Source organism: Mesoplodon mirus, assembly GCF_964341445.2.
Source record: "Mesoplodon mirus genome assembly, chromosome: 7".
NCBI lineage: Eukaryota > Metazoa > Chordata > Mammalia > Artiodactyla > Ziphiidae > Mesoplodon > Mesoplodon mirus.
The window spans coordinates 126,690,098-126,830,221 of NC_138983.1; the positions used below are offsets into that span (position 1 = coordinate 126,690,098).

At 43.4% G+C, this 140,124-nt stretch overlaps 6 protein-coding genes and 1 pseudogene across 9 annotated transcripts in view; 2 read left to right on the forward strand and 5 right to left on the reverse strand.

Moving 5' to 3' along the window:
* The window catches only part of SCN2B (sodium voltage-gated channel beta subunit 2), a gene marked incomplete at its 3' end in the record, with an annotated part of 10,449 nt that extends 2,516 nt beyond the window's left edge, over positions 1 to 7,933 (reverse strand). The window contains exon 1 of the mRNA XM_082627754.1: positions 7,795 to 7,933. Coding sequence (XP_082483880.1) covers positions 7,795 to 7,864 — 70 coding nt within the window. The 5' untranslated portion in view covers positions 7,865 to 7,933. The remainder of the gene's footprint in view (positions 1 to 7,794) is intronic.
* Positions 7,934 to 17,589: 9,656 nt separating this feature from the next.
* Positions 17,590 to 49,421, reverse strand: JAML (junction adhesion molecule like). The gene is made up of 10 exons (XM_082628372.1): positions 49,314 to 49,421; positions 40,354 to 40,416; positions 37,316 to 37,470; positions 35,483 to 35,708; positions 31,174 to 31,286; positions 27,419 to 27,656; positions 23,660 to 23,798; positions 21,533 to 21,593; positions 19,978 to 20,061; positions 17,590 to 18,275 (listed from the first exon to the last, which is right to left on the reverse strand). The coding sequence occupies exons 2-10, from the start codon at positions 40,394 to 40,396 to the stop codon at positions 18,183 to 18,185; spliced, it is 1,152 nt and encodes a 383-aa protein (XP_082484498.1). The 5' UTR covers positions 40,397 to 40,416; positions 49,314 to 49,421; the 3' UTR covers positions 17,590 to 18,182.
* Positions 49,422 to 51,541: 2,120 nt separating this feature from the next.
* Positions 51,542 to 77,198, reverse strand: MPZL3 (myelin protein zero like 3). The gene is made up of 6 exons (XM_082628373.1): positions 76,979 to 77,198; positions 66,906 to 67,072; positions 61,023 to 61,233; positions 59,508 to 59,673; positions 57,922 to 57,982; positions 51,542 to 53,514 (listed from the first exon to the last, which is right to left on the reverse strand). The coding sequence occupies exons 1-6, from the start codon at positions 77,049 to 77,051 to the stop codon at positions 53,488 to 53,490; spliced, it is 705 nt and encodes a 234-aa protein (XP_082484499.1). The 5' UTR covers positions 77,052 to 77,198; the 3' UTR covers positions 51,542 to 53,487.
* On the forward strand, positions 63,556 to 65,234 carry LOC309808127 (prolyl hydroxylase EGLN2-like; annotated as a pseudogene). The gene is made up of 2 exons: positions 63,556 to 63,634; positions 63,680 to 65,234. The product of its transcript is annotated as a prolyl hydroxylase EGLN2-like (transcript).
* A 972-nt stretch (positions 77,199 to 78,170) lies between the features above and the next one.
* On the reverse strand, positions 78,171 to 90,477 carry MPZL2 (myelin protein zero like 2). Of its 3 annotated transcripts, none has more exons than XM_082628720.1 (6): positions 90,240 to 90,473; positions 88,887 to 89,053; positions 88,410 to 88,620; positions 85,556 to 85,703; positions 82,304 to 82,379; positions 78,171 to 79,971 (listed from the first exon to the last, which is right to left on the reverse strand). In XM_082628720.1, exons 1-5 carry the CDS (start codon positions 90,295 to 90,297, stop codon positions 82,316 to 82,318), a joined length of 648 nt encoding a protein of 215 aa, XP_082484846.1. In that variant the 5' UTR covers positions 90,298 to 90,473; the 3' UTR covers positions 78,171 to 79,971; positions 82,304 to 82,315. The 3 variants fall into 3 exon arrangements, with proteins under 3 accessions (XP_082484846.1, XP_082484845.1, XP_082484847.1); XM_082628719.1 differs by having other exon boundaries at positions 78,171 to 80,046; positions 90,240 to 90,472; XM_082628721.1 differs by lacking the exons at positions 78,171 to 79,971; positions 82,304 to 82,379; positions 85,556 to 85,703 and adding an exon at positions 86,069 to 86,312 and having other exon boundaries at positions 90,240 to 90,477.
* A 28,490-nt stretch (positions 90,478 to 118,967) lies between these two features.
* On the forward strand, positions 118,968 to 129,798 carry CD3E (CD3 epsilon subunit of T-cell receptor complex). The gene is made up of 9 exons (XM_082628180.1): positions 118,968 to 119,008; positions 119,121 to 119,229; positions 121,586 to 121,606; positions 123,136 to 123,150; positions 126,074 to 126,097; positions 126,526 to 126,732; positions 127,564 to 127,731; positions 128,258 to 128,304; positions 129,137 to 129,798. The coding sequence occupies exons 2-9, from the start codon at positions 119,181 to 119,183 to the stop codon at positions 129,191 to 129,193; spliced, it is 588 nt and encodes a 195-aa protein (XP_082484306.1). The 5' UTR covers positions 118,968 to 119,008; positions 119,121 to 119,180; the 3' UTR covers positions 129,194 to 129,798.
* A 5,307-nt stretch (positions 129,799 to 135,105) lies between these two features.
* On the reverse strand, positions 135,106 to 139,213 carry CD3D (CD3 delta subunit of T-cell receptor complex). The gene is made up of 5 exons (XM_082628495.1): positions 139,052 to 139,213; positions 137,196 to 137,414; positions 136,610 to 136,741; positions 136,284 to 136,327; positions 135,106 to 136,062 (listed from the first exon to the last, which is right to left on the reverse strand). The coding sequence occupies exons 1-5, from the start codon at positions 139,104 to 139,106 to the stop codon at positions 135,997 to 135,999; spliced, it is 516 nt and encodes a 171-aa protein (XP_082484621.1). The 5' UTR covers positions 139,107 to 139,213; the 3' UTR covers positions 135,106 to 135,996.
* Between the last annotated feature and the right edge of the window lie 911 nt (positions 139,214 to 140,124).

Sequence of the window (140,124 nt, forward strand, 5' to 3'; positions counted from 1 at the left end):
CCCTGGGCTGAATTCTAAAATTCTCTGCCAATATGGTCGAAACCTCATCCCAAAAGATGAATATTCTTTATAAAGGAGAAGCAGTAATGCTCAGTATCAATCATTCATTCACTCATTTACCAAATATTTATAAATCACCTCCTGTGCCCCAGGCACTTAGTCTAAGCCCCAGGGATAATTGCTATGATGGAGGCAGGCAGAGATACTGAAACATGGAGCTTATATTCTAGGGAGGGGGACAGACATTAACAGGGAAAAGAAATAACGTAACTTTAGCTATTGATTCACAGGCAAGGGCTGTAAAAAAATAAAGCAAGGTGCAGGGTGTGTTTGACATCGGGTGGTCAGGGAAAGCTGCTCCAAGCGGTGCCCTGTAGGTGGCTCCCCACTAAAGTGAAGGAGTGAGCCATTTGAAATTTTGAAAGAATCCAAGGCAGCAGAACATCAAGAGGAAAGTTCTAGAGGTTAGAATGAGCATCACGTATCTGAAGCACAACCAGCGGAGTGATCAAGGGGGCAACTGGAGAGAGCTGAGGTCCCAGAGTTAGGCCAGGACCAGGCCACTATCCTTCTGAGTGAGAGAAGAAGCCGCTAGGGGACGGCAGGGGGGCAGCTAGGAGGCACGGAGACCCCATTAGATGTGGTTCAATCCCAGCTCTGCCTTCTATCGGCTGGGAGAACATGGGCAAGTTTCTCCATCTTCTGAGCCTCAGGCCCCTCCTCTGTAAAACACAGCTGATGATACCTACCTCCTGGGGTTACGGTAATAATTACATAAGATAAAATATGTAAAGCAAAGGGTAGGGGAATCCCTGGCGGTCCAGTGGTTAGGACTCAGCACTTTCACTGAGGTGGCCCTGGGTTCAATCCCTGATGGGGGAACTAAGATCCCGCAAGCTTCAAGGCACAGCCAACAAAAAATACAAAAGGGCTTCCCTGGTGGCGCAGTGGTTGAGAGTCCGCCTGCCGATGCAGGGGACACGGGCTCGTGCCCCGGTCCGGGAGGATCCCACATGCCGCGGAGCGGCTGGGCCCGTGAGCCATGGCCGCTGAGCCTGCGTGTCCGGAGCCTGTGCTCCGCAATGGGAGAGGCCACCAAAACAAACAAAACAAAACAAAATAAAAATAAGGCAAAGGGTAGCCTAAATTCTCCTCAAGTTCTGCCCCCTAAGCAGGAAGGGCTTCTGGGGCAGTCTCCCGGCAGGGGCACGTTGGAGCCTGAGCCCTCAGGGCAGCCCCTTGGAATTCCCCCGGATTGCACAGGGCTCGCGTTTTGCAAAAGATTTCATTGTGCAAAGCTGCCGGGCCCCACCCCAGGAGCAGCACTGCAACTTGGAAGCAGGGACAGCGAAGCCCTTCCACTCGGCTCATCCCTTTGGATGAGTGGCCAGGGCCAGTCGGCAGGACAAGAGCAGGAGATGCTCTGAACTGCTGGCCAGGGAGGTCAGGACCCGGCCCTAGATAGAGGGACAGGCACACGGCTCCACCTGCAAGGCCAAGCTTCCAGGTGTGCTGAAGTGCTCGTCAGGGAAATAGGAACGGGAGAGGCTGAGCGGCGCCCCCAGGAGAACACAGCCCAGCTCCCATCTCCTCACGCTCACCGCGTTATGAAAGCACTGAGCACAGCGCCAGGCGAGGGGGAGGTGCGCTGCAAATGCCATCTCCGCCCCCGCTCTGCAGAGGCGGAGGTATCTTCAGGGAAGGAGCCCGGCAGGGCCTTGTCCTGAGCTTACCTCACATCCCAGGAACACCTTGCTTCTCTAGCACCTTCCCTGGGAAGGTTCTGCGACCTTCCTAGGGCACCTGAGCAAAAGGAGCCTCCAAGTGGCATTAGGAAGTAGGTCCCACACGTCTGGCTGACCCATCCCTGCCTCTGTCCCGTCCCAGGCCACAACATCACTCCAGAGACAGAACTTGAACCCTACCAGGAGCTCCCTCCACTCTGCTGTGCGGGAGGGCAGGGCCCTGGGGAGCGAGGGGGCTTTTCTGGCCGGCAGGCGGGGTCAGACTGAGAGGTGCAATGCGGGTCCTTCCCCGCATCCCTATGGCACAGCCTGCAGGAGGCACCAGGCGGACACGTGTGCCCTCTAGTGGTCAGAGAGGGCAACCGTCAAGTCCCAACTGCAGAGAGAGGCACAGGAGTCACCAAAGCAGGGGTTCGGAACCTCAGGAATTGTGGATCCAGCGCCATCATCTTACCAGTGAGGAAAGTGAGGCCTGAGAGAGACACACGGCAGGTAGGGACAAGCCGGGTTCCGAATCACGGCTCCTGACTCCCAGTACAGCGCCCACTTCCGCCTGAGGTGTCCCAGGGTCCCAGCTCAGGGCAAGGGCCTTAGGCCTTTCACCAATCCAGGCCCTCATTAAAGAGGAGGAAATCATCATGCAACAAGGACAGAGCTGTGAGCAAAATCCTGGGCTCCTGAGGAGCTCTGCTGCTTCGGGAAATTAGCCGAATCCACGGCTAGGGCCACAAAAGGACTTTATAGTAACAACAGGGTGCTTACTGTGTGCCAGGCGCTGTTTACACACCCTACAGATATCACCTCATTTAATACAACAACCCTATTATCACCCCCACTTTCCAGGTGAGGAAATGGAGCACAAAGAATTTAAATGAATAGCCCAAGTTCACAGCTGGTAAGTGACAAAGCTAGATTGGAACCCAGGCTGCCAGGCTGCAGGCTCTAGACAGCAGGTTGAGGGGTAGAGGCTGGGTCAGGCGGTGAGTTTTGTACCAAGGGGTCCCAGGGCTCAGTCCTCCTGCTGTCTACATGGCAGGTCCAGCCCCCATGTCAGCCCCCAGCCAGTCAGGCTGGCCAGAGGGGAATGGTCTTCTTTAAAGGAACCTCCATACAAGGGGGGCTCGCAGTCTTCCTGGTTGTCCCATTTGGGACCAGGTCTGGAGCCTGAGTCTCTGATCTCCAACTCACGGAAAGAAAATGATTCAACAAGGGTACCGTAAGGATGTGGCTTTTGAGCTCAGTTCCAAAACTTCACCAATGCCCAGGGCCCCTCACTCTCTCTAAGACGTATAGGGGCACCTCAGGCCCCATGTCATATACTTTTCTAACTGGCCCATCTTGCAGAGATCACAAAAATTTGCTCATCTCCTGTCAAATGCTATTTCCTACAGAGACTAGAAGTTAATTCTCTTCACGCCTCTTTCCAACCCTACAGCAACCTATGAGGTAGGTTAATTTTCTTCTTGGTTAAAAAAAAAAAAAAAGAACAGAGTTTGTCTAAGCAGAGAAATTAGTCCCCACCCTTCTGGAGCACGCTGTGTCCCAGGGCAGCCCCTGCCACCCAGGTGACTGTGACACGCAGCCCAACTCCTGGGCTGCCTTACCATTCAGACCCACTGCCTCAGGTCTCCCTCCCAGGCCAGGCCACCCCCATGCAGCCAGGAGAGCACCTGTCCTTGTCACCCCTCACCCCCAGTCGCCATTGGCTCCCTGCTGCTTTCAGGATCTTGTCCAGGCTACTGGGCTTCTGAGCCCTTTGCCATCTGGGACCATCCAGCATCCCAGCCTCATTTCCTGTCCTGCTTCCAACCCTTCACGCTTCCTCCACTCCAGTGACCCCGGAGTTCTTACTTTCCTGAAAACGCCGCCGTCTTCCACTCCTCCATGCCTTTGCACGTGTTTTGCTGCAGGTTGGAAAGCTCATTCACCCTGCTGCCCCCTGAGCCCTCCTGCTTACCCCGCAGATCCCAGCTAACAAGGCATCGCCCCCGTGGCAGCTTCTCCAGTGCCTGTGCCCTCTCCCCAGACCGGGCGGTTTCTGTCACTCCCAGACCGGGAGGCAGAATGGCATAGTGGCCAAGACCAGCACTCTAGAGCCGTGGTCTGATCTTAGGCAAGGTGGTTCACCTCCCAGCACCTCAGTTTCCTCATCCATAAAATGGGAGACAACAATAGGCCTACCTCCTGGGGCTGTTGTGAGGATTGAATACTAAAACATAAAACTCACAGCAGTGCCTGGCACATGGTCAGCCCCCACCAAAGGTTAGCTGCTAACAGCACATGGGATGCTGCATTACTATTTTTTGTTTAAGTTCCCTAGTCCCTCGGGAGGCTCTGGGGAGCTGATTCTTATTTATCTTGGCATCCCTGGCCCCAGAACAGCATGTGACACACAGAGGGCACTCGATAAAAGTCTGTAGAGGGAAGGGAAGGCGTTTTCCCCTGTGTGTCCGTGTGCACTGGGGTTGAGTGAGGACCAGACTCCACTTTCTAAGCCTCGCCTAACATAACCCAGACTTTGGTAACCAGGCCAGTGACTGTGGAGCCAAGAGTTTTGAGAAAAACTCTAAGGAAAACCAATCATTTGGATTGCTTCTAACTGAAAACTAGTCTCATGTGCTTCTGTCGTGTGTATAGCACGTTGGCCAGCTGTCCCCTGTCCCTTTGTCAGCTCTATAGTCATCCTCACAAACCCAGGCCCTGTCTCAGTCCCCTCCCTTGTCACTTGGGACATCCCTCCATCTTGGGGACTGATGCTGCTACAACCACCAAGGTTCCATTGTCCATTTGAGCCCTCGGCCTTGAAGTACCAGGGCATGTCTCATCACAGCACCGTTCAAGTTCAAGGTCCCTACTCCTGCACCCTCCCCCCATCCAGGTTTGCAGAGGCTTTAGCTTCCTTCCACCACCACCTCACAGCCCCCATGCCCTGACCTCTTCACCCTAGATTCCATCTTCCTCTAAGCCACACCCTGGTCCTGGTCCCCGAGCCCCCTTGCTTTCTTCACTTAGATAAGGCTCTCCCTCCCGCAGGAAGCTCTCCCTAACTCCCCAAACAGGTTGCCTGTCCTTCATCCTCATTTCCTTGCACACTGGTCACTCACCCAACTCCCCTCTTTTGCCTGTACTTAAGATTCTTTGATCCAAATGATTGTTACTATAGAAGCATCATTTCTTAAATATCGGGGGCAGTAGAATTCAGTGGTTAAGAATGGGGTGAAGCAAAAATAAACTCAAAATGGATTAAAGACCTAAATGTAAGGCCAGACACTATAAAACTCTTAGAGGAAAACATAGGCAGAACACTCGATGACATAAATCACAGCAAGATCCTTTTTGACCCACCTCCTAGAGAAATAGAAATAAAAACAAAAATAAACAAATGGGACTTAATGAAACTTAAAGCTTTTGCACAGCAAAGGAAACCATAAACAAGACAAAAAGACAACCCTCAGAATGGGAGAAAATATTTGCAAATGAAGCAACTGACAAAGGATTAATCTCCAAAATATACAAGCAGCTCATGCAGCTCAATATCAAAAAAACAAAGCAACCCAATCCAAAAATGGGCAGAAGACCTAAATAGACATTTCTCCAAAGGTATACAGATTGCCAACAAACACATGAAAGGATGCTCAACATCACTAATCATTAGAGAAATGCAAATCAAAACTACAATGAGGTATCACCTCACACCGGTCAGAATGGCCATCATCAAAAAATCTGCAAACAATAAATGCTGGAGAGGGTATGGAGAAAAGGGAACCCTCTTGCATTGTTGGTGGGAATGTAAATTGATACAGCCACTATGGAGAACAGTATGGAGTTTCCTTAAAAAACTAAAAATAGAACTACCATACGACCCAGCGATCCCACTACTGGGCATATACCCTGAGAAAACCATAATTCAAAAAGAGTCATGTACCACAATGTTCATTGCAGCTCTATTTACAATAGCCAGGACATGGAAGCAACCTAAGTGTCCATCGACAGATGAATGGATAAAGAAGATGTGGCACATATATGCAATGGAATATTACTCAGCCATAAAAAGAAATGAAATTGAGTTATTTAAAATGAGGGACCTAGAGCCTGTCATACAGAGTGAAGTAAGTCAGAAAGAGAAAATCAAGTACCATATGCTAACACATATATATGGAATCTTAAAAAAAAAAAATGGTCATGAAGAACCTAGAGAGAATGGACTTGAGGATACGGGAAGGGGGAAGGGTAAGCTGGGACAAAGCGAGAGAGAGGCATGGACATATATACACTACCAAACCGATAGCTAGTGGGAAGCAGCCGCATAGCACAGGGAGATCAGCTCGGTGCTTTGTGACCACCTAGAGGGGTGGGACAGGGAGGGTGGGAGGGAGACGCAAGAGGGAGGGGATATGGGGATATAGGTATACATATAGCTGATTCACTTTGTTATACAGCAGAAAGTAACACGCCATTGTAAAGCAATTATACTCCAATAAAGATGTTAAAAAAAAATGAATGGGGTGAAGTCAGACAACCAGGGGTTCAAATCTCAGCTCCCCTTAAACCACTGTGACCTTATTGGGCAAGCTACTTAACTTCTCTGTGCCTGTTTCCTCATCTGTAACGTGAGGATCATAATGTATCTGCCCCATATGGTTACCAATTGCCGTGAGGACTAAATAAGATACACAGCGCGTGGGCAAGTGAAAAGAGCTCATAAAGGGTAGCTATTATTAAGCACTTGCTATGTGCCAGACTCACAAAAAACCCAGGCAGTAGGTATTCTCCAGTTCACCCAGGAAAGAACTGAAGCTCAGAGGGGAGTCACTTGCCGATAGTATGAAGTAAATGACAAAGGTGGCTTTAAACCCAGATCCAGTCCAAGGCTCATGCTGGCTCTACTGCCTGAGCTTCCCTAACACTCCTGCTCTGTTGTTAATATGTTCAGTAACTCAGCAAAGCTCATAGGCTTTATCATGCAGGCTGTCAGGGGCCCTGGGCTGTCTCTAGCACTCCAGCCCAATATCCAGCACAGCATGCCAGAGAAGGAGAGAAAAAGAGGGAGAGAGAGACTTTGTGATGGGGAATATTCTCACTGACAGCCATTGGACTGGATCCTCAATTGCTATGCCAGCAATGAGTAAGTTTAAGAGCAAGAAGGAAACTACCTATAAAGCAGGCTTGCAAGAAGGAAACTACCTATAAAGCAGGCTTGCAAGAAGGAAACTACCTATAAAGCAGGATCCCTAGCCCACCTACCCACCAGGAAGTCCATGAGTGGCCATGTATGAAATTAGCATTTGGATCTCTTGACAGTCGGCAAGGTGGGGCTGGACAGTTCGGAGACATGATCCAAAGGGCCACAACCACACTCATGTGTTCCTTTTCTTTCTTTCTTTCTTTTTTTCTGATCCCTTCACCTGTCCCCTCCTCCACTCCATCTGGCCCAAGCCAGAGAGCTTCTCCATCAGTGCCTGCTTCAGCAGTTCTCTTCCCAATGCAGAAATCATTCCTCAAGCCTGCTTCCCACCTACGCCTCCACACACTGCAACAAATCCGTGGTACAGATTTCCAGGAAGCCAGACCCAGACTCAACTTTCTGCCCCCCTACTCCCCCACACACTCTTTTCTGATATCCTAAATCCACCAGATTCCAAAGATCAAGGTTCACAGAAGAAGCCCCTTAAGGGAGCATTAAGTCCCGGGAGATCTGTAGCAGCTAAAAGAAAAAATCCATGAAGAGGCTCTGCACATCAGCCTACCCTCGGCCCCCAGCCCCACATACGTCCATTTCAGGGAAATCCAAAGAAAAATCACCTCCCTTGACAATGACACCTCCGAGGAACACTCAGATCCCTTGACCCAACGTTTCTGCGACCAAGTCGTCTCAGCGTTATGCAGTCCCCAGCCACATCTCCCCCCATCCCCGCGCCTCCCTTCCCAAGGACAACGCCGAAGGGAAGCTCAAGCGATGTCTTCTTTGCTACCCCCGGCCCCCATCCTCCTCCTGTTGCGGCTGCACTTCTGGACCCTCAGGAGCATGCAGATGTGCAGTCTAACTTACCCAAAGAGAAAAAGAGACTGAGCCCCGTGAGACTGAAGGCAGGGCGAGGTAGCCAGGCATCTTTGTGCATTTTCAGAGACTGAGATGTTAGTCGGGTGGGATAGGGGAGAGGGTGATTTGAGGGGCCGAGGGCTACAGGGGAGGAATGGTTAGATGCTAAAAGAAAAATGCACGGATGTACTTCAAAGACACATACAACATTAAGGAAGCTTTATTTCCATCTCTCTAATATGGCCGGCTTGTATGTTGCTGCTAAAAAGAGAGAGGGAGTGTGGAAGGGAGAGAGAAAAAAGTGGATGGAGTAAATTTTGTGGTTGGTGGATTTCGAAATGCAGGTGGCAGGGCATAAAAATTCTGTCTGCAAAGCGCAAAGATCCTCGGAAATTTTTACCCTCCAAAACCAGAACTAAAGCACGGCCAGCCTTTCTTCTTCACTTGGGTGATTGTTGGAGTTGGAAAGTTGTTTGAGGAACCCATTTATTTCAAAGCTGCTGTGAGGGGTGAATTCTTTTTGTCATTTAAAAACACCCAAAAAAGGAGATGCTAATTTTTATTTGGTTTGAAAAGGGTTCAGGGAAGTGAGGTGGGAGACTTTCAGGAAGTAAGAACTTCCTCATTTTTCTAGCATTTCCACTGAAAACAGAACAGCAGGTTGGTGTCAAAATACCTAAGAGCTCTTACAATCATTTGTAACATGAACTTTTGGGGAATCCTGATTCAATCAAATCAACAGTAAAAAGACATTGTTGAGATAATTGGGAAGAAAATAAATATGGACTGGGTGTTAGATTATATTAATGAATAACTCTTGATTTGGTGGGGGGGGGGGTGGCGTTAAAAATTTTTTGTGGTTGGGACTTCCCTGGCCATCCAGTGGTTAAGACTCTGTGCTTCCACTGCAGGGGGCGCGAGTTCGATCCGTGGTCGGGGAACCATTATCCCGCATGCCCCACGGTATGGCCAAAAAAAAAAAAAAATTTTGTGGTTATGTCCTTTAACATCTTTATCTATTATACCCATTGGAGTGCTTATAGGTGAAATGATACGATCGTTGAAATTTGCTTTAAAATATTCCAAGAGGGCTTCCCTGGTGGCTCAGTGGTTGGGAATCCGCCTGCCAATACAGGGGACACGGGTTCAAGCCCTGGTCCGGGAAGATCCCACATGCCGCAGAGCAACTAAGCCCATGCGCCACAACTACTTAGCCTGCGCTCTAGAGCCTGCGAGCCACAACTACTGAGCTCGCATGCTACAATAAAAAAATATATATAAAAAATAAAAAAATAAAATATTCCAAGAAAAAAAGTGGGGGGGAGGTAGGTGACGCAAGACCAGATGTTGAAACTTGTTGTTTCAACAGATGTTGAAAAAGGGAGAAAACAATAGGCTAGTATCACAAGTAGGAGAACTTGGGGTGGAGTACCCACGTGGCCCTAAGCAGATAAGGTGACCCCCACTCCTCTGGGGAGACATTTGAGGAGAACACAGGTTCTCATGCAGCCACTACCTGCACTTGCGATGGGCCACTGATACAGCAAGGAGGGAGCCACCCACATCCTAGAGCATTAACTCTGTGCCAAGCCTTTAAAAGTCTGTACTTAATTGTAAGCCTGGAAGAGGTGATTTCTTCTCTCTTTTTTTTAAATTGCAATGAGGAAACAGAGGCTGACAGGGCCTAACCCACTCAAGTTACCTAGGATAGTTAAGGGCAGAGTCAGAGCCAGGACTCAAACTGAGGTCTGTGTGAAACACTGGGTATGTCCAGTATTCCACATCACCTGTTGCCAAGGGGAGGAGACACGACACCTTCCCTTGGGTTGTTTAGAGACACAGGGAAGAGAAGACTGGACTAGATGAAGCAAGGGGCCTCTGCGTGTGTGTGTGTGTGTGTGTGTGTGTGTGTGTGTGTGTGTGTGTGTGTGTGTAAAAGAAGGTGCTAAGAGGCAGGGCATGGAGGAAACAGATGAGAGGCCAGCATAGTGCTTGGTTCAAAGCAGACACTCAATAAACAGGTGCTGCATAGCTGCACGGGGGCACCCTGAATGAATGAATGAATGAATTTGGAGAGGAGTGAGACATCGTCCACATCATCGTGAAGGCAGTAAAATCTACCCGAGGCCACTGAGGCTGTCCTAGGCTGGGGAGGAGTGAAGTGGGCCAAATTTGGGTGGCAGTTGCTAAAGGCAGAAAGGCGGAGAGGAGGCCTCTGTGCTTCTCCACACCAGAGGTGGATGTCCATGCCTGGATCTTGCACAGACTCCGTCGCCAAAGTTCCTCTGTCACTTCACCAGAGTCTGGCTGCAGCTGGCTCATGCATTCACAGAGCTCACAGCCCAAGGGAAGGAAAATCAGAGAAGAAGAGATGGGGCAGCCTAGGGAGAAAAGTGTCTTCCGGTTGCCACAACCCTCAGGCCCCAGGCCTCCTCCGCTGGCAGCAGTGGTCTGGCTCGCAGGTGTGCCTGGAGAGATAGATTGGCACCAGCCCGTGCCCTGGCTCCCGCACAGCCCCTCGGCCAGGTCTGCAGCACCATGTCAGCCCGAGAGTTTTGGTTTGACATAGCCGGCCTCCTCCTTTTTCTTAATGCAGCTGAGCGTGCCTGTGAGGCCCAGGGAAACTGATTACCAGGCTCACTTGGTCTCACACTGGGTCCAGACGCTTCTGTTTTGGGGACATCTGAGACAAGTAGGGGATCCAGAAGTTCCTTTGCCTCTATCCAGAATTTGGCTAAGAGAAACTAAGTATATGACTTTATAGTCTTTGTCCAACTCAGCTCTCTCCAGGACCAAGGGTCAGAAGGCACCAGATCAGGGGAGAGACACCCTGGCAGGGTGAGTCAGGAGGAGAGCTACCCCAGAACCTCCCCTCAGCTCACGTGGGCCTGCAGATGCCCATTTGCTCCAAAAGAATACGCTTTCCCCAGGAGTCAATAAAAGCCTGGGAAGCAGAAACTTGAAGAGGTATTTTGCAGAATGAAGACACCACTGTTGAAGACTGGCCATTTGGGAAATGAAGCCGTATTTTCAGCATTTCTACCCAGTGCCATTCATCTGTGAAGATTTTATTAGACAACACTCAATTACCTACCCTGCTGGGGAAGACTGTTACAAATAATCTAAAGGAAGGTAGTTTCCTTTTGCCTTTGGAATTTGTGGTTGAAGCTATAAAGAGCTTCCCTAGGTACCACCGCCTTACTGGACCAGCATCCTCAGCATCACCTGGGATCTCCTTTGAAATGTACAGTCACAGGCCCCACCTCAGACCCAAAGAATCAGAATCTGCATTTTTAACAAGATCTTTAGGTGTTTCTTGAGCACAGTAAAGTTTGAGAAGTAACACCTTCAGCTAATACTAAAAGGTTTGCATCCCAGGAGCAAGGGGCAAGGCAGAGGCCAGGTTTGCGGGGTTGGGGAGAAGGCACCAGCAAGCAGGAGCTAACTTAGGGTTAAATGGGCAGAGCAACCGGCGGCCTGCTCAGGGATAACTATCTCACTCTCCTCTCTCCTCTGCCCGGGCCCTTCCCAAGCCATTCCACACCAAGCGAGGTTTCTCTTACCCCGCACAGGGCTTCACATCATGGTGTCTCTGCCTTTGCAGTTTCCTCTTCTAGGAATGGCCTTCCTCCCTTGTCTACTCAGCCAGCTCCTAGTCCTTCAAAAATCTGCTACAAAGTAACCCCTTCTTTGTCGTACCTACATACCTCTCCTCTCTCTGCTGCTGTGACCCTGGGTCCATTCACTCATTGATCAGTTCCCTCAGTCAACAAGCTCAAATATCTATTTAATGTCCCCTATGTGCCAGACACTAGGCTAGAAACCAGAGACCCTGAAATGAGTGATATACAGCTCACCCTTTGAGAACTTACCTTCTAAATAGGGAGACAAATGTATCAATTCCCATCTACAGTACACCTGGGTTGCCCGAGTCAGGGAGTATTGTCATTTTTTGTTTATACATCTTATCTCCCCAACTAGACTGTAGCTTCTTAAAGACAGGGGTTGTGTCCTATTTTTTTTAGTTTGCGCTGGGCCACTACTGGTCCCTGAGCAGATGAAAATGAATGAATGAATGAATGTCTATTTTACATCTGGGGAAAGAGCAGAAACTCCATCAGCCTGACCTTCCACAGCCAAAGTGTGGTAGAACCAGGACTGGGAGCCAGGTCCAGCCACTCCACACCCTAGGAATTCCATTCAACAAGGGACTGTCCCACATGGGGTCAGATGCTGCAAAGCTCACAGAACAGACCTAAACAGGATCTCTAAGAGTTTAAGATCTCTCACAGAAAAGAAAGCCTCACACCCATGAAGCAATTAGAGAACATCAGAAGATAAAATCTGGTAAGTGTAGAGGCATCTAGGAAGATGTGAGAAATAGATCACCCAGGCAAGACTCAAGCAGGGCCTTGAAGGAATGTTGATTTGGGCAGGCAAGAAGGAAAAGGGAATTCCAGGCAGGGGAACACCAAGAGCAAAGGCTCAGAAACACAAAAGACAAAGGTATATGGAGCAGAGGGTTTCTGTCATGGAAAAAAAAAAAAAAATGAGAGATGTGGATGGGTAGACAAGATGGCACCCAACACCCAACCTCAGAAGGCCATGAACATATGATGTGGAGTTCAGACAAGGGCTTTGAAAGTTCTGGGACAAGTAAATCACTATTGCTCTCACCATCTATGAAATAAGAAAGGGTTTAGCTTTCTGAGAAAACTCCAAGTTCCCTTATTTTTTGATAAAGAAGGGGTGTTTCGAAAGTTGGGCTTTATAGAAGTGGTAATGGATCGCCTGATCTCCCTTGAGGAAGACCAAACCACATTTGCAAACCAGCTGGCCAGGACAGAAGGTCAGGAGTCTTGAGAAACTTTGTTTATTCTCAGTAAGAAGATAACTGGTCTGTGTTGGGATAAAACTTGCAGCCTAAGGTTCTTTGGGTCTAAGCAACTGAGCCAAATCAGTGACAGTGTGACCCCTTACACACACACACACACACACACACACACACACACACACACACACACAGAGAGCTAGTGTTTTATAAAAGAAAATTGCCAGTACAGACATGCAAGCATATGGACTAGCCAAAAGGAGAAAGAGTGGGGTGGCAAAGAGAAACAAAAGACCAAAGGGCTGGCGGAAGGCTGCAGCCTTTAATAGGAGGCACATCTTCTGCAGGTCCACAGTGGACAGACAGGCTGAACTGTTTTCAATTCCAATAGCCAAACTCTGAGGGTGCCAGATTATCCATTATTCTTGGGTGGGCCCACCCCCTCTACCCTTATGCTGCTTTCTGTTGGTAAAAGCTTGCTTGCTTCTGGAAGCCTTTGAATATGGGAGCATCTGGTGTCCTAGAGACTTAAAATACTACAAATTTGAGTAACAAAACTGCTTGGATCTACCAGGAGATCCAGCTTGCTCTATCTCCAGCGGTTTCATACCCTTCAGAATGTCACCCCTTGGAGCTATGCAAAGCCCTTTCCTGAGCTCAGCTTCCTAACTCTTTCTTTGAATGGGAAGAGAGACTTAGGTATTTAGGGTTGCAAGGGCTTCCTGCCCACAGAAATAAAAATTAGTGGGAGATGGGGACTGAATCATCAGAAGACTAATCCACTGGGGGAAACACACTGGAAGAGGATGGAGGGCCCAGACCAGGCTCCAGCCCCTAACTGACCTCATTGAGTCCCTACAATATATTGTCTATCTGGGAAATAGCCTCAAAGAATTGACATAAACTTTGCAATACTGAAGAGAGAGTAAGAGGCAGAGCCAAGATTTAAACCAGGCCTATTCGACCCTGAAGCCATTCCCTACGCCATATGCCTCCATGGCCCTGGATTTAGTAGACAACCACCCCTAGGTGAAGGGCATGAGGGAGCAAGCAGGTCTTTTCCATGGTCCCCTGCAAGGCTGTTTTGGTTTGGGGCAAAATTATATTTGACAGCTGTGGACTTGCACTCTCAACTTTGACTCCATGCCTGTGTATAAGAGGAAGATTTGTGGAGAGGTAGGCTTGTGGGAGAGAGGTGGGCTTCTTCTTCCTCCTCCTTAGAATGGAAGCCAAACCTTGGATGAATCAAATTCAGATTTGATGTGGGCAAGTCAAACTCTGGAGGGGCATGCCCACACTCCCCGGGGGAAAGCACCCTCTGCAGGAAGGAACGTATGGAGAAGCTGCCCAGCCCATCCTCCAGCTCTTAGCCCAAGTATCCCCTTCCACCCAGAACAACAGATGTACAATCAACATCCATCCATCTCACTAGGTATCCTGAAGTTCATCATCCTATGAAAACAATAATTGAGGAAATGGAAAAGGGCCCCTTAGCCCAGGAGAGCATGTTACCTTATAGCCCAGAAATGAAACCACTTCCTCCCCATGAACTCTTAGTATATGAAAGACTCCTCCTCCCCCCTCTCCTTATCCTGTCAACACGTGTCCCCTCTCTGGTATGTCTTGGACAGGATATTGCCTTCAATCCACATACTGTAAATTATTGACATACTCCTTATTGAGAGCTGACAGGTGACAGGGAAACATTTAATGACTCTTAACCATGGCTGAACAAAAAGAGGCTTCAGGCCTCCAAGTGGAGACCTGAGAGCCATTGGTAAAAGAGAAAGTTAATGATGAGTGTGTTATAGAGGGTTCTTGATATTTGCAGAGTTAAGGAAACTCTTCAAAAATGTAGCTCCACTTACAGCTACATGTAAAAGAATGAAATAAGAACACTCCCTAACACCATACACAAAAATAAACTCAAAATGGATTAAAGACCTAAATGTAAGGCTAGACACTATAAAGCTCTTAGAGGAAAACATAGGCAGAACACTCGATGACATAAATCACAGCAAGATCCTTTTTGACCCACGTCCTAGAGAAATGGAAATAAAAACAAAAATAAACAAATGGGACCTAATGAAACTTAAAAGATTTTGCACAGCAAAGGAAACCATAAACAAGACGAAAAGACAACCCTCAGAATGGGAGAAAATATTTGCAAATGAAGCAACTGACAAAGGATTAATCTCCAAAATATACAAGCAGCTCATGCAGCTCAATATCAAAAAAAACAAAAACCCAATCCAAAAATGGGCAGAAGACCTAAATAGACATTTCTCCAAAGAAGATATACGGATTGCCAACAAACATATGAAAGGATGTTCAACATCACTAATCATTAGAGAAATGCAAATCAAAACTACAATGAGGTATCACCTCACACCAGTCAGAATGGCCATCATCAAAAAATCTGCAAACAATAAATGCTGGAGAGGATGTGGAGAAAAGGGAACCCTCTTGCATTGTTGGTGGGAACGTAAGTTGACACAGCCACTATGGAGAACAGTATGGAGGTTCCTTAAAAAACTAAAAGTAGAACTACCATATGACCCAGCAATACCATTACTGGGCATACACCCTGAGAAAACCATAATTCAAAAAGAGTCATGTACCACAATATTCACTGCAGCTCTATTTACAATAGCCAGGACATGGAAGCAACCTAAGTGTCCATCGACAGATGAATGGATAAAGAAGATGTGGCACATATATGCAATGGAATATTACTCAGCCATAAAAAGAAACGAAATTGAGTTATTTATAGTGAGGTGGATGGACCTAGAGTCTGTCATACAGAGTGAAGTAAGTCAGAAAGAGAAAATCAAATACTGTATGCTAACACATGTATATGGAATCTAAAAAAAAAAATGGTCATGAAGAACCTAGGGGCAGGATGGGAATAAAGACACAGACCTACTAGAGAATGGACTTGAGGATATGGGGAGGGGGAAGGGTAAGCTGTGACAAAGTGAGAGAGTGGCATGGACATATATACACTACCAAACGTAAAATAGATAGCTAGTGGGAAGCAGCCGCATAGCACAGGGAGATCAGCTCGGTGCTTTGTGACCACCTAGAGGGGTGGGATAGGGAGGGTGGGAGGGAGACACAAGAGGGAAGAGATATGGGAATATATGTATATGTATAACTGATTCACTTTGTTATAAAGCAGAAACTAACACACCACTGTAAAGCTTTTATACTCCAATAAAGATGTTTAAAAAAAATCTAAATTTAGAAAACCCATTATAAAAAATAAATAAATAAACAAACTCAAAATGGATTAAAGATCTAAAGCTAAGGCCTGACACTATAAATCCCTTAGAGGAAAACACAGGCGGAACACCCTTTGACATAAATCACAACAAGATATTTTTTGACCCACCTCCTAGGGTAATGAAAATAAAAACAAAAATAAACAAATGGCACCTAATGAAACTTCAAAGCTTTTGCACAGCAAAGGAAACCATAAACAAGATGAAAAGACAACCCTCAGAAAGGGAGAAAATACTTTCAAATGAATCAACTGACAAGGGATTAATCTCTAAAATATAACAGCTCATGCAGCTCAATATCAAAAAAACAAACTACCCAATCAAGAAATGGGCAGAAGACCTAAATAGACATTGCTCCAAAGAAGACATACAGATGGGCAACAAGCACGTGAAAAGCTGCTCAACATCATTAATCATTGGAGAAATGCAAATCAAAACTACAGTGAGGTATCACCTCACACCAGTCAGAATGGTCATCATCAAAAAATCTGCAAACAATAAATGCTGGAGAGGGTGTGGAGAAAAGGGAACCCTCTTGCACTGTTGGTGGGAATGTAAATTGATACAGCCACTATGGAGAACAGTATGGAGGTTCCTTAAAAAACTAAAAATTGAACTACCATATGACCCAACAATCCCACTCCTGGGCATATATCCGGAGAAAACCATAATTCAAAAAGATATGTGCACCCCAGTGTTCATTGCAGCACTATTTACAATAGCCAGGACATGCAAACAACCTAAATGTCCATCAACAGAGGAATGGATAAAGAAGATGTGGTACATATATACAATGGAGTACTACTCAGTGGAACGAAACTGGGTCACTTGTAGAGACGTGTATGGACCTAGAGACTGTCATACAGGGTGAAGTAAGGCAGAAAGAGAAAAACAAATATTGTGTATTAATGCATATATGTGGAGTCTAGAAAAATGGTATAGATGAACTTATTTGCAAAGCAGAAATAGAGATACAGATGTAGAGAATAAATGTATGGATACCAAGGCGGAAAACGAGGGTGGGATGGATTGGGAGAGTGGGATTGACATATATACACTACCATGTGTAAAATAGATAACTAATGAGAACGGAATGTATAGCACAGGGAGCTCTACTCAATGCTCTGTGGTGACCTAAATGGGAAGGAAATCCAAGGAAGAGGGGATATACGTATACATGTGGCTTATTCACTTTGCTGTACAGCAGAAACTAGCACAACATTGTAAAGCAACTATACTCCAATTTTTAAAAATGTAGCTCACTTAAGATTGGATCAGAAATCAGAGACCCACAAAAGACCTGCTCTTTATCCAGGCCCTGAATGGCTAAGAGGGAAAAGTGGGATGCAGAGAATGAGGAAGGCCCTGTGGCAATAAAGACGAGGAGATCCGAGCTGGGCCCAGACTAGAAATAGGAGTTCAGAACCAAAGGATTTTAAAAACGAACCTCATTAAATCTTACAATAGTAACCCAAAGGTAAGGGAGCCTCACATTTCAGACCAAGAGTTAAATCAGTGGCTGTCCACTTTGGCACCGCCTGAGTGTCACTTTTGAAGAAGGCAAGTGCCCCAGCTCCACCCATGAATTCCAAACCAGAACACCTCTGGTGGAGTCCAGCCAAGAGCCACCAGCCACACTGATACCCAGCCAGAATCAAGTAGCACTGCGTTAAATCAAAGAGCTGTATTCATACCCCACTTCCAACCCCATTCACCCCCTCAAAACTTTCCCAGGCCTCAAACCAGTCCCCAGTGTGTAAGTCACAGCGGGGCTTTCCTCCAGTCACTTCAATTGTTTCAGGAGTTCCAGACCATAGATTCCTCACCAAGACTCCACTTGCCCCTCAACCAGGGTAGAAACACAGGATGATTTCCATAAACTGCATTTATTTAGGGATAATTGGCCAATGAAATCGTTTGGGTTGGTTTTTATCTCTGTGATTCTTCCCTGTAACCATCCACAAAGAGCACCGTCCAAGCAGAGGGTCTGACCTGATGGGATGCTTGAGGCCGCTGGGGCAGCTCAGTCAGGGTCCCCAGGGCCAGTGTCCCACTCCAGAGGGACCAAGTCTGTGCTCCCCCTAATCAGGGCCTGTTCCTCCAGAGCTGTCCCGTCTCTCTGCCAAGCTTCAAGCCCTCCATCTTCAGCCCTTTGCCCAAGCAATGAGGCCGGAGGAGGACTGGGAGGGCAGGGGGTCTGACATAACTGGTACATGGACTCAGGACACAAGGAAAAGAGAGTCTGTGCCATGGCCAAGGGCAAAGGGAACTCCCCCTTCTTTTCAAAAGGCTTGCTCTGTCCTGGGCATTCCGCCGTCTGACTTTTTGTCAGATGGGCTAGTTGGTGCTGACCCCAGAGAAGGCCAAACTGGGTGCTGTGGGGAGAAAGAAACAAAGCACATTTGTAAGAAGCGTTTCAATCATAATAGTTTCCATTTATTGAGCTCTTTCCATCTGTCTGGCCCAATTCTGAATTTCACATGCACTGACTCATTTGATCCTCACCATCCGAGAGATAGGTTTTATTATTCCCATTAAGGATTAGGAAACTGAAGTTCAGAGAAGCTAAGTTACCTGCCTCAGATTGAGCTAGCTTCTAAGTCAGGGTAAAGATTTGGACCCTGGTGTGTCCAACTCCAAAGCCTGTGATCTTAACCATTGTACTATACAGCCTCAGAAAGGGGACACGGCGTGGTGCCCCCTTCATTTAAGTAAATTTAATCAAGAAGCAAAGGTTCTTTGTTACCCTGCTCTCTTTCAGATAACACCTCCCTACCTGAGGTCTCAAACAAGTGGTATGCAGGCCAGAATTCACCCACGGGCTTGTTTAATTTGGTACATAGTGTTTTAAAATAACTTGACAACCCCTGAAGGACTTTGACTTTGTGACCCTGGCCTCTCATCACACTCGCTTTATTGAAACCATTTCAAGGGGACAGGGGTGCCATTTTCTGCAAAGTTTCAGTCGCAAGCACCTGGCAGTGAACATGGGGAAGCTGGCTTGGAAGCTGGCTTTGGAGCTGGCTTCCCCTCCTCCATCATCTCTGCGCCAAAGACTGTCTGCAAACAGTACCACCCAGGTGGCTGACACACTCAGCAGCAGCCACTGTGCAGCTGTATCAGCAGGTCTCTAAGATGAGGTGCTGGCAGTTACTGTGGCAGCCCATGGCTACAACAGGAGAAGGATGGGGGAGGGGAATGACTATATGCAACTTCAGAGGGGAGCTTATGTTTCCCTTGGTGGAGCCAGGCCAGGGCTCTGATCTCACACTTCCCTGGCAGAACCTTTCTCTGCTGTAATCATCTGGAGGTCATGTGTCCTTAGCGCTGGTGTGACAGGAACAAACAGAAGCCATCATCCTATAAGCAGAGGAGGCCGGCCTTCCTGAACCCAGCAGAACACGGCTCCCTCCATGGCTGGGGTGTCTATCATGAGTCTACAAATAGCGTCATATCCCTCGCCAGCTCAGCCCTTTTATCCTTACCCCTACTCACTACACAGCCAGTGTCTTTTCTAGGTGCTGGACTTCCCTGGAGAGTTGAGCAAAGAGAAAGTAAGAATCAGACTCTGTATTATTCCATGAAATTCAGCATGCAGCCTTGCTAGCACTTAGATTATGTCAAGGTATAATAAGTCACAGAATTTAAAAATCTAAGAGTTGGAAGGCACATTTTGAAAGGAAGGAAAACTATCCTTTGTGACACGATGCTTGTGCAAGGATCTTACAGCCCCCTCTTTACTATGCTGTGTTAAACCAGTATTGTACTGATGAGGCAGAGATCTTGCCTACCCTCATGAAGGCACTTCCTTTTACCTCTAAGATCAATCCTCTCCAGCCCTAGAGGTACTCATAATACTCGAAATTGGGTATAAGGACAAGTTTGATATTACTTTTCTATCCAGCAGAGCTTCAGCTTCCCACCCTTTCCTACTACCTAGAAAAATCTCTGCCCTCAGCAGAGTGGCCTCCCCAGGGGACCTAGCAATGTGCATCCCCCATGAGTTTGCCATATCCTTCCCAGCTCCTTTTCCTGCCTCCAGATGCATGGCTTGGCTGGACCCAGAATATTCCTCACCATGGTCATGTAGGTGGCCTCCGACTTCCCACTTGATTCTTCATCAGTCACCTCTTGCATGGTTATTGAGGAGTAGATATGTTTCTAGAGGGGAAAAAAACATGTAAATATTCCTAAAACTCAACAAGTCTTACATACCAGAGAAAAGGCTATCTACCACTCTTCAAGGGGACAGGGGTCCTCCAGGGCATCAACCACCAAAATCAGTAGGTCAGAGGGTTACTAAGAGCTAGAGAATTATCATAGGTCATGATAATCCAGTCCTCAGACTTCCTGGAAATTAAGAAAATTAGCTCATCAGCAAAGAGCACTATCTTAAGAACCAAATTCTTTGGTTCAAAAGTCAAACATCTGGGACTTCACCGGCAGTCCAGTGGTTAAGACTCCACGCTCCTAATGCAGGGGGGCGTGGGTTCACTCCCTGGTCAGGGAACTAAGATCCCACGTGCTGCATGGCGTGGCCAAAAAACAAAAATCAAACATCTTTGTTTGGATGGGCACTGAGGTAGCAGAAGAAAATTCTTATCTTGCCAGATTACTTGTACTTTGTGATTATTTCCTCCTCATTAGAGTCATGGCAGGACGGCATTCAGCAGCAGCTAATTGTCATCATCTCTTCCAGAGGGTTTATATGCCAGGAACAGCCCTCACTGAACTTCACATCTGTGAGGTCAGAGGTACTATGTGATTCCCATTCCTGTCACTATTTGGAGAAGTGATATCATCCATTGACAAAGTCTTGGACTTCTGGAGTCTCCTGCACTATGTTGTGAGAAAATCCTACTCTTGGGTCACAAACAGCCCAAAAGATGGAAAGGTAAATATTATAAGAGGAGTTTTTCAAAGGAAAGAGAGAGAGAGAGAGAGAAAGAAAGTGAGAGAGAGGGAGGGAGGGAGGGAGGAAGGAAGGGAGGGGGAAAGAAAGGAGGGAGGGAGGCGGAAGAAGGGAAGGAGGAGGGAAGAGAAGAAAGAACAAAAGGGGAAAAAAAGAGTTCAAGGAAACTAATCCATTTCTCAGTCCCTGGTAGCAATTATTTACCACAAACTAATATGGTTGAAAAAGTTCTTGATCCTCTCTTTCTAAAGGTCCCCGGATATTTAATCTGAACAATTAACTCCTTCACTTAACTCTGGAATGGATCATAATCATCCTTTATATGGATACAGTGCCTCATAGATTACAAAGCACTTGCCTATCATCATGTTATTTGAACCTTATAACGGGGCAAATATGTTTGTCCTTAAACTCATTTTACTGATGAGAAAACTGAGGCTCAGGGAGGTGGCAGAGCTGGGCTTGAACTAGGACTTTCCCAGGGCCCTCCAAGGATGTACTGGGCTGCGGGACTGGCCCTGTCCGCCCCATGCCACTCACTCTCCCAGGGACTCATTGCAGTGATGGAGATTTCCTGAGCTGCTGCTCTGTGCCAGGCACTGGATGCGCCGAGACATAATGAGACACAGGGGAATGATAAGGACACCACCTGGATCCTGGAGCAGTCTCCACCTTGCCCTCACTGGGCACAGCAGCAAAATGGCAGAGTTCTTCTCTTACCTCTGGATTTGCCTTCTTTGTGTTCTCCAGGTTTTTGACCAAGGTCGTGGAAGTTACTGAACTGCAAAGGCATGAAAAGCATGTGGAATTACCCAGCCAGCACTGTATATTCAAGGGTGACAACATGAGACCACACAGAGTTTTATGAAGAGAGAGACCCCAGGTTAGGAATTACTCCCAGACACCTACAGCCCACGCTCCCCAGCTCCGCTTGATATCTGAGAGATACATCTCTTTCACGGAAAGCAGAAAAGCATCTGGAGATAGTTTAGGCTGAACGACAGCTTCAACCTCTCTATTGTCACACTAACAAGTTTTCTGTCCATAACAATTTAAAGTGAATTAATAGAGAGGGGCCATGGGATTCGATTTTATCATTTCCGAGGACTGGGAAAATGGAGCTGAACCAGCAGGGAGCAGCAGAAGCTCAGCGAGACACCGGTTCAAAGGCTCCCGGCTTCTTTCTTCCAGGGAGGATGCCAAGCAGAATTACCCCCTCAAACACCCAGGGCTGGGAGCTCTGGCCCCTTCCCTGCCCTTGGCCTTTGATTGCTTGACCATCTGCCTTCTGCATTTGTCACTAAATAGGCTTCCTTTTTTTCCTATTTTGTCCTAAGGTGGAGCGGAAAAAGAAAAATAACAACAACAACCAGGGTTAAAGCTAGAAAGGAATGTACATTTTTTTGTCTCAGAGTAGAAATATTTTAATCATATTTTCTGATTATAAAGTTATATGCTCTGATTGTAAAATAACTCAAATAATACAGAAATGTAGACAGTCTGAAGTTGAGGTTCCAGTAAACCCCCTACCCTCCTAGCACCCAACTTTCCTTTTATCCCAAATAGCACTATTAATATTTTAGAATTATCCTTCCAAACCTCTCTCAGTGCAAGCATAAGTATACTCACACAAAATATATTTAGTATATACGCTGCTGAAGAGAGAATTACATAATATGCTTTTTTATTAAAATGAGATCATATTATATATTGTATAATACTACTCCTTGGACATCTTTCTCCATCATTACATACAGAGCCATGCGGTAATTCATTGAATGGAATACCAGTTTATTGAATCATTACCTTTCTGACAGACACTGAGAATGCTTTCAGTTTTTAATTATAATCTTTGCTACAGCAACCATGTTTATGCACAAGTCTCAGCACATCCGTCTGACTATTTCTTTAGAATAAACTAGTAGACAGACATGGGAGTGCTGCTCTTCATTTTGAGGGAAACTGAGGCCCAGAGCAGGGAAGTAAGCTGAAAGGGAAGCCAGGTTGTCTAACTCTCGGTTCAGTGCTGTCCACATGCCGAAAGCAAAGACCTTCAAGTTCAAAACCAAGTCAGAGAGCCCCTGGGGGGTCAAGTGCAAACCTAGCAGGCAGCAGGAGTTTCTGTACAATACATGTCCCATGGGGAAAGGAGTCCCAAAAGTCATCACTACTCAGTCTTAATGGGGGTTCTTGCCCATTGACACTATTTCAAAAAGAGAGTCAATTTGCCCTAGCAATATAGTTCATCAATATTTGGATAAACAGAAGGATATGAGCCTGTCAACAGCCAGTGAAACACTAGAGCCCGTGCCCAGAGCATCGGTGTATTTCTGAGGTACTGGTAGAATTTCAAGCCTTTAAAAACACATTTCAACAATAAATAATTTAGGACCTGAAGCCATTCATTCAAAAGTAGCTTCTCATAATTAAAATGTGGTCCTTCAGATAAAGCCACTGACAACCCTCAAAATCTGAGCTTCTCTACGAAGTATATACATACTGTGGATAATTCAAAAATCGTTTCTCTCAGGCATTGAATAGCACCATTATGGTTCTTGCATAAGATGTATACTCTTAATTGTGCTCTACTTGGACCAACATTTGTAAGTCTTTGTAATCTTTGTAAAATGAGGATGGTGTGGGAATGTGCAAGGCCTTTCAGGATAACAGGGAGCAAAGGGGGTGGGGTCACTATACAATGACGTCTAATGTGGTAACCACAGATGATTCTGGTTTAAAACACCCTCTTCTGTGAAAATGGCACACTTAGAGCCTTATCACTCTCTTCCACTTCGGGCTAGAGGCATCTCCAGCCCCCCAGCCCAAGAGATGCGAGCAGCCCTGTACCTCTTATTCCCATAGGTCCTCTTCACAATCAATATCAGAACAGGAAGCAGCAGGATAGTGGCGCAGATAATCCCCACAATGATCACCAGCTGATTACCGCCCAGGATCTCAGGTCCGAGGGTTACTGAGGTCACCAATGCTTGGGAAAGGAGAAAAGTAATGACAGGGCCTCAATATTCCAGAAAAGAGCTGGGAGCCTAACCAGTTCTAGACCAAGTAGCAACAACCACGTCAGAAGCGGGAGGAGAAGGTCAGACTCCACTCCATGTTGAAACACTAGGACTCCAGCTGTCCCCATTAGACTGAGAACCAAAGTCCGCTGACACACCCCACCCCCACCCCCAGTTACTGTTAAAATGTAGATTAAGGTCGGTGGGAAAAGAGAATATCACCTCACCTACAGTAGAGTTTCCTTTCACATTAATAATTCTATCTTAAAATGTGGTTTACCAAATGACAGAAATAACAGACATGTTAGAGCCTGCTCTAGGCTACAACACTCAGCCCCATAGTCATGATACAAAGTAAAGCACTTCCACCCTTATGGTACCCTTCACTCATTTCCTCAGTTCACTCTGAACATACACATCAAACACCTCCTGGGTGCCAGATATCACTAGGCACAGAAGATGCAAAGACAAATAGTGCATGGTCCCTGCCTTCAAGGAGAGAGACAATGTAAACAGAAAACCACAGACTGCTTATAGATGCTTTGAGAGCAGTCCATATAGAGTACAGAGCAGCATAGAGAAAAGGGTACCCAATTCTATGGGGAGCAGAACCTGAGAATTTGTCAGCAAAAGTTTTAAAGTTTAAGCTGAGTCTTAAAGGAAACATCAAGGTTTTGTTGGCAAACAATATGGGGAAGGATGGTAGGGACCTTATACCCAAGGTCTGGAGCTCTTAGTTGCTTTTAGGTGACAGGATGGTGTTTTTAGAAACTAGCAAGAGTTCCATGGGTCTGGTTCAAAGGTTGTGTTTGTCGGTGTGGCGGGGAATGAGGCTGGATAAATAACAGGATGTAAGTCATGAAGGACCTTGATTATCTCAGTGAGGAGTTTGGATTTTTTTCCGTAGGCAACGGAGAAGACATTGAGAGATTATAAGCAGTTGAGATTTGTTACTGAGAAAGATGGCACTCAGAGCTGCATGAAGAATGAGGGGTAGTGACTGAGAATGAAAGCAGAGACTTGTGAGGGGCCTACAGTCCAAGACAGGGATGAGACAGCCAGAATAAGGTGGTGGTGACAGATGGGAAAGAAGGCAGATCCAGTCAGTAGTAGACAGCCATAAAAAGGAACGAAACTGAATTATCTGTAATGAGGTGGATGGACCTAGAGTCTGTCATACAGAGTGAAGTAAGTCAGAAAGAGAAAAGCAAATACGGGTTGCTAATGCACATATATGGAATCTAAAAAAAAACGGTATGATGAACCTAGCGGCAGAGCAGAAATAAAGACGCAGACGTAGGGAACAGATTTGAAGACACAGTGGAGGAAGGGGAAGCTGGGATGAAGTGAGAGAGTAGCATCGACATATACACACTACCAAATGTAAAATGGATGGCTAGTGGGAAGCTGCTGCATAGCACAGGGAGATCAGCTCGGTGCTTTGTGACCACCTAGAGGGGTGGGATAGGGAGGGTGGGAGGGAGGCTCAAGAGGGAGAGGATATGCAGATATATGTATACACATAGCTGATTCAATTTGTTGTGCAGCAGAAACTAACACAATATTGTAAAGCAATTATACTCCAATAAAGATATTTTTTTAAGTCAGTAGTAGAAATGACAGGACTTGTTGACTTGTTAGACTTGGGGTCATGGGAAAGGGAAGAATCAAGTACAACCCCCAGGCATCCAGTTGGATAACTGTGTAGATGGTGGTAGCATTAACTGAGATTGAAGAGATGGACTGGGGAGAGGTGAGAGGGGTAGGTTTGGATATGTTGTATTTGAGTATTTGTGGAATATTTGGGTGGAGCTCATATAATACATAGAGATAGAGAGATACATAGATAGGCAGACAGATCAAGTTGTATGTAACGTAGAATATATTGAATGTATATAGAACAATACTACTGAGGTAGAGAAGGTCGAGGATGTGCCATTAGAGTACCATTGGTGATCTACGCTAGAGTAGAGGAAGAAGCAGAAGGCTGAATGCAGTGTGCTATCAATTAATGGGAGATGAGATAGGAGACACCATGTCCAGCCCTTTAGCAAGCTATCTGGCTGTGTAAAGAAAGAAATACATAATGTATTGTGGGGAAGGTTGCACAACTCGGAATATACTAAAAACCATCAAGGTGTACACTTTAAATGGGTAAATTGTAAGGTATGTGAGTTGTATCTCAATAAAGCTGTTTCAAGAAAAATAAAGATATAGGATGAGAGCTAAAGGACACAAGGACACAGGTAAGAGGAAGAGTGAAGTGTATGTTTGTGCTGAGTGGTAGAAGCCCTTGGAAAGTACGAGCTTAAAGAGCCATGCTGGGGCTTCCCTGGTGGCGCAGTGGTTGGGAGTCCGCCTGCCGATGCAGGGGACACGTGTTCGTGCCCTGGTCCGGGAAGATCCCACATGCCGCGGAGCGGCTGGGCCCGTGAGCCATGGCCACTGAGCCTGCGCATCTGGAGCCTGTGCTCCGCAACGGGAGGGGCCACAACAGTGAGAGGCCCGCGTACCGCAAGAAAAAAAAAAAAAGAGCCATGCTGTGAGGATCCTGAGAAGGAAGAGAGAGCACCACCTGAGCACAGGGGCTCAGATAAGCCCTGGGTGGAAGGGAGCTCAGGATGGCAGGGCAGGCATGAGGATGGGAGCAGATGTAGGTCCGTTTGTGGGTGGGGAGGGCTCCAAAGTTGAATGAGCTCCCGCTAATGGCTTCTATTTTCTCTGTGGAGTGGAGCTAAGACTTCTGAGAGTGAAGAAAGCCATCTGTCTGCTTCCCTCTCCAGCTGGGATTCTTTGCTATTGGCAAGAAGGTGCCTCCATAGACTTAAGTCTCTGGCCAGAGGTACTGGGGTGTGTTGCACCCTCACCTCTATCCCTGCCCCCAACCAACCACAGCCAACCCCTGGGTCCCTAGCAAAAGGCAAAGTCCACAGGCCACATCCTGACTGCTAACTGGGTTATGGTTTAACTTTTAACTCCTCACTTATCAACCTCTATCAGTCAACACAATTGAGTCTTTACTCTCCTACACACCAATGGCCTTAATACACAGTGTTTCGCCAGAATACAGAATCTTTGATCAGAAAACCCCTCTATTTTTGGTTTTGGCCCCTTCCTGTTTTCTCTCTGTTCTTTGCTGTCTCTCACCAGCTCGGGATCATCTTCCTTTCCACTACAGAGCATAGAGCATCTCCCTTGAAGCCAAGTCAAAACAACTCCAATCCATCTCTGAGCTCCTGTACCTTTAACTTAGTATATTACACTAATGATGAGTGAGGTCTGGCAGAGGGGTGGTGTTCACTCAATATTAGCTTTTTTTTCCTTGACCTGCCAGCAGGGAAGAACTAGGGTGAGGCCAATAAGGTGCATAAGGCACCAAATTTAAAGAGGTATCACTCTCAAGGTCATGCAAGTACAGGGTACAAGTGCTTGGTAAGTGCTGGGCTTATCAGGGTCAGGCAAGTACAGCACCTGAGAGTAATGCCTCCTTAAATTTTGCACCCTAGAAGCCTCTCCAGCCTCACCCTAGTCCTGGCCCTGCCTACCGGCTATGAGGTCCCTCCTCCCTCTCCAGCCAAATGTTAGATACTTCGAGGCTCTTTCAGGATCACGTGCAGCACAGTGGTTGTCCTGACTGTCAGGTTCCCCAGGTGGATACTGCAGGTGTAGCTTCCTCCATCAGACTCCTTCACTCTGTGGAGCATAATGGAGCCATCGTTGCGGGAAGTGTCTCCCACCAGGTTTACACGGTTCTGGAAGCGGCCCCAGTTCTGGGGGTATCCCATGGGTGCCTTGAGTTTGGGGTAATAGCGCAACACAATCTCCTCCTAGAAGGGAAAGGCAAAACGTATGAGACTGAAGGGCTGGGGTAGAGGGGCGTGGGGAAGGTTGCGAGGGGAGCTCTCAGGACTCACAGGCTCTGTGTGTGGAAACAGTAAGGGTATTATCAGAATGTACGAAGTAACACAAATCCATGGACACGCGTGTCTGCGGGCACATAGTTGTGCAGGACGCTACCAAACCACAAACAACTCTTCCATCTCAAGAGAGGGATGAGGAAAGTGGGAATGAGGGACTTTCAGTTTTTTGCACTTCTCCAGTAAAAAAAGTAAAAGTACACCTTTACTTTTTATGACATATCCAGTTGGATTTCCAATAGGCACCTGAAACATGTCTAAAACTGAACTCCAAAATTCTCCCCCAAACCAGTTCCTTCTTATCCATCCCATTTTGGTAAATGGCAACGTCTTCTTTCTTAAGCTCTGGTTAAGAATCTTGGAGTCATCCTTAACTCCTCTATTTCTTGAACAACTCACATCTAATCCCACAACAAATCCTCTACCCTCGAAATACATCCCAAATCTAGCCACTTCTCACCTCTTCCACAGTCTGGTCCAAGCCACCATCTCTCACCTGGATTCCTACAAGAGCTTCTCAACTTGTATCCCTCTATACTCCCCACTACAGTCTATTCTCAGCAGATGAACCTTTAGAAATATAAGTTAAATCATATCACTCCTCTGCTCAAAACCCTCTAACAGCCCTCCATTTCTCCTAAAAGTACAAAGTCCTCCATGAGCTGCCCCACCCCCATCTCCTCTCTGACTTCATCTTCTACTGGCTTTTTCCTCACCTACTTGGGTAACTTCACTCCAACCACACCAGTCTCCTTGCTGCTCCTTGAGTACTGGCCTCAGGGCCTTTGCACTTGCTGCTTCCTTTGCCTGGAACACTCTTCCCCCCTAGACAGATGCACGGTTGCCTCCTTCACTTCCTTGAGACCTCTGCTCAAATGTTACCTTTTTGGTGAGGTCTCCCTGACCACCTACATAAAATAACAACCACAAAACCCTGTTTTCTTGTGCTCCATAGCTCTTACTATTACCTGACATATCATGTATTTATTTCTTCATTGTTTTACTATGTATATCGCTCCATCTTTTTTTTAACATCTTTATTGGAGTATAATTGCTTTACAATGGTGTGTTAGTTTCTGATTTATAACAAAGTGAATCATCTATACATATATATATATATCCCCATATCTCCTCCCTCTTGCGTCTCCCTCCCACTGCTCTAGGTAGTCACAAAGCACCGAGCTGATCTCCCTGTGCTATGTGGCTGCTTCCGACTAGCTATCTATTTTACATTTGGTAGTATATATATGTCCATGCCACTCTCTCACTTTGTCCCAGCTTACCCTTCCCCCTCCCCGTGTCCTCAAGTCCATTCTCTATGTCTACGTCTTTATTCCTGTCCTGCCCCTAGGTTCTATCCCTCCATCTTGATTGTAAGTCCCCCATCAGGGCAGGAGCTTTGAGTATTCACTGCATAGCAGATGCTTTAAGAACACTTGTTAAATAAATGTGTTGGAATTTTTTATAAAGTTATATAAATATTATTATTTTTAAAAGCTTTTAAGAAAAGGAAATGGGTATACAGACAGAAACATGAATGAAGAGACCTGGCTTGTCTCTTGTGATTCAAATTCACAACCCAAAATGTCAACTCTCATCCTATTTTCTGCAGTGTCTCAATTGGTGGATGACATATAAATGCATGACGAGTTCCCAGAGGTGAATCTGGAACTACATGTAATTCCCCAGACCCCACCATGATGCCACCATTTCTTTTTTTGTTTTTTTTTTTGAATTTTTGAATTTTATTTTTTATATGGCAGGTTCTTATTAGTTATGTATTTTATACATATTAGTGTATACATGTCAATTCCAATCTCCCAATTCAGCCCACCACCACCCCCCACCACTTTCCCCCATTGGTGTCCATACGTTTGTTCTCTACATCTGGATGCCACCATTTCTGACCCACTCAGCATATAGGAATCAAGTGAATATAAATGACTTTTTGTAGGGATGACCTGGAATATGTCTTCATTTATAAAAGTTAAATCTTTTCTAAACTTTGTACCTTAACTTTTATTAACAATAAGTTACCTGAGATGTCTCTTACAACACACCTTGACTCATCAGGATATCACCATGCCATAGTTGACATCTACTGGTCTAATGAACCAACTTGCTGTTTACTACTTCAGAGTTCCCATGAAGTACTCCTCAACCTGGCCCTCAGGACCTACTAATCCCAACATTCGAAGCATCCATGAAGACAAAGAAAATTCCCTCCATCACATAAATGGGGCAATGGGGCACAGAAAAAAACTCACAAAAATAACCCAAATAAGAATAAGAGGGCTTCCCTGGTGGTGCAGTGGTTAAGAATCCGCCTGCCATTGCAGGGGACACGGGTCCGGGAAGATCCCACATGCCACGGAGCAACTAAGCCCATGTGCCACAACTACTGAGCCCGTGCACCACAACTACTGAAGCCCGTGCGCCTAGAGCCCGTGCTCGGCAACAAGAGAAGCCACCTCAATGAGAAGCCCGCACACCACAACAAAGAGTAGCCCCCGCTCGCCGCAACTAGAGAAAGCCCAAGCGCAGCAACGAAGACCCAGCGCAGCCAAAAATAAATAAATTAAATTAATTAATTTTTTTAAAAAAGAATAAGAATGCAAAATGGTCTAGATGATCTTATTTGCAAAGCATAAATAGAGACACAGATGTAGAGAATAAACGCATGGATACCAAGGGGGAAGCGAGGATGGGATGAGCTGGGAGATTGGGATTGACATATATACACTATTGATACTATGTATAAAATAGATAACTAATGAGAACCTACTGTATAGCACAGGAACTCTACTCAATGCTCTGTGGTGACCTAAATGGGAAGGAAATCCCAAACAGAGGGGATATATGTATACATAGAGCTGATTCACTTTGCTGTATAGTAGAAACTAACACAACATTGTAAAGCAACTATACTCCAATAAGAATTAATTAAAAATAAAAATTAAAAACATTTTTTTAATTTAAAAAAAAGAATACGAATGCAACTGTGCTTATGCCTAGCCCATTGCTTTCCTGGCTAGGCCACCAAAATCATCCCCCTTGCTATCCCATGGACTCTACAAAAAGGGGAAAGGAGAAGAGGAATTAAACTAAAATGCAGTGGCCAAGTCATGTACAAATGCTTTACACCAGCTGTCTCCTGTGTGCGTCTTGACAACCTGAAAAGCTGAGCAGCAGCAGCATCTACTTCTTCTTCTTTATCATCTTCATTAGAGTCATTTTTCCTAACCGGAAGGTGAAATTGCCCAGCCAAGTGGCTGAGCTGAGAGGCCCAGCTTTGCCAAGGTCCAACGCCCAAGCCCTCACAACACCACCACATGGCACCTGCTGCCTGGATTCTTGATCTCCCCGCTCTGTCCTGACAGCATCGGCCAGGGGCTTCTTATACACAATGAGGGTTTCTCCTCCTTACCTTGGTGTGTTCTCCTGATGAGAACATCCAGTCTACCCTGGTCATGTGTTTCTCTTCTGTGCTGTGGAAAACACATCCCATCTGAGTCGAATCACCCACATGAGCCGTGAGCTCTGGGGATAAAATGGTAAATCAAGTCAAACTCAAGGTATAATCTATAGAAGCCAAAGAACTTCCAGAAGAGATAATATTTAGCCAAAGATACTCAACAGTAAAATTAATGTCACCACCAAATACTACACACTTTCCCTCCACAGATGATCCAGATTATTCTGTGTGGTCAAAGTACTCAGAGGTCTCTCACTCAAATCCACACAATACCCCAAGGATAAGACAATACCCTCTAGCTACCAACATACACCAAGTCTGAGGGGTCCCACTGACTTCAGTAAACACTTTCTGGTTCTCTTTAATTCCTTTCTCCTTCTCCTTTTCTAGAACTTCTCCCACAAGCCCCAACTCCACTTCAAGCTTGTAATAAAGAAAGTACAGAAAACCTTGAAGCCCCCCACTTTCTGTTCACCAACTTAGATACCCACACCTGCTTAACATAAACAGGAAGTGGAAAGTTATATAACTCTCATTCTTATAAATAATCCACTGGCTCTCCTAGCTGAAAAACTGAATCATGGGTAAGTCTCTTCAATTTCTTTTATTCTTCTACAAGTTGTCTTAGAACTTGCTTAGGACAATTTTGGCTAGAGTACAGGTCACAGGACTGCTTGCTAATTAGGCCAAGACAACAGACAGATTTCTTCTTGGCTTTTCTTTCTGTTTTAATCCCTGCCCCCACTTCCCCATCTGCTCCCCCTTCCCCTGCTCCTGGCTTTCCAACACATAGTCTCTTCCTCCTGCGTATTTGCATAAGCAGCTGACCCCATCATATGTTTGCTGCTTTAGTCATTTCAAGAAGTCCCTGAAAAAGAAAACAATTAGAAAGATGCTTCTGATTTTTCAATAGTGCTCTATACAAATCGACCACAAGTCAATTAAGAAAAGAAAGGCAGGATGATATTTAAGGGAGACACAAGCCTAGGTCTTAACTGGACAGAGTTCCTTCAAAAGAGCATTAAGCGGAGCTCATAAAGGAACACAGTACATCAGCTAACCTTTTCATCCAAATTGTGTCCCTGGGAGAACGTTAACTTCCCACCCAGGAGGAAAGACGCACAATGGGAGGAAAGCAAAAGAAAATATTATGAACTCAAAACTCTATGGAGGGAATTATTTTGGAAGTAATAAAAATTCACTGTAAAGAATACCAATAGGGAAGGAAACACCCTCTAAATCTATGAGTATATTAAGAATTGAACCCTATTTTTTAAATGCAATAATAATAACTGGGGGCTTCCCTGGTGGCGCAGTGGTTGGGAGTCTGCCTGCCGATGCAGGGGACACGGGTTCGAGCCCTGGTCTGGGAGGATCCCGCATGCCGCGGAGCGACTGGGCCCGTGAGCCACAACTGCTGAGCCTGCGCGTCTGGAGCCTGTGCTCCGCGGCAGGAGAGGCCGCGATAGTGAGAGGCCCGCGCACCGCCATGAAGAGTGGCCCCCGCTTGCCGCAGCTGGAGAAAGCCCTCGCACAGAAACGAGGACCCAACACAGCAAAAATAAATAGATTGTCTCTTATTTAAAAAAAAAAAAAAAAAAAGAACAGCCTGGGTCATCTCCTGTGATGTGAAAGAATAAATACAGATGATAGTCCTTTCCAAATTCCTTAAAAAAAAAATAAGAAGAAGAAGAAGAAGAAGAAGAAGAAGAAGAAGAAGAAGAACTGAACATTCTGAGTTCCTTCAACACACCAGGCATGTGCTAGACACCTAGGATATCACCTAGTCATTACTATATTTTGAGATATGCACTATTACTCTCCCATTTCACAGAGGAAGAAAGTGAAAGAGCCCAGAGCTTCATGGCCAGTAAAAGGCAGAGCCAGCACTCAAACCCAGGCCTGAGTGAAAACAAAGCCCACGCTTTCTCACTCCCTTTACTGTTACCACCTCACAGAAGTGGAAGGATGGCTGATTCTAGAGCAAAAATGTGGGAAGTTAATATTATTTTTATTTGTAAGAAAATTGTCTATACCACCGAAATTTTGTTTCCCAAATATTAGGAACTTTCTCTAAATTAGGATTTAAAGCACTGTTGGGTGTGATTCCAAAACATGGGCTTTTAATTATTTCATTATATTGCCTCCCTTCTAGAATCATAGAACTTTATAAATTGAGAAGAGATTAGAATAGAATAAAAATAACAGAGTAATGAAGTTAGGGGTCCAGAAGCCACCTAAACTCACATACTATACTACCTACCATGTGCACGAATCCCTTCAATAAGAATATTTTCTCTCCTTGAACAACATATTTTCCAAAATGTTAAACCAAACTCAAAACATTGTTCAAGCAATTCATCTGATATGAAAACTTTAATTCAATTTTGAATCTTGAAAATGAAGATCATCTGACTGAAATTATATGCACAAGTTTGAATCAAAATTAATTTTTGTTCTCTTTATACTTTTCATTAACTATTATACAATATATCTATATAGTATGATTATATAATCTGTGAACACACACATTCAGATGCCTTAAAATCCTTTCACAGAATAAAATGGAAGCAAATTCCTAAGAAAGAAAGAAAGAAAGGGAAAGAAAGAAAAAAGAAAATTGTCTATACTGTTTAAAATAAGAACTATGAATAAAAGAGTTGAAGTAGTAGAAACACAGAAAAATTACAAACTGAAGGATAAACTTTGTGGAGGAAATCTAGATGAGTTTTCACATGGAAGGAGATGGCCACCAGGCAAATGGTCAGGAGTTAGAGCTATTCCCACGCTGGCTGGAAAGGAAAAGTAAATACAAGTTGCTCCACTGGCTACTGGGAAATATCTGACTACCCCTAAAATTGCTCTAGCCTGCTCCCATGGACTCAGTTCTTAAAACTGCCTCCTTTGGTCTCCTTCCCTCTGTGTCTCTTCTAAGCGGGAATAGGCACCCATTTTGTAGGACATGCTTGTAGTCCTCAGGCCCAGCATCAGAGAACAAAGTAGAAAGGGGTAACTCAAAGATAATCCTTGGGGGACACAGGCAGTTGGTTCATTTCTTCTTCCTGGAGAGCCATACATTTAAAATCAAAAGAAAAATGCAATTGAAAAAAATTAGGAAAAATTAGGAGAGAGGCCAGAGGCCACCTTCTACAATTCCTTCTACCATTCCATTTTTTAGAAGTCAGATTCAAGTGAGGGATGCTAATTTAAGAATTTCCTTCATTTGACAAATGTTTACTGAATGCTTACTCTATGCCAGGCATTGTGTCTAGGGCTGGTCATGGGACCAAGAACACAGATCCAGGTGAGCAGGGGAGACACAACTGAACAGGTGTGTTGAATATCACCAGAGAGGAGGACAGGGTGCTCCAAAGGAGCTCACTGAAAGAATGGACCTAACCTAGCTGGCAGGGAGAGGGGCGTCTAGATTCTAGTTCACTCACTAAACAGCAAGCTCTCCTGAGGCCAAAGACTGTTCCTTCTATCTCACACTTTTAAAGAATGTATCTAATTCTTTGGTTTTCAAACTTTTTAAAGCAGCAGAATTCTTTCTTCAAACAAAATCTTATCTGGCAGCCCAGTGAATACAACAGGAAAAAGGAAAAGGACTTTGGTTGTAGTGGAGGTGGAAGCCAGAGGTCCTGCCCAACTAGATCCTCTATCAATCCCCTGCCCTGTTCTCACCCTTTGTGTGGCCCACCAGGTTCCTTGGACCTTGAGTGTTCTATAGAACATGTTTTTTAAAACCAACAATCTACTGAAGCCATTTATAAATGGGAACATGAGGTCCTAGGAAGTCAGAGAGATCTGCTCATTTCTTTTATATCCCCCAGAACACCTAACATAGTTACCTACAAAATATGGACACGACATCAACATGGATAACTGATGGGAAGCATCAGGGTATAGTGAAAAAAACATGGACTTTGTTGACAGAGGTACCAGGGTCCAAGTACTGGATATGCCATTTAATAAATATATGTCCTTAGGCAAGTCACTTAATCTCTCTAAGCCTCAGTTAACTCATCTGTAAAATGAAGAGGAGAATACAGTACTTCCTTCACAGCATTTTCATGAGGTTGAAACATGTTAAAGTAATAATAAAATAATGATCATCATTATTTTTATTTTATTGAGGACTCACTCCGTGGTAAGTACACAGCACAATGGCTGGCACTTGCTCAACAAAATCAGTTCGCTTCCCTCACTGCACACCAAATCTCTTGCCCCTTCGCCCTTCTCTGAGTAAGCATTTATGTACCTTTGGGCTCCTCTGGCAGTACACGCAGGACCACTGCTTTTTTGAACACCAGGCTCTCCATTTTGAAGCGGATTTCACAGGTATAGTTTCCCTGGTCAGCCTCTTCCACATTTTGCAGCAGGAGAGAACCGTCATGGTGTAAGATGTCCCCCACCAAGCTCACACGATTCTGGAAACGCCCCACAGGCACACTGATGTTGGCATAATAGAAGAGCACGTAATCATCCTGGAGGGCAATACAATATCAGAGAAAATGTAAAGTCCATGGCACCAGACCCAGGAGTCTGGACTCAAAAGCCCCTGTTCTGTGGAGGCAGCATAGTCATCAACACCACTATGATCAAAAAGTACTTGGGGGCTTCCCTGGTTGCGCAGTGGTTGAGGGTCCGCCTGCTGATGCAGGGGACGAGGGTTCGTGCCCCGTTCCGGGAAGATCCCACATGCCGCGGAGCGGCTGGGCCCATGAGCCATGGCCGCTGAGCCTGCACATCCGGAGCCTGTGCTCCTCAATGGGAGAGGCCACAACAGTGAGAGGCCCGCGTACCGCAAAAAAAAAAAAAAAAAAAGTACTTGGTATCCAATTCATCATCAACATCATCATCATCATCATCATCATCATCATCATCATCATCATGTGCCAGGCAATACACTGACTTGCACAAGGCTCTGTGGCTCATTTTATACAAAGACAACTGGAGAAACAGGGTCAACACATTTCCATTTCTTACAGTTTAAGGTAAAATGTAACACCCACTCTGAAGATCACTCTGGGGATTCAAACTCACAACTTTTGAAAAGCATCTCCCATCTTCACCCTGTGTTCTGCCATGGCCTCCGCATTCAATGGCATCCAAATGTAATCCCACAGACTGGCTGTTGTGAGAATCCCCAGCATGCTGGCTGTTACCGCTGTCCTTTCTGCCCTCCTCCAGGCAGCTTATCATAAGGCATGAGAAGGAGTCATCAACAGGGAATGGTTTACAGACTGGGAGGGGGAGCCACGGGGAATTCTTATTTTCACTTAGACCAATGGGTATTTCCCTCTTATAACAATAAATAGTAATAAACATTTGAGTGAAAGTAGCATTATAGGGATAACATGCTCTGAGCTACAAAAGCAACATTACATGTGCAAACGTTGGAACTTTATTGTCAACAATATATTACTTAGGACATATTTCGCAAATGATCCTGACATACAAGTATCTCCACAGAATCTCAGATGAGGCTTAATACACTGTTTCCTCATCCAAAGAGCTCCCGTGAAAGGCCTTCACTCTGCCATGCTGAGTCTGCTAATGCCAACACTTTAAGCAGCCATGAAGGAGAAAGAGATGGTTCCCCAGCACATAAATGGGTCACTGGAGTGCTAAAAGAATCTGCCCCCTCCCCAAAGAAGAGATTACTGTGACACCATTCCTGTGCCTAGGCCAAAACTCTTTGTGTCTAGACCAATGCATTTTCACTCTTCTCACCCTCACACCCACCTATGCTACTCTACAAATGGGAGAAATAGAGGAAAGGAACTAAAGAACGTTATGTGCCTGTCTCCCATTAGCTTCTCAAGGTCCTGAAAAGTAAGCATTACCATTATTATAATCACCTTCATCTTCACAGATGGGGAAGTTGAATGTCAGAAGTTTGAGTAATTTACCCAGCTGATTACACAGCCAAGAGGCGAGACTAGGAGGAGGCTCAGTTCTGGCAAGCTCCAGAGCCCAAGCTCCTGCAACCCCATCTCATGGCACTGGATGACCTGATTCTCCCTCTCCCCACATTCTGACACCATTGGCCAGGGGCTTTTAATACACAGCAGTGTTTCCTCCTTCTTACCTTGAAGTGCTCTCCTGATGAGAATATCCAGTCTACCTTGGTCACAAGTTTCTCTTCTGTGCTCTGGAAAATACATCCCAACAGGGCTGAATCACCCACATGGACTGTTAGCTCCGCGGAGGAAACAATCAAGTCATTCAGGCCCAAGGAATAACCTACAGAAGTCAAAAAGGCAAGAGGAGGCATCACTCAGACAAATACACTCAACAACAAAAATTAGTATTAATCTCCAAGTATATGCACCTTTCCACCCCAGATGACCCAACGTGGACAAAGTATTCAGAGGCCCTTCATTCAAACCAACATGGCATTCCCAAGGGTAAGAGAAACACCCTGTAGTTCCCCCCACGTAGCTCAAGTCAGAGGGGTTCTACAATCTTCATGCTATATAGATGCTAACTGGTCCTGTGCTCCTAGCCAGTCCCTTCCCCTTTTCTAGAATTCATCCCTGCAATCTCCTTTCTAAAGAAAGAAGAGAGGGAATTCCCTGGTGGTCCAGTGGTTAGGACTCTGCGCTTTCACTGCCGAGGGAGGAGGTTCAATCCCTGGTCAGGGAACTAAGATCCTGCAAGCCACGTGGTGTGGCCAGAGAAACAAAACAAAACAAAACAAGAAGAAAAGAGAAGGGAAACCCTGAAGTCTCTCCTTTCAGGTCATGAATTTAGACACCCATAAACAGGAAATGGGATGTCTCTGGCTCCTAGTTTCCCACCCATTCCCTAACTGAAAAACCAGTTCACAGGTATTTTTGCTTCCCTCTGCTTTTCTCCTTCTTTAGTTCCTTTACAAAAGCTTATCTCTGAATTTGCTGGCTGATTCTGGCTGTAGTGCAGGTCCTTGTAATTAGGCCAGTACAGAGCACAGCTCCTCCCTTGAATTTCCTTTGTGTTTGCCTTCTCCCCACCTCCCTCCTCCAGCTCTGCCCTCAGCCCTGGCTTTCCAGTCTCTAGGGTTAGCCCATGCGGTACCCCTCCACTATCTGTCCATTGCTCAAGTAATTTCTCTTTTCCCTTAAAGAGAAAACCATTTCTAAAGAGAAAACCATGACATGGATATTTCTGCTTTCACAAGACATGCTCTATGCAAAGAGATAACCATAGCAAGAAAGACACATTTAGATGCTGGCCGGTTCCTATCAAAGCAGAGCCAAGTGAACGAATTTGGGAATAAACAGAAAATGTGCCAACCTCTCCATCCAAGCTGTTGCCCCGAAAGAAGAGTGTTAACTTCCTGCCCACAGCAGGCAACACGCAGTGGGGAGGACGTGAAAGAAAACATGAACTCTCCACCCTCTGGAGGGAATTATTTTTTGAAAGAAATCAAAAGTACCTGCAAAAGCGACCTGGAATTTTCCTGTAAGGAAGAACTGAGCAACTTTAAGTGTGGTTAAAGGTATAAGAAACTTATTTAATGTAATATGAAGAGCACTGTCTGTAGAATTAAATGAGTTTGCCAGAAAGCAAGAGCAGCAACCAAAGCAAAGAGAAACTTATACCTGATGGGTAACCTTTGTACAGAAATGGCTGAAGAAATTGAGACTTTCTACAGAGGAGGAAAACCTCTCCACCAAGAAGTACAATACCCCCTGATGTCACCAGGCCACTCCACACGGGGTTGGATTGTTAAGTCTCTGGATGGAAGGGCAAAAACCTGCAGGCTGCTTCACCCAGGAAATGTCTAAATAGCCTCTGAGATTTTTATAACCCTGATTCTATGGGGAAAAAAATTCTCTAATACATACAAGTTTCATGTGTGTGTGTCTGTCTGACTGCATGTTTGTGCACATGCTATGCTGCCTGGAATTAGAGCAAAGACAATTCTTTTGTGCACTTTGCTGAGTCAGTGTTTAGGTCACCATTCAAAGTTTAAAAAACTAATAATAAAGAGAAAAATAGAATAGATAAACAACAAGGTCCTACTGCATATAGTAGGAACTATAGTCAATATCCTGTGATAAACCATAATGGAATATAAAAAAGAATGTACATATATGTATAACTGAATCTCTTTGCTGTACAGCAGAAATTAACACAACATTGTAAATCAACCATACTTTAAAAAGACAAAAAAATAGGGACTTCCCTGGTGGCACAGTGGTTAAGACTCCATGCTCCCAATGCAGGGGGCCCGGGTTCAATCCCTGGTCAGGGAACTAGATCCCACGTGCATGCCACAACTAAGAGTTCACATGCCACAACTAAGGAGCCCACCTGCCACAACTAAGACCCAGAGCAACCAAATAATTTTTTAAAGTTTTTTAAGAAAGAGAAAAAAATTAAAAGCCATGAGAGCAAAGCATCTAATTAATGTATTCTTCCAACAGAGCTATATCCATGGGATAAAGAGAAGACAAGGGGACAAAAGGATGAAAAAGTCAGAAAGAGATGGGATTAGCAAGAAGAAGCAGCCCTGAGCACTGTAGGAACAGGAGACTCCAACCTGGTCTGCTGAGCCAGCCAGAGCAGGCTTTTGAAAAGTGGAGCTTAAGGAGAAGCCTGAAGAATAAGGAAGGCTTAGGCACGCTTGCTAGGGTGAGGTGGGGAGAGAAGGTTCCAGGCAGAAGAAACCATCCAAAATTGGGAAAGAGCTCATGTGCATTTGAGGAACTGCAAGAAGACTAGTGTAGCTAAAGCATGAAAACAATTACAGAGATTCTGGGACTCCCTCTGGTAATTTCATTTCCTGATCTGAGACCAGCTATGGTTTTAAAGATAACAATTTAAAGTGCAGGAATACCAGTGAGAAACTATCTTTGTATCCCATAGGAAGGTCCTAAAATACCCAGTCAGGACCCAAAGGCATTCTGTTTCTAATAGCAGCAGAGGAATATTCAGCTTTCCAAGAAAGAGTCTCCTACTTGGCTTCTAAAACAGCTGTTGCAGCAAAACGGCTGTTTCAACAAAACTATGAAGTTCCAGGTTGGGGTTTCCATTTTCAACAAAGCAAGGGGAAATGAAAATATATAAAACTGGCTTCTGAACATGCATGAGACTTACAAGAAATCAAATACCCTCCTTGGTCCCTTGGTTTCTACTTACTGAGTAACACTGTCATCAGGATGAGTTTCAGTGGGTAAAACATGCTGCTCTCAATTTTTCAACCTTAAAAGAAAAAAAATGTCAGAAAATAGTGTCAAGAGAAGTTCATTAATTTAACAAATCAATGGAGAGTTCTTCTGTGAGTCAGCCTCTGTCTGAGGCACTGGGCTGCAGCATGTAGCAAGGAAGACAAGGTCCCGGCTCGTGAGCAGCTTGCATGTTGAGGGGAGATGGAGAGGGAAAAAAAGCAGCAAATGAATGAATAAGAAACAGTGGATGCTGGTAACTGCTATGATGAAACAAAACAGAGTGGTGTTTGGAGAGTCACTTGCGGGCTGCCTCAGACTGGCTATAAGGGAAGATTAGATGAAAGTTGCTTTTAAAGAGAAAAAAAGCAAACAATTCCAGGATAGCCTTGAGATGACAACCCTAGACAATCTACAACCTGAGAGTTTCACATAAACAAAAGATTACAGGATACTCAGCCTGAAATTTTTACCTATCTCTCCAACTCAATTAAAATGACTACCTTTAAATATATAAAGAATGTTCTGGACATGTAAGAAAAGAGATACACAAATACAAGGAAATTTTTTAAACTCAGTTATGACACAAAGAAGCCACATGAAAGGTCCACAGTGAGATTTTTTTTTCTATTTTCTTACTTTTTTAGGCAGGATAGCATGGATAGAATGAGAACTGGGTTGTGCATGGGCAAAAGTACTTTTAAAACATCTATATTATCTCTGTGGTATTAATTTCACTGCATCCGCCAGCTCCTGGGAAAGAATTCACTGTCTGCACAATGCCCTGCAATTTTCTTAACAAAACAGAAGAACCCTAACTTCAAGGAGTTACAATTCAACAAGCCTTGGGTTCCTACCTACTACTGTGGCTGGTCTCTCTTGGAGTAATTCCACCTCAGAATATGCTAGGAGGAAAGGTCTTCTTTGTGTATTAACATCATAGTACCCTACCCGGCTCTGCTGGAAGTCCAGCACGTATGGTGGCCATTTTAATGTATAAAAAATGATTACCTAAGAGATTTTTAAAAAAATAATTTGTCTGTTTGATGTTTGCTGTTTTGTCTTTCTTTCTGGCTGCACTGGGTATTCGTTGCTGTGCACGGGTTTTCTCTAGTTGTGGCGAGCGGGGGCTACTCTTCGTTGCAGTGCACGGGCTTCTTATTGCGGTGGCTTCTCTTGTTACGGAGCACGGGCTCTAGGTGTGCAGACTTCAGTAGCTGTGGCTCGCAGGCTCAGTAGTTGTGGTTTGAGGGCTCTACAGCACAGTAAGAGATTTCTTACCTGTATTCTAATCAACAAAGTCCTCTATCTGGAAAATCAGGGTCAGACTGTTTAAGGTGGCCCTACCTAGGTCTCACTTATGCAGAAAGTCCATTGACCTTGCTGAACCACAGTTTCCTCGCCTATAACATGGGGATAACAACACAAGGATCAAATGTGATAATGCAGATAACAGTGCTTTGAAAAATAGAAAGCATTACCACATAAGATCCTATTTTTATAGCCTAAAAGTCAGATAGGAAACAGAGTTTGTAGCTTTAGAGGAGATTTTGGGTTCTGAGAATCTACCTTTACAAGAATGGCAAATGATGAATCAGAATGAACTGGAAACATTTTACGTTTCAGTTCTTGAATTCCATTACAACAATGTAGATAACAATTACATTGACTCAGATATACCAAAAGTCACATTAAATTTCCCCAAATATGAGTACTTTTAATGAAAATACAAGCTCTCTCTCAGGATAGCCACAGCTTTATTCCTGCTGCATGACACATACCTTACCCTACGCATACATGGGTGAGCATGATAAAGGGCTTCCTTAATATCATAACTTTAATTCATCATATCTCAGATATCTAAGATCCCTGTTGTGTTCTGGATGAATTCTTCTCCAGGGAGTTGGTTGTGCTCCCTTCACTGCCCAGCAAACAGCTCTCATATATTCCCCAAAGCAGTGTGCCATTTGCATAGAGGAGTAATCATTGATTACAGTGTAGACTTATCTATACTCTCAGGGGCAGGGTCATATGTGTCTCATTTATGAGTGTCCCACGCCCATGTCACAGTATCAGTGAAGTGCCTGGCATATACTGGACAATAGCTGATAGCTACCAATATAACCATCAAACTGAAATCAACTTAATCATCATGCAAATGCACCACTCTATTCTAAGAGGAAACCGGTGACCCCAAAAAGACTCTGAATCTAGTCACCAACCTCAAGACACACAGAGCCACACCCAAACCATTTTCAAACAAATTCTAAGAAATGTGCAAAAATCTGATAAATAGAAGATACCCATTTTCAGTCTTAAGTACTCAAGTGTACCACTAGAACTCTGTGTGAATGAATAGAGAAGCAATGATTTAACATAAAAAGCATTAAGTTTTTTAAAAATTCTCTTCCCAGATCAGACATTCCATTAACTAATTCTTTGATATTTGGGAAACCACTCAGTCTCCCCAGGCCTCATTTTTAACATTAAAGGGTCGGACATTTTCCCCCTAGTTAATATAGTACCACACTAGAAATCAGTAGTGGATACTCAATAAACTAGAGAAGGTTATATGCCAGGCACTGTCTGAGCGCTCTGCACATTAACCAATTTAATTCTCACAACCCCCTATGAGGTTTTACAAAGGAAGAAACTGAGGCACAGATTGGTAAAGTGACTTGCCTAATAACACAGAGCAAGTGGTGGGCCAGGATTCAAACCCGGGCATTCTGGATCAGAGCCTGTCTCCTTACTAGCCTGTACTGCTCTTCCATGTGTGTGAAAGTAATCAATGTTTTACAGCAAAGCTTCCCTGAACTTCATTTACCAAAACAAGATTAATCTGCTCCCCCTGACTGAATGCTCTTCCCACTCCCTTCCCCTAGTTAACTGCTGTTCATCTTTCAGATCTCAAATTCAATGTAATTTCCTCAGGAAAACCTCTCCTGGAACCACCCTTCCGAGGGCAGACCTAGCCACGTGTTTTAAGAGTACCATTTCTCTTTCCTTTAGGGCATTTGTCACCACTTCTAATTATCTATTTACTTATATGATTATTTGATTTAAGTCTTGCTCTCCACCCTCACCCCCATGAGGTCAAGAGCTGTGGCTATGGGCCAGTGCATCTCCAACACCAGCGCAGGGTAAGACCCAGAGTGGGCGCCCAGGGACCACTCATCAGATGAACTAATAACACCTAACCAGGCCAAGAACACTAGTCAAATTTCAAGATTCCTAGTTAGTTGGCAAATATTCAGAAATTCCTACCATATAATACAGATAGATAGATATTACACACATATATATATAGTTCAGAATTTTATCATTCAGATATATAATTCAGAATATATATATATATATTAATCTCAGTCTCTAAAAATCTAACCAAAGCATTCAGATGCACCTTCAGCACCTTGACAGACTCCAATTGAATCCTCAACTTAGCCTGCTTCCTTTCCCAGATACTGACTTATCTCTTCACCAGCATGTTCTTGAGATAATTCTGCGTAGTAAGTTATCTCACGTGTTGGCCAAATGTTTGGACCTGAGCTTATGGCTCTTTCACAGTATAACTCTTGGCAAATACCTTCTATCACTCCTGGGGAGTTGTAAGTATCAGGATCCCCTTTTCCCCAGTGTACAGGAATTGTTGTCCTTGGCACAATTATAATAGAAAAAAAAGATCTTCAGAAAAGAGACTCATGACAATGAGACTACAACACAGGATGTGGAAATGACCCCCAAATATTACAATATTACAACACAAAATAAGGGAGAGGCACTCTCTCTCTCAGTCAAAGCATTTGCCCCTAGTGAGGACAAGCAACCACTGAGCACACAGACAATCTCACTGCCCTCCCTCACTCAGGCAGCTGCTCTACCTGCAATGCTAAGTCCCCTCAATTTACACATCACTGTGTACCTCCAGGCTTTTGGATGTTTTTAGGTATACGAGTCCACATAACCACTCTGAGGCATGAACCTCTTAAAATTCATCCTTGTTTTTCCTTCCAAGACCATTTAATACAGACTGGTAGGTTACATGGCTTCTTATAATACAGTCTCAGTTACATCAGTCAACCCTGTACTTGAAGGGGACCTTGAGAGTCATTACTCCTGCTCCCTCCTTTAGAGTGGGTTCTATCTAAACCATCCTACTTCATCTTTCCTGAGATCAGGGCTATGCAGAGGGTGTGGTAAGTATGGACAACAGGCTAGCTCTCTAGGGAGGTTTAACTTCCTGACTTCTTAAGGTTAAATATTGGCCTGTCTAGGACTGGGAGAAGAGAAACAGTGCAGGAAGAGTTCTGCCATGAGTCCAAGGACAGCTAGTCACAGCTCTACCCAAAGTCACAAGCAACTTAAAAGCTAAAGCCTTGAAGAAGGAGTAGGATCCATTTAAAGATGCGTAGAGCAGGTGATAAAGTAAGATGTGATGTGAGAAAACATGGAAGAAGGAGGAAGCACCATAGCTGAGTTTGAGAGTGTTCTGCTGACTAAGGACAAATCTGATGTGAGTTCATTTTGAGATTTCAATGAAGATCATAGTGTAAGGCGGTTGCTGAACTCAAGCTGTGTTAAACTGCCTGACTGCCCTGCTTTATTGTTTGTAACTAGAGCCTTGTGGCTGACAGAGTCTTTGTGCTCTGATCGGGTGTCAGGCCTGTGCCTCTGAGGTGGGAGAGCCGAGTTCAGGACACTGGTCCACCAGAGACCTCCCGGCTCCACGTAATATCAAACTGCGAAAGCTCTCAAAGGATTGATCCAAGAAGAAGATATAACAATTGTAAATATTTATGCACCCAACATAGGAGCACCTCAATACATATGGCAAATACTAACAGCCATAAAAGGGGAAATCGACAATAACACAATCATAGGAGGGGACTTTAACACCCCACTTTCACCAACGGACAGATCATCCAAAATGAAAATAAATAAGGAAACACAAGTTTTAAATGATACATTAAACAAGATGGACCTAATTGATATTTATAGGACATTCCATCCAAAAATAACAGAACACACTTTCTTCTCAAGTGCTCATGGAACATTCTCCAGGATAGATCATACCTTGGGTCACAAATCAAGCCTTGGTAAATTTAAGAAAATTGAAATTGTATCAAGTATCTTTTCTGACCACAACGCTATAAGACTAAACATCAATTACAGGGAAAAAATCTGTAAAAAATACAAACATATGGAGGCTAAACAATACACTAGTAAGTAACCAAGAGATCACTGAAGAAATCAAAGGGGAAATCAAAAACTACCTAGAAACAAATGACAATGAAAACACGATAACCCAAAACCTTTGGGATGCAGCAAAAGTAGTTCTAAGAGGGAAGTTTATAGCGATACAATCCTACCTCAAGAAACAACAAACATCTCAAATAAACAACCTAACCTTACACCTAAAGCAATTAGAGAAAGAAGAACAAAAATACCCAAAGTTAGCAAAAGGAAAGAAATCATAAGATCAGATCAGAAATAAATGAAAAAGAAATGAAGGAAACAATAGCTAAGATTAATAAAACTAAAAGCTGGTTCTTTGAGAAGATAAACAAAATTGATAAACCACTAGCCAGACTCATCAAGAAAAAAAGGAAGAAGACTCAAATCAGTAGAATTAGAAATGAAAAAGGAGAAGTAACAACTGACACTTAAGAAATACAACAGATCAAGAGAGATTACTACAAGCAATGATATGCCACTAAAATGGACAACCTGGAAGAAATGGACAAATTCTTAGACAGGCACAACCTTCCAAGACTGAACCAGGAAGAAATAGAAAATATAAACAGATCAAACACAAGTAATGAAATTTAAACTGTGATTGAATATCTTCCAACAAACAAAAGCCCAGGACCAGATGGCTTCACAGGCGAATTCTATCAAACATTTAGAGAAGAGCTAACACCTATCCTTCTCAAACTCTTCCAAAATATAGCAGAGAGAGGAACACTCCCAAACTCATTCTACCAGGTCACCATCAGCCTGATACCAAAGCCAGACAAAGACGTGACAAAGAAAGAAAACTACAGGCCAATATCACTGATGAACATAGATGCAAAAATCCTCAACAAAATACTAGCAAACAGAATCTAACAGTACATTAAAAAGATCATACACCATGATCAAGTGGGGTTTATCCCAGGAATGCAAGGATTCTTCAATATACACAAATCAATCAATGTGATAAGCCATATTAACAAATTGAAGGAGAAAAACTATATGACCATCTCAATAGATGCAGAAAAAGCTTTTGACAAAATTCAACACCCATTTATGATAAAAAAAAAAACCCTCCAGAAAGTAGGCATAGAGGGAACTTACCTCAACATAATAAAGTCCATATATGACAAACCCACAGCTAACATAATTCTCAGTGGTGAAAACCTGAAACCATTTCCTCTAAGATCAGGAACAAGACAAGAATGTCCACTCTCACCACTATTAGTCAACATAGTTTTGGAACTTTTAGTCACAGCAATCAGAGAAGAAAAAGAAATAAAAGGAATCCAAATCAGAAAAGAAGGAGTAAACCCGCCACTGTTCACAGATGACATGATACTATACATAGAGAATCCTAAAGATGCTACCAGGAAACTACTAGAGCTAATCAATGAATTTGGTAAAGTAGCAGGATACAAAATTAATGCACAGAAATCTCTTGCATCCCTATACACTAATGATGAAAAATCTGAAAGATAAACTATGGAAACACTCTCATTTACCACTACAACAAAAAGAATAAAATACCTAGGAATAAACCTACCTAAGGAGACAAAAGAGCTGTATGCAGAAAACTATAAGACACTGATGAAAGAAATTAAAGATGATACAAACAGATGGAAAGATATACCACTTTCTTGGATTGGAAGAATCAACAATGCGAAAATGACTCTACTACCCAAAGCAATCTACAGATTCAATGCAATCCCTATCAAACTACCACTGGCTTTTTTCACAGAACTAGAACAAAAATTTTCACAATTTGTATGGAAACACAAAAGACCCCAAATAGCCAAAGCAATCTTGAGAAAGAAAAACGGAGCTGGAGGAATCAGGCTTCCGGACTTCAGACTATGCTACAAAGCTACAGTAATCAAGGCAGTATGGTACTGGCACAAAAACAGAAATATAGATCAATGGAACAGGATAGAAAGCCCAGAGATAAACCCATGCACATATGGTCACCTTATCTTTGATAAAGGAGGCAAGAATATACAATGGAGAAAAGACAGCCTCTTCAATAAGTGGTGCTGGGAAAACTGGACAGCTACATGTAAAAGAATGAAATTAGAACACTCCTTAACACCATACACAAAAATAAACTCAAAATGGATTAAAGTCCTAAGTGTAGGGCCAGACACTATGAAACTCTTAGAGGAAAACATAGACAGAACACTCTATGACATAAATCACAGCAAGATCCTTTTGGACCCACCTCCTAGAGAAATGGAAATAAAAACAAAAATAAACAAATGGGACCTAATGAAACTTAAAAGCTTTTGCACAACAAAGGCAACCATAAACAAGACAAAAAGACAACCCTCAGAATGGGAGAAAATATTTACAAATGAAGCAACTGACAAAGGATTAATCTCCAAAATATACAAGCAGCTCATGCAGCTCAATAGCAAAAAAACAAAGAACCCAATCCAAAAGTGGGCAGAAGACCTAAATAGACATTTCTCCAAAGAAGATATACAGATGGCCAACAAACACATGAAAGGATGCTCAACATCACTAATCATTAGAGAAATGCAAATCAAAACTACAATGAGGTATTACCTCACACTGGTCAGAATGGCCATCATCAAAAAATCTACAAACAATAAATGCTGGAGAGGGTGTGGAGAAAAGGAAACCCTCTTGCACTGTTGGTGGGAATGTAAACTGATACAGCCACTATGGAGAACAGTATGGAGGTTCCTTAAAAAACTAAAGATAGAACTACCATAGGACCCAGCAATCCCACTCCTGGGCATATACCCTGAGAAAACCGTAATTCAAAAAGAAACATGTACCACAATGTTCACTGCAGCTCTATTTACAATAGCCAGGACATGGAAGCCACCTTAGTGTCCATCGACAGATGAATGGATAAATATGTGGCACATATATACAATGGAATATTATACAGCCATAAAAAGAAACGAAATTGAGTTATTTGTAGTGAGGTGGATGGACCTAGAGTCTGTCATACAGAGTGAAGAAAGTCAAAAAGAGAAAAACAAATACTGTATGTTAACACATATATATGGAATCTAAAAAAAAAAAATTGTTCTGAAGAACCTAGGGGCAGGACAGGAATAAAGACGCAGACATAGAGAATGGACTTGAGGACACGGGGAGGGGGAAGGATAAGCTAGGACGAAGTGAGAGAGTGGCATGGACATATATACACTACCAAATGTAAAATAGCTAGCTAGTGGGAAGCAGCCACATAGCACAGGGAGATCAGCTCGGTGCTTTGTGACCACCTAGAGGGGTGGGATAGGGAGGGTGGGAGGGAGACACAAGAGGGAGGAGATATGGGGATATATGTATATGTACAGCTGATTCACTTTGTTATAAAGCAGAAACTAACACACCATTGTAATGCAATTATACTGCAATAAAGATGTTAAAAAAAAAAGCTAAAGCCTTATCACCGTCATCATCATCATTATCATTTACTCTTTTATTATGAGCAAATCTTCCTCCTTTTTTCTCTGAGCATCTTAACACAAGTTACTCTACACTACAGAAACGAAACATGCCCCATTAGACTACCTTATGGCAGTCCTCCTGCAGAAATTGACAGCTCTGTGATTGTGGTCTCACAATCCAAAAGGATCGCCATTAAATGAATACTTTTAGAACCAGCCTTCTTCCGAGTGAGAAAAGTTCAAGTCACTGTTTAAGAAATACAAAGAAACTGCTTACCTAAGATGAGGAATGCCAGGAGAAGCAATGCACTGAGCTCTCCCACAACTGCAGTTGCCAAGTCCAACTGAAGACACTTCTGTCTGCACAGAAGTTCAAGCTCAGAGCAAACCAATGCGTGCATTCTGAGTTGGCTGCAGAGACACAAACAGGAACCTTTAAATCAAGGTTCTTGTTTCAGTCATCTGGCCTATTACCCACTTTTTATTTACAGTTTCATTCTAAAATGAGTTAACAAATTCACCTTACTGAGGAGAGCCTCATGTTCCAGACCTCTGCAGGTGTCATCTCCCCTTCTAGATTACAAACTCTCCAAGGGTGGGATCTCAAATGGTCCCAGGCAAACATGCTGAGAAAGAAATCAGCCTCTTGCAAACAAAATAAATTTAAGATTAACACAAAACATTTTGCTCTGTATCTAAAATACAGCAAGCAACCTTTCATTTTTTTTCTCTCAACACAGAGGGGCAATATAGCCAATCACTCAATCCCTGCTTCCAAAGATGTTCCTGCCCAGTCCTCCAACTCACCACCTGGGCATGTCAGTCTCCACTGACCATGTGATATCAGCATTTCTAGAATACAAGAAGCATTTTATTCCCCCAGAGAATACTGTGGGTGACTAGATAAAAACTCAAAGCTTCTTCACGTTGAGGTATCTTTTGCTTTTAAGTCGCCACTTCAAAATAAGTGTTCTCAGTGTACATGCCTTCAACCTTGCCTGCACTGGCTTGACTTACACATGGGCATACTTGTTTTTTGGAACTTGTCCTGATCATTTGAAAAGTTGTTGAATGCTTGCTCTTTACCAGGGTTATGCTGCATGGTTCTTGAAAACTGGTGTGCTGATAAGCCAGCAACTGAGTAAATACCCCCACCATGGCCTATTTCAAGCTACCAACACTTTTAACAATTGGCCTGCAAAATTCCCAAAAATTTAACAATCAGCTCTTATGGTGTGAGCTGGCTGCAGCACTCCTCGGAATCTATGCAGATTCTTGCTGGGGTACAGCTCAGAGATGAATGGTTACGTGATGCTGAAAATCACAAACCACCCCCCTTCTCTTTCACAGGACAGCTCTCATATAATATGTAGATATACACCAAAAAGTAGCTAGAAGTTGCAAAGAAGTTTATTAACTATGACGTGGTAAAGATCTCAAGAGTTATACGTCTGGGGCTTCCCTGGTGGCGCAGTGGTTGAGAGTCCGCCTGCCGATGCAGGGGACACGGGTTCGTGTCCCGGTCCGGGAAGATCCCACATGCCGTAGAGCGGCTGGGCCCGTGAGCCATGGCCGCTGAGCCTGCGTGTCCGGAGACTGTGCTCAGCAACTGGAGAGGCCACAGCAGTGAGAGGCCCGCGTACCACAAAAAAAAAAAAAAAAAAAAAAAAGAGTTATACGTCTGTGTGCATGACCCAACAGTGCATACCCTCCTACAAAAACAAACAAACAAACAAAAAACACAGTGAAATGCAGCAATTAACAGTCCAACACTGGAGTCAAAGGGTTGGAGCTGCCTCGTCTTGCAGCAAAGTTCTAAATTGTGCATTAAATGAGAGTCTTGGTCCATGCCCTACTGGTCTTCTTACAGGTCCCCTTTGGAACCATAACTGAGTGACACACAAGAATATTCAGATTCAGGATTTGGCCGCCAGAATTTTTTCTAAACAAGGACGTGCAACATCCCCTCATGAAGCACCAGAGTCCAGTTTGAGAGCTGCAGAGAATGTGCCCCCAAGAAGCTTGAGGTAACAGGCCACATGGGAAACACAAAGCACTTTATAAGTTCACATTTGGTAACAAAATTAAGAGTTCAATGGACAAAACTCATAAGGTAATGTAACCACAAGTAAAGACTTCAGCAGGCAAAGAAAAATTCTGAAAGGCTTTTAAGCCTCTCTGAAGCTTTCAGAATTCAATTCCCTTTCTAGACAAGGCTGGTCTCAATACAATGTGATAAGAACTCATGGAGCAGCAAAAAGAAAAATAGAATAGCACCTTAGAAGATATTAAAACAGTAAGTTAAAAAAAAGAAAAAACTTAATCTTCCTTCCATCCTTAAAAGGCATGTGTCCCAGCACTGCTTTGTGCTCCTTTGAAGAAAAAAAGCTGTAACCCAGACCTCAATATAAGGACTGAAGAAGGAAACTGAGAGCAGCCCTAAGACTGTGATAAACATATCCCACTGTATTAATCCTCATAACATGCCTGAAATTACAAGAAAACTCAGCCAAAACTCGTTCTTTATTCAATGGGATGTGACTTTACCTGGGTTCCTATAACATCATCTCTTTCTCAAAGAAATGAGGATCCACAAAAATTTCACCTCACAGCTAGATCTCTATCTTCAAATGTCCTAGAGCCCAAATTATTTACTTTCATTGCTCAAATTGTTTTCCTCTCTGTGTTGAGGTGTCAGATTGTCTCACTAGCTTGGCCCTAGACATTCACATACTTAACAAGTGGCCCAAGACTGTGAGATTTAACCACTGGAAATGTAGACTGCCAATCTTGCCTTTGCCTCTTCTTCTTTATATGACCAGGGGTAAATCATAACATCTATTAACTAATCAGACTCTCTAATCGATGGACTAGATTAACAAAAGAGGCCAGGCCAAATCTATGAGAACTGATAACCCAAATTTTTAAAAATAGATCTTAGCAAAAAAATATAAAAGTGATTTTTGTACAGCATACAGTGTATTATGCTATAATATGGAAACCTCCTGAGCCACCTAGCAAAAAATCATGGAAACGGGCCATCCTGTTAAAAAATCAAAGATGGGAAGAGAGGATAATTTTTGTCTCTCATAATTAAGAAGTGAACTCTACCCCTCTATTACAGAGGACTGCACAGTCAACCCTTCCTGATATGTCATACATATTTTTTTTAAATTTATTTTTATTTTTGGCTGCGTCGGGTCTTCATTGCTGGGCTTTCTCTAGTTGCAGTGAGTGGGGGCTACTCTTTGTTGCGGTGCACGGGCTTCTCAATGTGGTGGCTTCTCTTATTATGAAGCACGGGCTCTAGGCGGGCTCAGTAGTTGTGGCGCACAGGCTCAGTAGTTGTTGCTCATACATATTTCTTAATGACTTATAGAAAATCCCATGTAAATTAAAATTTGAAATATGTTGCTGCAGTAGAATGGAGGAAGCTAATAGAAGGTATCAAGAGAACAGAAGGAGGAAGTATAGGTTATTCACACCCTCACTTCCTTATCTCAAATATTATGCAAAAACAGTTTGTAAATACATTAGTTTGCTCATATTTTCTGCATTTTAGAAATCAAACAACTTTTGAAGAACAGCATAGGTTAAAAGACGATTTCATTGCAAATTACTGGTAAAATAGTCTACTTAGCCCCACTAAAAACCTTTTGAAGAGTTTTTCTTGCCTCTGATCTGAAAAGTCAAGAAGGAAATCATAAATCAGTCAGCTGTAAGAAAGTAAAATAACAAATTGCACCTAGTAAGACAAAAGAAAGGAATCCCTTTATCTCATCATTTCTTTCCTTAATTGTAAACTGAATGCACTTTAACACTTTAAAAACCCAGTCAAAGTAAACCACTGACTCCCGAGCCTACCAACTCTAAAAAAAAACTGGGGTTATGCACTCCAAGCCTCCCAAACACAATTGACGATGAGATAATTAAACCAACGAGTATATGCTGTATGCTAACTCACAGCTGAAAATGTTCATGGAGCAAAAAATAAAGAATAGCTATCCCAGACAAACATTTTGCCTGGGAGCACATCAGGAAGCTCCAAGCTCCATTTCATTAAATATATGTACATATTTGGCATCAGCAGTGTGGCCAACATCTAGGATTCTCCCTCAAAAAATTGGAAGAAAACATGTAATACATTCGAGAGCAAAGGCAAAACAAAAAGTATCTTTCTATTTAGGAAAAGAATTCCTGCATTCAATTAGAGTATAAGTTATTAAAAGGGGTAGTTATGAGTTTCTTCTGAGAGTTTTTGAACAGTTTATAAATACAAAAAGAACATTTCTTCAATAAATAAATGGCTCCTAAAGTCTTCACTGATGGCTTCCAGAATTCTCCATCACTACTGTCCAAGCCAGCTCCACTTCTCCAGGAGGCTTTAGCTGCCAGTGGAATGGGATATTTTCTGTTATTAGGTGACTCTTCTTCTATCATGCAGACTTTCATCAATATGCCTCTTCATAGTCCGAATCCTGGAGGGGAAAGAACAGTAGTTGTGGTGTGTATATGAAGCACAATGCCACAGTCAGAATTCAGGCAAAGACCACACGTTAGGGTCCCCCAAATGGAACTTGGCTAGGGGAGACATCAACAGTGAAATGGCACTGACTCAACCCACCTAAATTCCCAAGAAGCATCATAGGACCTCATTATAATTGGTATCTATTGGGCTAATTTCTGCTTTGAAACCCTAAGGGTTCCCTTTTCCTTGGTGACTATTTTTTAAAACCTCAACGCACATGAAAAGATGCCCGTCTGTAGCAAAATGTGCAAGACTGTAGCTAGGAGTTTAGGCTAGGAGTCAGTCTACCTCTGGGTTCCAATCCCAGCTCCACCCCTTGCTGGCTATGTGACCTTGAGTAAAGTTATTTAACTTCTTTAAACCTCAGTTTCCATCACTGTGCCTGGCAATTTGTAAGCACTCATTCATGATGAACTACTATCACTATTATTCTTATTCTTATCTTTATTGTTCAAACTTGTATTCATTACTTCTAAGCTCAAGTAGGCCATTAGTACTACCTGGCATACCCCATTTCTCTAGTCCACTCATTCTCCTATTCTCCTAGATGACTATTTTCATATCTTTCCCTCTTTCTCCAAACCTCCAACACCTTCGGCTCACTTCATTCTCAGCTGATGACCTTATTTTCTCCCATCATTGGGAACAGAGAAACAGTCAGTAGGGAACTTCCACAAGCTCCCATCATATTTACCCACCCACTTGCATCTGGGCCCACCTACTTGGCCTTCCTTACTCTTCGTATGGATACATTCTCGCTGCTTTTATCTAAGGCCAACATCTCCACTGGTGCACTAGATCCTGAAGTCACTCCAGCAATCCTCCCCCCTCTCCTGTAACATCAAATTTTCCTTCTCTACTGGCTCATTCCCATCAGCATACAAATGTACTGTAATTTCTCCCATCGTGAAAAGAAGAGCAACTCTTGACACACACCTCTCTCTACCTATTGCCCTATTTCTCTCCATCCCTCCACAGCAAAACTCCTTGAAAGTGTCATTTATACCCACTCTCACCAATATGTCTCTTTGTATTCTTTCTTGACCCTACCTTGGTCAGGCTTTCATCCCCACTATTCCACTGAAGCTGCTTTTGCCAAGGCCGCCAATGACTTCCACATTACCAGATCATCCAGTAATCAAGTCTCAGTTCTCATTTTACTTGACCTGACTCAGGAACAACTGACACAGTTAATCACTTTCTTTTCCTTGAAACGCTTTCTTCATTTGGCTCCCAGCATACAGAGCTCTCCAGGTTTTCCTCCCACCTCACTGGACATTCCTTCTCAGCCTCCTTTGATAATTTCTCCTCATCTCCCCCATATATAAACCTTGGAGAGCTCCAGGGCTCAGTCCTTTGAGTTCCTCTCTATCTACTCTCATTTCCCTGGTGGAAATATCTCTACCAGTCTCTATATACTAATAACTCATAAATTTATATCTCCATTCTAGACCTCTCTTCTGAACTCCACACCCATATAACCAATTGCTTACTCCACATCTCCACTTGAATGTTTAATAAGTATTTCAAATTTAATATATCCTAACTCAGCTCCCCTAAAGCTTGGTCCACCCACAGGCTTGTACATATTAGAAAGTGGCAACTCTGTTCTATTAGTTGCTCAAGTCAAGAACCTTGGATTTATCCTTAACTCCTCTCATTCTTTCACACACACACGCAACTCGTCAAGAAGTCCTTCTGGCTTTACCTACAAACTATAACCAGAAAACAACTGCTTCTCACCACCTCCACCACCACCACCTTGGTCCAAATCATCACCCTCTTCCCTTACTTGCATTATTGCTAAAGTCTCTTAATTGCACTGTTTCTGTCATGGTCCATCACCACCTGTTTTCAACAGAGAAGCCAGAATTATCCTTTTAAAACATACATCGGTTCAAAGTGTTCTCTTCTCAAAAACTTCCACTGGATTCTGTTTCATTAAGAATAAAATTCTAGGGCTTCCCTGGTGGCACAATGGTTAAGAATCTGCCTGCCAAGGCAGGGGACATGGGTTCGAGCCTTGGTCCGGGAAGATCCCACATGCCGCAGAGCAACTAAGCCCATGTGCCACAACTACTAAGCCTGCACTCTAGAGCTCGTGAGCCACAACTACTGAACCCACGTGCCACAACTACTGAAGCCCGCGCGCCACAACTACTGAAGCCCGCGCGCCTAGAGCTGTGCTCCACAACAAGAGAAGCCACCACAATGAGAAGCCTGCGCACCGCAACAAAGAGTAGCCCCCACTCGCCTCAACCAGAGAAAGCCCATGCACAGCAACAAAGACCCAACGCAGCCAAAAATAAAATAAATAAAATAAAATAAATTTATTTTAAGAAAAGAATAAAATTCTAGGTGATTACAATCACTATAATGTTCTATAAGATACGACATTATCTCTCTGAAGAAATACTATTCTTTGCCTTGCTCACTTCATTCCTGCCACACTGGCCTCTGTGCTGCTCCTAGAACATGCCAATCATGGCCTCTCCCCAGAGACTTTGCACCAACCACTTCCTCTGCCTGAAATGTTCCTCCATGATAGCCATGTCGCTTGCTTCTACTTTTAGGTGTTTGTTCAAATATCATTTCAGTGAGGGTGTCCCCAACCATCCTATTTATTTATTTATTTAGGTCACACCTCGTGCCTTGTGGGATCTTAGTTTCCGGACCAGGGATTGAACACGGGCTCCAGCAGTGAAAGCACAGAGTCCTAACCACTGGACCTCCAGGGAACTCCCCCAACCATCCTATTTGGTATCATACTCCCTTATCCAGCCATTCTATCTCCCTTTCCTATTTTATTTTTTCTCTACAGCAATAAGCACAATCTGACATACTATATATTTTACTAATTTTTAAAGATTTAGTTTGTTATTGTTTGTACCCCAATTTAAGAGAAGGTAACATTTCAACTGTGTCTCAGACGATGAGAGTTTTCCAGGAATGGAAAGAATGTAATTTCTTCTGAGGGCAGGGATTTTTGTCAGTTTTGTTGTTTCCTAAGTACCTAAAATCACAGCTGGGGCATGTCAGATACATGCTCGAAGAATAACTGTTGAACAAATCAATATCTGAAACGTGGACAATAATCTTATGAACATTAGCTTATTTAGTTTTTTTATTTACTTTAAAAAAATTTTTTTATATTGGAGTATAGTTGATTAACAATGTTGTGTTAGTTTCAGGTGTACAGCAAAGTGATTCTTTTTTCTTTGTTTTTTAATTTTTATTTTATATCGGAGTATAGTTGATTAATAATGTTGTATTAGTTTCAGGACATTAGCTTATTTTTTGTTATCAAAATATTCAAATCCCAAAGGGTTGGAATTAGATCCTATCCACTGGCACTATCAACCTTTCTCTCCTCTTACCTATAATACTCAAGTACGTGAGAGAAAGAGAAAAAGGAACACTGTGGTGAGTAATTGGGCTGCGGTCATCCGGCCAAATGCTGAATTTGGCAGTAAGTACAAAGAAGGCTCAAGTTTAAACCCTGACATGACAGGTATGCTTTGTATTAGATCATGAGTTGCTTTTGACCTGTTTCCAACAGTACCACATCAGAGAGTCTCTCTCCCTCCTAGGATCCTGGAACAGCTACACAAGCCTACCAGTCACAGCAAGCACCCAAAGGAGAAGGGATGACAGTTTTCTGAAATGTAAATAAAAACTCAAGCCTTCCAACATGGGTATTTCTTATTGACAAACGCCATCAAGTCACCTAAAAGTTTATACCACTCTAGGGCTTCCCTGGTGGCGCAGTGGTTGAGTCCACCTGCCGATGCAGGGGACGCGGTTCGTGCCCTGGTCTGGGAGGGTCCCACGTGCCGCGGAGCGGCTGGGCCCGTGAGCCATGGCCGCTGAGCCTGTGCATACGGAGCCTGTGCTCTGCAATGGGAGAGGCCACAGCAGTGAGAGGCCCACGTACCGCAAAAAAAAAAAAAAAAAAAGTTTATATCACTCTAAATTCCCTGGCGAAAACTGAGGCTCAGAAGAAAAGTTCAATTTAGGGTTTTAGGTTCAGCCAGTCCAGCCAGGTCTCCTAGTATGACCTCAGCAGCATAGGACACTTCTCTTTCAGGATGTTCCCTGTCAGTCAGCAGAGGCTGCCTATGCAATCCCCTTCCCTAACCTAAGGACACCACTCTCTGCCTGTAAGACAGAAAATAAAATAATGGTTAGAATTGGTGGGGGTCCCCTAAGACCAAAATGCTTTGGGGAAAGACCTTGGCTCATACTTTGCTTTAGACCTATCTTCATATCCTCTGCTGCCTCTGAGGGTGAAGGATTTCATTAATTAAGCAGGAAAATGAAGCATGAACAGCGAACAGAAGAAATGGCATGGACTTACCAGGCACTCAGCACAACGGACACAAAGCTTTGCCATGCAGTCATCCTTCTCCTGGTCAGAGCTGTAGAAAGAGGACAAACCAAATGTGAACAATCACTATCCTCAGTATGGTAGAGCAGTTAAGAGGACAAGTGTTGAAGTCAGACAGGTCTGTTTTTAAATTTCAGTTCTGCCACTTACTAGCAGGATGACTGGGCAAATTACTCTAAGCTCCAGGAACTTACTTCCTCATCTACAAAATGCAGATATTACCAGCTACACTTAAAGGGTCACGGTTAGGAGTAAATGCAAAATAAACACATGTAAAACAGGTACCACAGTGCTTGGCACATAGTAAGTGCTCAATAAGTAGGAGCCAGTCACAATCGTTCATTTAGAAATGTACTGAGCACCAACCATGACAGAGACATTGTGCTGGCCTGGGGATAAAGACATAAATAAAACATGGTCCCTTGAGCTCATTTTGTTAGAATACAACGTGGTAAATGTTTTCATAGAGTTAAGGTCAAACCGCTGTGGCAGCAAAAAGGAGGGAGTGATCAGTTTTCCCTGAAAGAGTCAGGGAAACTCTTGAGAAGCGGACATTTCATCAGAGTCTTGGAAGATAAGGAAGAGTTTTCCAGGCAAACAAGGGAAGGAGGGAGGGGATGCTAGGTAAGAGGAAAGCATGTTGAAAATTTGTAAAAAGGCCTAAATGAGTATAGTATGTTTGGAGAAGGAAACGGCTCACTGTAGTTTGGAATGTGGAGCAAATGAGAAGAAATGGCAAGAAACAATGTGACTTAGGGTTAGATCACAAAGGATCTTGTTAGACCATGCTTCGAAATAGACGTTTTAGTATTTTTACCAAGAGTTCTGTGCCTTTTTGTGGGGCCACAGATTCCTTGTAAAGGGCACTCTTACTCCCATTAAATAAATGTGCACATGCACACACATGCACACACACACGCACACACACACAGAAAGATTTTAGACTCTCTCAAAGTAAGACTCCTCTCCCCAGGTTAAGAGCCCCTGATATAGATAATGGAGAATCAACAGGGTTTTATGTAGACTTTTGTTACCTTTTTTTTAGTGGATTTGTTCTTAGGGAAAATACTGGATCACACCTGCTCACTGGCAAATGCTTTTGATAACCACAATCCAATTAGCCCCTTCCGAGCATCTGCTGACCAAGAACAGTTCTCACTTATTTAAACTGTTTTGCTCTCCCTGGCTGTTCTAAAGCCTCTCTCACTGCTCAGGCACTTCTGTCAGGAGACATCAGCTCAGTGCCAAAACAAGGAAAAGGAGAAAATAACTGACTTGTTGGAATTTCCTGTCCATTTTGAAGGAATGAGAGATTCACTTCAGAATTTATGTTCAGAACCACAGCACTACACAATCTCATTTCAAAAAAAAAAATAGACTAGGACTATGCTATCAATCCCTCCATCTCTCTCTCCAAATTAACATCCACACATTTCCCTTTCAGCAGAACTAAATTCAGCCTGGAAGAAAGGAAGGCATGAAGCAGAAGCCTGGGTACTGTCCACAAACCAGGTCTCTGAAGAGGGTTGATTGCTCAGGACTGCAGCTGGACTTACTCAGCTGAAACCTCAATAGATGACTTCTTAGAGCCAGACTTGCTCCTCTTCTTCAGCCCTGCAGCCTTCCTCCCCATTCTCACTAGCAGCAGCACACCCACCACAGCTGAGGGAATGAAGACAAGAATGGAAAGAAGGGCCACGGAGGACAGCATCATGCCAAAACCTGGAGGAGGAAAAAGAGGTCAAAGAGAGGGACATGCAAAGTGCTTCCTTTGACATGAGATAGTCTTACTTTTGCTCTTGTATTTCTTCTGGTTACAAAGGGCATAAATTCATTGTAGAAAGAGTAGAAAATACACAAAAGGACAAAGAAGAATTAAAATTTACCCATAATCCCACTCCCTAGGATCAATATGTCAATATCTACCCGTTCAATCTTCTTTCTAGGAGTATGTGGCTATGAGTCTGAATATAGGGAGGAGAGTACATGTTCAGAAGTATTGATCATAGTTTACATAGTATTTCTAGCCTCTTTTTTATATACCATATTATAAATATTTTCCATAAGTATTCATTCCAGGTGTGATTTTTTTAATGGCTGCATAGTATTCTACCATATTAAATAATTTATTGAATCAATCTTCTATTGCTGGATATTCAAATTATTTCCAATTCTTTGAATCTATGAGTTATATAATGATGATCATCCTTGTATATAAATATTTAGCTCTATTTTTTAAAATAAATTTTAAATTGAATTACTGGATCAAAGGGTATATAATTTTAAGGCATCTGATTTATACTACCAAACTGTCTTCCAGAAAAACTATACCAGTTTCTACTTCTACCAGCAGTATGAACATTCCTATATCTTTGAAACCTATGAGTTGCCTTAAAAAAATAAAGAAAAAAGAAAGAGGAAGGGGAGGGAGAGAGAGAGAGACATACAGAAAGACTTGAGAAATGACAAGGTATCTATAATGAACCATAGATACCTTGTCATTTCTGAATCTTTAAATCTCTGGCTCAAATTCAAATAAGGACTAGAATGACCACTCAACAGTCACCAGGGAATAGTGTAGAAAAAAAGGTCAACCCTTAACCCACTCTCCTCATGTTTCACACTAAAAGGAAACAGTTGCTCTTTGCAACATAAAAGAAATGTGCTGCCTCCATCTTTAGAGGAGGTACCCTTTCAAGAAACAGGCAAGAACACAGTCTCATAACTGAGGGTATGAACATATTAGGGAAACCAGAATGACTTCTATTTCACACAGACAGCAACCCTCCATTTATTCAGGGGTTTGCCATACATTCCACAAGACCTCTGGTCACCTGAAATTAAAATTTTAAAAGGATAATGGAGAAACTATGATGATATTTTTTTAAAAAGTTAGTTTGAAAAATAAAGATAAAAAAACTCATCCTCAGACAATTCAAAATGGCACAATGTCCCAATGACCAACCGGCTTATGAAGATAGGTAGTTTTGCTTCTCACTGATCTCCCCACAAACCACCACAGTAGTCAGAGAGCACTCACTACAGAAGAAGGTTGGTGGCAGTTAGCTTACCTCTTTCTGTGACTGTTAACTCTGTCCCTGGAATATTATGGTACACATCCGGGGGATTCTTCACAGCACAGCTGAAGGTCCCATTGTCCTTTATGGTAGGGTTGATTATGCTTATGGACGCATCCCCTTTGTATACATCTCCAACCCAGGAAATTCGATTCCGAAAAGTGCCCACTGTGGTTGGGTAGTGGAAAGACTGATAATGAAAAATCTAAGAAAGCAACACCATGAGAAAAAAGTTAATTTGGAAAATGTAATGAAAACGTAAAGCTAAGTAGGTCCAAAATAAAATACAAATGTGTAGTGGGTTTTCCCAGTTGGACAATTTTTTTTGTTTTGTTCACTTCCATCCTATAGATTAAAAGACAGCCTAATAAAACTTGTCCAAAAAAAGGCCTGATGAAAGAATCCAGGGATCCTAATTCTTGAACCCCTTTTAAATTCTCCCCAAAGTCCTAAAGTAGCAGTTCTCAACCAGGGGCAATTTTGCCCTCAAGACACTTGGCAATATCTGGAGATAATTTTGTTTGTCTCAACTGGGAGGAGTGCTACTGGCTTCTAGTGGGTAGAGGCCAGGGATATTGCTGAAAATCCTACAAAGCAGAGGACAGCCCCCACAAAAAAGAATTATCTGTATCAAAATGCCAGCAGTGCCAAAGCTGAGAAACCCTATGCTAAAGCGGCATCTAATTCATATGGTACTTTATAGTGTGCAAACTACTTCTATACATTTACTCATTTGAGCTTCACAACAACACTGAACTATACATGGAGCAGGCAGAAAGGGAAACAAGGACAAAAACAAGAAATTAAATGAGTTACTTGAAGGCACACAGCTAATAAGTGGGAAAGGGGAGATTTTTGTTTATTCTCAAGATCACCAGGAGGCTGTAACATAAGCCTCTCTCAAGTTATCTATCTTGGCAATTAATAAAAACCTCAAGTCAGATGCATGATTGGCATTCAATGAATATACATTGAATTAAAACAATACTACTTCAGATTGGTAATCATATACTTCATCACCAAAAACACCTAATTATATTTGGTGGTAGGCTGGGCAAGCACTACAATACAATATGATCTTCCTCTCTCTCTCTTATGCAAGATTCAAGCCTTTCCTAGTTCTTTTCTTACTTGGTACCTCCCCACTTAAGAACCCAGGCACTTACAAACACTGAATTGCCCAATTTTTTTTTTTTTTTTTGCTGTACGCGGGCCTCTCACTGCTGTGGCCTCTCCCGTTGCGGAGCACAGGCTCCGGACACACAGGCTCCGCGGCCATGGCTCGCGGGCCTAGCTGCTCCGCGGCATGTGGGATCTTCCGGGGTCGGGGCACGAACCCGTGTCCCCTGCATCGGCAGGCGGACTCTCAACCACTGCGCCACCAGGGAAGCCCTGAATTGCCCAATTTTGAAAAGCAACTTCCCAGAGAAGATGCTGAATCACTTCTTGGTTCATTTGTTCATTCATTCATTCAACAAATATTTACTGCACACCTACTATGTGCCCTTAGGCACTGTATTAAGCAAAATGATACAGTGGGAGCCAATCAGGCACAGTCCCTGCTCTCATGGAATTTACCATCTAGTGGGAAATACAGATATTAGTAAATAATAAAATGTGTAGAATGTTCCAAAGAGGGAGGTAAAGAATACCTATCTCTGATTATCAGCATCAGTATAAAAGGGTTTGAAACACCTTATTGACAAAACAAAGCCTACTGTGAATCTTCAAGATTAATCTGACCTGTGAGTTTCAAGTTAAACTAGTGATACTCAAATCCTGTTAACTGGTTAGTTTGACAGAATCCTGACTGATCACATAACTGCAACATAGTGTTATGCAACTTTAAGGGTCCACTAATTCCAACTTGGATGAGTTTGCTGATTTCCCAACTAGCCTCACAGAGAACAGCGCCATATGAGAACTGCTGTTTGCATTTAAGGTTTCTGCCCCAGGAAGATCCCCAGTGTTTGTTCTGTCCTACTTTTGGCCAAGGAGGAAGAGCCATATGAAGCCAGCCATAGTTTCCTGACTACTCAAAATAAAGTGACCTATTTTAAGTCTAAAGAAAAAAGGACCAGAAACTAACACAACATTGTTAATCAACTATGCTTCAATATAAAAAATTTTTTTAAGTTGAAAGAAAGGAAGGGCGGGAGGGAGGGAGGGAGGAAGGGAGGGAGGGAGGGAGGGAGGAAGGAAGGAAGGAAGGAAAGAAGGGAGGAAGGAAGGAAAGAAGGAAGGAAGGAAAGAAGGGAGGGAGGAAGGAAGGAGGGAGGGAGGAAAGAAGGGAGGGAGGGAGGGAGGAAGGAAGGAAGGAAGGGAAGAAAGAAGGAAGGAAGGAAGGAAAGAAGGGAGGGAGGGAGGAAGGAAGGAAGGAAAGAAGGGAGGGAGGGAGGAAGGAAGGAAGGGAGAAAGGAAGGGAGGGAGGGAGGAAGGAAGGAAGGAAGGGAGGAAGGAAGGAAGGGAGGAAGGGAGGAAGGAAGGGAGGGAGGGAGGGAGAGCGTCGCAGGTGGTGGGGCGGGGAATGGCGTGCTGTGCTGCGCAGGGCGGTTGGCACAAACGGCGGCCCCGGGGCCGGAGGAAAAACCTCGCCACCATGACAGGTCCTTTCCCAAGCCCCTAGGGACAGCAGAGGACTTGGGGACAAGCAAGCAGCCCCAGGGCACGAGAAAGGCCTCTGCCACCTGCCCTGCCTCATCCTGCTCCACGCCAGGCCCAGCCGCCCCGGCCCACGGCTGCATCAAGTGGAGAAGGAGGAGGGGGAGGAGGGTGGCACCACGGGCCTGGGCCGCGCCCTCCACGCCCGGGGGATGCAGACACTGCTGCCGTGGACAGCCCGCGCCAGCCGCAGCCCCTGAGTCGGGCTCTCCCTCAGTTGCCGGGTTCGGTGTCAGAGCCCTTGGAGCCTAGCAGGGCCAGGATGGGGGTGGAGAGTTACCTGCCCTGTCCCCTGCTGTCCTCCTACCACCGTCCGGGAGCGCCTGCTGAGGCCTCGGCGGGGAGTGGGACGCCCAGAGCCACAGCTGCTTCCAGCCCCCTGCGGGAGGGCTTCGGTGGGCAGGATGGCGGCGAGCTGCGGCCGCTGCAGAGTGACGGTGCTGCGGCACTGGTCACCAAGGGGTGCCAGCGACTGGCAGCCCAGGGCGCCCGGCCGAGGCCCCCAAACGGAAATGGGCAGAGGATGGTGGGGATGCCCCCGCCCCCAGCAAGCGGCCCTGGGCCAGGCAGGAGAACCAGGAGGCGGATGCAGAAGGGGAGGGCTGCAGCCGTGGCAGAGGTGAGGCCAGCGCCGGGCTGAGGGAGGAGGTGTTGCCCGCTGCACCTGAGCGCCTGGCCCTGGGCTATATTGTGCCCTGCATGCGGTACTATGGCATCTGCGTCAAGGACCGCTTCCTGGGGGCGGCACTGGGTGGCCGAGTGCTGGCAGAGGTGGAGGCCCTGAAGCGGGGCGGGCGCCTGCGTGATAAGCCAGCGGGCTATCCTGCCACGCAGCTTCCGTGGGGAGCAGATCGCCTGGGTGGAAGGCCATGAGCCAGGCTGCCGAAGCATCGGTGCCCTCATGGCCCACGTGGATGCTGTAATCCGCCACTGTGCTGGGAGGCTGGGCAGCTACGTCATCAATGGGCGCACCAAGGCCATGGTGGCCTGTTACCCAGGTAACGGGTTGGGGTACGTGAGCCACGTTGACAATCCGCATGGCGATGGGTGCTGCATCACCTGCATCTACTACCTGAATCAGAACTGGGACGTCAAGGTGCATGGCGGCCTGCTGCAGATATTCCCTGAGGGCCGTCCTGTGGTAGCCAACATTGAGCCACTCTTTGACCGGCTGCTCATTTTCTGGTCTGATCGGCAGAACCCCCATGAGGTGAAACCAGCCCACGCCACCAGGTACGCCATCACTGTCTGGTATTTTGATGCCAAGGAGCGAGCAGCAGCCAAAGACAAGTATCAGCTAGCATCAGGACGGAAAGGTGTCCAAGTACCCGTATCACAGCCGACTACGCCCACCTAGTGTCTAGCCCCAGAGCTGCCTGGACAGACAGCTTGCCCTGACTTCGGGAGAGCCCTGGGCCCCGGTGCCACCAGTCTCGGTGCCTGCTCCTTCCCCGCCACTGCCGCTGCTTCTGTCTTTGCCTCTGTTCTGCCTGGTGTGGAGGGCTCCATCCATTGCTGAGGACCAAGGAGGAGGAGAGACCTCTGCTGCCCTGGGATGGGGGCTGGGGTTGTGACCTGTGGGCAGAGGCTGGTGTTGGGGACTGCCATTACTGGAGCTGGGGGTCTGTGTCCTGCCCTGTCTGGTCATGCATGCCCCTCTCAGGTTTGGAGAGCTGGAAGGAGGCACTGCCACCTCCTACCGGAATGCAGGATTTGGGGTTGGGGTGACTCATGGCCTCTTGCTGGCAAAGGTTTGTGGGGGAGTATCCCCAAGCCCCCCCGCTCCTCCAGCCTGGAATGGGAAGTGACTCCCCAACCCCTTTGGCCATGGCACCTTTTGGACTAGGCTGCCGCTGCTTGGGCAGGATAAAAGGTGCTGGGAGAAGCATGGGTCTGCAAGTCCTGTCAGCCAAGAAATAAAAGTTTACCTCAGAAAAAAAAAGAAAGAAAGAGAGAGAGAGAGAGAGAAAGAAAGGAAGGAAGGAAGGATGGAAGGAAGGAAGGAAGGATGGAAGGAAGGAAGGAAGGGAGGGAGGGAGGGAGGGAGGGAGGGAGAGAGAGAGAGAGAGAGAGAGAGAGAAAGAAAGAAAGAAAGAAAGAAAGAAAGGAAGGAAGGAAGGAAGGAAAGAAAGAAAGAAAGAAAGAAAGAAAGAAAGAAAGAAAGAAAGAAAGAAAGAAAGAAGGAAAGAAAGAAGGAAAGAAAGAAAGAAAGAAGGAGGAAGGAAGAAAGGAAGGAAGGAAGGGAGCAAAAGGGACCACAAATACAGCCTAGCTCACTGGAGCCACCTTCACTAGGACAACTGGAGTACCTACTGCAGTTACTGAGAGATGCTACATGGCATTCCATAATGGTTCCTAAAACAAAATCCAAAGCTTGTACATTAAAATCAAAGAGAAAGTACTTCTAATGAAGGAAACAGGATAACCAAATCAAGGATACTTTCAAAAATACAATCTTACATACCACTCTGATATTCACATTCTTGATAAAAAGTATCCTGACCTAGGATATTGCTGGAAGCATACAGAAAAAAGGGTGTTTTAATAGCATTCAATTAGACATCCACAATGGGATCTGAGCCATAAATGGGTTTTATCTGTGTGATTAAAATATATTGCTTCTAATATTGCAAGACCATCTGTCATCAACAGCATCTGTCATCAGCATAAGGTGCCCTATAATTTCCTTCAAAGGGAGCTGTATAAATCAGTGCAGATGTTTATACACTGGGAGAAGATGCCAAGATAAATCTACAAGTATCGATATACAAACAGAAACACCCACTGAGACAGCTTCACATGACAGAAAATGAGCAGCCTTGAGCAAAAGGATGTCTAAGACTGGGACCTATAGAATTTCTCTGTCCAACAGCCTGGAGGTACCCTTTCTAGTACAACAAATCTGAAACTCAAGCTATGAAGCCAAGCAAAAAGAAACAACAAAGGAGAAACAAAACTAAACCACATTTCCTCTGAGTTTCTGACTTTTTTTTCCTATAGCTTATTTGCAAGATTCTTACACAGAAGAAGAAAAAGCCCTACATGACCAGATGAATGTGATATAGGGTAGAAGCTCATCTCCTTCTATGTGATAGAAGCTCATCTTCTATTTTAAGATGAGAAGGCCTAAGGTGTACCTGTGACATAGAATAAAAGGATTCCAGAGCTGTTGACCACAGAAGGCTCAAAGAAATATCCTTAAAATTAGACACTTACTGATTCTGTGCGACTGCTGCTTGGAGGTCGATATGTCCAGTCTATGGTGAGTTTGTCAGTGATAGATGAGGTTGACTTGAAGGTGCATTTCAACTTGATATTTTCTCCAACATAACCCCGGACATGGGCATCTGCTTTAATCTCCAGGGAAAGGACGACGTAAACACCTAATCAAAGCAAGCCCAAACATTTAAAATGTGTACAGTGGGTGGAATATATAGACGTGAGTGAACAATATAGAAACCCTATTTTTAAATTTATTTTATTTATTTATTTTTGGCTGCATTGGGTCTTTGTTTTTGTGCACAGGCTTTCTCTAGTTGCGGCGAGTGGGGGCTACTCTTCGTTGTGGTGCGCGAGCTTCTCACTGTGGTGGCTTCTCTTGTTGCAGAGCACGGGCTCTAGGCGCAAGGGCTTCAGTAGTTGTGGCACACGGGCTTAGTTGCTCCACAGCATGTGGGATCTTCCTGGACCAGGGCTCGAACCCGTGTCCCCTGAACTGGCAGGCGGATTCTTAATCACTGCACCACCAGGGAAGCCCTAGAAACACTATTTATCATTTTTAGGGCTCTCATCAGAAAGCCGTAGCAATAAATATCTTCTCAGGCAGGCCCAAAAGGATAAGGAGAAGATATCTGCATTAATCAAGGGTGGTATTTTTGTCATTTTACGATATTAAATCATAGAATGAATGTTAGGGTAAAAATTTTAAACCTGGTCACATCAGCACTTTTTCCAAATATAGAGTTGTGGTTAAATTAACTACAACCAAGCGGGTCAGCCCACAGAAGGCTAAAAGGCAACACCACCCACTCCCTTGACACACTTATACTCCAGGAATATGGCAGTTGCTGTGGTCTGAGGGATTTACCCCAAGTACAGCACGACTGTAACCTGAAGCTATCACTGCCTCATCCACCAGCAAAATAGGAGTAGAAAACAAGAATAGGAATTTTTTTTCAAAGGAAAAATAATTTTTATAAATCTACCCCAAGTTTCTATCTAGTTTTGTTTTGTTTTCCCTTTCTTAAAGCTGGTTAATGAATCACTCATCCATTAAAAGTAAATCATGGGGAGGAAAAAGTTTAGTAAATTTACAATTTAATGCATTTTAAAATGTAAAAATAAGATATCATTTTTAAACTCTCTAGAGACTTCCTCTTTCCAAAACCACCTCGTATATCCAACTTTTTAAAAAATTTATTTATTTTATTTGTTTCTTTTTGGCTGCACTGGGTCTTTGTTGCTGCACGTGGGCTTTCTCTAGTTGCGGCGAGTGGGGGCTACTCTCCGTTGTGGTGTGCAGGCTTCCTGTGGTGGCTTCTCTTGTTGTGGAGCATGGGCTCTAGGCACACGGGCTTCAGTAGTTGTAGCACGTGGGCTCAGTAGTTGTGGCTCACAGGCTCTAGAGCACAGGCTCAGTAGTTGTAGCTTGCGGGCTTAGTTGCTCCGCGGCATGTGGGATCTTCCCAGACCAGGGATCGAACCCATGACCCCTGCATTGGCAGGCGGATTCTTAACCACTGTGCCACCAGGGAAGCCCCCTCGTATATCCAACTTTGACATCCCAACTCCCCCAAAAGAGTTAGCACTTTCTTCTGACCATTCCCTCTGCTTTCAGAGAACAGCGGTAGAAATTTCTCTTCCATTAGGGAGCCATTTTTTAGGAAAGTAAGCCACCAGCACTTTGTTTTTCCTGCTTCCTTCTCCACTACAATGAGCCATGATTCATCTGGCAGGCCAAAGGCAAACAGAGCAGCAAGGTTTCAGAAGAGAGCAAACCCACACACCATCCTGGAAAACAGCAGTCCCTCTGGTTGAGAAAGGATGCAAATCCCAGCCCTATCACTTGCTGACTCTGTGGCCTTCGTAGGTTTACTTGATTTCTTCAGTTTCTCATCCTGGTAGGAATGATAATAATAACACTTACCTCAGAAGGTCACTGTGAAGAATAAATGAATTAAAACGTGTACCACACTAAGAAGCCTACCTAACCCAGAGTAAGTGCTCAATGCACGTTAGATAGCTTCATCAGCGTTACTGACACGTCGTTAGTTCTGTCCTTAGTCTCTCAAACTTTCCTATCAGAGACATACTTATGAGTCATCATTTCCACTGCCTTTACCTCTGCTGCTTTGAATCATGTTTCTTGCTCCTCTCTAGACAATCCAGGCTGTTCACATTTCTCTTAAAAGCAGGAGACCAAGACTGAGCTCACAACTCTACTAAGAATCTGACCATCCCAAAGATGAGGACTACCTCTGGTTCATCCAAGACATCCTCTCTGACTTTGCCATGCTAAACTTGTTATTCCTCCTATGGCTTTGCAAATGCTGTTCCTCTGCCTGGAAAGCCTTCATCCCTCAATCCCTACTCTCTCCTAAGCCCTCACTCCTGACCCACCTTACTCATGACTTAAGGTAAAGCTCTAAAAAATGGAAGGCAGAAATGAATGGATAATCCTCACACTCCCCATACTCTTTATATATCCTTTATATATCAAGGATATATATCCTTTATATATCAAGGATATATATCCTTTATATATCCTTTATATACTCTTTATATATTCTAAAACATAAGTATAGCAAAGAGACTTTAAAGTTTAGATTTAGAATTAGACAGACCTGAACTTGAGTTCTAGCCCAACTGCTTTCTGGCTGTGAGACCTTGATCATAGTTACCTAACCTGTTCAAGATTCAATTTCCTCACTTGGTAAGTGGGATTAATTAAAAGACCTACTTCATTGTGTCACTGTGAGGATCTAATAAGATTAAAGAAGGTAACACATAAAATGCTTAGCATAGTACCTGAAATCGAAACTTTCAATAAATGTTAACTATTATCATTAAAATGAACACCACAAACATTCAAAAACCTTCAGCAATTCTCTACTGGGCTATAACATAAAATCTAAATAGGGCCAATCTGGCCCCCAACTTCTGCTACTCTGCCCACCTACCCATCCCATCTCCTTCACTATGCCCAGAATGTCCTGCCATTTCCCAAATTTACTATGTCCTTCATGCCACTGTGACTTTCTTTGAATATGTCTTTATCTGGAAGTTTCTCCCCATCCCTACCAATGCTGCCTGGTAACCACATCCCCAATACTCACGCCCTTCAAAACCCATCTCAAATATCACCCCCCTTGTGATGCCTTCCCAAATTCTCTGATGCAGTTTATTACTATTTTTCAATTTTCACATAACATTTAGTACATAATGCTACTTGAGCACACAGACCATTGCTTGCGCTCAATTTGTAAAGACAATTTCCTCCATTAAATTAAAGGAAGTACCTTAAGAGCAAAAGTCAGAGGGAAGGGAGAAGGCAGAGAGAGACCAAGAAAAAGAGGTGGACAGGTCACCAAAAGTTCTCATGTAGGAACAAAGTGTGCTTATTAGTCACCCACTCTCTTCCTATCCCCATTCTTACAGTATTTTCAACATTCTTAAATCCCCCAGACACATACCTTTCCATTGCACTGAATCAGGAAAAGCTCAGCCCTAGATGACCACTTCTAGACTGTGGCTGGTGTGCACTGAAGAAGAAAAATCACACCACTGCACCGATAGTTACCATAAGAAATTCATCAGTTCCATCCACAGCTAAGTCCTTAATGAGGCATGATGACTCTTTAACCAGCCTTGGTCATCTCCTCTTTCTGACTCCTCAAACTTTGCCATTCTCTTTTATCCTCTGTGCAACCTAGAAACCCCTCATTCTCAGAAGAAAATGTCTCTCTTCTTCAAGAAACCTGAAGCCATACAAACTGCTTAGTCACATATTTTCCTGCATCTGCACCCATTCTTACCTCCAATCTGAAAGGATGTGGTGTCCCTTTTTCTATGCAAGGTCAAGCCCTTCTTCTCTGCCTGGATCCCTCCCTTCCAGGAAGAAAGAAGAAAAAAAAAAAAAAGCCCTCTCTATTATCTTCAACATTTCCCTTTCAAGAGGGGCTTTCTCCCCTCAGCCTCTAAATACACAGAATTCTCTCCCATCTGTAAAAACAAATATATAACAATAAAACAAAACAATAACAAATTTTCCTTAACCCTGTAATCCTACTCATTACCAACTACTGCCCTCTCTATCCTAAGCCAAGTTTGTGACAGAGTTGTTTATATCTGATATTTCCCTTTCCTCCCTTCCCATCCACTTCTGGACACCTACAGCACAATTTGGACTCCACTACCACTTCTAGTAAAAGGCATTATTGTCTTAAAACAGCAAAATCCAAGGGACAAAAACTCCAATAGGCAGTTTTCTCTCCTGATTTTACTGGATCCCTCTGCAGCAGTAACTGTTTGCTCCTTGACCTTCTCTGTCTCAAGGCTTCCAGGATGATACACTCATTCATTCACTCATTCTTCAAACAAAGATTTATTGAGCGTCTGTTTTGTGCCACCCTCTAAGTTCAGGATTAAATGTGAGCAAAATACATACACTCCCTGTTTTGGAGCTTAAAATGCAGCAGAAGTTCAGTACACTAATCAAACAATCATAAAGACAAATGTATAATTACAAACTCTGATAAGCACTGTGAAGAAAAGACAGAGTGGTTATGAGAACTGTACCAGTTATGATAGGGGAGCAGGGAGTGGTTAATGAAAGCTTGCCTGAAAAAAGTTACTTTTGAGTTGAGTTCTGAAGGAAGGATAACAAGGTGAGGAGAGAGCGAGCATTCCGGGCAGAGGATACTGCATATGCAAAGGTCCTGTGTCAGGAAGGAGCACAGTCAGTCAAGGAACTGAAAAAAAGGCAGAATGGCAGCAACACAAAGAGCATGAGAGAGAAGACTGAGACATGGCTAGGAGGTAAGCAGAAACTAGATCAGGCAGGACCTTAGAGATTTGGGTCCTTATTCTTAGAGTAATGGGAAGCCATGGAAAATACTTAAGTAAGGGACTGAGTGAGAAGGGGCATGAAGAAGTTTGCATTTTTAAAACCTCACTCTAGGGAAGATGATTAGGAGGCACTAAGAGTATATATAAAGAGATTACTTAGGAAGCTACTACAATAGTCAAGTGAGAAATAAGGGGAGATTGAACTAAGTTGGTGGCAGTGGACATGGAGAGAACTAGGAAGACAAAAATACAAGGTAAAATCAGCAAGAACTGGTTTTAGATCATATGTGGAATGTTTGGGAAAGAGAGGCATTGAGGATGACTCCCATATTTCTGGCCTGGATGATACCTTTCACTGACACAGGAAGGACTAGAAAAGTACCAGGCTTGGCAGGGAAGAACATGAGTTTGATTTTGGATAAGTTTAAGGTGCCTTTGAGATATCCAAGGGATAATGTCAAGGGGGCAGTTGATTTAGGGCAGGGATGGGCAAACTATGGACCATGGGCCAAATCTAGCCCACAACATCTTTTTATAAATAAAGTTTTATTAGAACACAGCCAACTTTATTCATTTATGTATTGTCTAGGGCTCCTTTTGTGCTACTCCAGCAAAGTTGAATACTTGCAACAGAGATCATGTGGCCCACAAAGCCTAAAATATTATCTGGCCCTTTACAAAAGTTTGCCAACCCTGGTTTATAGCAAAAAAGAACTATGGATTAGAGTTATAAATCAGAATCTCATTAGTCTCCCTCCAACCAACTCTCCACACTGATTGTGTTACATACACACACACGCACACACTCGACATCTCTGCTAGTTTCTATCAAATCTCTTTCTAAGGCTTCTCCTTTCCTACCCATCCCTTAAACACTGGTGTTCCTCAGAGTTCCACCCTGAGCCTATGGTCCTTCTTTCAACATGTTCTCTTTGGACAATCCTACCCACTTTTATAGATTTCACAACCACTAATAGGCTAATGATTCCCCAAACTATGTTGCTAGCCATGACCTGTCTCTGAGTGTCCAAATATTACTGGATATACCCACTTGACTATCACCACCCCAGGAATCCAAACTGAAGGTAGTGAACTCTTGTTTGTTACCAGCTCAATATCCATTCCCCTCATCTCCTTTCCTAACAATACCCAGATTTTCTTTAGATATCCACCCTTTCCTACATAGCCCATGAGCTTGGGAGTAGAGGCCTCTGTCAGGGTCCAGGCAGGAAACAGAAGGCAAAATCAGCTAAAACTTTGAAGAGTGTATGGGTCACTTTTCAAATGGACTTTTCTCAGCATCAAGGAAGCCAACAAAGGCACAAGGCCTTTACCACTCCACGCCTGAAGGGGCAAAGGGAGGAAATGGTGTTACTGAAGCCTGGTAAGAGGTGGATCTGTGGGCCATTTGACAGAAGCTGTAGCCACAGAGGAACACAGCCACTATCAACCATGGCACCATGACAGGGAGGGAGCAGGGAAGAAAAATGGCTTTCTCCTCCTGCCCTCCAATCTCCTGCCAATGCCTCCCACTGACCAAACCTAACTGGAACCCAGAGGATGGGAGCCTCGATGATGTGGTTTATAGGTCAGCTTTCCAGGGAGTAGGTAAAACAGAGAAGTGAATGGATCTAGTGAGAGAGGAGCAAACCAAGAATAACTAGACCCTACTCCCAGCTCTGGAAGATGACTCAGATTGGCCTAAACTAATCATTACATCCAGAGGTGTGCTGGTGAACAGCTAAAAATAGAAAATCCAAATATGTAGGTTTGACAATTTCTGTGGTACAAATACTCCCACCATGGCTAATTTCAAGCTATGAAGGTAAAAGTCTCTGAATGCTGAGTTAGGAAGACATGTGCATGATTGGCTCTTGAGAGCCAGTAGAAAGTAGCTCCAGCACACCATTCTCCTGACCACAGAGATATATTTGGTGTCAACACGGGATTTAAGTTAATCTAATCAAAGTAAGTTTCAGAAAATTTTCTTGTAAAGTTACCTCCATGCCTTGTTTATGTTCTTCTCTATGTCTGGAATTTTCCTCATTCCCTTTCTCTAACTAACTCTTATCCTTCTTTCAGATTTAACTTTGGAGACACCTCCAGGAAGTCTTCCCTGTATCCTCTTGGCAGATTAAGGGAACTTCCTCTGTGATGCCATGGTTTCTAGTGCATTTCTCTCTTAGTACTAGGTTTTAAAATTATCTGCTGACTTGTCTGTCTTCTTTGATAGACCCTAAGCTCATTGAAATAGAACGTAGCACATTATGGATGCTCAGTAATACTTATTCAACTGAACCAAACCAAGAGTTTCCTTTTATAAAACAAAAATTTTTATAAAATAAGCATACAAATTACAAGTTCTGAGCAAATTTTGGTTACTGAATTACAGCAAGTACACCTTTAATCAAACTACCTACTGGCAGCTTCTTCCTTCTTTATATAAACTCCATATTCATGAACATAATTTTGCCACAAAGTTATCAATACGTAAAGTCACTTCACTGAAATCTAAACACTGGATAAGCAGGTCTTAAATGTATAGTTACAGAAAAGTAACCATAACATCCATGGATGAACTAAACAAATCTACACTACCAATCTATACATCAGGATATTGGTTCCCCCTGGAGGAGAAGGAAGAATGCCTGAAAGGAGGCACAGGGAAAGTTTCTGGAATGCCAGTAACAATCTACATGCTGATTTGGGTGCTGGTTGCCCAGGTGTGTTCAGTTTCTGAAAATTCATTAAGCTGTACACTTATAAGCACTTTTCTCTGTTTTATTGAAATTAAAAGTATTCTGAAATCAATGGATATAAAATAATTTGCCTCTTCCACTCAAAAAATAAAATAAGAAAAAAATATCAATCCAATGTTACATTCATTCAGAAACTTTCACCCTAGGCCTAATGTGCTAATGGATATTTATCTCTTCCCCAGAGGGAAAAAGCATTCTTGCCAGGTAAAAACAGCCAACTATAGAAATAATTATATTAAAAAAATTTTTAATCTGGGAAGAAAATCACATTTAACCATAAGTAATTTTATACATGGAAGAAATGGAAAAAAATGACAAAAACTCCCAATTTTATACACCCAATTTTCCAAAATACAAATCTGTCAAATTGATTCATAAAATTGCACACTCAAGTGGGAAAAGAGAAAAGTGTAAGAGCCCTAGGCTTGTTAATCTACTGGTTTTACATACTTAGACAACTGATATAGCAGGACCATACTTATAACTTAGGAAGAATTCAAACAAGCTAATAATTTAACAGGTCCTAAATATGAAGAGGAAAGGCAAATAAACTGGAATGAAACCAAAGTCTATTACCTAAGAGACTCAAAAGACCCCCTCAAAAATGGATGAACCTTGAAAACATGCTAAGTGAAAAAAGCTAGTCACAAAAGAACACATATTGTACAATTCCATTTCTATGAAATGTGCAGATTTGGCAAATCCACAGCAATAAAAAGTAAATTGGTGCTTGCCAGGGGCAGGGGGGAGGGAAGAATGAGGAGTGACTGTTAATGACTATGGAGTTTCTTTGGGAAGATGAAAATGTTCTAAAACTGATTGTCATAATAATTGCACAACTGTGAATATACTAAAAACTATTGAATGGTACGCTTTTTTTTTTTTTTTTTTTTGGCCGTGCCGTGCCATGTATAAAATCCCATCATGAGGGATCTTAGTTCCCCAACCAGGGATCGAAACCATGACCCCCTGCAGTGGAAGCAAGGAATCCTAACCACTGGACCACCAGGGAATTCCCTGAATGGTACACTTTAAATGGGTAAATTGTTAGGCATGTGAACTATATCTCAATAAAGCTGGGGGTTTTGGGGGTTTTCTTTAGGCAAAAGATAAATCAACAAATACATACAGATCATAGACTCAACTTTTAACATTTGAATTATTTGGTTGCTGAACTGATGGACTCTTTTCAATGTGAAATGACATCAGGTTTGTGAAACCACCCACCATTTCTAGAATTTTTTTTCAGTAGGACAATATGTGAACATTTCTCTGTGTGTGTGAGAGAGACAGGCAGACAGACAGAGAGAGGAAACTAGGATGATTTGGAGTGACAGGAGTTCAGCCTAAATAGTATATTGAAAAAGAATTTAGGATTATTTGGAGTGACAGTAGGTCTGCCTAAATAGTATATTGCAAAATAATTTAGCTGAAAAACTGGACACCTGTTATGACACAGGCAGCTGGGAGGGATCAGGGAGTATGCTGGCAGCATAAATACTAGTCATCAAATAAACTACAACTCCCTAGCCCTACCTGCTGAGACTTAGCACACCCGAAGCCTTTACATCAAAGATCCCCTTCAGAAATTCCCATTACCCACAGGGAAATTTTATGAAGTTAACAATACACTCCTATGCTAGCTCTACTAACATATGATTTCCTGGGGAAGACACACACACACACACACTCACACAAATCCAGGGAATAATTGCACCCTAAATGAAGGTAATTAGGTTGACTGAAATTTATGCAACTTGAAAACTGCATGAAAGCAAAACTTATCCAAATTTTAAGATTATGTGATAGTGTGAATACTATACTTCTGGTATCGGTTAATAGATTAAAATCTTAACAGAATTGATATTCCCTTCCTTGTATTAAAAAAAAAAAAAACTGTTATTAAAATACCAAAGCAGTTGCTTTTCCTCAACACATGCATCTCTGTTACAATGAAATCAAAGCACATCCTTTCTGTGACTCATAAACGTTTTACTTCATAGGCCCTGACAATCACCTACAAAAAAAAAAAAATTACCAACAGTCATCATTTTATTTCCCAAAATTACTGGAACTCCTGAAGACTAGAATTGTCCTTTCCTAATCAGGATATACGGCCCACAAAACCACAGCCGAGTCAACAACCACTGATAACTCATAAGACAACACCGGATGCCCCCAAACCCAATGCCCTCCGTGATTCTATCTAGCCGTGCCATCACCACAATACAACGCACAGTGATCGAGCTGCCAGGGGCTCAGGAAAGTACGGAGAAGCTACCGACACCCCTCAGTGGGTGGTGATTACGAGAAGAGAACATCCTCCCCACGCCCTGCCGCTTCCTTCCTTCCCAGAAGCGCAGTAGGGTCTTTCCTGAGACCCCCCACCGGAACCGGAAAAGCGACCATCTTCCCTAAGCCCCCGGCCGGAAGTGCGACCGAGCCCGCCGCCGACTCACTTACCCTGGAAGAATAGAACGCCCAGCAGTGGGCACAGAGCACAGCCACGGCCTCCAGCCGCCCCGCTCTGCAGCATCCCGACAGCTCTCCAGAAGTTTGCACACCTGTTTACGGCTCCCCGTAACCACACAGGTGACACCGGAAGTGACGCGAGGGCGGGAGGCCGCGAGAAGACCTAAAATGGCGATTCGAAGTTGCCATAGTAACGTGGCTTCTTTCCAGAACCACACCTGGACTTGCTCACTTCAAGTCAGCGATTCTTAACTCTCAAGTAGGAGTTCATTATTCCCTTTTGCTCGAAAATGAAGTCGGACGGGCTTTGGAGAACTTACTATTTATTTTTACGGAATTCTGCAGGACTTAATCGTCTTGATCCCCTTGACTCTAAGCCAGAAGTCCTTTTTACTCCCTACAAATTATTTTATTTGAATGCTCTCAGAATAGATTTCTATAAATTTAGAGTTCAGAGGGATCTAGGAGATCATACAGGATCAGTCAGTGAATAGATAAATATGTATTAGGCCTTCCTGTCAATTTGTGCCTCAAGACTGTTTGGTTCATGTTCTTTTTTTGTGTGTGTAGCTATTACAGCATCCAGTTCAGTACTTACCTAAATTGGGTATTTATTAAATTGCTGTTGACAGTGGCAATCATTACAAAAAGGAGCTGAGATTTGTGGCACTTTTGGTTGGAACAGTGAGGAAGTGCTTGAAGTGAAATGAAGAGATGGTGTCACATTCTTCTGAAAAAGAGATGGGATGGTACCCTGCTCTAATCATTAGTCAACCTATTCTCCTGGAATCTATGTGTATTTAATGAAAGCAAGAGAGGAACGAAAATATGCTTCAGCTTTTGGGAAAGTTAATAACTTTCCGTTTTTCAACTCCCATTCCTTTACTAGACTTGAAAGCTGGTAGTTTTCTCTATTAAGAAGGTAATGCAAGAGTATCAAATGGAAGAGACAATACTGTTCCTTCAAAAGAGTCCCCAAACTAAGTAGTTGGTTGTGCCCAATTCTCAGTTATTTGAAGCAATGTGGAAATTCATACAGGTTTATTTATCCAGTAGAAACTAATTCTATCCATTATTGACTTCCAGGCTGCCTCTAAGAAAATTTTTCTGTGAAAATAAAATGTATTCCCATCAGTTTTCTGTGACCTGCTATGTAAAAATTTTAGATTTGCATAAAAGCAAATTATATAATTGTAACGCTTTATTACTGAAGGTTATTTACATAGTGTTTAAGGCACAATAAAAAATAAGTTACAATACATAAGTTCTCTTCAAGTAAAAGACACTGAACAGCCGGGCTATATTAACCCTTGAATATTTAGCCAAGACACAAAAGCTACAAGTTTTGCTGGAAACACCTTCCATGAGTTTTTAACTACCTCTTTACACTTACGGAACATCACCCAGGCCATCTGTTTGAAGAAATACCCAGTTACTATATTTTCAAAGGTTGAATTACAGAGAAAAATAGAAAGTGTGAAAGGTAATATAGACTTTAAATCTAATTTTTACTTTCAGAACTGGGTACTGAAACTGTACTTTTTTAGACAGTATAAAAGGCAAAATGAGACAGGTATGGAATGCATTTCAGAATCAAGGTTCACATGTAAATTATACCAGGTTTTTTTTTAGTATTGGAAAAAATATCAAAGTTCATCATCTTTAAATACAGATAAACTATTTGGAAATTCCAGTTTTAAAAGAAATAACATCTTCAGCCTAGTTGGTGAAAACTGAAAATATCAAGCTGTAAACAGGGCGGGCAGGGGGTAGGGGGAGAGGTTCCTAAACATTTAGATGTTTTCTATTCTTTAAATAAGTGCTGCAGTAGCTTAAGTTTGGAAAGACACTGGGAGACTAGACACTTTTTCAAAAGCACTCTTCTTTCCATGACCCACTTATAAAGTTTGTTTTATCTACTAGTATAAGAGAAAAAAAAAGTTGGTTTCATTCTGTTAGTTTTGGTATTTCTTTGCCCCCATACCAAATCCTCCCCCCAAATAAGCAACTGAATTAAACAATAAATAAAAGAAAAAAATTTAATGTCTTCCAGTTCTCAGAGCTTTGTATAACACTATACAAAATTATTATCATTTAGGGTGATTTTTTTCACTATCTCTAAATATTTTAATTGTAATATACTCCTTCAGAAACCTTCCATTTAACTGCTTAATGATTCCAGTCTACAAATGAGCATAGATTTTGCTCTGTTGTTATAAATAATTGAATTGGGGGAAAAACTATAGTAAGCTAAACAGTCATTCACTGCTCATGAAAGATCTGAGCTGTTGATTGCTTGTCACAGCAGAGAAAAAAGGTGACAAGCAATTCATCTTGAGGTGGCATTTGTCAATCTACTAGCATTTCTGTAACCGTCCCTAGTTACTCTGTGGTTTAGACTTGTACTACTGTAAACCTTGGATCAATTGACCAAAAACAAACAAAAACAAAAACCTGCCATCTAGGGTACTGAAAGAAATTCGATAAAATAAGATGTGTCCCATACTTAAGGAGAGCCATAAAAATCAAACTGTTCTTTAACAGGTTGAATTTAGGATTTTCTGTTAATCAGTCAAAAACAGTTGGGAGAATCAGCTCACCTTTTAATTGAGAGTGTGAGAAGGAAAGAATAAACATGTTAACTTTAGTAGCAAGAATGCTGCTCTAAGGAAACTAATATATTAAAGGAAATGTTATGACACACAAGTTGACTTTTATCCCATTTGATGCCAATATATATGTATACAAGTCATAATCCACAAGGAGTGTTTAAGGGCAAAAATGTAGCTTCCTAGTATATAAAAGCTAATGAGCATTTGAAAAAAATACAATATTTGTACTCTGAAATTAAATAAAACCTTAGTAACAGGGCTGTGTGTGAGTCTGCTGGTATCTGCTCAAGAAGGGCCCTATGCTGCCACCAGAGGAACGTTGCTTGTCTAGGTGGCTATATACTGCAGAGCTGGTTGGAAGACAGGTCACAACTGGAAAAACCAAAGAAAAGCTTCCATTAATTCCAACTTATCTCAGGGTTCTTGTTCTTGGAAATCTTCAGCTTCCTGAAATACAAAACAAAAGTTTAAATGGATAATGTATATGGCAAGAGTGCAATAGGAGTACCTGGCATTATGAATACATACATATATATATATATATATATATATATATAATCTATTCTCCATCGTGAAGGAAAATATCCTTAAGTATATCTGTCCTCTTCTAACTTAACTTTTAAAAGAAATTTCCTGATCCTTATTACATATTTCTCTGGGTCAATGTCCTTAATTCATAGTCTCTGCCTTGCATGGACACTTGGATGATCCATAGCTGCTCACTCACATGCATTCATTCCTCTCTCTCTCTCTCTCTCTCTCTCTCCCCGCCCTCAACCCCTTTATTATAAACAAAATCAAATGTACAGGGGCTTCCTTGGTGGCGCAGTGGTTGAGAGTCCGCCTGCCGATGCAGGGGACATGGGTTTGTGCCCCGGTCCAGGAAGATCCCACATGCCGCGGAGTGGCTAGGCCCGTGAGCCATGGCTGCTAAGCCTGCACATCCGGAGCCTGTGCTCTGCTCCGCAACGGGAGAGGCCACAACAGTGAGAGGCCCGCGTACCGAAAAAAAAAAAAAAAAATCAAATACACAGAAAAGTACAGAAGGCAGTGTATGGAATTCACTGGCACTTAATTTTAAAGTTGTTTTTTTTTTTGCCTTATTTGCTATAAATACATATATTGGTGAGGGCTAAAGTTTTTAAAACGAATTACTGACATTTTAACCCTAAATGCTCCAATATGCATTTTAAAAATAGAGACATCTTCCTGTGTAACCACAATACCCTTATTATACCTAATAAAAGTTAACAATAATTCCCTATTATCCAGATTGAAATTTTTCATATTAAGACTTTCCCATTGTCCCCCCAAATCTTTTTTATAGCTAGTTTATTCAAATTAGTATCCATCCAGTCAGGGATCGTACACTGCACTTGATTGTGTTACTTCCTTAAATTTCTTTTTTTTTTTAATTGTGGTGTAATTGCTTTACAATATTGCGTTAGTTTCTGCTGTACAGCAAAGTGAATCAGATATATATACATATATCCCCTCTTTTATGGAATCTTTAAATTTTTTTCAGTCTTAAACAACCTCCATCTTTATTTTCCATGACTCTGGCTTATTAGAAAATCTGCTTGATTTTAAAAATAGCCCTTGGTAAAAATGTCTCTGACACCACATTTTTTTTCTAGGTTTACAATAGAACCATTTTTCTCCATATTCTATTTTATAAATCCTTGAGAACTTTCACTGGAGCTTTAGGCTATAAAAATGTGGCTCTTTTTGCAAATAATAATACTGGACCTACTTCAGAGAACAGAAGAAATTGTGATCATATGAAAAATAAATCATCCTACCTTTTAAGCCTAATAAACCTAAAAACTGGAAAAACAAAACTACACACCACTAAAATTGGATTCATAGTCCCAATAACTAAATGAGAGGAGTAGAAATCCATTCCAAATAATACAAAAGTTCTCCTGTCAAAATGTCAAGCATATCTATTGAGTCACTCTCTTAAATGCCATTAGTTTACAATAAAACAAAAGAATAAAAGCAGATATTAATTCTTTCATTTAAAAAAATTTATTTACATGTTGAAAGTTAATTTATTATTCTTTGTGGTGGTAAATATAACCCCAAAGCCTCAAATAATCATAGAATTCTCTCAGCTTTACTGGTAGTAGGGTCTAGCTTCCTGTCCTTTGCACAAAACACACTCAAAGGGGAAGCCATCGATAACACAAGAGAAACCTTTTATCTCTCTGCCCAACTCCTCTAATTTCATACAGGAAACATGTATCATATAATCTGGGAGATCCACAGTAGAAATGAGCCATATAAGAAAGCTAAGGAGGGACTCCCCTGGTGGCACAGTGGTTAACAATCCGCCTGCCAATGCAGGGGACACGGGTTTGATCCCTGGTCCAGGAAGATCCCACATGCCGCAGAGCAACTAAGCCTGTGAGCCACAACTACTGAGCCTGCACTCTAGAGCCTGAGAGCCACAACTACTGAGCTCACGTGCTGCAACTTATGAAGCCCATGTGCTCTAGGGCCCACGTCCTGCGACTACTGAAGCCCTTGCCCTAGAGCCCATGCTCCACAATAAGAGAAGCCACTGCAATGAGAAACCCGCACACCGCGAGGAAGAATAGGCCCTGCTCACCGCAACTAGAGAAAGCCCACGCACAGCAACGAAGACCCAATGCAGCCAAAAAAAGCTAAGGAAAGAAATGAACCCATTTGTGAGCCTTACCATATAATAATGTTAGTCTGTGTCTTCTAAATAAACAGAAACCTTTTTTTCTTGGTTGAGCTTTTCTTCTTCTTTTCTGTAACATAGAAGCAGAAACCAATGTCAGGGGAACAAGGCAAGAAGCAAGGGAGGCAAATCCTACAAAGGTTCAGGTGAGATACATTCCCCCAAATTTGGGGGAGAATTGTATGCACCTGGGAGTAGATCGAAGCTTACAGAGTGCTAAACCTATTAGCGCTATCTAATAATACTCATACCTCCACATGACTCTGAGTATCTGAACTTAGACACTTTTCAGAATATTTCTAGAAGAGAATATTATTTGGGAACTCCAGGTTTAAAGCAGACACCTTAGTTTACCATTAGTATTCTACCTCTAATTCTACTTCCTACTCAAAAAGAAAAGCATAAAATAAAAAATAAAACAAACAAAAACAAAAAAAGACTAACCTAGAAGTCAACTTTATTGATTGTATTCTATTCAAACCAACTCAGAGTTGGGTTCATTAGTCTCCTTAAAAATCAATTCTATTTACTATAGTAAATATTTCTTGGGGAAAAGAAACAAATGGTGCTGGGACAGCTGAAAAATTACAACTGCAAAAGAATAAATTTGAATTCCTACTTCACACCATATACACGAATTGATTCAAAATGAATCAAAGACCTAAATGTAAGAACTAAACTGTAAAACTCTTAGAAGAAAATATAGGCATAAATCTTTTTGACCTTGGATTAGACAGTGATTTCTTAGAAATGACACCAACAAAACAAGCAACAAAAGAAAAAAGATAAATTGGACTTCTTCAAAATTTAAAGGACACTAATCAAGATAGTGTAGGGGCTTCCCTGGTGGCGCAGTGGTTGAGAGTCCGCCTGCCGATGCAGGGGACACAGGTTCGTGCCCCGGTCCAGGAGGATCCCACATGCCGCGGAGCGGCTGGGCCCGTGAGCCATGGCTGCTGAGCCTGCGTGTCCAGAGCCTGTGCTCTGCAACGGGAGAGGCCACAACAGTGAGAGGCTCGCGTACCGCAAAAAAAAAAAACAAAAAAAACCTCTTAAAACTTAACAATAAAAAGACAAATAACCTAATTTTAAAGTGGGCAAAATGTTTGAATAAATGCATCTCCAAATTAGATATTTAAATAGCCAATCAACACATGGAAAGATGCTCAGCGTCATTAGGAAAATGCAAATGAAAACCTCAATGAGATACCACTTCACACCCACTAGATGGCTATAATCAAAAGCACAGACAATACAAGTGCTGCTGAGGATGTAGACAAACTGGAACCCTCATACATTGCTGGTGGGAATATAAAATGGTGCAGCTGCTTTGGAAAACTGCTAGCAATTCCTCAAGAAGGTAACACAGAGTTACTACGTATCCCAGTAATTCCGCTCCTAGTTATATACACGGGAGAATTGAAAACATATGCCCATGAAACTTGCAGATGAATGTTCATAGTAGCATTAATCGAAATAGTCAAAAAGTGGGAAAAACCTAAATGTCCATCAACTGAATGGATAAACAAAACGTGGTATATGCATTCAATGGAATATTATGCAGCCACAGGAAGAATGAAGTACTATAACATGGATGAACTTTGAAAGCATTATACTAAGTCAAAGAAGCCAGACAGGGCTTCCCTGGTGGTAAAGCGGTTAAGAATCCGCCTGCCAACGCAGGGGACAAGGGTTCAAAGCCCTGGTCCGGGAAGATCCCACATGCTGCGGAGCAAATGAGCCCGTGCGCCACAGCTACTGAGCCTGTGCTCTAGAGCCCGTGAGCCACAACTACTGAATCCCGTGCGCCTAGAGTCCCTGCTCTGCAACAAAGAGGAGCCACGGCAATGAGAAGCCCGCGCACCGCAATGAGGAGTAGCCCCCACTTGCCGCAACTAGAGAAAGCCCGCGCACAGCAACCAAGACCCAGCGCAGCCAAAAATAAATAAATAAATAACTAAATAAATAAATAGGAAGCCAGACATAAAAGGTCACATACTGTATGATCCCCTTTATATGAAATGTCCAGAACAGGCAAATCCATAGAGACAGAAAGCAGATTAGTAGTTGTCAGGGGCAGGTGAGAGAGGAAAATAGGGAGTCATGGCTAAAGGGTATGGAGTTTCTTTTGTGGAGGTGATGAAAATATTCTGGAGTTAGTGGTGATGGTTATGCAACTTTGTGAACATTAAATAATGAATTCTATTATATGTAAATTTTATCTCAAAAAATATATATATTATGCACCTTATATCAGCATGGCTGACTTTGCTAGGCACTGATTCATAGAGCCCCTGCTGACAGCCCAGGGGTTCTTAGAAATGTATGCTTTACATTAAAAGTGAGGAATATCCAGGACTTCCCTGGTGGCGCAGTGGTTAAGAATCCGCCTGCCAAAGCAGGGGACAAGGGTTCAAGCCCTGGTCCGGGAAGATCCCACATGCTGCAGAGCAACTAAGCGGGTGTGCCACAACTACTGAGCCCACCTGACACAACCACTGAAGCCCGTGCGCCTAGAGCCCGTGCTCCGCAACACAGAGGAGCCACCGCAATGAGAAGCCTGCGCGCAGCAACAAAGAGTAGCCCCCGCTCGACGCAGCTAGAGAAAGCCCGTGTGCAGCAACGAAGACCCAACACAGCCAAAAATTAACTAATTAATTAATTTTTTTTAAAGTGAGGAATCTCCTAGAAAAGCTTTACATAAGTAAATTTTTATAATATCAAATCCTGCATAGTAAAGAAAGCTTATAATAAAATCTTCTGTAAAATTAAGACACTAAAGTTACTAGACCCACAGACATAAAAAATAAACTTACGGTTTGTTTGTTTGAAAGAGTGGGGAGGGATAAATTAGGAGATTGGGATTAACATATACACGCTATAATATATAAAATAGAGAACCAACAAGGACCTACTGTATAGCACAGAGAACTATATTCAGTATTTTGTATTAACCTATAAGGGAAAGGAATCTGAAAAAGAATACATATCTATATATATAAATCACTTTACTGTACACCTTAAACTAACAAAACATTGTACATCAACTACACTTCAATTTAAAAAAAGCTAACGTTACTAATTCACACCCTAATTCATCCATCCTGTGGATTTGAATTCTTTTATGTAAGACTAACTCAAGAGGAAGAACATCTGTTCGACAATTATTTAGCCCCACTATAAAATACCAAGAGTCGCCATAAAACAGTGTTAAAGGAAGACCTTCCCAGAACTGCCCAGCCTTACGAGTTTCTCTCCACCACTTTCTGAGCTCTTTCAGCCCGTCGCTTTTTCCGGAAATGCTGGAAGAGGACCACCAGAATTACCACTATGACCATCACTGCACAGGCGGAGCCAATGGCCAGAGCCAGGAAGTGGATCTCAGAGAAGCGTACTGTAAGGAGAAAAGATCAAGTTGCGGTTCTGAAAAGAGGAAGACTATAATGAAATCTAAAGATATTCATCCTTTTTTTAAAACATAAATGTATTTATTTTATTTTTTTATTTTTGGCTGCATTGTGTCTTCGTTGCTGTGCGCGGGCTTTCTCTAGTTGCGGCGAACAGGGCCTGTTCTTCGTTGCGGTGCGCAGACTTCTCACTGCAGTGGCTTCTCTTGTTGCGGAGCACGGGCTCTAGGTGCGTGGGCTTCAGTAGTTGTGGCACACGGGCTCAGTAGTTGTGGCTCACAGGCTTAGTTGCTCCACGGCATGTGGGATCTTCCTGGACCAGGGCTCAAACCAGTGTCCCCTGCATTGGCAGGTGGATTCTTAACCATTGCACCACCAGGGAAGTCCCAAGATATTCATCCTTAAATGGAATCATTTAAGGGGTGTATTTTCATCTTTAAATAAAATCTTTCTTCTACGATATTAATTTTGTAAAGTCTAGTAGCGGTAGAAAAGCCATACAGGGATTTCCCTAGCAGTCCAGTGATTAAGACTCCATGTTTCCAATGCAGGGAGCACAGGTTCAATCCCTGGTTGGGGAACTAAGATCCCATATGCTGCGTGGTGTGGCCAAAAGAAAAAAAAGTAGGAAAAACATACAGACTACTTTAGTGGTTCTCAAACTTTGGTTCTAGGAGTAGCAGCTACAGAATTACTTGAAAACTTTGAAATGCGAGTTCTATCAGGCCCCACCCCGGACCTACTGAATTACAGGGAGCACCCAGCAATCTGTTTTAATTTGTCCTCCAGATGATTCTGATGCATGCTATAAGTTTGAGAACCACTTGGCCAGTTGATCTACCTAGTGGGGTAAGGTTATTGCTGACCTAATCAAATCCAGTGTCTAGTCTATTTCTCCCCGAATCCTTCTCCCCTCTGTCATGCAGTCAGTCATTTATTCAGGCTTATTAAGGGCCTATTATGTTCTAGGGAGTCTGATAGAAATACAAAGCCAAAAGAGACATTACCTTCAAGGAACTCATGCCCACCGGAAAGACAGACAAGTAAATCAGTAACTATAGTCTAGTGGATATATAAGGCAAGAGAGAACCCAAAGGGAAGGGTCCCTAAACCAGGCTAGAGTCTGTGAAGCCTGGGTCTCTTAATTTTTACCTTGATTTCTGATTTAAATTTCAATAAACCCTCAGAGCCAGAAAAGACATTAGAAAATATCTAGCCCAGGGGTTCCCAGCCTGGAGTCTATGAAGGAAGATGGGGGGGGGGGGCAGGGCACAAGCCCACAAAATCCATGTCATATTGTGTGTGTACATTGTTTGTGGTAAACAGGGGTTATGGCATTCATTAGGTTCTCAAAGAGTAGTGACCCCAATATGTTGAAGAACCATGTGTTCTTATCTACCTGTTCATTTTGCAGGATAAGAAACTGAGAGCCAAAGACATTACATTACTTCTTTCAATACTCAAATGACTTCTCCAAGGTCATACAGCTCTCTATTGATAGGGCCTTGAAGGATGATACTAGGAATGAAAGGAGGAAATGATACCACTTTATAGGCTTTTACGTTTTGGGTAGTAATGTTGTGTGTTGGTTAAGAGCATACAGCAGAGACAGCTAGGTTAAAGTACCAGGTCCTGTGTGATTTGGGGTAATCAACTTCTTTGAGCCTCAGTTTCTTCAATGTATAAAATAGAGATAACAATATTCACTTCTGGAGTTCTTATAAAAAATAAAATTGCTTATGTAAATTGTTCCACACTGTGCCTGCACATAATAAATTTTCAATATATGGTAATTATTATAATTTTCAGTACAACTCAAGAGTTTGGGGGGTTTTATTTTCATTACTTCATTTTACCCTCACCATAATCTTTGCTATATTATTCTCACTTCACAGGAGAAAAAGAAAAGTTATTTACAGCTGGTGAACTGTAGCAGTGACTCAAACCCAAATTTACAACTTGTAAGTTTTATGGTCTTTGCTTTTGGTTGTCTGGCAGTTTTCCAGGTTGTCCTTTATAGGACTGCAGGCAATACAGTGCCTTAGTTTGGAGCACAATTTTGGAGACAGAGATGCTTGGGTTTGAGTTCTGAGTGACTCCATTTATGAGCTCCATGACTTTGGACAAGTGACTTAACCTCTATGAGCATCGATTTCCTCATTAGTAAAATGGGGGGGGGAGCACACTAAGAGCACAATAAATTGATATGATATGTAAAGATTAGATATGATACGTAAATCCCCTAGCACATGGGAAGTGTTCAATAAACAATAACTACCCTTATTGGTATCTGCCTCCAACAGTGGTTGCGAGAATTAAATGAGATAGTACATGTCAAGAGCTTTAGACAGTGCCTGATGTAGAGTAGGTACTCAATAGTACCTTGTGAATAAATGAGTGAATGAATGGACCTATTGTGTTAGCCTTTTATCAGAGGGTTGCTTCCTCTCCCTTTCACGATCTCAATGCCATTTTCGTAACAGACTCCTTAGGTCCCTTTATTTTCTGTTTCTTTCCACAGCCAAACAAAGCCTGTCTCTTTTTTACCCCAGGACTCTTCACTCTCCCTCTGCAGTTTCCAGATCCAAAGGGTTGGTCCTTCTCTCTACTCTTTCAGCCATCACAACAGTTTGCCCCTCTCTTTTCTACAAGCTCTCACGCTTTCCAAAACGATTTTTCTCTGCATCACCTACCAGTGTGCACAACGCTGAGCTGGATCTCCCCTATCAGCCCATCAACATCAGGTGGGTTCTTCACCTGGCAGGTGTATGTCCCATTGTCATCAAACTGTAGCTTCCAGAGGAGGATGGAGACATCATACCGCTCAGGGTTCCCATCCCAGACCACCCGGTCCTTGAAACGCCCACTCATGGGTCTGAAGGGATCCACATGGTAGTAGAAAACCTAGAGAGGAGAAATGGCCAAAGGTCTTATTTGGTACCTGGGCAGGGAGGCTGAGATGGCAGGACCAGGAGAGAAACGCCAGCAAGCCTGCCTGCCCCGTCTGCAGCTCTCCTGAAAGAACCTCTTGCTTTCCCCTTTGCCAGGCTCTCAGTTCTGTCTGTTGATTTGTTTCCCAGCTTTACCCTGTGCTTGTTGCTAAGAAAAATACAGGAAGGGCAAGGAGAAATGGACTGGCTTATTTTCCTAACCAAGGGACCCTTACTTACAAACTGCTCAGGGCCCCCATCTCGAGGACGGAAATTCCAGGTCACTGTTAGAGCATCACCCACAGGGGCAAAGCTGGAGAAAGTGCATTTTAACCGAACATCGGTCCCATTGACAGCCTCCAGCACACGGGGAGTGTAAATTTCCACAGCTGCTATTGGCCAAAGAGCTGCAATGAAAAAAAGGGAAAGGAAGGGTTACCAGGAGATGTGTATTAAGAGAATTTCTGCTGACACTACCAAAATAAAGGTCTGAGTAGGGCATCAAACAGAACTGAGATGCCCCAGCTCTCACTCAAACTCACTTCACCCAGAGTCTACATACTCCTACCTACATGCAGCCTTCACCCTCCCATTCCTTAAACAACTAAAAATACCACACAGTGCTCTCACTTTCCAAAGCATGATACCTTAGCCTCATGGTACCCACTTCAAAACTGCTGTAACAAACTACAAACATCGGCAAATAAAATTGAAAGCAGAAACAAAACATCAGAACTAATCAGAATATGAATTAGACATGTATTCAGATTAAGCATTGTATGTTATGTGTCTGATGGTCCCCTAGCAGGTACGTTTTCCAGAAAGTGTCCTTGTTATGTGAATTTCACACTGTTCCTAGTCTTCTGCAGAAACTGAGTTAATCAGTCCCAGACAGTTTAGCTTGCCTGAGCCGCTGGAACCTTTATACCCCATGGCATTTTTCTAGCATGATATTTACTTTTTTTTTTTTTGCGGTTCGCGGGCCTCTCACTGCTGTGGCCTCTCCCGTTGCGGAGCACAGGCTCCGGACGCGCAGGCTCAGCGGCCATGGCTCACGGGCCCAGCCGCTCCGCGGCATGTGGGATCTTCCCGGACCGGGGCACGAACCCGTGTCCCCTGCATCGGCAGGCGGACTCTCAACCACTGCGCCACCAGGGAAGCCCGATATTTACATTTAGAATATGCATGTTGGGGCAGTTACAAAGCCACAGTGGGTCTCTCTCCTTAACAATCTCAGCTTTCCCAGAGCTGCCGAGAGCCCCAGACAAGACCCACACACAGAAATCGAAGTGCCAGGTTCTGCCAGCAGTGGGAGGCTGAGAGTAGCCACAAAAAATGGTGTGTAACCTGAGATTAGAAAACCCTCTCTGTGCCTGAATCACTGGCACCTGAGAACACACCTAAACCTGTTTTTCCAAAAGCAACTCCCCCAAAACAACCCACCACTTCAGTTTCACTAAAGTCAAAACTAAAACGAAATGCACCTGTGGCTCAGGCTCCAAAAAAAGACTCTTGCAACTTCTTCGACAATTAGCTAACTTTACAGGGTAGGCAGTGAAGGAGGCAGGCTCAGAGAAGCCCGCAAGCTCTTACCTGTGAGCTGTATGCCGAGGAGAAAAAGCACAGCACGCGTAGGGCTCTTGCCATACATGAGGGAAACCCAGCCCTGGCCCCAGAGACCAGACCGGGCAGACCGAGCGTTCCAGCACCCTGCCAAGGCCACTCCAGGAGGAAAGCACACGGCGTTTTTCTGGAGAGGGGAGTCAGTCCCTCACCTATGGGAACCTGAGCACTCGTGCCTGTGAGTCATTCCTGCTCTGCCGGTGCTGGAATGAAAGGTGGGGCCTCAGCTCCCAACCCCCTCCTTCCCTCCTTCCTTTCCTCCCTCCCACCCTCTGTGCTACAAGCGCGTCTGCTGAAAGTCCCATGCAGTCCTGTCTTAACTTTTCAGTTTATCTGGACCCTGGCCTCTGGATGGCTTTGAAAACAGCCAGAGGAGGTGGTGCCCGTCTGAAATGTCCCAGGCTGCTTTGGTTCTGGCCCACACACACACGTTTTTTTAAAAAAACAGGTTTCAGGCTCGCCTGAGAAGTGAATGTTGAACCTACCTGCAGTGATTCCACTTATCAAAGCACCTCCCTTGGGCCACAGCAGTGGGACTGGGTTCCCAAATCCAAAGTAATCAGAATTCCTTAGGACCCTCTGTGTTCAAGAAGTCCTACAGTTTATACCCTCAATTTTAGCCAAATGTTACCACAAGGATTGCTGTACCTTTTCTAGCTGCTAGCTTTCCCCGAGACCCACCTAAAATAGACTGACCAAAACAAATCTCAGTGTTTAATGACGCTTTACGTTCGAAGGATTTAAAGAGGAATCAGGACATCATCCCAGCTCATTTACCCTATCTCAAGACAGTTTGCAAAGTGCTTTTATCTACACAACACTGCCATGAAGTATTCCCATTTCACCAGTGAAGACAGTAAGAGCCCAGAAAAGTGATTTGCACAGCCAACAGGTAGCAGAACTGGAACTTTTTTGACTCTTTTTTTTTTTTTTTTTTTTTTTTGGCTGCACAGCATGTAGGATCTTAGTTCCCCAACCAGGGAGGGATCCAACCCATGTCCTCTGCAATGGAAATGCAGAGTCCTAAGTCCCCTTTTTTGACTCTTAAATCTAGTTCTCTTTCCACAAAATAATAGCTAATGTGAACAATCAGACAGAGGACTCTCAAGGAAAAATTTTTCCTAATAACTTTTTTGTACCTCTGATTTTCTGCCATTTTGGGGACAGCCATCTGTCTGAGAAATCTAAAGAGTTGAGGACTTTAAATGAGAAAAGGTGCCTCCTTGTCTGGAAGGACGATGGGTAATTGTTACAGATTAATGAAGCAGCGTGGAAACAGCAGTAGGAGGGGGATGAAGATTACACACACAGTTGAAGTAGGCTTGACCAGGAATCTAACCTAGAACAGAAGAAACAAATTGCCCTTATGCCTGGATTAGTAATCTAGAAACTCTTTAGTGATTCATAAAATCTCCTAGTGAAACCCTGGAACAAAGAAGTTTCCAGGACGGGGAGGAAGGGGCAAGCTAGCTAGAAAAAATAAAACAGCTTAAAGAGGGAAGCAAAGAGAAAATTCCACCAAGAGAGAGGCAGATTACGGAAGAAAAAGAAAAGCAAAAGAGGAGAGAAAAGCAGCAGGAGAAAGATGTCATGATGATGGAGCAAAAAAGGTAAACAACAGCAAAAATCAGTCCCCATTAGAACTAAGAAAACAGGGGCTCCCCAGATGAAGACCAGCGGTGTCCCAGCATGAGTGTCCTGTGAAGAGTATTTCTGAACACAGAATGTTTAGCTCCTTTGTCAGCTTCTAGGCCGGAAATGCTAGGAAAACATTTCAAATGGTGATAGGATAAAAGAGCTTTTCTGGTATGTAGGTCCAAAGAGTTCAGCTCCAGGAGCCTGAAAGAAAAGGAGTTAAGGAAACTTGAGCCTCTTTGTTGGCTTTCAAATTGCAGGGCAGTGCAGCTCTGGAGAGGTAAAGCCTGAGGTTTTGAAGTCTACCACAAATTGCAAACTCTGGTGAGAGGTAGGGTTACCAAAAGGCTCAGAGATGCAGTGAACAGCAGCATGAGAGGAATCGGGGCGGGAAGGACTGAACAAACTGCCCCTTTGTCAGGAGGAGAAGAGTCCCCCCTCCCAGGTAGCCAGAAGCCCTGTGAGCTGGCTGCCAGCACTGCTCTGGGGAGTCAGCCGCTGCCCAGACCCCATTCCTCAGCAGAGTTCAAGTTCCTGGCTGTGTGCCCGGCAACACCCAATTCCTTCCAGTTCGCAGGAGAGTCAGCCAGTTCTCCTCCCTGGGTGGGGAGGGGAGAGGCCAAGGGCTGGACTTGCTAAGTAGAGAAAACACTAAAGAAAAAGGACGTTTGTCCCTAAGAGTCCCCAGGTTGCCAGTCAGCAGGAGTCTGATCAGAGCTGGAGGCATCTGGGTAAGGCCTAAGTTACAGTTCAGTTCGTATCTGGGCAAATGAGAGAAAAGGAAGAGGAGTTCTGGAGTTTAAAAAGAAGAAAAGTGAAGTTTTCAGAGATACTACTTTCTCTCTAAACTTTTCCAGAGAAAAATTCTGATTGTCGTTAAAATTCGTGGCATCACCTCATCTGTCCCCTCCCCTACACATTTCCTAAAACTATTTCTAATGGATACTGAGACCTTGGTCAGTAGGAAACTCACTGGGGGCTCAGAAGACAAAAAGGACAACTGGCCTGTATCAATATTTGTAAAAATTGTTTTCTTAGCATCCTAGGCAAAAATGTTTTTTTTCACCACAAGATGAAAATAACATTCTGTGAAGCAAGGAAAACAAATAATTTAGCTCTTGGGGTGATTCAAATAAAGTATTTAGTTACTCAACAGTTTTGGTCCATATGTCTTTCTTACTAGAAAAGCTCTATGAAATTTTTGTTATATGCTAGGCTAGAAATACTGAGTAGAATAAGAAGGACTTCTTAAATTAATTAAATAAATAAATATTAAAGTAGAACAAGACATTTCTGCCTGGGGGGAAGAATCAGTCTAAAGAGGATTGGGAGGTGGGGAGTGTATGTAAGCAAGTAGTTACCGTATCTGCAACTTTTGAACCAGTCCTAAAAGGATGAATAGAGAGGACAGAAGAGAAACAGATGGGTGGAATGTGGTATCCGCAGGAACCTGCAAGCAATTCCTCAAATCTAGTGCATAGGGAGGAGTGGCAGTTCAGGAGGCTGGAGAGAGGTTGGGCCCAGATGTTGAGGGTCCTCATTCGCCATCTGAAGGTGTATGGACTTGATCCTGACAAATATATCCGTTGGGAGTAGCTAACATGTGACCAGAAGAGAGAATTTGGTATTTCCCAGAACCATAAAAAATAACAAGGTATAACTGAATCACTTTGCTGTACACTTGAACGTCGTAAATTAATTATACTTGAATTTTTTTAATAGTTATAAAACAAATAAGGAGGGACTTCCCTGGTGGCACAGTGGTTAAGAATCCGCCTGCCAGTGCAGAGGACATGGGTTTGAGCCCTGGTCCGGGAAGATCCCACATGCCGCAGAGCAGCTAAGCCCGTGCACCACAACTACCGAGCCTGTGCTCTAGAGCCTGTGAGACACAACTACTGAGCCTGTGTGCCACAACTACTGAAGCCCACGTGCCTAGAGCCCATACGCTGCAACAAGAGAAGCCACCGCAATGAGAAGCCCGTGCACCACAACAAAGAGTAGCCCCCGCTCGTCGCAACTAGAGAAAGCCAGCGCACAGCAACGAAGACCCAACGCAGCCAAAAATAAATAAATAAAAACAAATAAGGAGTGAAGGCCTTGAGACATCAACCACCACATACTCAACCAACTGCCTCATAAGGCCCCTGGCCTAGGAGCCAGAATGAAAATATAAACTTACTACGTGTTTTCAGAAGACTCAGACTCCTAGCCTTCCCTAACCAACAATTCCAATCTATAGCTCCTTTTTTTTTTTTTTTCTAACTTCCTCTGGTTTAGAGACCTTTTCAAAGATGAGAGAGAATGTCAGAGTCCTAGATGAGAGGTGGATTCTCAGCCCAAGGAAGAGGTGTGTTCCCTTGGGTCCTCCTCCTTGCCTCAAGGTTCCTACAGACAGTCCAGGGCAAGTCTGGATCTGAGACTGAGCTCTAATGGCTTAGTAAAACCATGGGCAGGAATGCTCTTCTACCTCCCCACCTCTTGGCAGCTTATATGTACACTTCTCCAGTAAAGCCTCAGACTCCTTTCTTAATTATAGAGGAGAGGCATCATAATCTTATTAAACAACCCAAGGAAGAAACTCTGAAGTTTAACCCTTCGTATTCTAAAGAGAAGTTAGATGGATTTGCACAGGGTTGGAGAGATAGGGTGTCTTTAAAGATAAACTTGAAGAGTCTCCCAGGAGGATAAAGAGACCTTGATGGAGGCATTTGTCTATCTCCCTGTTTACCATATGCACTACATCTAAATACTGGGTGAGAATTTACATTTACATAGTGCTTATTGATGAATGTGGTACCTTTTGGTTACCATGACCAATTTTCATTCTTAGGAAATTATTTCATTTCCTGAGAAAAGAAATCGCCTCTTCTTATACTTCTTTTTCTTCTTCTTCTTTTTTTTTTTTTTTTTTTGCTAGTAAATATTAGGAAGCATGAGGCATAGGAACTGGAGTCCAACCTGCTTAGATCCGAATTCAAGCTTGGCCACTTACTAGCTGTGTGGCCTTGGGCAGTTATTTAATTCTCTGTGCCTCAATTATCTTACACGTAAAATGAGAATAATATCTGACCCATAGGTCTCCCCTGGTGGCGCAGTGGTTAAGAATCTGCCTGCCAATGCAGGGGACACGGGTTCGAGCCCTGGTCTGGGAAGATCCCACATGCCATGGAGCAACTAAGCCCGTGCACCACAACTACTGAGCCTGCACTCTAGAGCCTGCAAGCCACAACTACTGAGCCCACATGCCACAACTACTGAAGCCTGTGTGCCTAGAGCCCGTGCTCCGCAACAGGAGAGGCCACGATAATGAGAAGCCCGCGCAATGCAATGAAGAGCAGCCCCGCTCACTGCAACTAGAGAAAGCCCACACGCAGCAACGAAGACCCAGTGTAGCGTAGCCAAAAATAAATAAATAAAAATGTTCAGAAAAGTTAAAAAAAAAGAGTAAGTACTACTTTATGTCTGGGTAATTTTGTTTCCACTTATATGAAGATTTGATTCTTTGATTCCACTTATATGAAGTTCTAGAACAGGCAAAACTAATGTTTGGTGGGAAAAAAATCATAACAGTGTTTGCCCTTGGGGGAGTGAGTTGGGGAAGGAATTGACTAGAGAGGCATGTGGGAAATTTCTGGAGTGATATTAATATTCTGCATCTTGATATGGGTTTGGGTTATAGAAGCTTAGGCATTTGCCAAGTTCTTTGAATGGTATATGCTTAAGTCTTGTGTGTTTCATTGTATGCAAATTTTATTTCAATGTATTCTTAAAAGGAATTTTAAATGAATATTGAACTCTCATTAATGCTGAAGTATGTAGGAGGATGTGTCCTGATGTCTGAAATTGTAAAATGCATACAAAAAATAAGATATTAATGGATAAGTGGATAAAGGGATGAAAAGAGAAATGAATAGATATATGATATAAATCATGTATTAATATATAGTAAAATGTTAGCTGAAGAACCTAAGCAGGGAATATAGGTGTTTACTGTAAAATCCTTTCAATTTTTCTGCATGTTTGAAACTTTTCATAATAAAATGTTGGCAAAAATCTGCTTCCTCATTTACCAAGTTTCCTTAGCATTCAGTAAATGACAACACCAAACTTAGAAATAAAATGTTTGAGAGTCATTATTTTACATCATTCTAGTTTAGACATCATTCCTTAGAATATTGGTCAATTTTAACAAATAAAAATTACCATTAATTTAAAAATTACCATTTATCAAGTGCCTACTCTGTTCCCAGAACCACCACAGGCATGTCACAGATATTATCTCTGATCCTCATAATAGCAAGATAAGCAGAGGTCTCCATTTTATAGATGAGGTAATTGAGGCACAAAGAGACTCATTCATTCTAATACCTATCGAGCCCTTGTGGGTGGAGAGAAAAGGGGGAAAAAGAGAATGAATGACCAGAGATGAGGCTGAAAATCTAATCAGGAGTGAGACCCTAAAGGCCCTTGATAAGAGTTAAGGAGTTTGGACTTTATCTGGAGGGCAACGGGGAGACATTGAAAACTTTTCAGCAGAAAGTGATCTGATCAGATTTGTATATTTAAAAGATCATGTGGGACTTCCCTGGTGGTCCAGTGGTTAAGAATCAGCCTTCCAAAGCAGGGGACACAGGTTCGATCCCTGGTCAGGAAACTAAGATCCCACATGCCGCAGAGCAACTAAGCCCCCCACACCACAACGAAGAGCCTGTGCACCACAACGAAGACCCAGCACAGCCAAAATTTCAAAAAATAAATCAATAAATAAAAAATAAAAGATCACGCAACTACAATTTGGAGAGAGACAATGGAGGGGAACAAGACCGAAAGCGAGAAGCTGCTTCTGGGAACAGTAATCAACAGGCAGGTGATTTGACAGGAACTGAAACAATGGCAGAGGGAATGGAGAGAAGTAGGGATTTGAGAGCTATGAAGGAGGCAGAGTGGATGGAGGTTCGTGCATGATTAGAAGTGGAAGTGAGGGAAAGTGTCAGAGGATAATTCTCAAATTTTTAGCATAGGTAACTTTGTGGACAGTGGCTGCCCTTCTCTGAAATGGAGAGGGTGAGGAGTTGTCAAGTTTGATGTTCCTGTGGGACAGACAAGCAGAGATGTTCAGTACAAAATGGGATAAATGGATCCGAGCTCCAAAGAGAGTTCTGGGCCAGAGATGCCAGTTGGAGGTCTCCAGCCCTTCCAGAAGGCAATTGTGGGGCCACTGTAGAGTGAGAAAGGATGCGGTCCTAGGACAGAATCTACAGGCTGAACATCACCTAAGGAACAAGAGAAAAGGAGATCTCTGAAGAAAGTGGGTAAACGCAAGGGAGAGAGAAGAAAATAACTGGAGTGGTGTCCCAAAGCTAAAGGAAGAGGGAGGTTTCCAAAAAAAAAAAAAGGCAAATATACAAAATATCAAATGCTACTGAGAGTCAAGTAAAATAAGGACTGAAAGTATTCACTAGATCACCCAACTGGTGACCTTGGTGAAAGCACTTTCACCTGAAAAGTAGTAAAGGTGGAGGTCGTTTTGCAGTCGATGGAGGGGTAAATGGGAGTGAGGAAGGGGTTTACTTATGGTCAGAGCTTATGAAGGAGAGCAGAAGAGGCAGTAACTAGGAGGCAATGTGGTAGAAAGAAGTTTTAACTTTTGGCTCATTTGTTGGTTTTAAGAAAGGAAAGTATTAGCATGTTAAAATGCTTCCTGGAATGAACCAGCAAACAGGAGGAAGTGTACCTCCCTCATTGTTAACAAGAGGTTAAGAATGTTCAGAGACCTCCCTGGTGGTTAAGAATCTGCCTGCCAATGCAGGGGACACGGGTTCAAGCCCTGGTCTGGGAAGATCCCACATGCCTCAGAGCAACTAAGCCCGTGCGCCACAACTACTGAGCCTGCCCTCTAGGGCCCATGAGCCACAACTACTAAGCCCATGTGCCATAGCTACTGAAGCCCACGTGCCTAGAGCCCGTGCTCCGCAACAAGAGAATCCACCACAATGAGAAGCCCATGCATCGCAACGAAGACTAGCCCCTGCTCACTGCAACTAGAGAAAGCTGCGCACAACAACGGAGACCCAACACAGCCAAAAACAAGTAAAATTAAATAAATAAATAAATAAATAAATAATATATATATATATTTTTTTAATGCTCAGGGGATGCTTAGGACAGTCCTGCTTTATACCTGTTGTCCTGCTGTAATGGTTCATAGTACCCCTTTCGGAGGACTTCCCTGGTGGTCCAGTGGTTAAGACTCCACACTTCCAATGCAGGGGACGCAGTTTCGATCCCTGGGTGGGAAACTAGGATCCCACATGCCGTGCAGGGTGGCCAAAAATAAAAAATTAAAATTAAAAAATATACCCCATTCACATTGTGACAGTGTGGAAGATAATATATATGGTCAACCTAGATAAGGGGGAAGCCCAGGCTGTGCAAAGACTTGGCTAACTTTGAAAGTGAAAGTGTTGGGACCAAAAATTGAAGTTTTCATCCGTGTGTGTGTGTGTGTTTATAAAGTTTTTTTTGCCTCCTGAGAGAATTCTCATCTAGTGGTTCCTACTTCATTTGTGTACTAGGGAAGAAAGGTCACTGTCCTAGGATGAGGCAAGGAGACAGAGGAGCAGAAGTCGAAAAGGGAGAGGAGGTCTGACACAGTTGGTGACAGGAATGAGAGGAGAAATTGGCCAAAGTCAAGTAGCATTCCCAAGGTCACCTACCTAGTGGCATGGTCAGAATTCAAAACCAGGCCTGCCCAGCTCTCAAGTCAACTCCAGAGCCAATTTGAACTCTTCCTACAATACCAGTCACCCCTTCTCATTACAATGTATCAAATGGGACTTCCCTGGTGGTCCAGAGGTTAGGACTCAGTACTTCTACTGTCAGAGCCCGGGTTCAATCCCTTGTTGGGGAACCAAGATCCTGCAAGCTGCGCAGCACGGCCAAAAAAAAAAAAAAAAAAGAATGTATCAAGCATGTCTACGGTCAGCCCTCCATTGTATGTTCAGGCCACTCTCTGACCAGTGGTGCCTTCCTTCCCTCCCCATCACTACCACTGTCACCATTCTGAGACTTCTGAAGCACAAGTAAATGAAATAAACATTAGGCATCCTCTTCTCGGCATCTCTCCTAAAAGAAAAGATTTGATGAGAGAATATTTGGAGATTTTGTCAAAAATGAGGTTTGGATTATGCCAAAATCTCACTATGTTGTTCCCTCTATGTCCTATTACTCATTTTTTGTATGTGTTTTTTTGTTTTTTGTTTTTTAATAGTTTTGAGCAACTACCAAGTATCAGGCACTGTCCTCAAGAATTCAAGGTATGGGACTTCCCTGGTGATCCAGTGGGTAAGACTCCAAGCTCCCAATGCAGGGGGCCCAGGTTTGATCCCTGGTCGGGGAACTAGATCCCACATTCATGCCACAACTAAGAAGCCCATATGCTGCAACTAAACAAGCCTCAATGAAGATCCCACGAGCCACAACTGAGACCTGGCACAGCCAAAATAAATAAATAAAATTTTTTTAAAAAAAGAATTCAAGTGTAAAAAAAAAGATAAGATCTTAGCCCTTAAGGCATGATCAGGCTAATAACAAAAAAAGTAGTCACAATAAACGTTGATATGCAATATAAAAGTGCATACCAGTCACCAGCGATAACACAAGAATACTGAAAGCCTTCCCACTAAATTCAGGAACAAGACCAGGATGCCCACTCTCACCACTTCTATTCAACATAATATTGGAAGTCTTAACCACAGCAATCAGACAAGAAAAAAAAAATTAAAGTTTTCCAAATTGGAAGGGAAGAGGTAAAACTGTCACTATCTGCAGACGACATGATACTCTATATAGAGAACCCTAAAATCACAAAAACTATTAGAACTAATAAATGAATTCAGCAAGGTAGCAAGATACAAGATTAATATACAGAAATCTGTTGCATTTCTATACACTAATAATGAAATATCAGAAAGAGAAAGTTTTAAAAATCCCATTTAAAATCCCATTAAAAAAATAATAAAATAAATAAATAAAATAAAATCACATTAAAAAAAAAAAAAACTAGGAATAAACTTAACCCAGGGGGTGAAAGACTCATATGCTGAAAACTATAAAACACTGATAAAGGAAACTAAAGATGATTCAAAGAAATGAAAACATACCCTGGACTGGAAGAATGAATATTGTTAAAATGGCCATACTACCCAAAGCAATCTACAGATTTAATGATATCCCTATCAAATTACTCATGACATTTTTCACAGAATTAGAACAAATAATCCTAAAATTTATATGGAACCATAAAAGATCCAGAATTGCCAGAGCAATCCTGAGGAAAAAGAACAAAGTAGGAGGCATAACTCTCACAGACTTCAGACAATACTACAAAGCTACAAAATACTATGGTATTGGCAAAAAAACAGACAATGTAGTTCAATGGAACAGAATAGAGAGCCCAGAAATAAACCTACACACCTACAGTCAATTACTCTTTGACAAAAGAGGCAAGAATATACAATGGAGAAGAGACAGTCTCTTCAGCAAATGGTTTTGGGAAAGCTGGACAGCCTCAGGTAAACCAATGAAGTTAGAATACTCCCTCACCCCATCCAGAATAATAAACTCAAAATGGCTTAAAGACTTGAATGTAAGACATGACATCATAAAACTCCTAGAGGAGAGCATAGGCAAAACCTTCTCTGACATAAATTGTAGCAATCTTTTCTCAGATAAGTCTCCCAAGACAAAAGAAATAAAAGCAAAAATAAACAAATGGGACCTAATTAAACTTATAAGCTTTTGCACAGCCAAGGAAACCATCAACAAAACAAAAAGACAACCTATGGACTGGGAGAAAATATTTGCAAACAATGTGACCAACAAGGGCTTAATTTCCAAAATATATTAACAGCTCATACAACTCAATATCAAATAAATAAATAAACAACCCACCCAATCAGAAAATGGGCAGAAGACCTAAATAGACATTTCTCCAAAGACATACAGAGGACCAACAGGCACCTGAAAAGATGCTCAACATCACTAATTATTAGAGAAATGCAAAGCAAAAGCACAATGAGGTATCACCTCACACCAGACAGAATGGCCATCATCAAAAAGTCGACAAATAACAAATGCTGGAGAGGGTGTGGAGAAAAGGGAACCCTCTTGCACTGTTGGTGGGAATGTAAATTGGTGCAGCCACTATGGAGAACAGTATAGAGGTTCCTTAAAAAACTACAAATAGAGTTATCATATGATTCAGCATCCCACTCCTGGGCATATATCTGGAAAAAACAAAAACTCTGATTCAAAAAGACACATGTACCCCAATGTTCATAGCAGCACTATTTACAATAGCCACTACTTCGAAGCAACCTAACTGTCCGTCAATAGATGAATAGATAAAGATGTGAGGTACATATATATATATATATATATATATATGAATATTACTCAACTATAAAAAAGTCAGCTATTGCCATTTGCATCAACGTGGATGGACCTAGAGATTATCATACTAAGTGAAGTAACTCAGAGAAAGACAAGTATCATATGATATCACTTTTATGTGGAATCTAAAAAATAATACAAATGAATCTATATACAAAACAGAAACAGACTCACAGCCATAGAAAACAAATTGATGGTTACCAAATGGGACACGGAGGTGGGGAGAGACAAATTAGGAGTATGGGATTAACAGACACAAACTACTATACATAAAATAGATAAGCAACAAGGATTTACTGTATAGAACAGGGAGTTATACCCAATATCTTAATAAGTTAATAATAACCTATAATGGAATATAATCTGCAAAAACAAAAAACAAATCACTATGCTATACACCTAAAACTAAAACAATATTGTAAATCAAATACACTTCAATAAAAAAAAAGTTTACCTGTTCCTTGGAAAAAATGCCATCTCATTGATCAGACACAGTACTTAGCACACTGTAGGTGTTCAGTAAACACTGGTGATTGAGTAAGCTGATCTCGGGTTAGCAGAAACAAGTTTGTTTTTTTTTTATTAAATTTATTGTTCATCTTAAAGCAAATCAAATACACAGTAACATGACAATTCCAACTTGTTCAGAAAAAGTGATAACTGAGTTCTACTGAGAAATAAGTACTTTTAGGATAATGGGGAAAGCATAAGTTTTGACTAAAAATTCTTTCTTCTTCATAAAACCAAAGTCAACTCAAGGTGTTCTTTCACGAAAAAAAGTCTACCATTTTGAGTTTTTCCCCTAATCTAGTTTATTTCTTTGGTATTTTTATATGAATGATTTGTAGTAATTTGTTTGTAATAGCCAAAGAGAATTTAACCATGGTACTAGTAATAAACAGCAGATTACCAAAACTTTAATATTTATTCCTCTCTATTTTATCTTGAGAAGCAAAACCTTTATGAAAGAAAATGTAATTTAGCAGAACCACTGAAAAAGGGTTCTACCATACTACGTTCATTCTTATTTTCATCTCTATACCTTTCTCAAACTGTTTCTTTCCTTTAACATTCTTTCTTTACTGCTCCCCACCTATTCACAGCCTTCTTTTTCTCTTAGGGTGGGGGTGGGTGACCATATAATTTACTGTCCAAACTGGAACAGTTGGTTTTTGGTTTGGGTTTTGGTTTTCATGGAAAGACATTTTATTTTAAATACAGCAGTGTGTACAAGCCAATCCCAAACTCCCAATTCATCCCTCCCCCAACCCCCCCAACCATAAATTCATTCTCTAAGTCTGTGAGTCTGTTTCTGTTTTGTAAATTAAGTTCATTTGTATCATTTTCTTTTTAGATTCTGCATATAAGCAATAATATCATATGATATTTTTCTTTCTCTGTCTGACTTAGTTCACTTCAAACTGGAACTGTTTTGAGACTGAAAGTGGCATTATTGATATTTACACTGGAAAAATAAAACAGGGCTTTCCCAGGGACACTGGGATGTAGGGTCACCCTACTTTAAACTCTCGGGTCCTCAGTTTCCACATTAATAAAGTGAGGGGGTTGGACCAACTGACTTCTAAGGACCCTTCTAGTCTTAACCATCGAAGAGTCTACTGTTCTGATTTAACCTGCTTCATCCTCAAAATTCAGTCTTACTCAAAAAACCTCAGATGTTGCAAGGCCTCAGAACCACTCTTTTTCATCACAGGTCCATTGAATGTTGAGAAGCAGCAAAGGTGCTGAGTTAGCTAAGGCATTTCAGCCTCTCTGCACTCCCCTCTATTTCCCATCAAGGCCTGTTGCCTGCAAGGGAACAAGCAGGTTGGACTTGTCGGCTCAGAAGCATTTCTGGGTGGAAAGGGCAGCCCAGCTGCTTGTCCAGGCAAACAGTATGTGTCTTCCCTGGTGAGTCAGAGCCAGAGAGAGAAAGCATGCCTGCCCAGACCCCTGGGGGGTTCCCCTCCCCCTCCCCAGCTTCCAGCTCCTGAAAGGGGAAGACAGGGAAAAATTCTCAGCAACGTTGCTGTTTTCTTCCAGCCTGCCTCCGTGTTATACACCCTCTGAGTGTCAGTGTCTGCTGGGCTACACTAGCAGTAAGCAGAGGAAATGAGGCTTTCAAAGACAGAGCAAAAAATGATCATTTAAAGCTGTCACCCTGAGTGCAAGCTCTTACTCTAATGATGCTGACATTATTCCAAACGTTTCTATTTTATTTATTTATTTATTTATTTATTTTTATTTTTTTTTTTTTGCAGTACGCGGGCCTCTCACTGTTGTGGCCTCTCCCATTGCGGAGCACAGGCTCCAGACGCGCAGGCTCAGCGGCCATGGCTCACGGGCGCAGCCGCTCCGCGGCATGTGGGATCCTCCCGGATCGGTGCACGAACCCGCGTCCCTTGCATCGGCAGGCGGACTCTCAACCACTGCGCCACCAGGGAAGGCCTCCAAACGTTTCTAGAATGACTCTTCTGGAATGGCCTTAGCAGCTTGAACCACAATTTTTTTTTTTTTGGAGATCCTTAACGATGACAAATCTTCACGCTTTTGAGAGCTAGTTTGATTCTCCAACACATCTAAAAGTCACATAGATCAAATCCAAAAAGTGTGAGAAAGTGAGTAACCAAACACCACTGATTATAAAATCAGGAGAATGAAGATCTTGTGTAGTGTGTACAAGCTCCCTGAGGAGCCTTTCAAAGGCAAAAAAAACTAAAGGACTCTTTTGTGCGTAACTATGATGAGAGGATAATCCCTCCTAGAGCTTAAGATCGCTCCTGTGGTTACTGAGCTGGATATAGGCACGAACAGGGGAGCTTCCCGGCAGGTCCAGTGGTTAAGGCTCCACCCTTTAAATGCAGGGGGTGAGGGTTTGACCCCTGATCTGGGAACTAGGATCCCACATGCGGAGTGGCACGGCCAAAAGAAAGAAGGAAAAAAAAAACACTCAGAAGCTCTTCTCTTTTCACGGAATACGGCCCTTCATGACCCGGCCCCACCAACTATCCAGCCCCACTTCCACGTTTTCCAGGCTCCTTGAAACTCACTCTTGGCCACGCCAAACTAACCACATGTGTGTTCTTACCTTCAAGTATATATCTGTACATGCTATTCTGTCTACTTTGTCCATCTGATGAATTCTTATTTGCCTTTCAAAATTAAGCTCACATTCTATGAAGTCTTCCCTGAGCCCTGGAGCCAGAGTTAATAGTTCCTTACACCTTGTAACACCTTTATTATGGCCCTTGCTTCACTATGCCATCATTCCTTGTTTACACATCTGTCTCCACTCTAGACTGAGTCCTTTGAGGGCAGGGTACAGGTCTTTTCATCTCTGTATCCTCAGCACCTAAACGTGCTAGACACACAGTAGAGGCTCAATGTACATTTGCTAAAGGAGTGACTACATACCTACCAGATAGGCTCCTGTGGGCTCTATGCTGGGCTCCCAAGCCTCAGCGAAGCCATGAGGTATGGAGCGCCCTCTGGTGGAACCCAAAAAAGCTCCAAGGTTGAAGACCTAAAACCAAGTCCCAGCTTTAACTTTGCTTATTTTTATGTCTCAGTAAAGATCCTCTCCATAATTGAAAAATCTACACTGAACAAGAGTTTTCCACCTTCCACTGTTTTCAGCCTAGTAGCCATCATGAAAGGAGGGGAACAAATATAATCTATAATATATATAATAGATTCTATTTGAATATGTATAATGTAATGTATTAAATCATAATTGTCAGGATGTGTCTCCTACTTTTATTCATTTATTCTAGGTCTTAATTACTGAATGGATGATTCAACCTAGAGGTCTGAAACCTAGAATTTGGAATGTACTCATCCATTCATTTATTTAATAAATAATGATTTGACTGAATAAGAAAACTGAGGCTAAACACTTAAAGAGCAACTGATATATGCCCCACACTGTGCTGAAGAAATATTAGAAGATGCCATATTGGGCTTTAAGGAATTCACAGATACTTCATACTAGAAGCTTCTATCTGCAAAGCTCTTTGCAAAGCATTTGAAGACATTATATCCTTTAATTATGACTATTCTTTTTTACAGATGAAGAAAATGAGGAGGAGGATGTGAAGCGATTTGCCCAGCTATCCAGCTCACTTCCACTACAAAATAAATGGAAGAACTAGCGCTCATTCTGGGGATTCTGTATTTAAAACCAAACCTCTTCCCATGCGTTCTCACAAAGCCCCACAAAGTCAAAGGCTTTTTTTTTTTTTTACCATTTTACTATAGAGAATTTCAAACATATACAAAAGTATACAAAATGGTATAATGACCCCTAGGTACCTATCACTCAGCCCCGATTATCAGCAACTCATGGTCAACTTTTTTCCACTTATACCTTCACCTATCCATCCAATCTTATTTTGAACAAATGGAAAAAAATCATTTCACCCATAAATATAACTTCAATGCCACTGTCACACCTAAAAAGAATTAACATTTCCTAAATATCAAATATCCAGTGTTAAAATTTCCACTTATCTCATAAATGTTATGTTTTTTACAGTTTACATATTTGTGTTTTATTGTTGTTGTTTTTTTTAATTGGAGTAAAGTTGCTTTACAATGTTGTGTTAGTTTCTGCTGTACAATGAAGTGAATCAGCTATATGTATACCTATATCCCCTCCCTCTTGGACCTCCCTCCCAACACCCCACCCCACCCCACCCATCTAGGTCATCACAGAGCACTGAGCTGAGCTCCCTGTGCTAAACAGTAGGTTCCCACTAGCTATGTATTTTACACATGGTAGTGTATTTATGTCAAACCTAATCTCCCAATTCGTCCAACCCTCCTCTTCCCTCCCTGTGCCCACATGTCCGTTCTCTACGTCTACGTCTCTATTCCTGTCCTACAAATAGGATCATCTGTACCATTTCCCTAGATTCCACGTATATATGTTAATATACGATATTTGTTTTTCTGTTTCTGGCTTACTTCACTCTGTGTGACAGACTCTAGGTCCATCCACATCTCTACAAATGACCCAATTTCGTTCCTCTTTATGGCTGAGTAATATTCAGCCATGTTGTATATATGTACCACATCTTCTTTATCCATTCATCTATTGTTGGACATTTAGGTTGTTTCCATGTCCTGACTATTGTAAATAGTGCTGCCGTGCGCATTGGGGTACATGTGTCCTGAGAAAATCATAATTCAAAAGGATACAGTTTACATATTTGAATTAGGGTCCAAGTAAGGTGCAAAATTTGCAATTGGTCCATATGTTTCCTAAGTCTCTTTTAATCTATAGCTTCCTCTTCATCACTTTTTCATTTCCTTGAAATTTACATTTAAAGAAACTGAGTCATTTGTCTCTGGATATTTCCACAGTCTGGACTTTTTGCCTACATTATTATGTCGTGTAATATGTTCCTCTGTATTTCCTATAAATTGGATTTAGAGCAATGTTTCTCAATCTTCAGTGGGCATCAGAGTCTCTTCTGAATAGTTTGTTGAAACAGATTGCGGGACCCCACCTTCAGAGTTTCTGTTTCTGGTCCCAGGCAAGTCCTGAAATTTTGCATTTCTAACAAGTTGTCAGGTGATGATTGACCACACCTGAGAGTCATGCTGTAGACTTGACTGAGCCTCAGTCAGAATCAGAGTTGATTTTTTGTAAGACTACCTCACATGTGGTATCGTATTCTTCCTTCAAGAGGTACATAATGTCATCTTTTTTGGTTCTGTCAAGCAGTCTTCAATGCTCAGTGCCTAGAACCATTCATTCATTCATTAGGCATTATAAACTATGATGTTCTAATTCTATCATTCCTGCTTCATTTACTAGCTAGGCTACTTCTAGGAAGGGAAACTCCCTCATCTGCTAAACGGTTACCCAGTGGGATAGTTCATACAGGAAAGATTAGTTTTGAACACAACAACCTGGTTCACTAGTATCGTCCAATTGTTACCATTTAAAGATTTTTTTGTGTGTTTGTTTGTAGGGTCATTATAAACTCATGGCATTAAACATATTTGATGCATTGCAAACATTACAGATATTATACTTATTGATTCTCAAATTATCCCATCATTAGCTGGTGGGAGCCTCTTCAGATTGGCTCTCGAATCCTCGTAAGGTGTGTTGCTATGTTATTTAGGAATATTCAGGTCTGGGAATTCCCTGGTGGCCCGGTGGTTAGGACTTGGTGCTTTCACTGTCTCACTGCCGGGGCCCAGCCCGGGTTCAATCCCTGATCGGGGAACTAAGCTTCCGCAAGCTGCACGGTGCGGCCAAAAAAAAAGGAAAAAGAATATTCAGGTCTGCTATGGAAAATAAGAGAAGGAAACAAATAAGGAGGATAGAAGAAATTAAGTGTAGAAGTGAGTAGCTTGTGAGGTAGATAGAGCAGGCCTTAATGAATAAAGCAGATATCTGTTGATATAGGAAGCAGTGGACAGACTAAGTAGGTGACTACTAATCTACACAAGGCACATGAAACACCAGATACTTCCGAGACACTCACTATTTGTCAAATCTTAAATCAGTCATTTGCTTGTGACACCTATTGTGGCACTCTGTGTACGCTGCCTGACAAACGCGGGTAAAACCCATAACTGCCTATCACAGTAATTGACAAGCTACAGCTGTAGCCTGGAATTGTTGCCCTTGTGTTCCTACAACAAGAGTATAGGAGAGGGGAAAGTCTTCCTTGACCCTCTTAGGGTCCCTGGCTGGGTCTGAAAATTAAACTGACAAAGAAAGATTAACGGGAGGAAAACCTACACGTTGATTTAATGTAATTTTGCAGGACATGGGAGACTTCATAAGGAAATGAAGACTCAGAGAAACACACCTGAGTATTTTATGCTGGGTTTGCTGAAGAGTGGACCATTGTGGTGGAATAATAGTTTGAGGAGTATGAGGTCATTGTTCTACACTGGGGGGAATTTCACAAGGACAGATTCTTCGAGTTCCTCTGTCTTTGGAGATAAGAATGTTCCTTTCCTCCAGGCATAGGTAGGGAACCTATCACATGAGGATTTATGACCTCATGTTTCAGGGTAGAAGGGCAAGGGGGGAAGGTGAGAGTGAGCTTCCTGCTGCTGCTGCTGTTTTCTCAAAGTCCTTCAGCTTAAAATATTCAATATGCCAAGGTGCCATCTTTTGGGGTAGTATGTCCTGAGCCCCTTGATGGGAGCAAGAGTGTTTGCAATCCAGCCACCATCATCTGCAGAGCCTCCCTGTTCATCCACAATCCCAGTCCTTGCAGCAGAGAGAAAGGTAGGGCTGATGAACATTATGTAGACAGGATTCACACCCAGTGGGTCTTCCACCGGTTTATACCCTATCCCAGAGGGATTAAACTTCCACATCTCTTTCCCATTGCTACTCATTAAATGTTTTTAATTGATTTAATAAACCAAATGAATCAAGGGTATTAATTTTGTCTGTGAACCATTCTGCTCTGTGATCTCTGGGATTGTTTGTTATATAGTATATTAAGAGGCCATCATAACATCAAGGTAATTTCTCATATGACAGTCTTTTTGACACATGTGACAAGATGTTGCAGCCTCATCTTGTCCACTTCTCGCCCCAGGTCTGAAATCATCCACAATTCTTCAGGTATCCTTGATTACTTTTTTTTAAAAATAAATTTATTTATTTTTTATTTTTATTTTGGGTTGCGTTGGGTCTTTGTTGCTGTGTGCGGGCTTTCTCTGGTTGTGGCAAGCGGGGGCTACTTTTCGTTGCGGTGCACGGGCTTCTGATTGTGGTGGCTTCTCTTGTTGCGGAGCACAGGCTCTAGGCGTGCGGGCTTCAGCAGCTGTGGCACACGGGCCCAGTAGTTGTGGCATGCGAGCTCTAGAGCGCAGGCTCAGTAGCTGTGGCACACGGGCTTAGTTGCTCCACGTCATGTGGGATCTTCCTGGGTCAGGACTTGAACCCGTGTCCCCTACATGGGCAAGTGGATTCTTAACCACTGCGCCACCAGGGAAGCCCTCCTTGATTACTTTTAATGTGAAATAGTATTTGAGGCCTACTTATCTGGGCTTTGGGGGTGCTCATTGCTACTGAATTGGTAAATTATTTTTTTAACTATGTACTGTTTTATGTTATATAGGCTTCTTAGTTCTTCCATTAAAATGAATAATTTAAAGTTAAATATGCAAGCTCAGATCTGAATCTACTCTTTATACAATCAACTCTCAGCTAGTCCAACTTTACAGATAAATGCATAAGTGGGAAAGGAAACAGAGATATCAGATTTGGTATGACAAACTGAACACACACGTTATTTATCCCCTTTCACTCCTGAAACCCTACTAAAATGGTATATACCCATAAAAGACAAGGAGAATGTGAAGATAACAGCAGATAGGAAATAGAACAAAAGTTTAGAAGCTGAAAAACCAGTGAATGAGTGGCAAATGACTTACCATACCAGAAAAAGTTAAATTCTTCCAGAGTATTGAAGAAGTAAAATACTACTTAACTCTTTCATTGAGGTCAGCATAATGCCAATACAAAAATCAAAGATACTGTAACAAAGAAATTTCAAGCCTATTTCACTAATGAAAATAGAGGGAAAAATCAGAAAGAACGAAGGAAAGAAAGAGAGGAAGGAAGGAAGGAAGGAAAGAAGGGAGAAAGGAAGGAGGGAGAAAGGAAGGAGGGAGAAAGGAAGAAAGAAAATACGGAGGGAGGGAGAATGGAAGGGACCACTACCAAACAGGATTTATCCAGTTGTATGGTCAGGCCATTCAAATGGTTGTTCTCTTGCTCTCTGTACATCTCCTGCTCAACCAGTCGCTGTTTCACTCACATTACTATCCAATTAATCATAGGGCTTAATTAGCCCCTGGTAACTGAGCCCAACTGACATCAATTCCCACCCCCACGCCCCCCAGAGCAAAAGCCACTATGTCTTTCCAGGCCATCTGCCACACACAGTGGGGTGTCACTCCAGGACACTTTGTGGAAGATCCCCTGTCCAATAAACCATTGATGTCTCTGTCCCTGTCTCCAGGCTCTTTCTTTGGTCACTAACTGGGCAACTACAAGGTGTTCAGGCCTGCAGGGTGCAGCCCAACACCAGTTATACAACAATGGTTTAATATTAGAAAATCTACACATGTAATTTACCACATAAACAGATTCAGAGAAAAACTACACGAGCAACTCAATAGAAGTAGAAAAAGCATTGAATAAAATCCCATGCCTATTCAGGATAAAAATTCTTTGTAAATTGGAACTAGAAGGGAATTCTTTAACCTGATAAATAATAACTATTAAAATCCTTCAGCAAATATTATCCTAAATGGGGAAATAGCAGATTCATTTCCAAATTAAGAATTGAGAAGAACGCCCAATGTCCCCACTTCTATTCCATGTTGTATCATACAGAGCCCTGTCCAGTGCAGTACAATAAGGAAAACAAATTAGAGGATTACAGAACAAAAAAAGAGGAACTAAAGCTGTAATTGTTGGCAGATGACATGATTTTTCACAATACCATAACAAAAGACTATAAACAAATGATTAAGAATAATAGGAGAATTTAGCAATGAAACATATAAGATTAACATATATAAATATATATATTAATATATATATAATCTGTGTGTATATATATATATATATAAACAGATAATATTAATAAACATTTGTATCCCAACAATTAACTAAAAACAGCTTTAAAAAATTTTAGAGTGTAATCTATAAAAATGTTGAATTACTATGTTATACACCTGAAGCTAACATATTATTGCAAATCAACTATACCTCAATTAAAAAAAAAAGATACCACCTAACATAGTATCAGAGTATATTCAACAAAAATCTAACCCAAAGAAAATGTGACCTATATAGAGGAAATTATAAAACATTGAGACATTTAAAAATAAATAAATGGAGAGCTGGGACTTCCCTGGTGGTCCAGTGGGTAAGACTCCATGTTCCCAATGCAGGGGGCCTGGGTTGGATCCCTGATCGGGGAACTAGATCCCACATGCATGCCGCAACTAAGAGTCCAGATGCTGCAACTAAAGATCTTGCATGCCACAACTAAGACCTGGCGCAGCCAAAATAAATAAATATTTTTTTAAAAAAAGGAATTCGGGGGCTTCCCTGGTGGCGCAGTGGTTGGGGGTCCGCCTGCCAATACACGGGACACGGGTTCGTGCCCCGGTCCAGGAGGATCCCACGTGCCGTGGAGCGGCTGGGCCCGGGAGCCATGGCCGCTGGGCCTGTGCGTCTGGAGACTGTGCTCCGCAGCGGGACAGGCCGCGACGGTGAGAGGCCCGCATACCGCAAAAAAAAAAAAAAAAAAAAAAAAAAAAAAGAGCAAAGGACTTGAATGGACATTTCTCCCAATAAGATATAAAAGGGCCAACAAGCACATGAGAAGACACTCAACATCACTAATTATCAGAAAAATGTAAATCAAAACTACAATGAGATACCACATCACACCCATTAGGATGACTATTATCAAAAGAACAGAAAAGTGTTGATAAAAGATGTGGATAAGTCGGAAACTTGTGCACTGTTCGTGGGAATGTAAAATGGTGCAGCTGCTGTGGAAAATAGCGTAGGAGTTCTTCAAAAAATTAAACATAGGGCTTCCCTGGTGGCGCAGTGGTTGAGAGTCCGCCTGCCGATGTAGGGGACACAGGTTCGTGCCCCGGTCCGGGAAGATCCCACATGCCGCGGAGCGGCTGGGCCCGTGAGCCATGGCCGCGGAGCCTGCGCGTCCGGAGCCTGTGCTCCGCAACGGGAGAGGCCACAACAGTGGGAGGCCCGCGTACAGCAAAAAAAAAAAAAAAAAAAAAATTAAACATCGAATTACCACATGATCCCACAATTCTACTTCCAGGTATATACACAAAAGAACTGAAGGGTCCTGAAGAGATATGTGTACACCCATGTTCATAGCAGCATTATTCATAGTAGCCAAAAGGTGAAAGCAACCCAAGAGTCCATCAGCAGGTGAATAAACAAAATATGCTATATACATAGGATAAAATATTATTCAGTCTTAATCTTGAGGACACTATGCTAATGAAATAAGCTAGTTCCAAAAAGACAAATACCATATGATTCCACTTAAATGAGAGAGTCAAATTCATAGAGACAGAAAATAGAATGATGGTTGCCAGGGGCTGAAGGGAGGGGGAAATGGGGAGTTGTTTTTCAATGAATATACAGTTCCTGTTTTGCAAGATGAAAAGACTTCTGGGGATTGGCTACACAATACAAATGTATTTAACACTACTCAACTGTATACTTAAAAATGGTTAAGATGGTAAATTTTGTTATGTATATTTTACCACAATTTTTTTTTAATCGATCCTCAAAAAAAAAAGCTCCACTGCTTGGGGACTGCAAGTTTGCTAGGAACTGAGAGGTGGGGACCATTTGGGAAGCCAGAGGGGAGAACATACCTAATAGACTCCCAGTGAACAGAGTGGGCTTCTGGGCTGGTCTAGTGGATGTGGAGCAGGTTGAGTGAGGGCAAAGTTCAGAAGAGTAGAGACATTTCATACCAAGCATTTATGTGCCCATATTGCTGATTTCCTAGTCAGTTGTTGCTTCCTTCTGTTCATTTTGAGAGGGAACTGGAGACTGGGTTCTATAAACCCAGGATGGAGGAAAGCTTTTGAACAGTAATTCTCAACTAAGGTGGCACTGTTCTCTAAAGGGGTGTGGGGTTGTTTGTGTGGGATGCTATAGGCCTATAGTCGACCAAATGCTGGCATCTTGCCATGCACAGAATAGGTTAGCAAAACAAAAAATTATCCAACATCCCATATGACTTTCAAATGACCCAAGGGACATTTATGGACATAGCAGGTGGCAGAACCCTCCCCTAGCTTCCTCAACCTGTAAGAGCTGTTGTGTTAGGAAAAGCCAACAGAAACCCTTGAAACTGTCCATGACTCGCAGCCAAGATTATAAATAAAAAATAATATGGCACCGTAAAGGGAATGGTAGAGATTAGTGTCACTTTGAAGGACTTAAAGGATGCTGGAACAATGATTGTATCATATCCCCATTTAATTCACTAATTTGGCTTTTGCAAAAAATGAGGCATCATTGTACATGAGAGTGAATTACTGAAAACCAAATAATAACCCCAACTGCAGCAGGTGTGCCAAATGTAATACCTTTGTTAGAGCATTCACACACAGGAGACAGACATAACAGACATATAATTTCCTGGTCTTGCCTGGGGCTATGTTAATTTGTCCACTCTCTGTCATAACATAGTCTGAAGGGACCTGGATGATCTGGACATTCTCGAGAACATTATAGCAGTCTACTATATCAATAACATCAACGGTAGCCAAATCGAATAAGCAAGAAATGGCAAGTACTTTGAGGCTTTGGGGAATGGGAGATAAACCTTCTGAAGATTCAGGGAACTGCCACCTAAGTGGCCTTTTTAGGAGTCCAGGATCTTGGGCCAGCCAGGCCATGCCTTCCAATGTAGAAGACATGTTATTGCACCTTGCACCAATCCTAACTTTAAGAAGGAAACACAGCACCTCATGTTTTGGAGGAGCATACTCCACACTTGATTATTTACCATGTGACCTGGAACTCTTCCAGGTCTGGGTGGAGCCCAGAGCAGTAAAGGGCTCTACAGCAAGTCCAGGTTGCAGTGCAAGCAATTCTGCAACCTGGGCCATATTTTGGCATACCTGATGGCAATTAGAAATATCTGTGGTGACAAAAGTTGCCTTTCGGAGTTTATGGCAAGTTCTTTTTTTTTTAAATTTATTTATTTATTTTTGGTCATGTTGCATGGCATGTGGGATCTTAGTTCCCTGACGAGGGATCAAACCCACACCCCCTGCTGTGGAAGCTCGGAGTCTTAATCACTGAACCACCAGGGAAGTCCCTATGGCAATTTCTAGTAGGAGGATCACAATGTTGACACATGGGGTTCTTGAGCAAGGACATTCCATCTTCAGCAGAGAATTGTATACCATTGGAGAAACAGCTCCAGGCAAGCTACTAGAACAGACATACTGGTAGAGTTGAGTGACTGACTATGGGACATCAATTGGCCATTAAATCAGAACTGCCCATTATAGGGCTTCCCTGGTGGCGCAGGGGTTGAGAGTCCGCCTGCCGATGCAGGGGACACGGGTTCGTGCCCCGGTCCGGGAAGATCCCACATGCCGTGGAGCGGCTGGGCCCGTGAGCCACGGCTGCTGAGCCTGTGCGTCCGGAGCCTGTGCTCCGCAACGGGAGAGGCCACATCAGTGAGAGGCCCGCGTACTGCAAAAAAAAAAAAAAAAAAAAAAAAAGAACTGCCCATTATAAGTTAGGTACTTGTCAGATCCACCAAGTTGTAAAGTTGGGTGGATATAGCAACAATCCATCATAATATGTAAGGACTACAGCCTGGTTTAGGCATGAGTAGCTACAGAGGATACAAGCTGCAGGAGTACCTAGCCCATACTCCTATGTCCTCCACCTGATAATTTATTTATCAGAATAAAGCCTGATCTTTGTTGACAGATGTCAGCTCAGTATGTGGATGCAAGTCAAAATGGACTGCTGTAGCCCTGCAGGCCACTCAGAAGTAGCCTTGAGGACTTCCCTGGTGGTGCAGTGGTTAAGAATCTGCCTGCCAATGCAGGGGACACGGGTTCAGTCCCTGGTCCGGGAAGATCCCACATGCCGTGGAGCAACTAAGTCCATGCACCACAACTACTGAGCCCGTACACTGCAATTACTGAAGCCCGCAGGCCTAGAGCCCGTGCTCTGTAGCAAGAGAAGCCATCGCAATGAGAAGCCCGTGCATCTCAATGAAGAGTAGCTCCCACTCACCACAACTAGAAAAAAGCCTGTGCACAACAACGAAGACCCAACGCAGCCAAAAAAATTAAAATAAAAACTTAAAAAGTAGCCTTGAAAGCCGGTAGTGAGGGGAGATTCTCCCAAAGGGCAGAGCTTCTGGCATCGTACCTGGTCATCCACTTTATGGGTGTTTGCATACATAGAGATTCATGCACAGTGGTGGATGGCTTAATTTATTGATCAGGGATTTTAAATAAGATTAGAAGATTGGGAGCAAGAAAGTATGGAGCAGAGGCATGTGTATGGACCAATGGGCATCATTATAAAGTGAGTAGGTCTTTGTGTCATGAGTTAACACCCACCAGAGAACATCCATCATGGAAGAGGCACTACAACACAAAGTAGAAGAAAATGACTTGGCCAGCTAAAGTCAACTAGCCTCTGTCCTCAGCCATCCCAACACAGGGACAATGGGTTTATGAATGCAGTAACTATTGGTGGCAGTGATGGAGGCTATACCTGGGTACAGTAGTGTGAGCTTCCACTCACCAAGGCTGATCTAGCTACTGCTGCTCCCGAAACAGTCCAGTGCTGAGCCTGCAATTTGGGACCATCCTTGGGGGAAACCAACCAGCCACTTCCTGGCAAGATGATTACATTGGACCCTTCCAAACCAAACCTGGAATGGACTCAATTCATTTGATAGGAATTGATAGATATTCAATTCTATCAATGGGAGATCTCTCCTTATCATCAGGAGGAGTCAGGGCTGCAGGGAGCAGGGAGAATACATATAGAACCCAAGGGTTCACGGCCTGAGAAGTCCATGCCAACCAGGGGCTCAGGCTCCCCAAGCTATGTCTTCTCTTAGGTCAGCAGAAGGGCTAGCTGAGGCCGGGAGCAATCTAGAAGAGTAATAAAGGAGGGAGATGATGACTGTCAGATGGGACCCCCAGAAGAGCTGTGTAGTGGGACTGTAATTTTCCTTTCACAAGCTTCTCCAGGAAAAGAGATCAACCAGAACCCTGAAAAGGCTGTTATAAAAACGGCGTGAAATTTTTATACAGCAAGTGGATCTGAGCAGTGCAAGAGGTGAACTGCATGGGTACTGCCCAGGTTCCCCCTTGAGGACTGCTTACTCCCCTGGCTGCTGGGAGAGTAGCCTCTGAAAGCCCACAGCTGAGCCCTTTCACAGACATCGTTCTCAGTGGAAGCAGCTGTAACACCCAAGTTCCCACCTCTCTGGAACCAGCTCAGAAGCAAAACTAGATGATATACCTGTGGTCTCAATTCAGGACCACTCTGACCGGTCATCCTGTTACCGAGTCCAAGCTCATACTGCTTGCTGCACAACAGACCAATAAATAGAGAGAGGAGTTATTGGGGAAAGGAATGGCCACTTTATTCGAAAAGCCAGCAGATGGAAGAGATGGTGGACTAGTGCTCCAAGGAACCATCTTCCCAGATTTAGAATTCAGGCTTCTTTTATACGGAAAAGGGAGGGTATAAAGTCCTGGACTTCCTTCCTGCAGTCATTCACAGGTGGGCCTGGTCAGGATGCTCCCTGTGAGCTAAACAAAGGTATTTTAGCTTAACGCTCATTACCTCGGAAGCAGGGTTCCCAGAGATGGGCCATTATGTATAATTTAAGCTTATAGGTAACATCACTTTAGTGATTAAGTTGTAATAGAATACAAGGTTCTTCCCTATTATAATCCTAGCCTGGGAACTCCCCATGGGATTGGCTGAGCTCTCGTTGTAATTCCCCTTCTCCCTCTGCCAATCCCGCTTCCTTCCCTGACAGGTGCTGTTCCTGTGCTTCCCTCCATGAGCCACCTGGACACAAATCTCCATTGCAAAGTTTGTTTCCCAGAGAACCCGAATGATGACAATGCACATTTAGAGATAAGAAGGTAACCACCAGGGGCTTCCCTGGTGGCGCAGTGGTTGAGAGTCCGCCTGCCGATGCAGGGGACACGGGTTCGTGCCCCGGTCCGGGAAGATCCCACATGTCGCGGAGCGGCTGGGCTCGTGAGCCATGGCCGCTGAGCCTGCGCGTCCGGAGCCTGTGCTCCGCAAAGGGAGAGGCCACAGCAGTGAGAGGCCCGTGTACCAACAACAACAACAAAAAGAAGGTAACCACCAGAAAAAAAAACAGTTTACACAGTTAAAAGTGGTTTTCTCTAGGGAGAAAAATAGGGCTGAGTCGAGGTGAGGTGAGAGACTGTTGTATGTACCCTTCTGTGCTCTTCTTTGTAACGTGCATGTTTTACTTCCATGATTAATTTTTTCATTTAAAAATTTTTAAATGTTTAAAGAAGTTGATGCTGTCGTCCTCCTATTTTAAACCCTTCCATCACTTCCCATTGCCCTGAAAATAATCCTTAGGAATCTTTAACTAGGCTTGCAAATCCCTCCCTATCTGGAACCTGCTGAGTTTCTGGTCCCATTTCTTATCTTCCTTCTCACTCTGTTTCCTACCTTTCTGGACTTCCAGTTTCTTGAATGCCTCTCTTCCTCATCTCCAGGCTCCAAACATGATGCTCCCTTTGTCTGGAATACTTTACTTGCTCTCCCGCCCCGCCCCGCACCTGGGTCACCCCTATTCCTCCATCAGGTTTCAGCTTAGATGTCACCCTGAGAAGGGTGAATTTCTCTACCCCCAGAGTATATTAGGCCCCCCTCTATCACTCCCACAGCCCCTGTATTTCCTCTTTCTCAGCATCAATCTCATGAAATAATCAGTTTAATGTCCATATTTCCTTTCATCCTCCACAAGGACTATCTTGTGACCACTCTATTACTAGCACCCAGCATATACTACAGCAGAGCAGACATCAAATATTTACTGAATCAATGAATTTCGCCAAAATGATTTCCAGGGTCCCAGCTCTGTAATCTGTGACAACTTAAATAACCTGTCTGAACCTCAGTTTACTCAAGTATAAAATGGGGACGAAAATAATACCTACCTTAGAGGGTTGTTTTGAGGATTAAGTGAGATCTGTTGGTAAAGCCCTCAGCACGGTGCCTGGCACCCGGTAAGCATTTGATTGATGCATGCTCAAAAATGAAGAAAGGCTGTGTCCGTTTGCACTCACGTCAGCAGATTCTGAGACTGTCACGCTTTACCCTTTCCAACATTGAATATTGTGTTTGTAAATATTTTTGCAAATATGATAGGGAAAAAAGAATGGCATCTCATGGTTTTAAGTCAACATGTCTTTTCAAGCCAACAGTTTTGCTAATAAAATGGCTGTGCCTTGCTGCCCCATGCCACATACGCCATAAAGAAAGCAGCTCTTGGGCTTCCCTGGTGGCACAGTGGTTGAGAGTCCGCCTGCCGATGCAGGGGACACGGGTTCGTGCCCCGGTCCGGGAAGATCCCACATACCGCAGAGCGGCTGGGCCCGTGAGCCATGGCCGCTGGGCCTGTGCGTCCGGAGCCTGTGCTCTGCAACGGGAGAGGCCACAACAGTGAGAGGCCCGCCTACCGCAAAAAAAAAAAAAAAGAAAAGAAAGAAAGCAGCTCTTTGGTGCTCCTCTCTCTGCCTGTCACAGCTTGTTTGGCGGGCAGGGGTTTCTGAGAAGGGAGCCCCTGACATGGGGGTTGCATTGTGCAAGGCCCAGACAACTAAACTGCAGGTATTTTTCACAGCACCTTCAGGTCTTGCTCGTCCAATGGGAGGATGTGGGGCCCAACTCTCTCTCCCCAGACAACCCAGGTGGCTGCTTCTGCCTCGAACGTTTCCCAGTGACGTAGAACCCTGCAGGCCCAGAGGCCCCTCCACACTTCCTGTGTAGGTTTCAGAAACCCGCCTCCCCTCCCAGCCTTAGGCGCCTGCTTCAGAAAATGGTGAGTCTCCCTCTTACAAAGCCCCCTTCTTCATCCCAGCATTGAAAGCAATGGCCCCAGGGTCCTCATCTCCATCAGGGGTTTTGAAAAAGTCCTCTGGCTTCTTTTTCAGAAGTTATAAGCCAACTGGCCTCCGCCATCTTAGGTAGAGTGTGTGTCTGGTGAGGGAAGGATGCAGTCGGGGAATCTCTGGAGAGTTCTGGGACTCTGCCTCTTATCAGGTGAGTAGGATGGAATGAAAAGGGGGGTGTTTCTCCAGACCATGGAAGGCTCACAGCCTAAGCTGGTGCTGCCCAGTGGTACCAAGGAACCTCATTTACTAGAAAATATAAAGTGTTTGTGCAATGTTAGCGTAGGGAACCAGGGCTGGAGGCTAGTGCATGCCCAGGAGAACTTTCAGAGAACAGCCAAAGGAAAGCAGTTGGGATGATCATATCTACTGAAAGCAAGGCGGTCTTTGTGCCTCTGAGAACAAGCTCATTCTGTCAATGAACAGCCAAGCCCTTAAGAGCTAACACAGAAGAGATTAGAAGAGTTAACCTTCACTCTTTGTTGTGAGGAGACTAGATAGTTGAACCCAAACTCTGCACAGGGTATACAGCAAGCTTAGTATCTGAGACAATGAAACACCTCATAATTTTCAGTCTTCTTCAATTGACAAAGAGCTTTCAATTACTTTAGTCCTTATTGAAGCCAGGTGGAATATAAATTGATAAATAACCAAGAGCATTTCCATATCTCATAACAGACAAAGAAGATTCTTTTAAAGGTTGCCATTTATTGAGTGTCAGATACCGTGTTAAAAAAGTCTTTACACGTGTTAACTAATTTACCCTTCCTTACCTCCACCTTGGAAGATAAATGTTATATGTATCCCCTATTTTACAGATGAAGAAACTAATACTCAAAGAAGCTCAGTAACTTGTTTAGAACCACACAGTTAGTAAGTGCTGAAGCTGATCTGGGAACTCAGGACTGCCTATGGGCCTGTGCTCTTAATGACAGCACGACATGATGCCAGGCAGCTCACAAGGGTTTTATTTCAGAGACCTAGAAACTGCTATCACAGCTGGGGCTCCCATCTCAGAGCTACAGCCATGGTTTCTCTACTTCCTGCTTCATCTTGGGTTTCTCAAGCTTGAATGTTCATACAAATCACAGGGAGATATTGTTAAATTGCAACTTCTGCTTCAGTGGGTCTGGAGTGGGACTGCGATTCTGCATTTCTAATAAGCTCTCTGGCTTATTCGTCTGCTACTGGTCCAGGAAACACATTTGGAGTGTCAAGGGGCAGAGTGTGACTCCTTCAAGGAATTGGCTTAGAGGCCTATAGTATAAACTATGCTCTGCAGAGCGGGGGAGAGAGAGAGAGAGAGAGAGAGAGAGAGAGAGAGAGAGAGAGAGAGAGAGAGAGAGAGAGAGAGAGAGAGAGAGAGAGAATGAGAGAATACCAAAGACCCAAGCATCTCTAGAGATTTGGCATCATGAGAATGTGCCCAGTCTGCTCTGGTTATGCAGGTGCGGGCAGGAGGCAGTTGGGAGGGGTGTCTCACCCAATATAGAGGCTGTTGATAAAAGAGGTACACATAAAACTTTAAGGCAGGACTTCCCTGGTGGTGCAGTGGTTAAGAATCTGCCTGCCAATGAAGGGGACATGGGCTCGATCCCTGGTCCGGGAGGATCCCACATTCAGTGGAGCAACTAAGCCCATGTGCCACAACTACTGAGCCTGCACTCTAGAGCCCGTGAGTCACAGCTACTGAGCCTGCGTGCCACAACTACTGAAGCCCACGTACCTAGAGCCCGTGCTCCGCAACAAGAGAAGGCACTGCAATGAGAAGGCCACCCACCGTAACGAAGGGTAGCCCCCGCTCGCCACAACTAGAGAACTCCCACAAGCAGCAACGAAGACCCAACGCAGCCAAAAATAAAATTAATTAATTTTTTTTAAAAAACAAAAACTTTAAGGCAATGTCAGGGAAACTGATTTTTATAAAGAATCCAAATTACTGCTAAGTGTGGGGACTCTGGAGGGCCCAGTGGAAATATGGTGGGACTCTTCAATGCACAGGTTCTAGTTGATGAATAAATGGTTTCAAATATTTCCATCTCTTTCTCAAGTAGGAAACAAATGGAAAAACCAAACCATCAGACAAGCAGGAGTCAGAGATGGAACAAGAATCTCAGTCTTTGTACCTAACCCAGAGCTTGTTTTTCTTCCACAGTCAGAGATTTCTTTTCAAAATTGTGGCTGGGCTGCAAACTTCTTTGGCTGTTTCTCCAGTCTCCCCAGATGTACCCTCAACGTTTTCTAACTTCTGTTTGCTAAATATTGTGTGTTCATGTTTAACGCTAGATGCTTTCTTCTTCTGTTTCATCCCGAATTGACCAGGAACCCGTGGTCAGTACACAGCAGTCTTTGTCACTTATCTGGGGTATAGGAATAACTGTGATCCAGCAGTGGGTGGAAAGGACCTTAGATCTTCAGAAATGGGCAGACTAGGCCTTAGAACTTTTTCTGCTTGGAATCTCAGGCACTCACATTTACTAACTCTTTTTTTCTTATTTATTTTCTAGTTGGTGCTTGGGCAGAAGAAGGTGAGATATGCTTTCTTTCCTTGTTATGAAGTCAGCCCAATGTGTTTTGTATTTATGAGTGGAGTTTTCATTAGACCTCCCACAGAGCTCCCACAGATACCAATAAAAGAGGTTTCTATCATCTTCTCCTCTGCCTTTTCTTCATAAGTCTAGAGATAGTTCTAGCCAAGAAGAGGAATGAAACAGAGATCATAGGAAATAATGAGTCTTAACTATTCAAAAGAAAAAAATTGAGACAACTAAAAAAGTGCAAACAGTTTTCATTTGTTTGCGTTTCATATTTGATGGGAGATTTTTGTAGAGGGTTTGTGGCTTGAATGCCTGCATGGAGATGCACTGAGTAAGCCTCTGGGGCAGCATTTGAGTGCACTTTCAGAATTACATGTCCAACTACTTTGAATGTATGTGCATATGTGTTCATGTGTGCACTTGCATATGAGTGTGCCTGCCCTGGACTTACTTTCTCAGTCATTGCAGAGAGTCAAGAATGTCCCAATATTGGAAGGCTTTCTATTCAGTCAGCTCCTCCAAATTGAGTGAACCAATTTTGTGTTTAAAGGCAGCCACTGGGCCAGTCTCCATTCCATTGCATTACACTGCCTAATTTGTAGTGTCCTTTGGATACTCTTTTTAATATATCATGGAGAATGTGTTAATGTTTCATTATTGACAGATGGGGTATATCAAAAGCACTGATATGCTTCAGAATAACTCACCTCTTCCACATGTTATTGGCCATTTAGGGTTGATTTTGTTTATCATTTAATTTATGCCCAATACAGATCTTCTTCTTTCCCCAGCTTTATTGGAATATAGTTGACATATAACATGGGGTGAGCTTAAGGCGTACAATGTAATGATTTCATAAATATATTTTTATATTTATATACCAAATATATATATTATAGTCAAAATGATTACTTAGAACCCTTTTTTATAATTCGTTACCAGTTGTTTAATGTAGGATCCTATACAGCTTTTTGTATACAGCCATGGGGAATTTGAATATCCATTGTTTTCTTTTTTCTTTTTTTTAACATCTTTATTGGAGTATAATTGCTTTACAATGGTGCGTTAGTTTCTGCTTTATAACAAAGTGAATCAGTTATACATATACATATGTTCCCATATCTCTTCCCTCTTGCGTCTCCCTCCCTCCCACCCTCCCTATCCCACCCCTCTAGGTGGTCACAGACCACCGAGCTGATCTCCCTGTGCTATGCTGCTGCTTTCCACTAGCTAACACATATATATGGGATCTAAGAAAAAAAAAAAAAAAAAGGTCATGAAGAACCTAGGGGTAAGGTGGGAATAAAGACACAGACCTACTAGAGAATGGACTTGAGGATATGGGGAGGGGGAAGGGTAAGCTGTGACAAAGTGAGAGAGTGGCATGGACATATATACACTACCAAACATATCCATTGTTTTCTAAAGGTTGAGGGAAGAGTCCTAACCCATGGCAGCAGGGTCTGATCTTAGTAGCTGATAGGAGTATTGCTAACAGTTTCTTATCATTTCCTTTTCAGATTTCGAAGAAACTGGTAAGACGATTTTCACTCTGTACGACTTCCTTTCAAATGTGGAACAAAATGGTCATAGAAGACAATCATAGTAATAAATACTAAGAACCAGAACTATTAGAGGGAAAATACAATTATCTTTCAATGATATGTGCCTATGTTTGTTGCTAACTGTCAGGTCTGATTATAGCTGAGCGTGATGTGTATCCCTGAGCATCCATTCAGGAAAGAATATACATGTAGGTGTTGAAGCCACCACAAGTTTTTGTGTAAATCATGAATTCATTGAAAGCAGAGATGGCGTCTTATTTACCTGGCCCAGTGCCTGGCACATAGTAGGTGCTCAATGAATATTTTTTGAATGAATAAATAATCATACATGTGAATGCATCACTAGTTTCTTCCCCTCAAGAAGCTGATGATCTTGGGAATTCCCTGGCAGCCCAGTGGTTAGGACTCCACGCTTTCACTGCGGAGGGCCCAGTTTCAATCCCTGGTTGGGGAACTAAGATCCCTCAAGACAGGTGGTATGGTCATAAAAAAAAAAAAAAGCTGATGGTCTTATTTGAAAGACAAATAATTGATAATATAGTCTTTTGCATGTTATGGGTAGATACAGAATAAAATATAAAGAGTGGTCAACTCTACAGAGGATGGTTGGGGAAAGCTCCCCAGAGGAGGTGATTCTTGAGCTGAATTTTAAAGGGTGAGCTTATATTTTAAGGAAGAATATCTCAGGCAGAGGAGAAGGCCATGTAGTGTGAGGTTAAGAGTCTAACTCTGAATCTAGACAGTCGTATATGAATCCTGGCTCAACTTCTTATTTGCTGAGTGTCTTTGAATAATTTACTTAACTTCTCTGTGCCATAGCATCATTACATGCAAAATGGAAATAATAATGATACCTAGCTGGTAGGGTTGTTATGAGGACTGAATGAGTAATTTACTTAGAACATTATCTGATGTATAGAAAGCAGGGGGTGGATTTTAGCTATCATTATATGGGAAGTATGCAGACTAATTAATATGCATTAAAGTTTATTGAGCATGCGTGTTCTATGTATTGCCCTTAATATTTTACCTGAATTTCCTCATATAATTCTCCTAACATCCCTATTCTACAGGTAAGAAAACCAAGGCTTAGAAAATAAATATATAGTCCAATCAGAGAGAGAAATATAAATGCAGATTTAGCTGATGCTGAAGCTCATTTTTTTAATCATTATGAATGTGTATAAAAGTCTTGTGAGCGTAGACATCTAGGCCCTCATATGAGAATGTGCTGGTCTGAGCTCTACTACTGCATTTGTGCCAAAAGGAGTTGTGAGCAATTTCCATTACATTGCTTTTCCAAACAAACACACCAATCAGAGTGAAACTTCTATTTACTTCTAAATTATTTTGTTTATGATTTCTAGTTTAATATTTCTAAGAAATATCAGAGCTGAAAAATTATTCCCAAATCAAAATATTATAGACTGTCTATTGTCATTATACTCAACTCCCAATTATTAGCAGATAGATCCACCTGGAGAATGACTTGTTTACATTCCGTATGATCTCAGCTGGAGGGCTGACTGAGCAACTGGGGCGGAACTCTGTTCTGTTCTCCATTGGCAGGACCCCCAGAAGGAAAGGAAGAAAGTAACTAACGCTTTCCTTGAGCATCTGCTATGCACCATCCATTTTCACCTTCATAATCCATTTAATTCTCATGAATACCCTGTGAAGTGGATGTTTTATCTCCATTTCCCAGATGAAGAAACTGAAGCTCTGAGAAGTTCAATGGTTTTCCCTTGGTCACAGCCTAAAGCAGATCTGGGATTCAAACACAGTGCTACTGACCCAGCCCAGCGCTCCGTCCCCAACAGCACACTGTAGCAAAACACCCCCAACAGAGAGAGGGTTGTCTCTGAGCACCACTCTCCACTCTTCCAGCTGTCATATACAGGCTCAAGCATAGCCTAGTGCCGCCCAGTGTCCCAGCCACAAGTTCTCTAGGAAATGAGGGTGCTCCCCAGCCCACTTCCCAGGGCAAAATTGCTTACTGTGGGGAATTTGGCTGGATCCCCAAATTATAATAGTGGATTTCAGTTGTCCACACCAATAGTTCTAACAAAAATAATTGAGGGGCTTCCCTGGTGGCGCAATGGTTGAGAGTCCACCTGCCGATACGGGGGACACAGTTTCGTGCTCCGGTCCGGGAAGATCCCACATGCCGCGGAGCGGCTAGGCCCGTGAGCCATGACCGCTGAGCCTGCGCGTCCGGAGCCTGTGCTCTGCAGCGGGAGAGGCCACAACAGTGAGAGGCCCGCGTACCGCAAAAAAAAAAAAAAAAAAATTGAGAGTTGATTGCCCTCATATATAATTTTAAATAAAGTCACATTTTATTAGAAGAACTATTTCCTTAAAATGTGCATAGTGCTTCACATAATTTAAGGGCAATAACAGAAAAGTGGCATGGAATAAGAAGAAAGATATTTGATCTCTACTATGAGGGTTTCTGTTAGTTTTAAGTAAGAACTTCTGAATAACGAAAAACAGGTAAACCCAAGTATCAGTGATTCAAATGTACAAAGGTCTTTATCTCTGAGAAGACCCTTTCGTATCTATCTGGAATATGGTTCTTGCTAATGCAAGAGAATAAACTTGAAGATGACTGGAATTTTTTAGCTTTAGGATTTTAAGACTCTGAGCTCTAGTGGATCTAAGTCTAGAAGCACATGCTGGTATATTCTCAGATTGATGTATCTGAGTTGTGTCTATGAGCATATCTTATAGGACAAGTACATACCTCACCTTCAAGACTTGGAGCTCCCTAAAAAACAGGCCCTCTTTGGGAATTCTTGGGGATAGTATCTTGTTCCACTTGAAATTTTTCCCCTACAATTTAAACTTAAACCAAGGTTATTTTCTTACCATTCCTTCCTTTTTTCATTTTCAGATGAAGTTACACAAACACTGAAATGTAAGTTTATCAGTCTTTTATATCTGCCCTATCTGATGATGCAAGTCAGTGGTTGGGAAGAAGGAACTGATTGAGAGAGATTAACCCCAAGAACTGAGGTCCTCCCAACCTCATATTTCTAACTCCCATTTTAGAAACATTACAAGTAAGGACTGCCGTGGATTTTCTTTACTTCCCTCCTGCCCTTCCAAGTCCCCATGTCCATGCCTAAACTCTGAAGGCACCTTCAAAAGTTTCTCTAGGGCCCCTTCTCCTACATATCTCCTCTTTCATGCTCCCAGCCAGCAGAGTTCCCTTTTGACAAGAAAATCTAAGATCTAGGATGTCAGAGGACTTTCCGCATTTGGTTGATTCTTCTGCTACTAATTTGCCTTAAGTCTTACTGGGTTCTCCCCTTAATTTCCCTTCTCTTTTGTCCCATTCCCCAGTATATAAAGTCTCCATCTCTGGAAACAGTGTAGAGCTGACATGCCCTGAGGATACTGTATCTGAGGAAATAACTTGGAAAAAAGATAATAATGACATGCCCCATCATAACAACCCACTGTTACTGAAGGATTTTTCAGAAATAGAGAACAGCGGATATTATACCTGCTCAAAGGACAAGAATCATGGGATCTACCTGAAAGCAAGAGGTAATATAGATCTTCAGAGCAAGCACTATTAGACTCTTTAGGGAGGACCATTTCAGAAGGGCATTCCCAATATTTCCCCTAACCCAACTCAGAGTCCCCTGGCATCTTTGTGCTTCTGTGACACTCAATCCGGGACTGTCTGGGGCCACACAGCATCAGTGTTTTCTGAAATATAGATTAAACACCAATATGGGGCTGTCTGGGTAAACTCAGTCAGCTCTAGATCTAAAACTACAATGTCCCAAGAGACAAGATTGGGTCCTTTGCATTATATCATGTCCAGAATTACGGGACACCAATATTAGTTTATCCGATGCTTTATCCAGAGAGGAATTCTCCAAGATTTACCAAAAGGACTCAAAGCCACTCTACTAAAATGTCATAAACGAAGGCATATTAATAAGCAATAATGATAGCTAACAATCATTGAGTGCTTATTAAGTTTTAAGCACTATACCAAATACTTGCCGGGGCTTTTCACACAATCCTTTTAACCACCATATGGGTTGAGTGCTATCTTACTCCCATTTTATAGATGAGGAAACAGAGGTTTTGTGAGTTGAACACACATTCCACAGCTTTCACAGCTAGTGAGTAGCATGGCTGGGACTTGAACCCAGGACCGTCTGACTGCAGAGCCTCTACGCATGAGCACCATAGTTTGCTTGTTGTTATAAACGTGTTGAAAGGGGGCAGGGGGTGTCTGACCATGGCAGCCATGTGAGTATTAAAGGGAGAACGACCTTCATTTTTTCCTTCCTCATCTCCAGTGTCCTGTGTTTTCCTTTCTGGGTGATTTCTCTTCTTCTCTCCACACTCCCCACCCCACAGTGTGTGAGAACTGCGTGGAGGCGGATCTGACGGTGGTGGCCGCAATCATCATAGTGGACATCTGCATCACTTTGGGCTTGCTGCTGCTGGTGTATTACTGGAGCAAGAGCAGAAAGGCCAGGGCCGTGCCTGTGACGAGAGGAGCGGGTGCTGGCAGCAGGCCCAGGGGTAAGACCATGGAGGAGATTCCCGCCAAGGGGGGATGTCCAGCCCAGGCCAGGATGGGCTGGCAAGTCCAGGGCTAGGTCAAGACAGCTTCTCTAGAATATTCACAGTGTGGCCAAGATCTTGACAGAGAGTGTCCCATTTCAGATCACTCCTGTCCTCTCCACCCTTGAAAAATGCAAAAACGTTTACTACCAGGATGGGCTTCTTCAAGTGCCTGTCAGTGTTCTGGAGTAATCAGACTCTACCCCTCAATCTTTGGGGAGACTTTGGGACATTAGTTCCTGCCTTTTCCTTGCCCTCCCAACTCCAACCTGTGGGAAACAGCGGAAGGACCTTTAGCTGAGGTCACAAATGATAAGGACAGTGTGGGGTCATTAGAGATGGGATGAAAGAAAGCAAAGAGAAAGGGCAGCTGAAATAGAAAAAAGAAGTAGAGGGGAGTTCGCCCTCCTTAATCTGGGTCTCATTCTCACAAGATTGGTGTTTCCTCATGGAAATGAATATTTTTCCCTTCCCTCCTCTGCAGGGCAAAACAGGGAGAGGCCACCACCTGTACCCAACCCAGACTATGAGGTAACAAGGGATAAAGTGGGGGGAGGGGTCTTTCTAGGAGAGAAGGGGACAGGTGGGACTGTCCATCTGGTCCATCAGACACTTCAAATCCTCTCCCTCAGGGCTCCAGGACAACCCACCATGTGCCCACCTCTGCATCCATCATAGTAGAACGGGGCCATCTCAAAGGCTGCAGGGCTTCCACAACCACGGGTGGTAGGGGTGAGGTGCTGCTCCTATTTCTCTGGCTTATTCATTAGCTGGGCGACAGCCATGGGGAATACCATACACCCAGACTCTAACATGATAAACTCATGACTGATGTTCCACCGGCATGCACCTACCAGTTGTTGGAATATGAAAATATTTCACTGGTGAATAGCCCCAAGCTTCCTCCATCCTCCATCCCCAGCACACACACTGCCAGACATCACAGCCCCTCCCCCACGGGACCACCTCTAGATTGGGCAACTGAAGAGTTACTGCCTGGCATAGCAGAGAACCACCAGGATTGTTCTGATTGCTCAGTGTATGTGCACTACGAATTGTTAAATATTTTGAATATCACACCTGGACAAACTCAACAAATATTTATTGAGCACCAGTCAAGAGCATGCTCTTCACTTTCGCACGAGTGACTTCATTTAATTCTGAGAAAAGCCCCAAGAGTTGGGTCTTTAGTTTCCCATTTTTGAGACAGGAAAACTGAGGCTCACAGGAGGTGACCAGATCAAATCTCTTACCAGTTGAGCCTGCCTCCTGACCCCTGGTCTAAGGTTCTTCAGAGGCCCTTCTTTCTCAGGAGTGACCTCCTCCCACCCTGCTGACCACCCCCTCTCTATTCCACCCCTAGCCCATCCGGAAAGGCCAGCGGGACCTGTACGCTGGCCTAAATCAGAGAGGCATCTGACAGCTCCTGAAGACACTGTCTCCCACTGACCCAGGTCTGGCTCCTCTCCAGGCCTGCTACTCCCTGTTCCCTGGGCAAACCTTGGACCCCACAGGAGAACTGTTCCTCTGCCTTGTGGGGAGCTCACACCCTCAGCCTTGTCCCCGGCGGCCTCCTTCCTGCTTCTCTGCTGGCCCCCATCCAAGGATGTGGCTGCCTCATTATCCTTTGAAACATCATCACTACTCACCCCTCACACCTGGCCTCCCCTCTTATCAGGATATTTATTTCTGTTCTTCACACACCCCCATTCCTTCCTGCCCTGATGGCTGTTACTTCTCCCTTTGGCTCCCTCCTTCTCCTGCATAGAAGTTGCCCCATCCCTAACTATTCCATCTACATTTCCCTGTTTCTAGCTCTCTCTTTGGCGACCCTCTGTGGGAATGGACTGGGTAAATGCTGGCAGAGGTCCTGCCCTGTTCACAGACCCTGGCCCGGAGTTAGTCCTGTGCCCCTTCCCTCCCTGTCTCCACAGCAGGCCCCTAGACGGTCATTTGCAGCTCCATGAATGTGCTAGCCTCCTTTTCAGCTGAGAGAGAAAAGAAATAAAGTGTATTTGGCTCAAAGAGTCGCTGTCCCTCTTTTCTGGGAGGCCCTCAGAGGCTGCCTTGTTTCCTAAGACAACACAGGTCCTCCCTTCCTCTGACTATATTCCTAGCTATGACCCCAAATGCCAGTACTACCTGTTTTCACAGCTGAAACAGGCATTATCTGAAGCTCTCTTTGGAAAGGGCATCAGGGAATAAATCAAGAGAGAGAGAGAGCGAGTGAAAGGGAGGGAGCGAGGGAGGGAGGGAAGGAGGAAGGAAGGAAAAGAAAGAAAAGAGAGAGAAAGAGAAAGAAATGATCGTTTGCCTAACGTCTTTTGGAGAAAAACATCAAGGATGGCAGAGAGTGCCTGATGGGTCCCTGATGGAGTGGTCAGCTCAGAAAATGGGTGAGACAGAAACAGAGGCCTTGAAAGGTAGATGAAGGCAGCAGACAGAGGAGAGGAGGTGAAGGGGAGGCAGTGGACACACATTTCCTCGCTGCCTCGAAAAGGAAGCGCCTCCGCGGAGCTGGGGCTGGGGAGGGGAGGGGGGGAGGTGCTGCCGGGCAGGCCCCCCTCCCTCCACTGTGAGAGGCAGCAGGCTGCAGCCCAAGGCGGGCTGTGGTTTAGCGGCCAGGATGTGGGCTGCACTCTGAGCGAGGGACATGGGTGCAGCGCAGCAGAGACGGGTGTTGTGGGAGGGTTTCTTTCCACTCTCCCAGGGCACACACTCAGCTTGCAGAGAGAAGATGCCAGAGCACTGAGGACCTCTCAGCCCAGCTCAAACCAGTGGGCTCTCCTTGCTCCCTCTCTGCACTCAGAAACCTCTCTGCTGACCCCAGGACTATGTAAGAGTGTGACTACGACTCACAAAAGCCCTTTGTGGTTGGCAACATGCACATTACTGGACACACTCAGCCTTGGTCTTGTGGCTACAGTTTCTATTTTTTGGCCACTGCTGAAGCTGCTTCTCTCCCTGTAAGCACTCAGCACTCAGGCTCCAAAGGAATCTCTGTGATGTTGACCATGACTAGCTGCTGAACAGCAGGCTGGCCCAGGGGTGGCAGTTCTGTCCCAGGTATATTTGATGCTGCCCACGCAAGGGAGGTGTGGCTCAGCGTAATGAAAGCCATAATAGCTAACACTTAGGAAGCATTTACTCTGCTCTAGAAATTGTGTTTAGCACTTTACAAGCGTTATCTCATTTCATCCCATGATGACCGACCGACAAGGTAGACGTCCTTATTTTACAGATGAGAATAGGGGGCTCAAAGAGGTGAAGTCATACACTCAAGGTGCACAGTTAGTCAGGGACAGAGCTGGAATTAGCCGCCAAGGCTGTCCAACTCCAATGCTCTGAACAGCTACCCAGTGCTGACTGTGATCCTTAGAAATGCTCTCCAGTTTCCTGACTTAAGAACTCTGTATTGAATTACTTAGGTGTTCCTTCCAAGAGTGCTTTTCTAATCACTTGTGCGACAGACCAGCACTGTGCTAAGTACTAACAGGATACAAACAGTTCCTGTCTTCAAGGAGCTTACAATTCTATGAGTGGCCAAGTATGCAAAAATAACGTTAAACAAGGACACAACCAATGTAAGCATAGAAGAGCTAGAGACGGTGTTGTCAGTGTCCCCAGGAGGAGCTGGGAGGGCTGAGGTGGTTGGCAAAAGCTCCATGGAGGAGGAGAGACTTGATCTGGACCCTGAAGGGAGGGATGGAGAGAATTTGAAGACAAAGGAGAAGGCACTCCACTCACTGAAGATGAACTAGATAACCAAAATAGCCCTTTAGCTATTAAATAAACTGAATTCAGAGCTGAAAACCTTTCCACAAAGAAAACTCCAGACCAAGATGGCTTCCTTGGTGAAATCTATCAAACATTTAAGGAAGAAATAATACCAATTCTATACAAACCCTTTCCGAAAATTGAAGAGAGAATACTTCCAACTCATTCTATGAAGGCCAAACTTGTCACGCGCAATGCTTACTATTATGTGTCAGATTGGCTGAGCCACGGTACCCAGATATTTGGTCAAACACACCTCATTGTGTTGTGAAGGTACTCTTTAGCTGAGATTAGCATTTATATCAGTCGACTTTGAGTAAAGCAGATTACCTTCTATAATGTGGGAGAGCCTCATCCAATCAGTGAAGGCCTTAAGAAAAAGCAGACTGAGGTCCTCTGAGGAAGGGGGCGCTCTCTCTGTCTCTAGACCTTCCTTTGGGCTCAACGTGCAACATCAACTGCAACTCTGTTGCTCTGAAGAACCCTGACTAACATACCCTGATATCAAAAAAACAGACAAAGACATTACGAGAAAAGAAAGCTGCAGACCAATATCCCATATGAATAGATGCAAAAATGCCTCACGGGCTCCCCTGGTGGCGCAGTGGTTAAGAATCCACCTGCCAATGCAGGCGACACGGGTTCGAGCCCTGGTCTGGGAAGATCCCACATGCTGCAGAGCAACTAAGCCCGTGCTCCACAACTACTGAGCCTGCGCTCCAGAACCCGCGAGCCACAACTACTGAGCCCGCGTGCCTAGAACCCGTGCTCCACAACAAGAGAAGCCACCGCAATGAGAAGCCCGCGCACCGCAACGAAGATGGGCCCCCGCTCGCCGCAACTAGAGAAAGCCCGTGCACTGCAACGAAGACCCAACACAGCCAAAAAAAAAAAAAGTAAGCTTCACAAAATTTTAGCAAATTTAATCTAATAATATACACACACCAAAAAAATATATAATGACCAAGTACAGTTTATTTCAGGAATGCAGGATTGGTTTAACAGATCATGCCATCAATGTAATTTACCATATTAATAGACAAAAAAAGTAAAACCATATAATCATCTCAAAGGATACAGAAGAAGCTATTCAGTTACAGAAACAACTATTTTTGTTTAAAATTCTCAGCAAACTGGAAAGAGAAGGGAATGACCTCAACCTGTTAGAGGGCATCTAAGAAAAACGTACAGCCTACATCATACTTAATGATGAAAGACAGTGCTTTCCCCCTAAGGTCACAAATAAGGCGGGACTTCCCTGGTGGTCCAGTGGTTAAGACTCCACGCTCCCAATGCAGGGGGCCTGGGTTCAATTCCAGGGAACTAGATCCCACATGCCGCAACTAAGAGTTCACATGCCGCAACTAAAGATCCCACGTGCTGCAACTAAGAGCCGGCACGGCCAAATAAATAAATATTTAGAATGGACCCAGAACTTAAAAACAAACAAACAAACCAACCACAGATAAGGCAAGGCTGTCCTCTCTCCACTTCTACTCAGCAGTGTACTGGAGGTTCTAGCAATGCAATGAGCCAAGAAACAGAAGTAAAACAGATCCAGATTGGAAATGGAAAAGCTGGAAATAAAAACTGTCTTTATTCACAAACAACAGGATCAAATATATGGAGTATCCGATGGGATCTACCAAAAAAAAAAAAAAAAGCTACTAGAATTAATAAATGGGTTTAGGAAATTTTCAGGAGAGTAGATTAATATACAAAAAGTAATTGTATTCCTATACAATTTCAAGGAACTACTGGAAATCAAAAATTTTTAAATAACATAAACAATATCATCAAAAATATAGTAAAACACTTAGGGATAAATCTGACAAAAGACGTGTTCATGGACTGGAAGACTCAATATCATTATGATGTCAGTTCTCTCCGAACTGATCTATAAATTCAATTCAATTCTGATCAGAATCTCAGCAGGCATTTTGTAGTAACTGAGAAGGCAATTCATATGGGACTGCAAAGAACCTAGAATAGCCAGACTACGTTCTTTAAAAGTTGTATCCCAGCCATTCCACTCCTGAGTATTTATCCAATAGAGATAAGAGTGTATGTCCTTGTATATGAGTGTATGACTTATATAATGATTTATGTATGACTGTTCATAGCAACTTAATTTGTAATAGCCAAAACCAGGAAACACTCAAAAGACAATCAAGGGGTGAATGGATAAACAACTTGTGGTATATCCGTACAATGGAGTACTACTGAACATTAGAAAGGAATGAACTATCCATAGACGCAACAAGATGGATGAATCTCAAAATAATTATGCTGAGTGTAAGGAGCCAGACCAGAAAAGGGTACATATTATATTATTTCACTTATTTAAAACTCTAGAAAAATGGAAACTAATCTATAATGACAGAAAGCCGATCAGTGGTTGCCTAGAGGATGAGAAGATAAGGAAGAGATTGCATGCAAAGGGGCACAAGGAAACTGTCCAGGGTATTGGATAAGTTCATACTTATCAATCTTGGTGATGTTTCACAAGTGTATACATATGCCAAAACTTAACATATTTTACACGCTATATATATGCAGTTTATTCATGTCAGTTTACTTCAGTAAAGCTGTGTTTTAAAAGCGCAAAAAAAAAAAAAAAGAGAGCTGAAGGGACCCAAGTTTCCAGAAGGGCTCAGGTGAAGGTCAGTGTTTCTCATCCTTGGCTTCACATTAGAATTAGCTTAGGCAGTTTGAAAAGTCCTGATGTTCCAACCCAGTATAATCAGCATCTCTGGGGGTGCCACCCAGGCATCAGTACTTTGAAAGCTCCCCAGCAGATTCCAATGTGCAGTGAATTTTGAGAACTGGTGAGCTGTAGAGGGGGACATAAGGGTATATGAGGAGCACAGGGTCAAAGGAAGTGTGCAGGGCATGGGAAGGACACAAGTATTGCTGCAATGCAAGCCGTGGAAGAGTTGCCCAAGGTGGAGGGATCCAGTGTGAAAATGGGATCTAGGGCTAGGAGGACTGCAGCAGTAGGGTATAAAGGGTAGGAATGAATCATAACCATGAATGAAGCATGTGTAAATTGGAAGTTCATTATGTCTCTAACAAGGTAAGGGTCTGTGTGTATCTTGAGGAGATAGTGGGCAGAATCATCCAGATCTCTGGCTATGTGGTTGTTAATAATTTTCTCCTTTGGGAACCCTGGTCTAAGAAACTCCCACTCTTGGGGACTTCCCTGGTGGTCCAGTGGTTAAAACTTTGCCTTCCAATGCAGGGGGTGTGGGTTCGATCCCTGGTCGGGGAGCTAAGACCCCACATGCCTCGCAGCCAAAAAACCAAAACATGAAGCAGAAGCAATATTATAACAAATTCAGTAAAGACTTTAAAAATGGTCCACATCAAAAAAACTTTAAAAAAAAAAACGCCCATCTCTCATTAAACTGTTCTGAAGTTTATTGAATTACTCTTAGGCAGAGAAAAAAAAGATGGGTTCCCACACATGGTAGACAGGAATGGGCGTAAAGGACCCAAAAGAGTAAGTGGCCTCAATTCTTCCTCTAAACCAGAGATTCTCTGAATTGAGCCTGCTTCAGAATCACCTGGGGACCCAAGAGTGTCCCCAAGTGGGACCCAAGTGTGTATTTTTTAAAATAAATCCCAAAGTTTCAGAACCACCACTAACCCAATGGCTAAAGATGCCATCTATTGAAAATATCCTAATTCCCCACTCAGTCTCAGACTCCAGCTTTCCAGGTGTGTGGAGAAGGATAGTATGTTTTAATTGATGAAGAGTTTCTGATGCCAGTTTACTATGCAGAAGGCAGGGGTGGGGCAGGGACAGGTTCTGAGGAAAGAAAATAGAACAGTACCTTCTATACAGGGGAAAAGGGTACGGAAGGGGCCTTGGCTGAGACCTCCTTGTAGGTAGTGGATACCACTCCACAGGAGTCATAAAGCCAAGGCCAGCCCCTTAACAGAAATGGGACTTTGTCATACACACTCTCGGAGCCTTGATAAGAAGTGATCCTCAGGGCCTTTGATGTCTCTGCCACCTCTGCTCATGATGTCATGGAAACTTCTGAGTGGCTGTGTCCCTAAACACAGCAGCCCGCCCTCCACTGTGGTGAGGAAGTCAAAGCCGTAGAAGGGTTGTAATGGGGGACTGGAGCCAAGAGAGTATGGTGGGGCTGATCCTGCACCCAGGGAGCCCACCAGGACAGAAACACCAGTGGGTCAAGATATGGTGGGAGACTGCCCATCACATGGTCCATGTGGGGCAGAGGAGGGAATTGATGAAGGAAGGACACAGATGGGCAGGGAGGGCAAGGGCCCAGTCAAGTCAGGGCCACTCCCATGCCTTGTCCAGGAGCCTTCAAAAGTCCAGGCGCCTGCTGAGTGAAGGAGGACAGCTTTCTTGGCTGAGCAAGGAGAGAAGGTCCAGTCGATAACCAATGAGCCTAGAAGCCACCAGCCTCAGGTTCACTTGTTCCGAGCCCAGTTCTCACCAAGACGACTGTACTGAGCATCATTCCGATCTCGAAGGGGCTAAGAGATGAGAAGGAGAAACAGTGAGGCAGTGTCAGAACTCTCCCAGGGAGAACCCCAGCAGAGCCCAGAGATGAGAGCTCATTCCCGGCCTTTCCAGACCCCCCAGTGATGAATTCCCCACTAGGACCTTCACACACGTACACATTAAACCTAGTATCAGGCTCTCCATCCCCACTCACTCCTCCCCCCATGCTCATCTTTTTCCCCTCAGGGCTCACCTGATAGAGCTGGTCATTCCCCAGCAAAACTTGAGGGTCAGCAACTAGAAGAACCAGGGAAAGAGAGTCAACAAGGGCCAGGAGATGGGACAGTGAGACCCCATGAATGCTGCAGGGGGACTGCAGCTGGTCACACCCTTGGAAGTCTGCATGAGCTATATGGGCACCTAAGTTCTGTCAGCAACCAGTTGTAGGAGTCCTTAGGAGATTGCAATAGTGACTCCCAGATGAGACACAACCCACCTCCAGCCCCATTCCTTAGCAGGTACACACTCATACCCACATTCACAGCCACAACACACACATGTTCTGTCCCTTCCACTTACCCCTGGAGAGCCTTCCAGTCTCGTGTCCAGCAAAGCAGTAGACACCCAAAGCAAGGAGCACAGTGGCAATGATGTCGGTGATGACGATGCCTGCCAGGGTGGCTGAGTCCAGCTCCACACAGTTCTGGCACACTGTGGGGGAAGGGAGGCCGAAGGAGAGGTGGAGGGTCTTCAAGATCAGGGAACCATCTCTGCCCCTTAGGTCAGCCCCAGGATCTCTCATGCCAAGACCCAAACTTGGAAAAAGTCCTGCTGAGAGCCTTGGTACATCTACCTCTAACCTTCAACCCAAGAAATCCCTGAGGAGAGCCAAGAAGTTGTCTCAGCTTTGTAGGAACTTAAACAAGACCGTAGGCCAACCACTCTCCCAACCAAGCCCCTACTGCTTGGGTCACAAGGTCCCTATTGTTCTTTTGCCATTAAGCTATTTCCCATTCAGGGCTCCAAAATCTGGCTCATACCATTACGAGAGCAACCCAGTTTTGTTGAGAGCACGGACTGGTACACCAGAGCTCCCTACACCTAGAAAGTTCTCATATCCAGAGGCCCCATCCATTCCAACCCAAAGGGTCTTAGAAGCACATACTTCGATAGTATACTTGCAGAGTAGGTATTTTGCTGGTTTGTCCATCTGTCCCATTGCACACATACACTCCTCGTGGGTCCAGATTGCGGTTTCCCAAGTCCATAGCTTTATTGTCTAAGGCCAGTTGTCCTACCGTTCCTTCTAGCCACGTGACACTGGTATTGCATCTCAAAAATACTCTGTCCTCAAGTTCTTCCACAGTGATATTGAAGGGGTTCACTAAGGGAAAAAATACCACGATTGGAGCCAGCTCTTTGGTCTGCACCAGACTCCTTGTTCTGCTGAGACTCATACTTAAGAAGGACCACTTTCCAAGTCTAGAATAGTTCATGGTTTCTAGTGAGAGAGACGGAAGTCACAAGAGAAGTGCTTCAATAGGCTCCCCACAAACTGCAGGGACCAAGAAGGACATGAGGATACAATCCAAACAGAGGACAGACCCTGATGGACATGGAGCAAAAGAGGAAAACATGGAGCTGGGTCGATCCAAGAACCTTCCTAGAAATGTGTTCAGACCACTGATTAGAAGTAGGAGGGGAGCCCAGACTGCTAAAACTCGCAAGAGATATGGAAAGGCAGAAGAATGGTCCTCGATTGGAGATGTCCACATTTTTTTCTCCAAGAAACCTTCTGATTCTACTTCCCAGCCACCTGCAACACTCCCACGTCAACTTCTCGTCTTCTGCCCCCTAGCCCCACCCTTGCCCCAACCACTACCAAGGGAATGGTACTACTAAAGCCTTTCCTATGGCCAATAATGGCTGGGGGTAGGAGAGAAGCTAATATGAATTACCATCCCAGTGATCCAAAAGGGCACCTAGGGCAAATTCCATGTAAAGATTTTTAGTTGTTCCACCCTTGCTTAGGAGGAGAGGGACAGGAAAAATAATTTTATTGAATCTGTTCTTGGGGCTCCACACAGGTCAAGTCTTGTGGGGAGTTTAAGGGTTGGAGGTATGAACAGCACCTTTCTAGATCCACTGAACTGCTGTGACTGAGAGCAACTCCACAGCCCACAGAAGCACTGGAATCTATATCTCTAATCCCAGGAAAAAGTGGAATCTACATTCTTCCTGAGATTCATAGTCAGTTACCAATTTGGATAGAAGAGCATCCTCTAGAAAACCCCCCGAAGAGCCATTTCTTGTGCCTCTGTAGCAGGTCAGGAGAAAATGCATGTATTCTCAGGGAGATACATGTGCATCAGATGCTCCACATCACAGAGTCATGTATTCCTTGGGGATCCGTTTCCAACGGAAATCCTGGATGTCCCAAAGAAGCTGACTACTAGGGTAACCATTCATCCCAGTTTGCCTGGGATTGAGAGAATACCTGGGACATGAGAGTATCAGTTTTAAAACCAGGCAAACATGGATGAGTGGGTCATTCTACTACCCCAAATCTGCCCTCCCTCCTGCTCAGCCTCAATTTAACTTTTCTCTTAAAGCATTCCCCTGAGGGCTGGGCTATGGTGGGCCCAGGTGGTGACATCATGATGGCCAAATGACCAAGAGTCCTGGATCCCAAAGGCTCTCTGCCCTAGAAGGAACAGTGCTCCCATTACCAGCCCTAGGCTAAGGCACACACATACTGCAACACTTCCTACAGATCTCTGGCCTAAGGTCTTCAGAGAGACATTCAAGGCCAAGATGTACCCCTAGCTGGAGTCAGTCAAAGCCAAGAGCCTGTGCTTCCCAGACCCTGTGCTACATCCCAACATGGCCCTCCTTGACAATGCTGCCTGGTGAATTGAAGCTAGCATTGAGAAGGACTTTCGAGTGGACCACATTCCAGGTGGTAATGTCCCTCTTAGGTCCCTTCTCCAAGATGCCCCCATCCACCCAGAGAAGCCTTACCTTGGGAGAGAAAGGCAGCCAGTATCAGGCCAGACAGAAAACTTCTGTGTTCCATCTTCCAGCAGAATTCCTCCAGAAGACAGACCCAAGTCACAGAACTCTCAGCCAAGGTGAAAGCCGCCTGCCCCCAACTGACTCAAGTGTAACCGGAAAGAGTAAAGGGTGGTGGAGGCACTAGAAGACGCCTATTTCTCTGCTCTCTGCTGTTGGTGATGGGAGGCTGCCAGGGTAGAGGTAGGCTGGGGGTGGGGTAGGAAGGAAGCAGGTGCAAATCGCTCTTTCTCAGAGCATGGAGGGTGGGGGAGGGATGGAAGGGGGAAGCAGAGGATATGGAAAAGGTTGCCTGGATTTCTAGGAAGTAAAAGGAGATTCAGGGTGTCCTTTCTTGAGTCACCGATGAAAAACAAGAAATTCTGAGTTCCCGTCAGCAACATCACTACATTTACTTACCACCTAAAAACTGCCACCTCTCAAAACCCTTGAGACAAGCTGTGAACCCCATCCCATAAGCCATATCAGCTAGGTTCTTCCCTTTCCTGGTCTTTCTTGGGACTCTACCCGAGGTCCTTCTTGGACCACCTGGGACACCAGACTAAGCAGCTTCTTACCAGTGGGAGTTTGAGCTTTGGGAGCCCCCTAACAAGAGATTTACATCCTGGCTCCAATACTGCCTACCTGCTGGGTCTGAGCCAGTCACAGAATTCTTCAGAGCCTGATTCCCTCAGTACCATGAGAAGAATTCGAATGGAATGTTTCCATGGTACCTGACACTTCATATGTTCTCAATAAGAGAGAAAGTTATTTATAACAATATGATTAACTCGCAGCACAATTGAGCCTCCCCAGGAGACAAATGGACTTTTTTCCTCTGGGCTATGGAAATCCCAAACTGTCTACACTGTCGCAGTTAGACTGTAATTTATCTGAGGGTAGAGAGCGTACGTGTCTTGCTCACTCCTGTATCACCAGCACCTGGCCTGTGCGTGGCCCATGACGAGAGCTCCGTACATTTTTGTCAATTCACTGGCTGACTGGCTGAGGGGCCTGAGATCCTGGGAATGCAGCTGACCCTA

What these genes read in the sequence shown, in the direction of transcription:
- JAML (XM_082628372.1), bottom strand. Translation starts at nt 40,396, where the DNA reads ATGTTTTACCCACTGAAACTCATCCTGATGACAGTGTTACTCA. An exon ending in CCTGATGACAGTGTTACTCA is followed by an intron (nt 37,471 to 40,353) that starts GTAAGTAGAAAC and finishes TGACTTCTGTAG; the next exon opens with GTTATTCCTTGGGCCTGAAT. An exon ending in CATCAGGAGAACACACCAAG is followed by an intron (nt 27,657 to 31,173) that starts GTAAGGAGGAGA and finishes TTTCCCTTCTAG; the next exon opens with GAGGAGATTGTGTTGCGCTA.
- MPZL3 (XM_082628373.1), bottom strand. Translation starts at nt 77,051, where the DNA reads ATGCTGCAGAGCGGGGCGGCTGGAGGCCGTGGCTGTGCTCTGTGCCCA. An exon ending in GGGCGTTCTATTCTTCCAGG is followed by an intron (nt 67,073 to 76,978) that starts GTAAGTGAGTCG and finishes TGCTTTGATTAG; the next exon opens with GTGTTTACGTCGTCCTTTCC. An exon ending in GCAGCAGTCGCACAGAATCA is followed by an intron (nt 61,234 to 66,905) that starts GTAAGTGTCTAA and finishes TTGCTTTCTTAG; the next exon opens with ATTTTTCATTATCAGTCTTT.
- CD3E (XM_082628180.1), top strand. Translation starts at nt 119,181, where the DNA reads ATGCAGTCGGGGAATCTCTGGAGAGTTCTGGGACTCTGCCTCTTATCA. An exon ending in AGTTACACAAACACTGAAAT is followed by an intron (nt 126,098 to 126,525) that starts GTAAGTTTATCA and finishes CCCATTCCCCAG; the next exon opens with TATATAAAGTCTCCATCTCT. An exon ending in GATCTACCTGAAAGCAAGAG is followed by an intron (nt 126,733 to 127,563) that starts GTAATATAGATC and finishes CCCACCCCACAG; the next exon opens with TGTGTGAGAACTGCGTGGAG.
- CD3D (XM_082628495.1), bottom strand. Translation starts at nt 139,106, where the DNA reads ATGGAACACAGAAGTTTTCTGTCTGGCCTGATACTGGCTGCCTTTCTC. An exon ending in GACTGGAAGGCTCTCCAGGG is followed by an intron (nt 136,328 to 136,609) that starts GTAAGTGGAAGG and finishes TGGTTCTTCTAG; the next exon opens with TTGCTGACCCTCAAGTTTTG. An exon ending in GGAATGACCAGCTCTATCAG is followed by an intron (nt 136,063 to 136,283) that starts GTGAGCCCTGAG and finishes CTCATCTCTTAG; the next exon opens with CCCCTTCGAGATCGGAATGA.
- MPZL2 (XM_082628720.1), bottom strand. Translation starts at nt 90,297, where the DNA reads ATGTATGGCAAGAGCCCTACGCGTGCTGTGCTTTTTCTCCTCGGCATA. An exon ending in ATGGGGGCCCTGAGCAGTTT is followed by an intron (nt 88,621 to 88,886) that starts GTAAGTAAGGGT and finishes TCTCCTCTCTAG; the next exon opens with GTTTTCTACTACCATGTGGA. An exon ending in AAAGTGGTGGAGAGAAACTC is followed by an intron (nt 82,380 to 85,555) that starts GTAAGGCTGGGC and finishes TCTATGTTACAG; the next exon opens with AAAAGAAGAAGAAAAGCTCA.